This window comes from Urocitellus parryii, chromosome 1 (assembly GCF_045843805.1).
Source record: "Urocitellus parryii isolate mUroPar1 chromosome 1, mUroPar1.hap1, whole genome shotgun sequence".
In the NCBI taxonomy this organism is placed as follows: Eukaryota; Metazoa; Chordata; class Mammalia; order Rodentia; family Sciuridae; genus Urocitellus; species Urocitellus parryii.
The window spans coordinates 109089393-109192783 of record NC_135531.1 but is presented as its reverse complement, the minus strand read 5'-3'; the positions used below and the strand labels follow the sequence as shown (position 1 = coordinate 109192783).

General features: G+C 38.5%; 1 protein-coding gene and 2 pseudogenes across 1 annotated transcript; 2 read left to right on the top strand and 1 right to left on the bottom strand.

Moving 5' to 3' along the window:
• Positions 1-39541: 39541 nt before the first annotated feature.
• Lmnb1 (lamin B1) lies at positions 39542-92900 on the top strand. Its single transcript, XM_026413827.2, has 11 exons — positions 39542-40251; positions 63142-63298; positions 64080-64205; positions 67565-67735; positions 69277-69402; positions 76321-76541; positions 77349-77574; positions 79129-79233; positions 82547-82666; positions 89234-89341; positions 92200-92900. Exons 1-11 carry the CDS (start codon positions 39893-39895, stop codon positions 92239-92241), a joined length of 1761 nt encoding a protein of 586 aa, XP_026269612.2. The 5' UTR covers positions 39542-39892; the 3' UTR covers positions 92242-92900.
• Positions 52757-53046, bottom strand: LOC113200414 (protein BEX3-like; annotated as a pseudogene).
• On the top strand, positions 84418-84867 carry LOC113200412 (large ribosomal subunit protein uL24 pseudogene; annotated as a pseudogene).
• Positions 92901-103391: the final 10491 nt, after the last annotated feature.

The following is a 103391-nucleotide window of genomic DNA, read 5'->3' as shown; positions in this document are numbered from 1 at the left end:
ATAAACAATTTATTTAAGTGATAAACAACACTAAATAACTGGTGGGAAGGGATAAACAGTCAATGAAAGGATATATATGCTGGTTAGCTACAGATTGGATGCTCATCTAGACCCCAGCTTGAACATGCCCTCAGGCTTAAGCCATTTTTTTTTTTTTAGCACAAAAATATAAGACAAATTCCATGATGCTCACCTATGGCCTGGATAGAGGCTCTCAGGGAGAGAAGTGCAAGTATTGACATTTCCAGAAGAGGGTTGGAAAGGGAGAGCAGAACCATACAATTAATTTTCATGATAGAGATCCTGAAGAAGAAAATAGAAGTGCTTACTTGTGATTTCAGTTTAATTGGTAACACACCCTGAATGTTAGACCAAACCAAAATTGTTGGTTTCATCTGAACTTCAGAGGAGTTAGAGACTATGGACTTAATTGTGCTGCCCGCCCCCACATGGGACAATAAGCACCCTTTAACTTCTTCCAGAGTTAAGTGAGTCCTCCAGACAATACAATCTAGCCAATGACTGGCAGAACAGGATGCTATACATTTTGTGGCTGCTACTGCAGCCTATGTGTTGGTAAAAGTTCTGCTTTATTTCCTGCTATTTCAAATTTTTTTGAAAAAAAATGCTACCATATAATGACTTAGAACTTTTACTTCCTGAGTCAGTCAGCAAGAAATCTGATATGCTGTGCTTAACTGAAGAAGATGACTCAAGGATAGTGTTAGTTGGAGATGACTATATATTCTGCATTTTACTGAAAACTGGAGATTTTGTGCTCACACTGAAATAATACCTTATTAAACATGTGTTATATTATGTCAAGTATTCTCTGATTACAAATGACAAGAAATTTAAAAAAAAAAAAACTTAAGCAAATAACCAAGAAAGTGGAGACACTTTGGGGAGAATGTTGGAGCCGGGAAGAAAGGGGCACCAGGCTTGGAGAGGGCAGAGCCCAGGGTATCTCCAGGGGCCTGGGGACCATGCACAAATTCAGAGATGAAAGCTGCCTCACTTGGTCAGATGTCCCCTTTCTGTATGAAAGAAGCTGATGGTCCCTTTTTTGCCCAGGTGTCACCTCTAGGAGAATGACAGGACAATAGGGTGGAACCACAGAGAGAAATAAGGCTGAGAGGTTTTGCTACTATGGTACAGTAGGAAATTGGGGGTGGGGGGCAGTGCGTTGCTCATCCCATGCACACACTAATAGTATATATACCATGTATCCAATGAAAGGCAAGCTTAGCCTATTTACCATAGTAGAATGATCTACACATTAAGTGATGGGTTCTTTTTGTTGTTGTTATTGTTCTGCTGGGGATTCAACCCAGGGCATTGTACATATGAGGCAAGCACTGTACCAACTGAGCTATATCCCAGCCCCAGATGATAGGTTCTTTTTTAACATTCTATTTTCAAGACTTTTTAGGGGTGTATGAGTAGTGTAGTGTGTGGTGCTGGGCATCAAACCCAGGGTCTCCTACATACCACTGGGCCACATCCCCAGTCCTTATTTTCAAGATTTTTTTGAAGAAACTTAATGAAGTCCTAGTGCAGTGATTCAGTCAAGTATTTGACGAATGGAAAATAAAGGATGAGTCTAAGCCTCTTGGTATGCAATCTAAAACAGGTGAGAGGAGAACAAGATGGAATCACATATAATCAAGGGCAAACTTCTTATCTGAGTAGCTTTTTTAAATAGAATGTAAATTTTTAAAAAAAATGATCCCAAAGCATATCATTATTTTTTTATGCCATGGATGTTAATTGGCTTCTAGTCTTGAGTGTATATGTGTGTGGATACATACATATAAATTTTGGTGTCACTGTCCTTCATATCCAAAAAGTATGCTAAGTCTTTCTAAATATATGGATGGAAAACCATAATTAACAATGCCTATAATATGGACATATAAATATAGCTTTTACAGTCACTATTTTAATAGCATGTTCTTCTTTAAAGTGCCACTGTCTCACACAAGTGTCTATTCCTAATAGCTACAATATGTTGCACACAATTCTAATGCAAGACCTATGGTGGGAAAATTATGGAAATGCTCTTCTAAAAATCCAGAACAACCCAGCATGCCTACAGTGAGCCAGAGTAAGTCAAGTGTGTGTATCTTGGCTTCCTGCCTACTTAATTAATTATCTTCATTTCTAGAGAGCATACCATTAAACATTTCTCCCTCTTCCAGCACTTGATATATATGAGAATCCTGGAAATCCTCACTCTAGACTACAACAAACATTTAACATTTCATATAAATAAATAAAGATGGTACCTCTTGAACTACTTATTTCCTTATCAACTGATCAACTGCTTTTTTAAAAAAAATATTTGTTTTTTAGTTGTAGTTGAACACAATACCTTTATTTAATTTATTTATTTTTTAATGTGGTGCTGAGGATCGAACCCAGGGCCTCACATGTGCTAGGTGAGCACTCTACTATTGAGCCACACCCCAGCACCCCCACCTTTTTTTTAAAGCTCTAAAAAACTAGGGCTGGGGTTGTGGCTTAGTGGTAGAGTACTTGCCTCTCACATGTGAGGAACTGGGTTCAATCCTCAGCACCACATAAAATAGATAAAGGTATTGTGTTTATCTACATCTAAAAAAAATGTGTTGAAAAATAAAAATAACTTGGGAATTTTTTTCTATTATTTAGAAATGGAATAGGTGCCTATTTGAGTCCCTCTGTCAACCTCAGCCCACAGACTAAAAACACATTAGTCATTCAATTAGCACTTCTGAAGGGAAACAAAATACCAAACAAGAAACTAAGAAAGCAAACTCTTTGATCTTTAGATCATCAGATTTTTCCAAATCAAGTTTAAGAGTTTGTATTTCAACTACCAGACTGAAATCCCAGAAACCTGGAGAAACAAACAAACAAACAAAAAAGGCCCTGTGCTTTTGTTAGAAGTTGCTGGATTTGTGGGCCAGCCCAGGGAAGGTGCCTTCATTCCTGCATGAATATTCCCAGGTTCCCTAAAGAAGCAAGGGTAATTTCTTTTGCAGGTCTTATTTCTGCTGGTTGTGCCTGCAAGATATTGCAGGAAGACATACAAAGAATTTGTGGCTTACCTTCAAGCAGGCCTGGGTTCCAAGTCCCCTCAGACCCTTGGCTGAGAGGTTGTGACTGAATTGTGTCTTCATGGGTTTCTTCCATATGGAAATAGCAGGATCTGGTTCCAGGTCTGTGGCAGGATGGTAAGCGATGGCTACAGTACTCAGACTAGTGCAAAACAGTAGTAAGTCATTCTGTAAGGAATGGTGAGTGCTAGTGTTGACCCTGTATTTTGCTTCTAACAGATGCCTTCAAACCCCTGGGAATTCTGGTGAAATGGAGATTACAGGGAGTGCCCCTTGAGAAACTTAAACATTATTCTGCCTCATTTCACACAATCCTGAGACTTGACATTTTAAATTTATTTATTTGTGGTATTGGGGATTGAACCCAGGGCCTCACAGGTGCTAGTCAAGAGATCTATTACTGAGCTATATTATCCAGCTCTTCATTTATTTTTAAAAAGATAGTGGAAGAAGGGAGGGCAACCCACTCTGGCACTTGACTGTCTGTGCTGTGATCCAGGGAAATGCCTTGAAATGGTTTCTTTCATGGATGTATTGATACTTTACACTTAGGGATGCTCAGGAGAAGCCCTAGGATTCATGAGGGCTTCTTCTAAGCTTACTTCTTCTAAGGAGTAGCCTAATCTTTTCACCTGTGTGCTGTACAAATACCATCCTCTTTGTGCCAAATGTTGGGGGGATTGTAAACCTTTAGAAAACCTTATGCAGTTTTATAGACTGGCTTAGGCAGCCTAGACATCAGAAAGAAAACAAGGTCATCTTGAGGGTCTACAATACTCTATGGCCCAACAGTTCTCCTCCACATTTATAAGCAACATGTACGGGGTGCTCATTAAAGGAGGGTATGTGGAGGCAGGGGATAAACATGATCCAGGTGTCCACCTCTGACGATGGGCAAGCTAGACATGGAGATGCCCCTATAAAGTCCTTTGTACCAGACTAGATGTACACCTAGCAGTATGGTAGATATGAAAACCATGCTGAGGGAATAGAATATAATAAGATCATAATACATATGACTTACACAAATTAAAAATGCAGTAACTCATATAAAAGAATATACATTAAGGGTAGAGTGCTTGCCTAGCATTTGCAAGACACTGGGTTCATTCCCCAGTACCACATTAAACACATGAAAATTGTTGCCTATGGCCAGGTGCATTGGTGCATGCCTGTAATCCCAGTGACTTGGGAAGGTGAGGCAGGAGAATCAATCATGAGTCAAAGCCAGCCTCAGTAACTTAGTGAGGCCCTAAGCAAATTAATGGGACTCTGTCTCAAAAAAATAAAAAGGTATATAAGTAATATAGAAATGAATTAAAGTACATAGGCTAGATGCAAGTACTCTATCTATATAAGCAACATAAGCATCCTGAAATTTTCGTATCCTCTGAATAGGGGTGAGGGACTCCTCTCGTGGAGACTGACAGCTGACTGTACAGGGTTCTTATAATGCAATATCATAACTAGGTACATTATATTACTAATCATAAAGAAATACTTAATAGAAGAAGCCATTATGTGATAAACAAAGAAGATATATGGCATGAAAAAGGTAGAAAGTAGCAGAAAGGCTGTTTTCCTTAATACTGTTTTACTTCACTCTTCCTGCCAGCAATGAGGGCCACATTAGCACTTCTGAGCTCCTCCTTCTCCTACCCCTACATCTGAGAATTGTGTCTGCAACCATCACTTTGAAATCGATTTGATTTGTGTGGAAGGTGACTCTCCACTTGGGGGTTAGCAAAGAGAGAGGGTGTTTGGAAGAACTGTGAGAGATTAATAGGATCTGGACTTATGCTGATAAGTAGAAAGGACATTCCAAGTTTATAACATGATTACTGACTTGGAAATAGAAATATCCAGACCAAAACAGGCCTATCTAGAAATGAAGGAATAGCACACGGGACAGCTATGCAGTTTGGCACACCAGGGCTGGAGCTTTTCTTGAACCAGTGCTGGGAGCTTTCAATCATGCTGTCTTACGAGTGGGATTGAAGCCAACAGCTTCTCATTTGAACTTTATAGATTAAAAAAAAAAAAAATCAATTATAGCCAAGTGTGGTTTTCATTTTCACTTAACAGTTCTAAACTTCCTTTTGGAGTGCTGTCAAGTTCTAGGTAAGCATGTCTGTCTCTGCCACATCCTTGTTATCCTTTCTTCTTTTTCTTGTCAATGATAAGTCTCTCTGATGCTTTCCAAACCTTGGGACATTTGTGTGTTTTATTGTCCCTGATATCCATGCCTAATGGGTTCAGAAAGGGAAGTAACTAGATGTCCGTTAGACAAGAGGAATAATTTCTCAGTTCTGAAAACGTAGAATGTTTAATACCATGTTTTCGAAATATTTGGAAGAGAAAAGCCTAAACACTTAAAATATATATTTCTTTTAAAGAGAGGGAGAATTTTAATATTTATTTTTTAGTTTTTGGCGGACACGACATCTTTGTTTGTATGTGGTGCTGAGGATCGAACCCGGGCCGCACGCATGCCAGGCGAGTGCGCTACCGCTTGAGCCACATCTCCAGTCCACTTAAAATATTTTTAACAGCTCTGTTGAAATATAATTCACATACTATCCAATTCACCCATCTAAAGTGTACAATTCAGTGTTTTGTTTTTTTAGTACTGGGGATTGAACTCAGGGGTACTCAATTACTGAGCTACATCCCCAACCCTATTGGAGATGTAGCTGTGTTGCTAAGCATCTTACCATTGCTGAGAATGGCTTTGAATTCAGGATCCTCCTGCCTCAGCTTCCAGAGCCACTGGAATTACAGGCGTGTGCCACCATACCCAGCTCAATTCAATGATTTTTGTAGTTTGAGGTTATTATTTTTTTAAAATTATGGTAAAACACATATAACAAAATGGGCCATCTTCATCATTTTTAAATCTACAATTCAGTGGCATTAATTATAGTCATGATATTGTACAACCATCACCTCTATTTTCCAACAAATTGTTTACAATTTTGCTATGCTATATAATGAGGCTTAGACCAAATGAGTTTTTTTTTTTTTCTTTTTGTAAAAATGTTTGTACTATCCTCAACACATGACTGTGGACCTCAGGTGTTCTTACAACTCCTGCTGCCTGATGACACCTGAGTAGCAGCCACTTGTTAGGCATCTGGCCTCTCGGGCAGTTTCTGTTCTGCAGAAACTCCTGTTCAAGCCTGAATATGGGCAGTTGGAATTTCTTTTTCTTCTGTAGTCTCAGAGCAGAGGAAGTGGCATCAGGCATGTGGACCAGAGGCCTTCAGATATAAGTCCTGCATTTTTATTTTTTATTTATTTATTTATTTATTTATTTTTGTTTTTTGTTTTTGTTTTGGTTTTGGTTTTTTTTATATTTTTTAGTTGTAGCTGGACACGATACCTTTATTTTATTTATTTTTATGTGGTGCTGAGGCTGGAACCCAGGGCCTCGCACATGCTAGGCGAGTGCTCCACCACTGAGCCACAAGCCCAGCCCCAAGTCCTGCATTTTTAAAAAATATTTTTTTAGGGGCTGGGGATGTGGCTCAAGCGGTAGCGCGCTCGCCTGGCATGCGTGCGGCCCGGGTTCGATCCTCAGCACCACATACCAACAAAGATGTTGTGTCCGCCGAGAACTAAAAAATAAATATTAAAAAAATTCTCTCTCTCTCTCTCTCTCTCTCTCTCTCTCTCCTCTCTCACTCTCTCTTTAAAAAGAAATATTTTTTTAGTTGTAGGTTGACATAACTTTACTTATTTATTTTTATGTGGTGCTGAGAATCAAATCCAGTGGCTCACACATGCTAGGCAAGTGCTCTACCACTGAGCCACAACCTCAGCCCAAGTCCTGCATTTTACACAAGAGTTTTGGGGCCTGGATCTAGGTAAAGGGATAAGGTTTCCCATTAACTGTTTCCCAACTATCAGTGAAAGTTGCCTTCCCTTCCCTATTAAGGAAAAGTAGACACACAGCTTTTCATTAATCATCTTATCTTTGTGAGTAGTATGTAGATTATAAGAGACATGATATTCCCTGGATCCTCTCTCTCTCTCTTTTTTTTTTTTTTTTTTTTTTTTTGTGCTGTGGATTGAACCCAGGGCCTTGTGCATGCAAGGCAAGCACTCTACCAACTGAGCTATATCCCCAATCCTGATCTTCTTTTTTAAATTCTAAGTTACTGTTTCAGAAGTTCTGTGTTCCACATAGTTCTTTGTTTCAGACAACAGAAGGTGATTTTGGTTTACACAGAAAAAGTAAGTACTGAAAACATACTGAGTATCTCACAGAATCCTGGAAAGGCTAGAGGTCAAAGGTGTCTACACACTGAGATCCCAGAACTTGTCTGAGTGGGTGATATACTGCTGTTGATGAAGAATAGACTTTATAGCTGTCACCCTATCTCAACACTGCCCTTAGGATGATGCAGCTGCTTCACTGCCGTTTGAAATTGAGTGTTGCTACCAGAGTGGACTCACCTCTCTTTTCATTGCTTTGGGTTGCTGGCTTCTGAGTCAAAATCTGGAGCTAGTGCTGAGTGCAGTGACGAAGGCCTATAATCCTAGCAGCTCAAGAGGTTGAGGCAGGAGGATAGGAGGATTGCAAGTTCAAAATCAGCCTCAGTTGGGCTGGGGATGTGGCTCAAGCGGTAGGGAGCTCACCTGGCATGCGTGCGGCCTGGGTTCAATCCTCAGCACCACATACCAACAAAGATGTTGTGTCCGCCGAAAACTAAAAAAAAATAAAAGTTAAAAACAAAATCAGCCTCAGCAATGGCAAGGTGCTTAGCAACTCAGTGAGAACAGGGATGTGGCTCAGTGGTTGAGTGTCCCCTGAGTTCAATCCCAGTAAAAGTAAATAAATAGATAGATAGATAGATAGATAGATAGATAGATAGACAGATAGATAAATCTAGAGCTGATACATCTGATTGACCTGCCAAAGCAATGGATGGATGACTTTTGAGCATCTCGAGTGGGACTTAGACCCTGTCACTTGCTAAGACTCAGATGATGAGGAGTTCCCCAAGTCTGGTAAGATGGTTCTGATGGTGAAAAAGCAGCCTCAAGACACAAATGTCGGGGCTGGAGATGTTGCTTATTTTTGTTTTTTGCGCACTCGCCCGGCATGCGTGCGACCCGGGTTCCATCCTCAGCACCACATACAAACAAAGATATTGTGTTCACCGAAAACTGAAAAAGAAATATTAAAAAAAAAAAAAAAAAGACACAAATGTCCCCTGCACGGAGGAGGCAGCTGGTGTCCTTTACAGACCTGGGTCACAGCTTCATTCCATCCAACTGAAAAAAATAACTCTGAACTAAAGTTTGTTGGCCTCCCTTTCCTTCTGTTATTAAAATAAAAAGGTACACAGGCAATTTCTTTTAGCAAGTTCTTCAGGTAAGGCAAGAATCCTAACATCAAATCACCCTGGTTCTTTTCTTTTCCAAGTGTACATTGTTATGTTTTAAATAGGAGGAGGAAGCAAGTCTTTTCAGAGTCAGGTTAACTATAGCTTAGCTCCAAGATTCTAATCGAATTCCCATTCTGAGCCAATATTTATGGTTTTGTAATTTTCAAAGTTTGTACCCTACTGCCTTCCATTTTTTAAACTGGTAGTGTTAAATTTTTTAAAAAGTGTATATCTTGTATTTGTGTGTGTGTGTGTGTGTGTGTGTGTATAGTGATGGTGCTGGGGATTGCCTTGTATATTTGAGGCAAGTACTCTAACAACTGAACTATATCCCCAGCCCCTGTGTATATCTTGTATTACTGCAAGGTAGAAAAAGCAAAATAAGTCAGAACAAGAAGTACGGGGAAAACATACTGTTTTAAACAAATCCTTCCTTAAGGTAATGGGATTTTTATTAGTGAAATAAACAGTTATCCAGATCACATTATTTTTCTGGTAAATAGGAGAATCATATTTTTGTCTGTTATTAGTCTGTATTCATTTGCTTGTTGGAAAATTCACTGTTTATTCTGTGAAATCTCAAAATTTTAGATTGAGATTGAAGTTTTAGATTGCCTTGCTGCTGTCCTATTTAGTGAATCTTTTTAATGAGTAATGGCATGTCATTACTCATGCCATTACTGCTGTGAGCTGTCACTGCTGTTTCATGTTAAATGTATCCTCTCACCATTTCCTGTGGCTTCTTGGTGAAATACACTATACTTACTAAATGATTTGATATTTCATTTCTGCCTTTAACACTCTTAGTGAAACTGTTTAGAGAGACCCACTGTAGGAATTAGATACTTGGCTATCATTAGGTAACCATCCATTATAAAGTACACTGGACTCCAGACCTACCAATTTTCCTGGATAGAGAAGAAAGGATGTTTTAGGTAAGATAACAGGGATCAGGGAGAGAAAGCATTGTTATGGTGGAGAAAATCTTGAAGTTTCAAGTTTTAGAAATTTGAAAATTGCTAAAATTTTAAAAATTAACAATAAGCCTATTCTCGACTCTTTCCTGGAGGACAAATATCTTTGGCCTTTTCAGATAGAGGAAGCAGGAAGAAGCTGTGATGGGTGGAATGGGGAGACCAGCCAGATGGTGAAGACTTGCAGAGGAGGGTGGGGTGAAAAAAAAAGAGGGGGCTAATTTGCTTTTCTAGCTTTACCAGGAGCCAGTGGCAAGCAGATGACTGCACCCTTGAAGTTACCCATTCTTTTTTTTTTTTTTTTTGGTCCAGCCGGCAGCAGTGGTTGATCTTGTGGCCATGCAGAAAATACCTTTTTTTTTTTCCTTTTCAAAATGTGGAAGTGGTAGACATACAAAGGGAAACCATAGATTAAAATATTGTATGTATCTAAGAAAAATGATTTTATCTGCTTTCATGTCTTACAATAAACTGTGTCCATTTCCTAGTTTGACACCAATGGAAAGGTATTTATTTTTTGGGGTTTGATGGAATGCCATATGCCTGTAATCCTAGCTATTTGGGAGGTTGAGGCCAGAAGATTGCAAGTTATGACAGCTTAGACAATTTAGCGAGACCATGTCTCAAAAATTAAAAATAAAAATGACTGGAGATGTAGCTTAGTGGTAGAATACCCTGGATTCAATCCTGGTACTGGGAAAAAATAAAAAATCAATCTGAACTAATCAAACAGTGCCTGGACATATAAAAACCATCACTAAAATGGTACAAATGGCTACACACTCAGCAGCCAGAGAAGCTTGTGTTTGGAGAGAGTTTGGTTCCAGGCAGTTGTAAGAGGACTCAGCAGGGTGTTTGTCCAAGATACTAACACAAGCCTTTCCTGCCAGGTATGGTGGTGCATGCCTGTAATCCCAGTGGCTTGGGAGACTGAGGCAGGAGGATGGAAAGTTCAAAACCAGCCTCAGCAAAAATACAGTGAGGAGCCAAGCAACTCAGTGAGACCCTTTCTCTAAATAAAATACAAACTAGATTGGGGACTACTGGCTCAGTGATTCAATTCCCAGTACTCCCGCTGCCAAACAAGAGCCTTGCCTTATACACCATATCAGTTTCTGTGGGATGAGACTGTGTCTTGATCATTTCATAATTTCTCTTGAGCTAGCTATAGTGGCATTCACTGAAAGTTTGTTAAATGAAATCAACTTAAAATTAAGTATATCACTGCACACACTATTCAATATTTATATAAAAAACTCTATGCCAAGATAAACATTAGTAAACATGACAAAACAGTTAACATTTTGAAAATGCAATGTTGTAACAAGCTCTGATTTTTATCAGAACTAGTATAATGCATTCTGTGCTAGTCACCTTCAAAATTAGGAAGATCCTAATGTCTATTTTTTGTAGAGGAAAGGAAAGGAATAAATATCTACTGAGAACCAACTATTATATTCAGTTCTTTCAACATCCTTACAAGTTGTTTTTTTGCTGTTTCTTCCCCCCACTCCCCCACCCCCACCCAGTACTGGGGATTGAACCCAGAAGTGCTTAACCATGGAGTCACATTCCTAACCCTTTTTATTTTCAATTTTGAGACAAGGTCTCACTAAGTTGATAGGGCCTCACTAAATTGCTGAGACTGGCTTCAAACTTGCAATCCTCCTGTCTCAGCCTCCTGAGCCACTGGGATTACAAGTATCGGCCACCAAACCCGGGTTCTTTTTCTGCTTTTTACTGATAAGGGTGCAGTGGTTCCTGGAAGTTAAGTAACTTGCTAGAGGTCACATAATGAGGGAGCAGGACTCACAATTGGGCATGCCTGACTTTGAAGCCTGTGCAGTTTTGCTGTTTATTTTCTTGATCTGCCAAACCTCCATTGTTCTTCCAAACACTCTCAGTTTTGTCTGTCCAGTAATTGGTTGAATCCTTTTATTCAAATTCTAAAGCCTTCCCCACACTCTTTCTTGCTCCCAACCCATAAGAGAGAAAGAGATATGACACCTAAATTTATAATTGCTTTCCTCTCTAATATTCAAATAATTTGGGGACCTTTAAAAGACAAAAGAGGGCTGGGGATGTGGCTCAAACGGTAGCGCGCTCGGCTGGCATGCGTGCAGCCCGGGTTCGATCCTCAGCACCACATACAAAGATGTTGTGTCCGCCAAATACTAAAAAATAAATATAAAACGAAAAAAATAAAAAAATAAAATAAATTAAAAAAAAAATAAAAGACAAAAGAAAGCCAGGCATGGTAGTACATGCCCGTAACACTAGCATTTGGGAGGCTGAGATAGGAGGATCACAAATTACAGGCCTTCCTCATCAATTCAGAGAGATCCTCAGCAACTTAGGAAGAACCTCTCTCAAAAATGTGTGTGTGTAGGGCTGGGAATATGGCTCAGGCGGGTAGTGCGCTGGCCAGGCATGCGTGCGACCCGGGTTCAAACCTCAGTACCACATACCAACAAAGATGTTGTGTCCACCGAGAACTAAAAAAAAATAAATATTAAAAATTCTCTCTCTCTCTCCCCTCTCTCACTCTCTCTTTAAAAAAAAAAATGTGTGTGTGTAAATGTATATATATGTATACATATGTGTGTGTGTGTATATATATATATATATATAAAGGAATATATATTCACATATATGTGTATATGTGTGTGTGTGTGTGTGTGTGTGTGTAAAAAGACAACAAGGAGAAATGAAATATTATGTTGCTCATGATCAGCACAGAGCATTACTTCTTTTCCTAACATATGATTCTATAATCTCTTTCTAACAAATTTCCAAACCTTTATATTCACCTTGTGCCAGCTAATACATAATGAAGGTATCTTATCTGTTGATCATCTTTTAGATCTAGTAAGATGTCCATTTTTAACCAGATTCCATTTGGGTCAGGTGATAATCTGATTCTCTTTCTCATTATTTAGCATACCACACACAATATTGAAAATACACATTTTAAGTAAGAGGTTGATTTTCTCCAAATTTTTCATCAATAATCATGACTAATCCTGCAGGAAGTATGTGATATGACATAGAGAAACTAAAATAGGGTGGTAACATTTAGAGAGAATAACTCTTACTTTATCTGTTATGAATTATATTTGGTACTATACTAATAATAATAGTGATATGGTCACTATTAAATAAACAATAGAGATCAGATTCTTGTTTTCAGACAAGGGTAATGGGAAATAAGGAATAAGAGTATTTTACATGATGGACCTTTATTTTTTTATTTATATGCAGTTTTGAGAATCGAACCCAGTGCCTCACACATTCAAGGCAAGTGCTCTACCACTGAGTCACAATCCCAGCTTCCACATGTGATTTTTACAAATAATTATTTATGGGAGCTGGGGATGTGGCTCAAGCGGTAGCGCACTCGCCTGGCATGCGTGCGACTCGGGTTCAGTCCTCAGCACCACATACAAACAAAGATGTTGTGTCCGCCGAAAACTAAACAATAAATATTGAAATTTTAAAAATAATAATTATTTATGAAAAGTTTCAAAAGTTAAGTGTCTTTTTATTCATGCTTATTAGAGTGCTTTGCTCAAAGGAAGTATACACAGTAACACTTTGATAAAATAAACTCATTATAACAAAGAGAGACTGGGCTTTTGGATTGTTCTGCATTGTTCTACTTGCATGTAGAGGAAGACTGACAGAATAGCAATTCATCATTGCAGTGTCCCCCAGGAATATTCTGCTGCCTTAAAGAGTCATGATTTGGTTGAAAAGACACATCACAAAATAATAGGCTGGGTTCCAAATGATTGCATAGATGTTCAGAGGAAGAATGGCATGCTAATTGTTTTGTGGTGAAAGGAGATAATTTTGATTCACTTTTAAAAATGAAATGCTGGAGCTGGGAATGTAACTCAGTGATAAGAATGCTTGCCTACCAAGTGTGAGGCCCTGGTTTCAACTCTTAGCACTGTAAAATTTTATAAAATGTAGTTGTATGGGTATAGATATAATGTATATATGTGTGTGTGTGTGTGTGTGTGTGTGTGTGTGTGTGTGTGTGTGTGTATGCTGGACTCACCCCTGTGACTTTACAACTTCCCTTTTCCCTATGACAATTGAGAACTCATTTCTCCATCCCTTTTAAGTCAATATAACTGAAATCCTTTAAAGGAAGTATAGTAAATGAAAGAAACTAGTAATTATGATTAGAGAAATGAAACCAGTTTCTTATAAATGGCAACACATTTCTGTGAAGGAGTAAGTTACCACAGGGTAAGTAGCCTTGTTTGTCATGACTGGTTGTCTGATCTGGTTACAGGTTGGTATGGTTGTAAATACAAATCAAGCATCCCACTGAGATAGTAGACAGCAGCCCTTGTATCTCATAACTTTATCATCCTATAATCTTTTGGTAAATACAAAATTCCCATCTGCTCCCCTAATTTGAGAAACCCCTTAGAGATGGGAACTGACTATTTTTCATACCCTCAATTGAGAATTATAGCTTTTATAGAATTTCTATGACCAAGTTTTAGTCAAACTTCACTTTTTAAGGTATATATTGCTGAAATAATAAGTAAATGTTTTGATGCCCAAATATAAGATTATATTTAATTAGTTTATTTATTTTGCAATACTGGGAATTGAACTAAGGGCCTCACACATACTAGGTAAATACTATACCATTGATCTATATCCCCAGCCCTTAAAATTATATTTTAATATTAAATTTTATTTATTTATTTATTTATTCATTCAGTTATTCATTTATTTGTTGGTACTAGGAATTGAACCCAGAGGTGCTTTATCATTGATTTACATCCCTAGCCTTTCTTCTCCTTCTCCTTCTCCTCCTCCTCCTCCTCCTCCTCCTCCTCCTTCTCCTCCTCCTTCTTCTTTTTCTCCTCCTCCTCCTCCTCCTCCTCCTCCTCCCCCTCCTCCTTCTCCTCCTTCTTCTTTTTCTCCTCCTCCTCCTCCTCCTTCTCCTCCTCCTTCTTCTTTTTCTCCTCCTCCTCCTCCTCCTCCTCTTCTTCTTCTTCTTCTTCATCTTCTTCTTTTCAAATTTTGGGACAGGGTCTTGCCAAGTTGCTGAGGTTAGCATGGAACTTGTGATCTTCATGCCTTGGCCTCCCTAAATTGCTGGTATTATAGACATGTGCCACTGTACCCAGCTTAACTATCCTTTCAAAATTACAGTGCTCCCCAGATTCTGATGACTACCTTCTCCTCCTTCTTTTTCAGTAATAGAACTCAGGGGCTCTCTACCATTGAGTTCCAGATCTAGCCCTTGTTATTTTATTTTATTTTTTAAGGTACCAGGGATTGAACTCAGGGGTACTTGACCACTGAGTCATATCCCCAGCTCTATTTCGTATTTAATTTAGAGACAGGGTTTCGCTGAGTTGCTTAGTGCTTTGCTGTTGCTAAGGCTGGCTTTGAATTTGTAATCCTTCTGCCTCAAACTCCTGAGCTGCTAGGATTACAGGTGTGTGCCACAACAGCCGGCCCTTTTTATTTTTTGTTTTAATACAGGGTCTTCCTAATTGCTGAGGCTGACCTCAAATTTGGAATTCTCCTCAGTCTTCTAATAGCTGAGGTTACAGGCATGGGTCACATGCCCTTCTTATTTCTTCCTTATCCCCATGCTCTTTGAAAATTACTTTACTGGGGCTGGGGATGCGGCTCAAGTGGTAGTGCGCTTGCCTGGCATGCGTGTGGCCCAGATTCGAATCTCAGCACCACATACAGGAATGTTGTGTCCGCCGAAAACTAAAAAAAATTAAAAATATTGGGAAACTCTCTCAATAGGGGTAAAGAAAATTACTTTACCCCTATTGAATATGTGGCATGCTTTCTTTCTTTCTTTTTTTTTTTTTTTTGAGAATTTTAATACTTATTTTTTGTAGTTTTCCACGGACACAACATCTTTGTTTGTATGTGGTGCTGAGGATTGAACCCAGGCCGCACCCATGCCAGGCGAGCACGCAACTGCTTGAGCCACATCCCCAGCCCATGTAGCATGCTTTCAATTTGTTTTAGTCATGATTTTTTGCCACTGTGACCAGAAGACCTGACAAGAACAATTTTAGAGGAGGAAAATTTATTTGATGCATATAGTTTCAAAGGTCTCAGTCCATAGGTAGATAACTCCATTGCTCAGGGCCCTAGATAAGGCAGAACACCATTGCAGAAGTGTGTGAAGAAGGAAAGCAGCTCAGGCCATGGCAATCAGGAAGCAGAAAGAGTGTTCCACTCACTCTCCAGCAACAAAATATGCACCCCAAAGGCACACCCCCAGCAACCTACCCCCTCTAGCCATACCTAGCTTCCTAAGCTTAGCACTCGATTAATCTACATCAAGTCATTGGTTAGGTTACACCTCTCATAATTTTACCATTTCACCTTTGAAACTTCTTACATTGTCTCATACATGAGCTTTTATTAAAAGGATTTAGGCCAGCAAATTATTAGAAATCAGTATCATATCTAATCAATGGAAGGATCAGTACCCAAATTTGTAATATTATAAAATAAAACCAATATATTAACAGAATTTCATAGGTAAACACTATTATTTTGGGTTTCCTTCCTTTTTCTTTGTCACTTTCAGAATATTCATACTCATATTCCAATCCTTCCAAGACAAAATGGCAGTAGCCCTCCTCATGCCATGTTTCACCCTTAACTCCTGCTTTCATTACTCAAATACATCTTTTAAATCTGATCACCGACTTACAGAAACTGTAAATTTCTGATTCTTTAATAAACTATACAGGTTTCATAACATTGGTATAAAAAATAAAAATTCCACAGAAAAATTAGAATCTAAGCAATAAATAAGGTGGAAACATTTTCTTACAAAAAAAAAACTTCTAAAAATACTTTATGAATTTTAAAATTGAATACGTAAGGAACCAGAATATGTTTTCATTTTTAAAATTAAACACATAGTTTTGTTTGTTTGTTTGTTTGTTTAGTTGAGAAAGAGGCAAAAGAAAGTTTATTGCTTTGCTAGCAAAGAAGAAACACAGTGGACTCCTATCCCAGAGGCCTTGATTCAGCCCATCAGGATGAACAGAGGGCTTTTAAAGAGGTGATTCAGGGGCTGGGGAATGTGGCTCAAGTGGTAGCGCGCCCGGCTGGCATGCGTGCGGCACCACATACAAAGATGTTGTGTCCGCTGAAAACTAAACAATAAATATTAAAATTCTCTGTCTCTCTTTAAAAAAAATAAATAAATAAAGAGGTGATTCAAAGGCTACATTCCACATATTCTCTGTTGGTTGCAATTCACTTGTTAATTTGGGAGACAGTCATTTCTGAGACCTTCTGGTGCCATCCCAAGGTCTGGATTACTTTGTTCCTATGGTGGCGGTGTACTCAAGGACAGATAAATCTGGCTAGGATGGGGAAAATAGGTAATCCTATTTCCCCTGAGATTGGGGATGGGGAGAGATTAGGGAGGAGCAGGGAGAGAGGAAATAGAAAAGAACAGGTCCCTTTTAAAAATCAGTTACAAAAAAAAAAAAAATGACAAAATCATAGAATTTGCAGGGAAATTGGTGGCATTAGAGCAGATTATGCTAAGTGAAGCCAGCCAATCCCTAAAAAACAAATGCCAAATGTTTTCTTTCATATAAGGAGAGTAACTAAGAACAGAGTTGGGAGGAAGAGCATGAGAAGAAGATTAACATTAAACAGGGGTGAGAGGTGGGAGGGAAAAGGAAAGAGAAGGGAAATTGCATGGAAATGGAAGGAGACCCTCATGGTTATACAAAATTACATACAAGAGGAAGTGAAGGGAAAGGGGAAAAAAAACAAGGGGGAGAAATGAATTACAGTAGAGGGGGTAGAGAGAGAAGATGGGAGGGGAGGGGAGGGGGGATAGTAGAGGATAGGAAAGGCAGCAGAATACAACAGACACTAGTATAGCAATATGTAAAACAGTGGATGTGTAACCGATGTGATGCGGCAATTTGTATACGGGGTAAAAATGGGAGTTCATAACCCACTTGAATCAAAGTGTGAAATATGATATGTCAAGAACTATGTAATGTTTTGAACAACCAACAATAAAAATTAAAGAAAAAAATAAAAATAAATAAATGAATAAAAATCAGTTACAGGGGCAAATCAGGAAGGACTATATTCAAAGCATAAAGAGGACACTGTTACATTTCCCCACTGTCAATTTCTACATTTCATTTTTATGAAAAAATGGGTGACAACATCTCCAAGCTGCTTCCTGATGAAGAGGGCAAAGTTAAGGGAAATAACCCAAAGTCCTTGTTCTCTATGAGGTGGAGTGTAGACACATAACAGCAGTCATCATCAGAGCTGTTCAGACCTCCACAGTGGCAAATGGCAGGGGAATGGACAAGGCATACAGCAACATAAACAAGACAACATAATCAACATGCTAAGACAACATAAACCAGACAGCAAAACATTACTTTTTTTGTAAACAATTAGCAGAACAATAATTAGTGTTTCAGCCAGTCTCTGAAAGCCATGAAGACAGTAACTCATAATCATGTCAGTGGAAAATAGATCAAGTTTATCAATGTAGCAGTTTAGGAAGATTTGTAGGTCTATGGAATCAGGCTCAAATTGACTCAGGACAAACTTGTGACTCTAGGGTCTTTTATGATCATTATTATTAGGCACTCCTACACAAGAGCATTTCCTCTATAGCCTCCAGCTTTACTTACTTTTGGTAGGGCTGACACAAATGTACATCTTAAGTTACATTAAAATCAAAACAAAACATTGTTTTTCCCTTTAAATGTTGAACTGTGCTCAGGCTATACTCTCCTGCCAGGTGTTTAAGACCACGTTGGTCAAAACTGACCTTGTTCCTATTTACTCTTAGAGTCAGGTGAGATTCCTCAGAGATCACTCTTGGAGACCTGTGCAAGACCTCTTATCTCCTTTAGCTTTCTTCTACCAGTGGTGCCATCTGCTAGGATGGGTCAGAGTTTTGTTTTTTGTTTGTTTGTTTTTAATTTATTTTCTCATTTTCTCTTTCTTCCAAACTGATCTCCTTCTCATTGGGGCCTACATGGCCTTTTCTTTCTTTTTTTTTTTTTTAATATTTATTAATTTTTTTTTTAGTTTTTCGGCAGACACAACATCTTTGTTTGTATGTGGTGCTGAGGATTGAACCCGGGCCGCACGCATGCCAGGCGAGCGCGCTACCGCTTGAGCCACATCCCCAGCCCTGGGTCAGAGTTTTGATGGCCATATGTGGCTTCTCTTGGAAGGATCAGGGACATTTCTGTCTCCAATGACCCTTCTTTTTGCAGAATGTGCACTGGTTGGCTTCCTGTTTTCTAGGATCCTCTTGATCTCCCTGATCATCGGACCAGGTGACTCATTAGAGTTGCAGGACCCAGAGAGGGTTCTCATCATTCTCTAGGTCCTGGCTGACTGTAGAGTTCAAGGGTCAAAATTTTGACTGCTTTTTCCTTGGCCCTTTTACTTCCTTGACTTTGTTCTCCATTTTTTTTTTAAACACCCAGCCAGCCAGTTTAACCAGTCTTAAAGAGGGACTTCAATATCTATGTAATTTGACAATTACCCCTTTCATTTAATTGGGGTTAGTATTAGTACTGGAAGTTGGCATTATATACTATTTGTTCAGTAGGTGTTGGCTTATTATCTCAAATTAACTCAAGTTCTTTTTTGTTGTTGTTGTTGTTATTATTTGTTTGCTTGTTTGTTGTTTTTTTGTTTGTTTGTTTCATTTTGCTTTTAGAAGTAGTACCCTTGCAAAACACTAATAGGCAAGAGTTATAAAGTTTACAAGGAAAATACAAAATGAAACTTACAGAGCAAAAACATATTCAGTTTGTTTAATAGCTATGAACCAAGAAAAATGTCTTTTATAATCTTGAACCTTGATTTAGTTATATATTATATCCCCTGTTTGAGATTACGGTAAGCTTTACAAAGAAAATCAATCTTTCGAACACAGCTTTAAGTGAGCTGAAGGCTAGCCCATTTTGGAGCTATTCTAACATGGAGAAAGGTAGGAGGCAGGTAAGGCAAGGCTCTTTACAAATAGCACAATACAACATTACATCTGAAACAGAATCATAGAAAGGCTAAGAGAGCTTTTAACTTTGTATTTGTGAAAAAAAAATGGCAGAATGCTTCTTGTTTTACAATGTCATCTTTAAACAGATCAGGCTCCCCTTTATTATCTTCCAAAAATGCATTTAAATTCTAATTTCAGTGTGAAGAGTAAGTAACACAAATTGTATATATAACTTATTGACAACAGGTTACTTTATCCAGCTATAAACCATCAAATGACTTGAATAAATTCCAACCAAATTTGTTATTTTTGTACAAATTCAAGACTTTTGCTACACATAATTTTAGTATGGAGAACATCAACTTGTCTAAGTGCTCTTCTAAGCCTTTTATTTAACTAAGTCTAACTTTTAAAGTAAAATTTAGAATTCTGAGTGTATGGTATTAATAATCACACATCTGCATGGGTTAACAAAAATCAAAGGATAGCCTTAAATCTCTTATAACTTTTTTTTTTTTTTTTTTTTTTTAAATGTCAGGAGTAGAGGATATTAGAGGGATATTTATTTTTTAGTTCTCGGCGGACACAACATCATTGTTGGTATGTGGTGCTGAGGATCGAACCCGGGTCGCACGCATGCCAGGCGAGCGCGCTACCGCTTGAGCCACATCCCCAGCCCTCTTATAACTTTTAAAGTATAATTTAGAATCCAGAATGTATGATAACAATAATCACACATCTGCATGGGTTAACAAAAACCAAAGGATAGCCTTAAATTTCTTATGCATTTAGGAAACAGTGTTAATGATTAGAAATTGACTTAGTCAAAGAAAACAGATATAAGACAGATCCTCAAATGACAGTGTGACCCTTCTATGTCAGATACAATGTACAAAGAGAGCACTTAGCGATTATATTGCCAGTGAACTTACCTGAACTTTCATTTTATAAACTTTTACACAACACTTAGACAAGGTTTAGACAGATATACTTCTCAGATGAATACATACATATACTTAGTCACATATATTTTGGGTGTCAACTATATTGTTATAATCTAAATAACATTTTTTGGTTTAACTAATTACAAAGTAATCATTTAAGACTTTAAAACAGGTACAAACCCTAATTCCTTTAAGACATAGTTTCCCCCAAGTAATAAAACCTTTCAAATACTAGAAAATTATCTTAATAGATAAGAGCAGATCAATGTTTCTGACTTTGCTTCATACTAGTACATTAAAGTTTAAAATAACTTTAATGACTGTGCTACTATAGCCTATTTATTTATTTATTTATTTATTTTGAGAGAGAGAGAGAGAGAGAGAGAGAGAGAGAGAGAGAGATTTATTTTTTTAGTTCTCGGTGGACACATCTTTGTATGTGGTGCTGAGGATGGAACCCGGATCGCACGCATGCCAGGTGAGCACACTACCGCTTGAGCCACATCCCCAGCCCTACTATAGCCAATTTAATCACAAACTTTTTGAGGTTTACCTTCCACAAAACTTCTTTATATTAGTTTTGCCTTCTTTCATCTTGGACTTTAGCAAAAGAATATTACTTTACCAGAAAAAATACTTTCTCATCCAGAAACATTAAAAAGAAAAATTTTTTTTAGTTGTAGATGGACACAATATATTTGTTTTATTTATTTATTTTATGTGGTGCTGAGGATCGAACCCAGTTCTTCACGTATGCGAGGCAAGCTCTCAACCACTGAGCTACAACCCCAGCCACAGAAACATTTCTTTTACCATCTATTTTTTCATGCTGAAATATTTCCATACCTATAACTTTCTTTTATATTTTCTAGTTTGGGACACTTTTAAAAATTTGTATTCTGAAACAGTCTTTACGAATGCTTCTGCACATTTAATTTACACAACAAATTTCATCCTAGGAGAGGGTTGGACAATCCAGCATACACAAAAGCTGTGCCTTGATGTTATTTCTCCCAGGTTGCATTCAAAGGGTTGGAGCACAGGATATTTTTGAGCCAGACCTATGTTCCTTATCATAAGGAGAGATTGCCATCAACTTTAGATGAGTTCCCCACTGTCAATTGTCCCCATAGGTTCCTTTTGGGCCTTTTTCTTACATTACACATATTGATATGCAATAGAGGATGCCCTTTCTATCCTTTTCTTTAGGGTTCCTTGAAGATTCTTTTTCAGAGACTGCCTTCAAAACACAGGTTGGCCTTAGTTTCTGTCTTTCTCTTCTCTGGGTGCAGTTATTGATTCTGCCAGTTTCCCCAGGCTGCTGAGAGCCATTGCCAAGTAGGAATGACGCATTGAAATTTCCTTGCCAGCGTACCCCATGTTGCTTAGAGGAAGGACTCGTGGAAATGGACTTGCCTTGGACATTTGCTGTGACATTGCATGTATGTTTGAGAAAGGTGACCCTGCTCAAGGACCAGGGTGGATCCGGGTTTAGGGAGGATCCTACTGGATTAGGGCGGATCCAGGTTTAGGGTGTATCCTGCTGGTTTTAGGGAGTATCCCCCTCCTTGGGTTTAGGGCGGTTCCAGGTTTAAGGTTATTCCTGCTGGGAATAGGGTGTATCCTGCTGCCTGAGTTCCCCTTGAGTTCTCATGGAATTCAGAAAGTATTTGGGATTCAAAGCCTGGTGGAGTACGTGAATTTTGCAGGCAGAACTTGGATTTCCCCAGAACATGTTTGTAGAGGGCCGGTGTGAGTTTGGGAATAAAGAATTGCTGTTTGAATCTACAAAGCTGTGAGTGGCTCGTGATTGTGTGCCCAGCCAGACTGTGGCACCAGGCATTTAGTTTGATGGGATACTGTTATAGCAAGAATGGCTTTGCCCCAGTGATGGAAATCCCCTGGCCACATGGGGTGTCCTGTCAGATCTTAAAAGGGAAGATCATTCCTGCACCCAGCTCATAAAGTAACAGTGCTGAAACCTACTGTCACATTATTTGTGGCCAGCAGCCTCCACCCCCAGGGGCAGAGGGGCTGAAAGACAGGGCAGAAGCCATTTTTCTACAGCCCAGACAGCTTTTCTGGGATGCCCTGCCCCAGTTTAGGGCTAGTTTGGTGAGATGATCTGTGGCTGTCTGGGGCCAGGCTGAGAAACAGTGCCGGGAATGCCAGCACGGGGTTTAAAATATTTAAATCTTTTTAACCCTTTCTTCTGGTGTCCAGCTATCCTTGCACCCCAGAGGCAGTGACTTTTGTCACCTTAAACTTATTTCCTGATGGTTCAGACCCCTTCTCATGCAACTACATAAATGCCTGTACATACAGAATCTCTTTCATACACTTTACCCCTGAGAGACCAACTTCAATGTCAAGATTGTATAATAATCCAGAAAAAACATTCAAAGTCCAGACTGAGTTACAGGAAAACATCTTTCTCTTAGGCTTATACCTAAAGGCAGCCCATTCAGCCAAGATCTCTCTGCTCAAGACTACTGGTAAGATCAATGCAGCATGGCCTATGTCTTAAAAGGCCAGTAACAGACAAAAAACAGACAAGAGAGGATCACTGAAACCAGGGGGGACAGACAGAAACCTCTAAAACAGACAGACCTGCACGTACAAATTTCTTCCACTTCCTTTACCTTTGATAGACCAACTCCTACTGCAAGATTGTACATTAATCTAGAAAGCTATTTAAAAGCCAGATCATTACAGTAAAACATTATTTTAGGCTTATACCTATAGGTGACCCTTCAATTTACTTTACTCTGACAGATTGTACAAAAAAGAAACAAAGAGAAAGAGAGAGCGAAAACTAGAGAAAAGCCCCAAAATCATGACTGACAGACAAGAACCTTTAAATTGACCAGCCAAGATCTTTCCCGAGAGACTGCCAATGGGATCAATGCAGTAATGACCATTTCTTAAAAGGGGGCAGTAACAGATACTAACAAAACAAAAACACAGACAATCCAGAGGGAATTCCCAAGTCTAATGCCAACAAACAGATGAGAATCTACAACAGAAACATTGTTAAACCAGGTCGAAAAGAAAGGACCACTGACTCCAATTTTATATCAACTTAAAGCAAGATTGTAATTGTGTACACTGGCCAGGACTGTCTCTCTCAAAATCCCTGGGCTAGAGAACAATCCCCAGCTCTCTAGGAGCATAGTTTTATAGCACAAAAAGTTGCAAAGGGGGGTGTCTTGAGAACTTACAGATAACAGGATTTTGACAAGCATAATTCAAAGGCAGATAGTAGGTCAATGATCTACATGGCTTAACATTTCAAGGTAGGGAATGAATTTAAATCCCAACATTAGAATTTATGAGATGCCACTGAGGTTTCAGAGAAGGTTGTTGTCTAGTCAGGAAAAGCCAGGCCTGGGTGACTTCAAGGCAAGGGCAGGAATTTCAAACAAGTTTAGAAATCGCAGTAATTTATAGTAAAACAGAAATTAACTTTTCATGACTTTGTGACGAGATGGCTCCCAATCTTAAAATGGAATTAGGCTGGGTTCATCAATATCTCCCATTGAACGGTGACTCCTATCCCAGTGGTGCCACAGATGTCCCCACAAAGAGGGACCAGATGTTCCCACAAAGAGGAATCAGATGTATGGAATCAAGGGTCTTGGCGTGCACACTGGGGGACTTACCAGATGGCCAAGGGTAAGTGAGTTTACTGAGTTCAGTTTCCTTTTTCTCAAAGTGGATCATAAGAAGATCCATTCCCTGTAGTGCTCAGGGAGAGAAGGCAGGAGTTTCCCAAGCAAAAGGAGCTTTGGAAGCTGCTGGAAAGGTCCCTCAGTCCCTCCCTTTACTCACCAGAACTAACTCCTCTGTTTCCATCTGAGGCAAACTGACTTCTAACTCTCCTGCAGTTGGCTCTCAATAAGCTCGCCAGCATCATGAATCCTCAGCATGGAAGTGAAGGTGCCTTGGAGAGCCAGTCCTGCCCAAGAAGCTGGAGCAGGTGCTGCTCTCAGCTCCCATCTGGGGTGCCAAATTTGTTGCCAAAACCTCGGTTTCTGTCCCCGATGCCAATCCAATAACAAGGACATGGTTTTGAGAGAAAGGAAAAAAAAAAATGTTTATTGCTTTGCTAGCGAAAGAGAAACACAGGGACTCCTGTCCCAGAGGCTGTGATTCTAAACACACAGATTTTAAGTGTGAAATTTAAAGTGGGTAACTGTATATATTCATGTACCCATGACCTCAAACAAGATCTAAAACATTCCTGTCACTCCCCAATGTTCTTCAATGGCCCCTTTCAATCAACTCTTACCTTCACGAACTACTATTTTTGTGATTTCCTTCACCTCTGATTAAATTTACTTGTTTCTGAATTTCCTATAAATGAATGACACAAAGTGTGCTTTATTTTTTTGTGCACCTATTGTTTGTGAGATTCAGCCATATTGTTGCATTATCTGTAATTCTATTTAATTGCTGAATAGTACATATACCACAATTTGTTTGTCTAGTCTCCTGCTGAGGGGTATTTGGATTGTTTCCAGTTTTTGCCATGAAGCGGAGGAAAAACTTTTCTCTATCCTTTTGCATTTGAGTCTGAGAATTAAGCTGATGTGAGACGAATCAACAGGAAAAAAGCACACAAATTTAATGTTTTCACCCGTGCATGGGAGCCTTCCTGGAAAAAATAAAAATCTGAAGAAGTGGTTAAGACTGAGAATGAAGGGGCTGGGGATGTGGCTCAAGCGGTAGCGCACTCGCCTGGCATGCGTGCGGCCCGGGTTCGATCCTCAGCACCACATACCAACAAATATATTGTGTCTGCCGATAACTGAAAAATAAATATTGAAATTCTCTCTCTATCTCTCTCTCTTTAAAAAGAAAAAAGACTGAGAATGACTATGCTCGTGTTTGTGTGTGTGCACACATGCTTGGTCTACCACCAAGCTACATTCCCTGGTCTTCTTTGCTTTTTTGAGACGGAGTCTCCCTAGGCTGGCCTTGAATTTAGGATCCTCCTGTGCCAGCCTCCTGAGTAGCTGGGATTATGGGTGTATGTCACTGTGCCTGGAGTTTACATGCTTTTTTTTAACAAAAGAACAATAATTTAGTGAAGCAACAAGACAAAGAAAAGGAAGTTTAAACTTCTAAGGGCAGTAATTGTGGGAAAATGTCTATGAACTATAAGAGGAAAACTCATGCTGAAAAGGATAATTTTAATAGGTTGGTTTGTGCAGTTCCATTTTGGGATTAACTCTCAGTTCCTGGTGAAAAGACTGCCTTCTTCCTGGTACTGCCCTCTTCTCACAGGAATTAATGTCCTGCTTTCAGGTAGAAAGAGGGAAAGCAGAGAGCTTTTCCCAAATCTGCTGTTTCTTAAGTGCCTTTGGCTCAAAATAATCAACATGCCAAAGAGGCATGTTTTGGGGTGGCAAGTTCTGACCTTCTTTAGCTATTATGAATAAAGTTACCATGGACTTGTCATATAAATCTTTTGGTTGACTTAAGCTTCAATGTGTCTTTGGAGTGGAGTTGCTGAACCACAGCATGAGTGCATTTTTTTTTTGGTTCCAGTTATTGAACTCAGGGGCACTCAACCATTGAGTCACATCCCCAGCCCTATTTTATATTTTATTTAGAGTCTCCCTGAGTTGCTTAATGTCTCGAAGTTGCTGAGGCTGGCTTTGAACTCGTGATATTCCTGTCTGAGCCTCCCAAACCTCTGGGATTACAGGCATGAGCCACTATACCCAGCTGCACATTTTTAACTTCATAAGAAATCGTCTATTTCCTGAATTGGTTGTTCTGTTTTACAGTCCCATCAACAATATATGAACATTTCCATTGCTTCTTTTCTTGATATAAATGCAAGTCAGAGTGGTCCATATCAACTTTTCAGTGTTTCTCTTTTCAGAGACTTTTTTTTTTTTTAAACAGTTTATTTAGGTGCATAGTTTCAACAGCATGGTTCTTTTTTTTTTTTTTTTTTTTTTTTTTTTTTTTTTTTTTTTAAAGAGAGAGTGAGAGAGGAGAGAGAGAGAGAATTTTTAATATTTATTTTTTAGTTCTCGGCGGACACAACATCTTTGTTGGTATGTGGTGCTGAGGATCGAACCCGGGCCGCATGCACGCTAGTCGAGCGAGCTACCGCTTGAGCCACATCCCCAGCCCCCTTTTATTCAGAGACTTTAATAGAATATTTTTGGAAACATTAAATCCCAGTATGTGGGTGACCACATTCTGGATAATTCTTGCCCAGTGTCCAATATTTTCAATATATACAGATACAAATATGTCATATAAAATACAGTTATCTCGGTTGGGTACAGTGGCTATATGCCTATAATCCAGGTGACTGAGCAGGCTGATGCTAGCCTGGGCAATTTAGCCAAGCCCTATCTCAAAATAAAAACTGAAAAGTTCTGGGGAGATAGCTCAATGGTGGAGAATTTGTCTAGCATATGCAAGGTCCTGGGCTCACCTATGCCCCGCCGCCACACACAAAGAATATATACAATATTCATCTCACTTTATGTGATAGTTCTTCCTTGTGTGTAAAGCTGAGTTTTGTAGTTCAAATCATTTACTGAAATAATCTTCTCCAACTTTGGTGTCCAGTTCACATTCTCCTCTTTCAGGATGGTCTCTCATGTTGTCTTGACTAAAGCAATTTCTGCATTCTCTTAAGTTTTAGCAGCTCCCATGATTTGACATTTGTCATCAATAACATTCTTTTGGACCTTCATAAGTTATAGCTTGATTGCTTAGTCTACTTATTCACACGTATATATATTACCTTTACACACACACACACACACACACACACACACACACACACAGACCCAATACCTTCATTAAAGGAAGAAATGGTATCTTAATGTTTAAAAAATTTCTTTCCTCTTATCCAGTGCAATGCCTCTCACACAGTCACAGTACTCCATAACATTTCCTACTTAATCTTTTTCTTTCTTTCTTTTGTGTTAGGTGAGGAATAACTGTTATTTTCTGAGTCAAGTAATTTACTTGTTTCAATTACACAGCAATGTCTTCAATTTTCTACTTCTCTTGACTAGTGTAGAGCAGGCCTCATGTTAAGATGGTTGATTCAAATGCACTTTCCTTCCCATTTTACTAATTCCTAGTTGGAAGCACCCCCTGTGTGGCATGGTTTAAAATAAAAAGCACAACATAAGGAGATTAGGGATTCCATCTGAGATTTCTCTCTAATTCTCCCTGGGGACTGTGAGTTGCCATTTACAGTCCCTGCAGGCTGAGGAAGCTCCTGTTCTTAAAAGCTCAGCTCAGAGGTTATGTTTTCTCTCTCCCCAAATACAGAGACTTGTTCAGCCCTTAGTGTTCCTACACTATGTCACTCATGCTTTTTTAGTGGTTGGCACTTTGAGACACAATTTTTTATATGTGTTTGTTTATTCATAATAGGACTATTAAGTTCCTCAAAGCAGGATCATCGCATAGGTCAGTCTTCCTTTCTTGGTATGTAGTAAATGCTCAACAAATTAATATACAGATTAATGAGTAAACATTAAGATATTCTAAACATTAGGATATTCTAAATATCCTAATCCTGCCAGGCACAGTGGAACATGCCTGTAATCCCACTGGCCCGGGAGGCTGAAGCAGGAAGCGTTCAAAACCAGCCTCAGCAAAGGCAAGGCACTAAGCAACTAGGTGAGACCCGATCTCTAAATAAGATACAAAATAGGGCTGAGGATGTGACTCGGTAGTCCAATGCCCTTGAGTTCAATCCCCAGTACCAAAAAAAAAAAAAAATCCTAATCTCTTAAAGAATTTCCACCTTTCCACCTTTAAAAATTTCAAATCTCTGGATTATTTTAATACAGAAAGAACTATTTAGCTTAATTCTCTCACCTAACTTCCATGAAGTTGGTGGGCTGTGTGTTATGTAGCTTTGAAATTATTGCAAATGTTTACATAGCTTGATATATGAATGATATTATTTTGATTTAGTATATATATATATATATTGGGGGGGGGATACTTGGGATTGAATCCAGGAGTGCTATACCCTTGAGTTATATCCCAGTCCTTTTAAATTTTTTTTTTTTTTAATTTATTCTGAGACAGAGTCTCACTAAATTGCTCGGGCTGGCCTTGAATTAGAATTCTCTTGCCTCAGCCTCCCAAATCACTAGGATTACAGGTGTGCACCAACCACAACACCAGTCTGATATTGTTTTGTTGTGTATCCCCTCCCCTTGGGAGTGTGACCTTATATCAGATCCTTCTGTGAGAACTTGAACTCCCTTTCCCTTGGGCATCTTACACCACATCTTGTTAGACTCCTCACCTGCAAGTCACTAACTTCAACTCCTGGTCTTCAAAATACTTGTAGACTGGGGCTGGGGGTGTGGCTCAAGCAGTATCGCACTCACCTGGCACGCGTGTGGCCCAGGTTCGATCCTCAGCACCACATACAAACAAAGATGTTGTGTCCGCATCATAAAAATAAAATTATCTCTCTTTAAAAAAAAATACTTGTAGACTGAGTGCTAATCAGACTAAGATATAGTCTGTGCTTGTGAAGCCAGATTTATTTAAAGATAGGTAGTTAGTGTAGTTAGTAAAGATAGGTAGTTAGGTAAATCGAAAATGAAGGCCACGTTGAGAATGGAGCCCGGGAAGGCAGAGCAGCACTTGGGAAATTGAAATGTTAATGTTCCCAAGGCCCAGAGCCCATTCTAAAGAAATGTTAATGAAACAGCTCCCAGCAAACAGGGAGATGCTAATCTAAAGCAGCCCCAGGCCCTTCCTGACCAGATTACTCCTCAGGCCTATCTGCCCCTCACCTTTTGGGTCCCCCCACCTACATTCTATCACTGCAAGATAACAGAACAAAGGACAGGAGCTGACAGAAATTCGGGAAAGCTGAATGAAGACCTTAGCCATAAAAGAGAGAAGACCTCCCCCCTTCCTCAGATTCCATCTCTTGGGTCCCCTTCTTCCTCTGGGAGAAGTCTTTCTGCTGTCCTTTAATAGAGCCTTCCACTTTCCACTCTACACTTGCCTCGGCGTGCTTCTCTGATGTTATACTTCAGCATTCAGAGAAGCAAGGACTCATCACCAGTAAACAGCGGTAACACTTGTATAATTATATCAAAATGAATTCTACTGTCAGCTTTAACAAAAAAAGAACCAGTAAAAAAAAAAAAATGTAGATTCAAGAGTTCGACAGACACATTAGGGTTTATGCCCACTCTGTGGGCCATTTCCCCATAGACAGAGAGCTCAGCCATTACAGGATGAGTCCCTGGTAGCCTTACAGTTATTCTCTGAAGGCTTGACCCCCAACAGAGGCATAGACCTCTAGCACAGAAAGACTTCATATTTTGCTGTGGTTCTTTGTTGTGGTGGTCAAACTTCTGAGAATCATTTGAATAAAAGTACACCTCAAACTTTAATTAGACTTTATTTTCCACAAAGTCCTTCTTCTATCCTAGTTCAGCAAATGAATCTTAATATTATTGGAAATCACTATGTGTACTCTCAGTATGCAAGGTACTTTTGTACTTTGTCTATCAAGGGTATTCCCTGTGAGGTTTGTTCACATTATTCTCCTTCTTGTTAAGCATTGTGAACCTAAAAATTTTTTCTTTGTATCACCATAACCTTGTGATTCATAAAATCATACTTTATCTCTTTATTGTAACCGTGCTGTAATAATTTGTTTTGTCAGCATTTCTTTATTCCTTTATTCTTTATTCTCTTTTGGAATGAACTCCTCATTCTTATGGGGATCTCTTATTGTTGGTTGAGACCAGCTTTGACTCTCCACTCTCTTCTGCCTCTGCCTATCAAAGGGGTGGAGTTTAGCATATATTTGGCCAATCAGGGTTCATCCTAGCTCTGTCATAGTAATTAGTTCAGGGTTAGACACATGATCCAAATGGGCGAATTAGTTCTTTTAAGATTTGTTATATTGTGGGGCTGGGGATGTGGCTCAAGCGGTAGCGTGCTCTCCTGACATGCATGCGGCCCGGTTCCATCCTCAGCACCACATACAAACAAAGATGTTGTGTCCGCCGAAAACTAAAAAAAAAAAAAAAAAAGGTTTGTTATATTGCAAGCTTCTTGGGAAACTTAAGCTCGTGGTGCCTAGGAGTCATCTTTTCTATTTTTAAGAGAGCTGTGTTGAAATGAAATCATCAAGAAGTGGAAGGAGATCATTCTGATGACAGGATTGAACTTCCAGACATGAAATATCTCAATCCAAAACCACCTTGCAATCTCCCAGTGTCATGGGCAAGTTTAGATTTGTATTTCAATCACATTACTCTTCTTTTTTAATATTTATTTTTTAGTTTTAGGTGAACACAATATCCAATATCTTTATTTTATATTTATGTGATTCTGAGGATCGAACCCAGTGCCTCATGCATGCTAGGCAAGCACTCTACCACTAAGCCACAACCCCAGCCTCCTCAGTGCTTACTCTTCTTGCCTTGCCTGGTTAGGTTGAATCTAAGTCTAATGATATTTTTATAATTTATAGGGAGAGTCATGTGTTTGTCTTAGTCTGTTTCCACTCTGTGTTGACCTTCTGTAGATAGGTGGTCAAGTTATGTTGGTTCTCAAGTTATGTTGGCCACTGTCATATCTATCTCCAGTGCTTCTGCTGAGTTGTCTCAGGTGACCAGTACACCCAGGTCAGTGTGCACTTTCCTTATCCCAATCATTTCTACTATGCTGACCTTCCTTAGCCTCTTCATACCCTTTGGATGGGCTTAGGAAGGTATATTAGTCAGGGTTCTCTAAAGAAAAAGGACCAATAGGATGGATATCACACAGGAGTGATTTATTTTAAGGAATTGGCTCTTGGGCTGGGGATGTGGCTCAAGTGGTAGCGTGCTCGCCTGGCATGCGTGCGGCCCAGGTTGGATCCTCAGCACTACATACAAACAAAGATGTTGTGTCCACTAAAAAATAAATATTAAAAAAAAAAAAAAAAAGGAATTGGCTCATGCAATTGTGGAAGTTGGTAAATCCAGAATCTGCAATGTAGGCTGGCAAGCTAAATTGCCTGGAAGAATTGATGTTGAAATCAAGTCTGAAGTCTGTTCTGCATGCTCCTTTTATCCTTTGCTATTATCTTTTTGAGACTTCTGAGTAGCATAGTTCTAGTGAATACTGATCTTGTCTTTTGCTCTGCTAGCCCAAGATAAGGGGAACATAGTACTTTTTTTTTTTTTTTTTTGTACAGAGCACTTTTTTATGAGGCACAAACCTTCTAGCCTCAATCCTTACCTTCTCCTCCATTCAGAAGTGTGGCAAAGGAGTATGAATCCTCCAGTGCATCTGATTTCAAACTGCTATTCCTTCTGTAGCTAGGTTTTTTATTATTGCTGGGATGGAGGGAACCAGTTCAGCCATTTCCTTCTTTTCAAACATGTGAAATCTTTTCTTATGACTTTTTTTTGTAGTGCTAGGGATTAAACTCCAGATATGAACTTATCATGGTATCTCCCATGCTAGGCAATATAATTGATCCTTTTTTCTTTTTTTAAATTTTCTTGTAGTTGTAGATGTAGAGAATGCCTTTATTTTATTTGTTTATTTTTAATGTGGTGCTGAGGATTGAACCCAGTGCCTCACGCATGCTAGGCAAGCGCTCTGCCACTGAGCTACAGCCCCAGCCCGGCAATATAATTGATCCAAAAAGTTGAGATTGGTATCTTTAGCCAGGTCCAACAATGCTGTGTGGGAAGGATGGCACCCCAAAGTTGTGGTAAAAAGGAAGAAAAACACACTGACATCTAGTTGAAACTTCATTCTTTTATTTTAGTATATCAATTACACAAATACTATATTTTCTTGCCTCATTTGCTTCTTTTTTTTTATTAGTTGCTCATGACAATACAATGATCTTGACATATCATACATTTTGAACCAAATGAGGTATAATTTCTCATTTTTCCAAGTGCCTCATTTGCTTCTTGAACTCAGTTGCATGATGTGGAAGAAACACTGTGCTTATCTTTTCAGATTTGACCCAAAGTCTTTTTTTTTTTTTTTTTTGGTACTGGGTATCGAACTCAGGGGCACTAGACCACTGAGACATATCCCTAGCCCTATTTTGTATTTTATTTATAGACAGGGTCTCACTGTCTCACTGAGTTTCTTAGTGCCTAGATGTTGCTGAAGTTGACTTTGAACTCGAAATCCTCCTGTTTCAACCTCCTGAATTGCTGGGATTACAGGACTGCACCACCACTCTGGGCTCAAAGACTAAGTCTTAAAAAGAGAAATTTCAGGCAATATGAGAGAGGAAGGCTAGTGGGGAAATATTTTATGAAGAGTTTCATTTCTATAGTTGAATAATTAAGGAAATAAATTAAAATATTTCTGTGTAGAAATAACCTATATATCAAGATAAATAAGTGAAGAATGATCATGAAAGAGGAAAGCCTTTAGCCTTCTGTACTGGATCAGATCCCATTAGATTAGAAACAGCTGTATTACCTGTAAATCTTACACATGATACCAGTCTTTATTATTTTTACTTCAAGTACATTTTTATTAAGGTAGAGATGCAGATTGTAGTTGGAAGGGGTATACCTTTGTAAAATTAAAAAAACCCAACAACTTAAAAATCAGCCTGGGAGCAGTGGTTCATGCTTGTAATCCCAGTGGCTTGGGAGGCTGAGACAGGAGGATATCGAATTCAAAGCCAGCCTCAGTAAAAGTGAGATGCTAAGCAACTTGGTGAGACTCTGTCTCTAAATAAAATACAAATATGGCTGGGGATGTGTGGCTCAGTGGTTGAGTGCCCGAGTTCAATCCCTATTACAAACAAAACAAAAACCCCCAAAACACAAAATCAGAAGATAAGTGCCAATTTTAGAAATGCTTTAAAGATATCCTTAAAATACTTTAAAGTGTTGTAAATGTTATGACCATATTTTGGCATAAAATAAGACTAAAATGCTAAGAATGCAAACTGTTTTTTTCTTTTTGGTACCAGGGATTGAGCACAGGCACACTAGAGAAATGAGCCACATTTCCAGCCATATTCTGTATTTTATTTAGTGACAGGGCTTCACTGAGTTACTTAGCGCCTTGCTTTTTGCTGAGGCTGGTTTTGAACTCACAATCCTCCTGTGAGCCACTGGGTTACAGGCATGCTCCACCCCTACCCGATGTTGCTTTTCTTTTTGACTAAACTATAGGTAATCAATAAGATGGAACTAAAGGAAGTAACTCAATCAGTCCTACTATTGCCAAATATCCAGATCTTAACAAGCATATATGGAAAACATTTTGAGCAGTATGTAAACTTGCAAAGGATGTATTATTAGAACAATATTAAAGATAATATATGTACCATACTTTAAAATTCCTAGGCTCTTTTATTATTATTATTATTTTAAATATTTTATTTTTTTAAATTTTAGGTGGACACAATATCTTTATTTTTTATTTTATTTTTTTAAAAGAGAGAGTGAGAGAGAATTTTTAATATTTATTTTTTAGTTCTCGGCAGACACAACATCTTTGTTGGTATGTGGTGCTGAGGATCAAACCCGGGCCACACGCATGCCAGGCGAGCGCGCTACTGCTTGAGCCACATCCCCAGCCCCCTTGTTTTTTTATGTGGTGTTGAGAATCGAACCCAGTGCCTCGTGCATGCTAGGCGAGCACGCTACCACTTGAGCCACATCCCCAGCCCCCTAAGCATTTTTATTTATTTTTATTTTTGTTATTTTATTTTTTTAAGAGAGAGAGAGAGAGAGAGAGAATTTTAATATTTATTTTTTAGTATTTGGCGGTCACAACATCTTTGTATGTATGTGGTGCTGAGGATCGAACCCCGGGCCGCAGGCATGCCAGGCGAGCTCGCTACTGCTTGAGCCACATCCCCAGCCCCCCCCCCCCCCCAGGCTCTTTTAAAACACAAAAATAAAAGCAGAGTTGTAAGAGATTCTGGACAGTCATCAGATCTTCTGCAACATGATTTATTCTTACACTTTTTAAGATAAATTTTTTAATTTATATATAACAGCAGAATGCATTACAATTCTTTTTTTTTTTTTTTTTTTTAAAGACAGAGTGAGAGAGAGGGAGAGCGGGAGAGAGAGGGGAGAGAGAGAGAATTTTTTTAATATTTATTTTTTTAGTTCTCGGAGGACACAACATCTTTGTTTGTATGTGGTGCTGAGGATCGAACCCAGGCCATACGCACTACCGCTTGAGCCACATCCCCAGCCCCCTACAATTCTTATTACACATATAGAGCACAATTTTTCATATCTCTGGTTGTATACAAAGTATATTCACATGAATTCGTGTCTTCATACATGTTCTTTGGATAATAATGTCCATCACATTTATTCTTACATTTTTTTTTTTATAACTGTAAACAGTATCCATTTTGCAAAGTATATTAAATGAAAAAAACTGGCTCATTGGGGCTGGGGATGTGGCTCAGGCGGTAGCACGCTTGCCTGGCATGCGTGTGGCCCAGGTTCGATCCTCAGCACCACATACCAACAAAGATGTTGTGTCCGCTGAGAACTAGAAAATAAATATTAAAAATTCTCTCTCTCTCTAAAAAAAAAAAAAGCAAGAAAAAAAAAACTGGCTCAGTAAAAGATTGTATTCAACATTCACTCTGCAAATATATATTGAGGAAATACCATTTAGCATTTTTTTTTTTAATTTTGTATTTCAATCCTGGCTATCCCATTTGTTTATATTGTATACTCAGCTATCTGCCAGCTGTCATTCTCCTGTCCTGTGACAAAAATGGGTTACTTCTAGCCTTCCATCTCACCTTCCCCTTCCCTATCCTTTCCCTCTCTATCCTAGTCTAGTCCCCTTCCTCCCAGGTCTCTTGGGTATGCTATATTTTTCTGTCCCAGATCCAAAAGACATACAGGAAGTAGAGCAAATGTCAAAATAGTTCTCTGTGTGTAGTGAGGTTTGTATATTATAGAAAGAATATGGATGAAGGAAACAATGGCATGCATGTTGAGGCTTGGTGGGGCTTTATGTGACCTAACCAATTATCAGGGTATATGCCCTAACAAGTAAGTAAAGGTCTATAGGGAAAACAAGACATGGGGGAAATCATGATTATTCTTGTAAATGAAGTATTTTCACCAAATTTAAGTAACACTTAGTTTACTGGGGAAACTTTGGAGACAGTGGGATTCTAAGAATTATTTGAATAAAAAACTGGCTAAATTTAAGAGTAGGCTTTAAGAGTAGGAAAGAAACAGGACATACTCCAGGTACAGAGTTAGGTATGAGTAAAATAGAATAGGGCAAATGTACATTTAGTACCTGACCAAAAACGTGTGTAGTTGTCTGTATTCAAACTGAAAATCTGTCATTCTTTTTCATTGTTTTTGGAGAGACACAGATTACTATTGGTAAGAGTTAATGTTAATACTCTATGATGTATTTATTGTTATTTATAGTAAATACTTTATGATGTGTAGAATAGTAGTTCTCAGACTGTGCCTAAACCTGAGTTACTTAATTTTGTAAAGCAGTAGTTTGCCATAAGTTACTCCATTTTGAGTTTAATTTTGAGGTGAAATAATTCTACACTTTGTACAAGTAAACAACTACCATCTGGTATAACCATAAATCATAAATTTATTGTGACAATAAAAATGACCACATGTGAACTTATCAAATTAATCAGAAATGCATGGATTCATGGGCTTATCAAACCCATATAGGAAAAACCAGGCCCATGAGGTTATCGAATCCCCAAGAACACTGAATGAAGCACTCAAGGCCTATAAAAGGAGGAGGCACCTGAAGACTGAATATGGCAGCACCCTGACCCCATCACCTGGTCACTTGTCAAGAGTCTTGTTTGGGAAAAACCTCACAGAATCGTACTTCTGAATCTCTGTCCTTGGGCTTTAGCAGAGCATGTTTTTTCTCCTGCTGGTGATAACCTCACATGTCATACTCCAAACTGACACTGTGAAACTGCCATGTCTGGACCTTGGCCTAGAATAAGTTTCTGCCTTTTGACAGCTCTATACCCTGAACAGTTCTTTGACTGGTTCATAATCTTATCTGATGACTTTTGTATCCATATCTGCTCTTCACCTTTGCTGTCAGTTCAGTCTTCTGAACTCCTGTAGTTGCCTTAAACCTTTCTTAGCCTTTCAGTAACCACACATACATACACTTCTGTGACTTGAATATTATATATATTAGAAGTTAATGGGGCTGGAGATGTGGCTCAGCGGTAGCGCGCTCGCCTGGCATGCGTGCGGCCCGGGTTCGATCCTCAGCACCACATACCAACAAAGATGTTGTGTCCGCCAAGAACTGAAAAATAAATATTAAAAAAAAAAAAAAAGAAATTAAGATTGAAATAAAAGAACCTATGATTACCTGGTTTATGACTACCAGGTGACTCACAGTATTTATTGAACTGCCACTGATGAAAGTGTTATAGTATGTGAAATTATTGTTATTGAATAAATTCTGACATCACAGAAAGACACAAACATACTTGGTCTATGTTAATGACAGCACGGTCATGAGATTTACTACTTAGCCATGACATATTATATGTCCAACCCATTACATGTAATGTTTAATTTGATCTTTACATCTTCTCTACAAGGTAGGAATCATTTGCATTTTCCTATGACAAAACCATGAGACAATTTCCTCAAACTTACAGTTACCAGTAGCAAACCCTCAAGTCTTTGAATCATATACATGTTGGTTTCAGGAAACAGAATGTGGAGCTGGGATCTCGGCTTAGTGGTAGAGTGTTTGCCTAGCACGTATGAGGCACTGGGTTCGATTCTCAGCACCACATACAAATAAATAAATTAAATAAAACATTTCATTAACAACTAATAAAAAAATATTTAAAAAAAAAAAAGGAAACAGAATGTATCTCCTAAAAGAATCTGAGGTTAAGGAACTCCATCTAGTCATAACTACAAGGTATTGTGAGCAGGAGAGATCATAGCCAAAATCACTTCACGGACAGTCAAATGGACAGAAAATAATTTTAAAATCAAAATAAAGGGGAGTAAAGAATGTAAAACATATTATCAATGACTGGATTGACCATACCATCAGAATGGCAAGGACCTCAATCTAGTGAGAGTGGCAAGGGCCTCAATCTAGCCAATCCTGATTCCACAACTTTGGACTGAGTACTTTCTTTCTTTAGGCCTCCTTTCTTCATTAGTAATTCTTTTTTCCTTTGGTATGGGGGATTAAACCCAGGGGTGCTTAAACACTAAGCCACATCCCCAACCCTTTTATTTTTTGAGACTGGGTCTTGCTAAGTTTCTTAGGGCCTTGCTAAATTGCTGAGACTGGCCTTGAACTTGTGATCTTTTTGCCTCAGCTTTACAGTCACTAGAATTAAACGTGCGCCACCGTGCCTGATTAGTAATTTAGATTTTTAAGGTCACTTTGTTAAAATTTACCTATTTATTGAAATACTTACATATGCCTAACACCAATTGGGCACAGTGGCACCCACAAGTAATCCTAGCTACTAGGAAGGGCAAAGGTAAGGCCAATTTCAAGTTCAAGGTCAGCCTGGGCAATTTAATGAAACTTATCTAAAGGCAAAAAAAAAAAAAAAAAAGAAAGAAAGAAAAAAAAAGCTGGGGATGTAAGTAAATGGAACAGTGCTGGCCAAGCTATATGCAAAGCTCCAGTACTGGAGGAAAAAAAAAAGTCTAACATCAACTTTAAAATCGAAGCTTTCCAACTCTACCTTTCAAGGAGGTAAAGGAATGAGATAGTTTAGGTAGTTTAGGTAACAGGGATAAAACTATTAATAAAAAGAGTATCATTCAGAGTTGAGAAATTTACCAAGGATGGAATATGCAGTCTGATACCCTTCACTAATACTATATACAGGACAACACCCTGGTGTGCAGTTCTGCCATTATTAAGGTAACTTGTTGTACTTACTCTATAGATGTGATGTGGTCATCTAAGTTACAGCTAGACTTTGGAGTTAATTAAAACACTGAATTCAAATGAAGTCCTGTTGCCTGCTGAATATTTAATAATATTTAAATGTATGGATTTTTCAAATAAAAACAATCCAGGTCTCATACCATAGGGAGGGTTGTGAGGATGAATGTTCCACGAAAAGCCAGGGTGCATAGTTCCAATATACGCTAACCTAAGTTAAAATATTTCAAAAAGGTCAATAGACTTTCTACTAGAACTAGCTGCTCAGAATATATCACATGCCCTTTAAAGCAAAAAGTCATTTAGATTTTCCCAAGTTCAGGCTTTTTAGGTATTCTCCTTCAATAGATCACTAAAACAACTTGTGCGTGTTTACTAAAGTCATGCAGGTAATCATCTGTGAGCTGTTTCTTTTCTCTACAAACCTTGTTACAAGTAGATCAGGGACGGCCCACCAGCATTAGTAACAAATGATTTAAAATCAGGGTTGCTGTTTTTTCTGTGATAAATAATCAGTCGCTGTGAAACACACACATCTCAAGTTTCATGGGAGGACGTATTTCGATAGTTTTCCATCTTATAGAAAAATAAAGGCTTGCACTTGGCCCGCAAGCGGCAGAGAACCTCGGAAGAAAGTGCCCCTTACATAACTCTAAGGCAGCGGGGCCTCCGGCCATTTCCCTCCCGTGGGGCGCGGGTAAGATTACAACGCCCGCGGTCCACCAGGCCACGTCCGCGGTAGCTACGGACGTTTATGTTTGAATTTCCCTGAACCGCGGGGCGTGGGCGGCGGCACGAACCCGCCCCGGAAATCTCCGGCTCTTTCCCGCCATTCGCAAGCCCGGCCCCTCCAGGGGTCCATAGGGGGTGGGGAGAGGCCCGGCGCGCGGTAGGCCCTGAGCCCAGGGGCGGACAGTCCCGGGCGCCCCTCCCCTCCTCTCTCGGCCCAGTCCCGGCCACGCCCAACTTCGCGCTTCAGGTCGACGGTTGCCCCAGGGCCCGATTTTGAATTCACAGGCCCGGCCCCCGAGCCCCAGGAGCGCGCTTCCCGTTTCCCATTGGCCGGCAGCGGTCACGTGCGCGAGCCGCCATGTTGGAGAGTACGGCGTCCCGGCCCGCGCCACCTCCGCCCCCCTCCGCGGCTTGCCGGCCGCCCGCCCCTCGCTGGCCTCCTTCCCCCCGCCCGCCTCTCCGCGCAGCCAGAGAAGAAACAAAGTGCTGCGGGCGGGAGACTCAGCGGCGGCTGCGCGGACCTGCTCGGTCTCCCGGTCAGCCTCCCCTCCCTCCTTCCCGCGTGTGCGTGTGTGCGTGTTTTCTTACAAAGGACATTTTACGATCGATTGATTCGTAGCGCTTCCCCTTTGCCCTTTGTGCTGTAACCCGCTGCCGCCATCCCAGGTGCTTCTCCCTCCCCACGCCGATTCGCCAATTTGGGCTTTCGGTCCCGGCTTAGCCCCTGCAGCCTCTTCTTGTGCCGGTGCTGCCTGCTGCCTCATCGCTGTTCTCTCCGCTCGCCATGGCGACCGCGACCCCCGTGCCGCCGCGGAGTGGCAGCCGCGCCGGCGCCCCCAGCACGCCGCTGAGTCCCACGCGGCTGTCGCGGCTGCAGGAGAAGGAGGAGCTCCGCGAGCTCAATGACCGACTGGCCGTGTACATCGACAAGGTGCGCAGTCTGGAAACAGAAAACAGCGCGCTGCAGCTGCAGGTGACGGAGCGCGAGGAGGTGCGCGGCCGCGAGCTCACCGGACTCAAGGCGCTATACGAAACCGAGCTGGCTGACGCGCGCCGCGCGCTAGACGACACGGCCCGAGAGCGCGCCAAGCTGCAGATTGAGCTGGGCAAGTTCAAGGCCGAGCACGACCAGCTGCTGCTCAAGTGAGTGTTTGCTCGATGGGGGCTGCGTTTGTTGCGCTGGGAGGGGCGGTTGCGCCTACGGGGTCCACCCCGGGTAGGCATAGCCGAGGCCAGGTGCCCATGCCCTTGGGAAGGGACTGGTCTCTGCCTCCGGAAAGAACTATTCTTGTGTTTTATGGAGGGACAGGGTCGTGGAGGAAGCTCGAGTTACAGTGATGGTGGAGCAGTGATGCTTGCTTCCAGGACGTGGGTACCCAGCATGGTCGGGCGAAGTCAGTGCCTGGGGCTGCCGATGAGTAGCTCGCGGCTTCGAACCTCGAACCTAAGGCCCAGGGATCCAGACTGCTCTTCATGCTGCACGGTGGCCCCCATAGTCCCAGTGGGGGGAGCTGGCGCACGGGCGCGCGCTCGAGTGCGCGCCTCGGTTTCCGGCCAGCGCCAGACAAAGCGTCTCGTGGGTTTGCAAGGCTGGGATAGCCGGCCACGGAGCCCTTGCTGCCCGCTACGAGAATGAATGAGCTGTGCGCGGGAGGAGGAAGGGGAGGGACCCGGACCCGCCCGGAGCGTCCGCGTTTCCCGGGGGTGGGTCCTGCTTTGGCGCGCTCAGTCTTGGCCCAGTGACATTTTTGCTAGCGCTCAGTGCCTTCCTTGGACATTCAGGGCGGGGTCTGATTGGCCCGCCTACTGCTAGTCTTGGGCTAGTTGGTTTTGCTACCCCTGTTAGCTTTCTCAGGGGAAAGATGTCCTGCCTTTCAGCGGGGAGAGTTTTGGGCTCTTGGGTGCTTGTGAACTCTTTAAGCTGGGCTTTTGTATTCTATGGCCACTCGGGCCACCTTTCGCGAGTGGTGGATCGCTCACTGGCCAGGCAGCAGTTCTTTCCCCCCAGATTTTGACTCCTCACGATGTAGTTGGTTTTTCCCTTAGAGACTATGCTAGGATTCCCTACCGTACTCCACTGTCACTGTGCCTGTCAGTAGGCCAGGGCAGGTGAAGGGGTGCTGTGTAAAAACGTTGTTTCAGTGAGGGAGAGCTTGTAATTATTTCGTCTAAGGTGGTCTGAGTTTTCACAGATACACTCACCACACCTTTGCTGACTTTAAATTCCCCCCTTCCTCCAAACTGGGAATTGAACCCGGGGGCGCTTTGCTACTGAACCACACTCTGATCCTTTTTATTTTTTATTTTGAGGTAGGGTCTTGTTAAGTTCTCCAGGAGAACTTGCAAGTTGGTCTCCCAACTTGCTATCATCCTGCCTCAGTCTCCGGAGTCACTTGGATTACAGGCGTGCTCCACAGTCCCTAGCTTTCCTTGATTTTTCTGATAAGCAAAAAAATGTCATCAGTAGGCAACAAGTGCTGATGTCACACTTTAAAGATTTGCTAAATTTGAGTCTAGTTAATGGTCTCTGCATCCTCACTGTCAGTTGAGAAATTTCTTTTTGACTGTTTATCTTTGAATTTCTTTGTTTCCTCTGAATTTTCCTGTCTCAGTTTCTACATATTTTTATGTCTCTCATTAAGTGTTTTAAAACAGTAAATAAAAAAAGTTTTGTGTTTGTGATAAAAATAAAATTCTGCAGACTGACCATAGTGAAACCTTACTCCCCTGTTTAGGGTGTCATTGTGTTGCCAAGGTTGGGCTCTTGAACTCCTGGGCTCTGATACTCATGCCTCAGCCTTCTGAGTAGCTGGGCCTGCTGGCTTTTACTGCCCCTTTTGAGGAGGCAGTTTATATTTTTATTTTTATATCTTTGGGTATTTAGTTCCTAACTCAAAGAATAAAATAATTCTTAGTAAATCAAAAACAAAACATAAATAAAACTAACTCTTGGAATCAATTTTTGAAATGAAGGATCAAATTCGCTCTTCATCTTCCTCCAATTTTTTTTGATACTGAATTTATTCAAATCTTACATGTCATTGATTTTAAGACTTGCCATTATTAATGTGTGCCACTAAAAATGAAAAAAAATCAGGGCCAACTGTGTCGAATCCATTTTGTTGCATCTATCCCAATTTCAGAGATGTTAGATTGCGACACAGATCAGATATCTCATGTACTAGGCACTTTTTTGTATGTGGAGGATAGAGATTTTTAAAAATTAGCAAATATCCTACATGGTCGAATGCAGTGGGAGTGATATCCAGTAAGCAAAATTGTCTTGTCTGATCTGAGGCATTTTGATGCTGGTTCTTTTATAATCTTTCTATAAAATATCCATTGAAGATTTTTTACAGTGACAAGGCTGCCACCTGGCTGACAACAGTTGTAAATGTTAGGGATTAGAAAATACATGCTGATTTCAACAGGATTAAGAAGTGAGAAGAATGTGTGTATTAGAATCAATGTGATATGGTGTGTGCCTCAAAAGCTGTCTTATTGCAAGAGATGAGATAATTAGATTATGATAGTTGTTATCTAATGAATGGATTTATCCATTTGATGGATTAATAACATGAATGGATTATTGGGTGGTAACTTTAGATGGATGGGTTGTGGCTAGAGGAAGTCAGCAACTGGGGCATTCCTTGGGGATTATTTGTTTTGTCCCTGACTCTTCCCACTCTATTTCCTGGCCATCATAAGGTTAGCAGCTTCACCATGCACTTCTGCCATAATGCTCTGCCTCATCTGTGGCCCAGAGCAGTGGAGTTGGTGGACTTTGGAACTCTGAAATCATGAGCCCAAAATAAACTTCCACCTTTGAATTGTTTTTGTCTGGTATTTTGTTCATATCGAGGAAAAGTTGACTACACAACGATATAATGTATATAATGCTAGAGTAATAACATGCTAGGGAAATGAAAAAAAGCGGGTTGAAGGATTAGTGAGGTGAAGGAAGATCTGTGAAAGGTTGACAATTGAAAATACTCTCTGAGGGGGCTGGGTGTGGTGGCATTGGCCTGTAATCCCAGCAACTCAGGAGGCTGAGGCAAGAGGATCCCAAGTTCAAGCCTCAGCAATTTAGTGAGACCCTATTTCAAAAAATATTAAGGACTGGGGATGAAGTTCAGTGGTAAACTGCCCCTGGGTTTAATACCCTGACTAAAACAGTATCATCTTAAGATCACCATCATCATATCATCATCATCATCATCATCATCTCTGAATTACCAAGCAGTGTTCTAGAACTCTTTCTTAGGTGTGCTACTGTGTGTATTTTTCTGGTGTCAGGATCAGGCATAATATTCTCTTTTATAAAACAAATTACTCACAGTATGCCACATTTTAGATAGCTATTTGAACCATGTCATTTCTTGTAAAAAATTTTTTTGCTTCAGCATACATGCAGACTTTTTGAAGAAATCTAATCATAATATATGAATCTACTTTTTTTTACTTGCATATTCTGTTCTGAGGTATCTTATGCATTGACATCCTGGAATTTACATGATTTAAAGTCAGTGTCATCCTAGGTCACATATTTTCCTTTTACTTGATTTCTTTATTTTTTGTTGGGCAACATCCTGAAGTAACTTAATTCAGAAAGAATGGCAGGAAATAAAACTTTCTGAGTCCTTTTTTTCTGAAAGTAACTTGGTTCATGCTTGATTGATAGTTGAGCTGGGTATAGAATGCTACTTTAACATTTTACCTCAGTACCTGGAAAGTACCGGAAAGAATTTTCTGTTTCATTGTCTTGTAGCATCCAGTGCTAATTAGTAGTTTTGCTTGTAGTTGCCTTTCCCCACTTCCTGAAAGCTTTTAAGAATTTTTCTTGGGCTGGGGATGTGGCTCAAGCGGTAGCGCGCTCGCCTGGCATGCGTGCGACCCGGGTTCGATCCTCAGCACCACATACCAACAAAGATGTTGTGTCCGCCGAAAACTAAAAAAAATAAATATTAAAAAAAATTCTCTCTCTCTCTCTCTCTCTCTCTCTCTCTCTCTCTCTCTCTCTCCTCTCTCCTCTCTCTCCTCTCTCACTCTTTAAAAAAATAATACTTTAATTTTCAGGAAAACAGCTTTATGATGCTATAACAGACTATCCGAATTAGTTAACTTACAAGGAGAAATTTTTATTTTGGCACACAATTTTGAAGGTTCCAGTATGTGAAAGATTGGTTCCATTGTTTTGAGCCAGTGGCAGGTTTGCTCATCAAGATGCAAGTATGTAGTAGAATAAAAACCACTCACAGCTGGGCAGTGGTGCTTGCCCGTAATCCCAGTAGGTCAGGAGACAGTTCACAGCCAGCCTCAGCAAAAGGGAGGTGGTAAGCAACTTGATGGGACCCTGTCTCTATATAAAATACAAAATAGGGCTGGGGATGTGGCTCAGTGGTCCAGTGTCCCTGTGTTCAGTCCCAGTACGCTCCCCAACCCCAAACAAAACAAAACAAAAATCACTCACTTCATGCTCAGGTAGTGAAGAGAAGGAATAGGAAGAAAACAGGGTCCCGCAATCTCTTTTGGGGACATACTCCCCAGTGACCTAAGTATCTCCCACTAGGCCCTATCTCCTATACGTTTACTACCTCCAGTAAAGCTCCCCTGGGGACCAAACATTTAACACATGGGCTTTTGAAGAACATTCATGATTCAAACTACAGCAGGATCAAACCCATAGAATTGGTGTTAAAGTCTTGGTAATAGGTCTTAAGTAATTAAACTGTCATGGCATTTCCTTTCTGTGCTTTCAAAGGATGTTTGGTACAGCAAGATAGCTTTTGAAATTGTTTATTTAACTTGGGGGTAAGACAAGGTAATCTTTTAGTGTACTCAGTTTCAAGGAAGTAAACACACAGAGTGAAAGATAAAGCACTGTAAAAATATGCTGCCAAGTCTTTTTCTTGAACAGTACTACTTATGTTTATTCTTTATTGCCCAGATTATGTTACCTCGGATATCCTTAGACTTATACCATCAGTTTGGTCGTATCGTGTACACACAGAGAGAAGGAGCCTCAGGTGTCAGCTGTGTGAGGGAACCTTGTCTGAGTCCCCTAGTTATTTCTAGAATTCAAGAATTCTAAACAAAGTTTTAACCTTCCTTTTCAGTGCACATCTGTACTTTGGTAGTTGTATTTTGGAATTTCAAAAAAAATAACGTTGATATAAAAATAGAAAATGAGAAAACACAGATAAACAATAAGAAAAAAATTAAAATCACTTAATTCCATCTCCCCAAAATAAAGAGTTTGAAGGTTCATACCCATGTTATTAACAAAAATGGGTTAATGATAAATATTTATAGACGTTCTTTTTTCTTGCAACATTTTGTGACATCTTGTCAATACTTGTGTAGAATATCATTTAACACATTTTAAAGATGTAACAGGATACCCTGTATTGGCCACTTAATTTGCTCTGATCAAGGAAATAAGCTTCAAGGAAATAAGCTTCACAGTGACTCAATCTAACCAATTTCTCTGAATCCACATGGTTATTTAGGAGCCTTCTTACTGATAATACCAGGTTTTTGTCCCCTGATTAATTCTGGTTAAATGTTATCTAATTTGTTAGTTAAATATTATCCACTGGATAAAGGCATTGCACTTTTACCTTTTTTTATTTTGGTACTGGGGATTTAGCCCAGGGGTGCTTAACCACTGAGCTACATCCCCAGCCCATTGTTTATTTATTTATTTATTTTAAAATCTTATGTATGTATGTATGTATGTATTTATTTAGTTGTAGTTGGACACAATACCTTTATTCCATCCGATTATTTATTTTTTATTTTTTTAAGAGAACTTTTAATATTTATTTTTTAGGTTTTGGCGGATACAACATCTTTGTATGTGGCGCTGAGGATTGAACCCAGGCTGCATGCATGCCAGGCGAGCGCGCTACCGCTTGAGCCACATCCCCAGCCCCCCCCCATTGTTTATTTTGAGACAGGGTCTTGCTAAGTTGCTTAGGGCCTCACTAAGTTGCTGAGGCTGGTTATGATTCTCTAGCCTCAGTCTACTCAGCCACTGGGATTACGGGCATGTGCCACTGTGCCTGGCCACTTTTATCGATTTTTGATGCCATCAGGAATGGGTGAATATCCTTGTCCTGTTTGGAACAGTTTAATATTTTTCTATAGGTTTTTTTTTTTAAATTGACCATTTAAATTGTTATATTTACATTGCTAATATAAAAGAGAAGATTCTACACTTGGATCACTTGGATCATAATCTTAGGTTTCTGCTGATAATTTTGATTTAGACCTGGGTAATAAGCGAGGCTTTCCTTAAATAATATGCTTAGTTGGTCTTTAAAATTTTTGCACTTATTTCATTTTTATTGATCATAGAATTGCAATAGGGGTTTTAGATCATCTGATCTAACCAATTGATTTTATAGATACAGAAAGAGTGGCCTAAACAGATTAAAAAACTTGTGCAAGATGCAGGAGGGAAAAAGAGCGCACATTCGGGGTTAGGAGTGTTGGTCAGTGGTAGAGCACTTGCCTTCCATGTGAGAGTCCCTGAGTTTAGTTCCACCCTACCTTCTCCCACACCTTCCAAAGAAAAGCTGACATTTATTTCTTGCCTGTTCTGTTTGCTGCAGTATACTAGAGGCTTTACAGATAATATCTTTTAAGCCTTCTGATAACCTTACTCTGGATGGATGAGGAAATGAAGCTCAGAGAGGTTATTTTTTGTCTGAGACTACTTAGCAGATAAATGAATGGTAGAACAATCTGAATCCTAGCTGTGTCTTTAACATTGTGATAGAGTTTTTACATATATGGACTCATTTAATCCTTATGGCAGTATGGTTCTGCAGGCATGATTCCGGTTTACTGACATGAAGCAGTCTCACAGAACACTGTAACCTGTGTTTGGGACATGGAGGGAGGACATTTGGTTTTCAGGTCCCTTTGGGGACTACTTTTGAAAATGATATTAAATGTCTGTTTTTCACATTGTTAGTCCATACTCTTCAGAGAGGTAATTTTGGATTTGTGAGGAGGGTGCAGTAATTGAAATGGTGTTTGAAATACTGAGGGAATCATTTGCTAGTAAGGAACAAGTGAAGATGAATAACTAAAAGAGACTTCTTTTATCTCTTCTTAAAAAAAAATCTCCTTTCCCATTTTATGCCATGCCTTAATTAAAAAGAAATTAAAACCTCTCTATAAATCTTTTCATGACAGAAATGTTCTTTTATTTTTTTCTTCAACCCATTTGCCAGACCTTGAACCAGATGCTGGGTCTACAGAGATGGGACACTCAGGTTCCATTATCAGGTTGTTTATCATGGGGTGGGGGCAGAAACCTGACCCTACAGTATTGTGGTATATAGTGCAGTACCTGGGTAGACAGTGTTGCCCCAGGTTTGGAGGAATCTACTCAAGATTAGTGAGTTAGTGGTGTTTGTTGGATTTTAGGGTGGAGGTGTCAGCTGGCAATTTGGAGTACTTGCAGACATGGAAAACATGGGGGCTAGATAGAAGAAGGAAAACCCACAATGGGGTTGGATGGGATCATGCTAAGTAATGGAGCAGTAGGAAGAGTTGAGTGGGAGAATGAGGAGTTTTTAGTTTTTTAGTTTGCTATGACCTAAAAAATACCCATGGTCTATGCCTGGGTGATGATTATTGACTGAGAAGAGCAAAACCACCACCATAATTGAGGGAGAATGAGAGGAAAGAGATCTTGTTCAAGAATGTTGGCCATTGAAGGAAAGGAGGTTGCCTTTGAACTTGTGATCCTTCTACCTCAGTCTACTGAGCCACTGGGATGGATTACAGGTATGTGCCACTGTGCCCAGCAACTCTGTTATTTTTTAATATATGCAGAAATACACAACATTAACATAATCCCTAACAGAACTCTGAAATATGACTAGTGTTTCTTCTTACTTTCGATCACCTATGAAAATAGCATTTTTTTATTCCACTTACTCAGTGTTTTATAATATGGACTTTTTATGCCATTTGTTAAAATATTGGTCATTAAGTATCCTATTAGTTTTAGTTTATTAATGAAATAATTTTTGAAATCTTGTCTTCCTCTCCAGTCTAGTTGCCTTGCAAAAGTATTAATAATTTGGGTGTAGAATTCTAGGTTGTGAAGGATACTTTCTTAGGATTTTTGAAGTCATGTTGTATAGTTTTTTAGGTTTTGTTACTGTAGAAGTGGTAATAAGTGAAAAATTTTAAACCTTACAGGATCTTTTGGTGTAGTTTTAAATTTCACAAGGGTATTCTTGTTGTAGATCTTTTTTCATACATTGCTTTGGTTATTTGGCTGAATTTTTTTGATGTGGAAATTCTTGTCCTTCAGTGCTTAAGAATTTTCTTGAATTACTTTATTGATATTTTCTCCTATTTTTATTATATTCTGAGATGCTTATCATTCAAATGGTGGGCCTTATTGATCTTTTGGTCTCCTTACCTTAAATTTTTTTCCTCTTCTAGTATATGTTCTAAATTTTCCCTTCCAAATTTTACTGTCATTTTAAAAATAGCTTATTACTCGTTTTATATCTCTTTATATCATCCTGTTCTTATTTAAATTTTATGGATATAGTAGTTTCTCTTGCCTCTTCAGAAATCTTCATTTTCTTTCATAGCCACTATGTGCTTCAAGTTAATTTCCCTCCTTCCCTCCTTCCCTCCCTCCCTCCATCCATCCCTTCCTTCCTTCCTTCCTTCCTTCCTTGTTTATTTAACTCATTGTTCTGGAGACTGGGAAGTCTCAGAGTATGGCCCTAGCAGCTGTTCAGCATACGGTGAAGGATTTTTTGCTTTTGATGCATCATAACATGGCAGAGGGCAGCATCACATGGAGAGACAGATCCAAGTTAATTTATTTTTCTGTTTGTTGATCTTTGTAGGTTGAGAACAAATGGTAAACAATATGAAATATAGGCGCTTAGAAAAAATTTTTAGAAGGGCTTGAACAGGAATGATGCCTAGAATATTGTAGAACTGACCTTTGGGAACTTTTCTGTCCAAGTACACCTTGAAACAATTGAATTTCAAAAAACAATGTGTAGCTGTGATTCAGGACTAGGAAGCCACCACTGTTGATACTGGAGAATGGACAGTGGACCCTATTAGAGAAGAATTTTACAGACTATATTCCTTATGAATATAGGTGGAAAATTAAAAAAAAAATACAAGCTGAGTATTCTTAGACTCTGGAAGTCCAAAATCTGAAATATCTGAAATCTGGAACTTTTTGAGTGTAATGGTGCCCAACAAGTTTTGAATTTTTGGAGCATTTCAGATTTTTGGATTTAGAGATTGTCGACCTATAGTTTATGGAAATATTCCAAAATATGAAAAAATTCTAAATCTGGTATTCTTCTTCAGAGTATTTCAAATAAGGGGATACTTTATCTGTACTAGTAAATGAAATCCATTAACATATAAAAAGAATTATACGGTTATTAAGTAGGATTTATCCTGGAAGTATAAGGTTGCTTCAGTTATGAAAGTCAAAGTAATATACCATATTAATAGAACAGAAACCATATGTTCAAGATGTGGGAAAAACATTTGACCAAGTCCATTATGTTTCATGACAAAAATTTCTAAAGTAGGGATAAAAGGAAACTTTAGCAAAAGAATCTCTATGAAAAAGACAAGTGATATTTTCTGGTAAATATCAAAGGAATAAAACAAGAATGTATACTCTCATTTCTTCTATTCAACATTGTCCTGAAAGTTTTAACCAGAGATTAAGACTAAAAAGGAAGTAAAAAACCTTTATTTGCAAATAATCTTTTTTTTTTTTTTTTTTTTAAAGAGAGAGTGAGAGAGGAGAGACACAGAGAGAGAAATTTTAATATTTATTTTTTAGTTCTCGGTGGACACAACATCTTTGTTGGTATGTGGTTCTGAGGATCGAACCCGGCCGCACGCATGCCAGGCGAGCGCGCTACCGCTGAGCCACATCTCCAGCCCTGCAAATAATCTTGTATATAGAAAAATTTAAGGAATCTTTTAAGAGCAAAAACAGAGAGTTAATAAGTTTAGCAATGTCAGTATACCATAGATACACACACACACACACACATATATATATATATAGTATATATTTTATATAATACAAATATATAATTTATATACATAAAATCAGTTGTATTTGTGTACTCTGGCAGCAAAAAATCTAAACATGAAATTAAGAAAGCAATTATAGCATCAAAAGGAATAAAATGCTTAGAAATAAATATTATGGGAATGAGAGACTTACATACTAACTAGAAACTTAACGTGGCTGAAAAAATTTTTATAAGGTTTAGATAAATGGAAAGACATCCCAGTTCATGGATTGGAATATAATATTAAGGAGGCAGCTCTCCTCAAATTCTTCTGTAGATTCAGTGTTATATCTTACTAAAATCATAGCTGCCTTTTTTGTTGTTTTGCAGAAATTGATAAGCTGGCTGTAAAATTCATGTGGTAATGCATGGGAACTGCAGTAACCAAAAACCAAAGTTGGAGGACTTACATTTCCTGATTTCAAGACCTAACTGTAGTTCTACAGTAATATGTGTGTTACTAACATAAAGATAGGAAAAACTTCATGCAATGTTAGAGTCTGTAAACAAGTCTGGATGGCGACTGGCATTTTGCCAGAGGGAGTGGTTTGTGAAGTAATTAAAGCGAGCCATTAAGTGTGGTGATTCCTTATTGGTTGACTGATGTATCTAGTTTATGTTAATTAAGATAAGCTGTGTGGAATGTATATATACCCCTCGTGTCCAACAATAAATGGCTCCTACTCCTGCTGTATCAATGTACACAAGTTGTTCGTCACCCCCCACCCCCGTTATTTTGCTGCAGCTGGACTGCGGCACTTTTCTGTCCTTCATGACTTGTTTGTCAGCAGAAAATCTGATGCAAGGGCCTGGAAAGCGATCCCATGCATTTCTATATTGGTCCCGTGCGTTCCTGTATTTCTTCTTTGTTGTTTATATATGCATTTGGTTAGAGAACCTAATTGGCATTCAGCATCATAGCTGCAAGAGAGTCTGGGGGAACTTAGAGAGGTGACTTTCTATTGTATGAAAGTACTACCAGGAGGTTAGAATTTACATTGGTTGAACCAACACACAGTGTCTAGATTTCTGGAGGTTCTTATGAATGAGGTTTCTTGATTATACTTCTTTGAGGTGAAGTATGGCTTCACCCAGTGTCTGGCTTAGGATTCAGCACCCTTGGATTGGCTAAGTTGTTTTTACTCATGATCTGCTTTCTGGCCTTCTAAAATACTGTCACTTCATTTTCAGTTTTTCTCCTCAAGAATTTGTACTTTTTAAAAAATATTAATTTTTAGTTTTAGGTGGATACAATATTTTATATTTTTATGTGGTGCTGAGGATCGAACCCAGTGCTTCACACGTGCTAGGCGAGCGATGTACCACTTGAGCCACAACCCCGGCCCCAGGAATTTGTACTTTTGCTGTTTTAATCAGGTTTCTGAATGGGTAACAGTAGAGTCGTGTTTAATGTGCCATTTGTGTCCCAAAACGACTCATGCGTTATTGAAATACCATGTACTTTTCTTCTCTCTCTTTTTTTTTTTTTAAACAAGCACTCTACTGACTAAGGTATATTCTCAGCCCTGATCTGTAATGTTTTTTTTTTTTTTTTAATATCTTATTTACATTTTAGTTTTCGGCAGACACAACATCTTTGTTTGTATGTGGTGCTGAGGATCGAACCCGGGCCGCACCCATGCCAGGCAAGCTCGCTACCTACCGCTTGAGCCACATCCCTAGCCCCACTTTTCTTTTCTTTCCTAGAACTTATCAAGATATTTCCAGACATTTGTTTCATTGATTAGATAATTTTGTGTAAATAATTGATAGTTTGGAATCTCTTTGTGGACTGGCTAGTGTCAGATTTTGCTTTCTATTATAGCTACAAATTCCCCAACACTCTGTAAACTCCCTTAAAAGAATTATTAACAGTGATTTGTAGGAGGCTGTTTTTTGCAGAAGGTTGAGTTCCACACAATCCATCAAGGAGTAGTGAAATTACAATTGATACTAGTATTCATGTTGCTAAATAAAATGTAGGCTTGAAAATTGTAAAAATGGCTGTTAATTATAGGCACAGAATTAGTCTTTGTGACCACTATATTCAATCATTATATTCCCCTTCTATACTCCTTATTCTGATTTATTTTTCTTCCAGATAGTGGTTATTCTTGACATGTATTTGTGCTTTTATTTTCCCTTTTTTTTTTTAAAGAGAGAGAGAGAGGAGAGAGAGAGAGAGAATTTTTAATATTTATTTTTTAGTTCTCGGCGGACACAACATCTTTGTTGGTATGTGGTGCTGAGGATCGAACCCGGGCCGCACGCATGCCAGGCGAGCGCGCTACCGCTGAGCTACATCTCCAGCCCTATTTTTCCTTTTTAACTGCTTTATTAACTTTGTATGTTTCCATTCAAATGGGTAAAACCCTACTGCTGTCAGAAACTTAGGTTGGGTGCAAAGTCTGTCTTCAACCAGAAGCTGGCAACACAAGACCCACTTGACACATGGAAATAACATAAGGTTCATAGCAAACAGATCTGTAAAGGCATATCAGGAAAATGCAAGGAAAAGAAAAACAGGGGGAAGCACAGTATTAATCTCATGGAAAATGGACCAAGTCAAGGCATAGGCAAAATTCATTATGCTGGTCATGGTGATTAGAGAGCTCCTCCAATAAGAATATGTAGACAGTTCCTCAACTGCAGCTCCCCAAGTTTTCTCCTGATTTCTCTCATCTCCTCTTATTTCCATATCATCTCCATCTCTACGCATTCCATTATTGATCTGCCTATTTCGTATGGTGGGCCTGTCTCTATTATTTCCTGCAGGCTGGTGGCTTCACCTCCTCCCAAAGGGTGGCCTTCCTCTCCATTGCATTGGCTGCTCCATTTCTTCATTTTCCTGGGCCTATCCTTGTCTTCTCAGCCTCCAGATTCTCTCCGCCAGGTGCGTTGCCGCTACACTGGGCCACATCGACCTGATGCCAGCCCGCCCGCCATGCGCAGTGCAGGTAGCCAAGTGATGACTGTACCCTATGCTGCCTGGCTTTTGTATTTGTGCATTTTGTGACCTTTCTCACAAGAAGTTCCATAAGGGCAGAAATTTCGTATATTTTGTTAACTGCTGATATCTAAGCTTCTAGGTCAGTGCCTGCACATAGTAGGTAGGTGACCAAATACTGGTAGTGGTTGTTTTTAAATGAGTAAGTCATTCGTATTAGTACTTAAAGTGTCTATTCCCCAATTCCTGTGCCTGTTTATATTAGAGTGAATTTCTTGTTTTCAAAGAAAAGGTTCTGTGGTCTACTTTCAATCTCTTTTAGTAGTTTTCCTAATTTTAATTTGATTTCAGTTAGGGTTTTCCTGATTCTGATAGGGTTGTTGGTTAATTTTGTTGACTGATCAACTACTAGCAATAGCTTTGGAGTTTGTGCAAAAGCCTCTTAGTATTTTTGCATATGCCAGTAGCAATCTTTGTTAATAAGAATTGTGATCACAAGATTATTTGGAATTTTTGTGTATTACATTTGTTTTAATAACAGGGAAGTTCATTAATTGTCTTTCATGAGAAATGTTGTAGATCAAATCCCCTTTCCCTTTGGAAGGGATGGTAATTGGATACTATTGAAACTGATCAGGTAATGTTGGAACAAATGCATATTTAATAGGCACTTTGAGCCTATTATGAAATAAGATTATTTAGTTTTAGGACAGAAGATTTTTCTGTAGGCACCTTTATTTTAAACTCAAGGTTTATTTTTCTTCGAAAAGTTTGGATCATGACTAGATAATAAAGACCACATAGATTCTGAGCTATGGGTATGAAGAGATCACCAGAAACAGATTTGATAATCACTTGAATAAATGTACTTGTGTTGAGTGGTGTTCAGCTGCCACCAGACAGCTGTTCTAGAGAACCTTATGGTAATATAAAACATGAACAGAGCTCAGACAGCTGTGCCTAATTGGCCTGGCTTTATGTAGAGCATATCTGTTTGAGGAATTTAAAAATCCTTGTTTTGTGGAGATTAGGAATAATTTTGTATAGAATGGTAGCTATTATGTTATTGTCTGAAAATGAAACACTGAATAGTATTTCTTTTTCATCCCCTAGAATTTCTTTTTCCAGACTAGAATGGTCCTAAAGCAAAAAGTAAGGAGTGGAAAAAAAAAAATTAAGGAGTGAATGCCAAGTTAAGAAAGGTAGCTAGGGGGCTGGTTGTGGCTCAGTAAGTAGCACGCTTGCCTAGCATGCATGAGGCAATGAGTTCCATTCTCAGCACTGCATACAAATAAATAAAATAAAGGTCCATCAACAACTAAAAAATATTTTTTTAAAAAAGAAAGGTAGCTAAACACAGGCAGAGAAAGCCCATTATTGGCTTGGCATCTGTTTCTCTTTCATCTTCTCTAGTAACCTCATTTCCATTCAGGAGATTACAGCATATGCCTCAGAAAATTCTCAATCTGTACATTTGTTGATTCTCTTTTATGTAAGATGACAATCTGTAATAGTTTCTTTTTTAAAAATAAATTTTGTAGTTGTAGATGGATAGTGTGCCTTTATTTTATTTATTTTTTTATGTGGTACTGAGGATCGAACCCAGTGAGTGCCTCACATGTTAGGCAAGTGCTCTGCCACTGAGCTACCGCCCCAGCATGTAATAGTTTCTTAAATGCTAGAAAGTGATGTAAGTAGCCAGAGAGGATTTAGTGGAATTCAAAACTAACTTGAGTTGTTTGTTTTCTGGTTTTTCGTATTATTGGTTTGTCTGACATATTAAGGCAGGAGTAAAAATCTCAAGTAATTGTATTTCTGTTTTTTATCTTTGGAAACAGGAATGGCTCTTGTCTAGTTTATTTTTTCAACTGTGTAACTTGAAAGTTTATATTCTTAGGTCCATCAGTCATTATGTCTTGAATGAATTTTTTTTTCAGGAGAACATATATATCAGTAAGTTTTTTTCACTTAGCAAGCATTTGATGAACACAGATTCTTGACCTTGTCTACTCTTCTGCATATGTGGTACCATAAAAATCTCTGGGAAATTTCATGCACATTTAATTTCTAGAAGCTAGCTTTATACTTTATTCTAGGCATGTAATCTGCCAAAAAAGGGACCATTTATAATTTAGGTCTTTGTGTGTGTGTGTGTGTGTGTGTGTGTGTGTGTGTTGCTGGTGACTGAACCCAGGGCCTTGTGCATGTGAGGCAAGCACTGTACCATCTGAGCTATATCCCCAGGTCTTTAATTTTTTAATATGACTTTTTGCGCATACATTGTTTTTAAATTTTTTTTAGCTGTCAATGGGACTTTATTTATTTTATGTATATGTGGTGCTGAGAATTGAACCTAGCGCCATACAACCCAGCCCACACATACATTTTTGTATATGGAAATCAAAGAACAAGGACAAAAGTACCTGAGGAAAAATGAAATTTATGACTCTTTTAAAATAAGCAAACCAAACTGAAGCATGTCTATATAGGTCCTGTCCTAAAAGTGAACACAGATTGTTTGCCTACAACTACATTGTGAGTGATTAAGAGAAGCGCTCATTCTTTTGTGGTTGTGCTACTGGTCAAACTAGAAATTTCTTTTTTAAAAAAGATTTTTATTTTATTTTATTTTTATTTTTAGTTGTAGTTGGACACATACCCTTATTTATTTTATCTATCTATCTGTCTATCTATTTATTTTTATATGGTGCTGAGGATTGAACCCAGGGCCTTGCACGTGCTAGGCAAGCGCTCTACCACTGAGCCACAACCCCCCCCCCCCCGCCCCAAACTAGAAATTTCATTCAGCTAAGCATTTGTGTCAGGTGTTACACAGTAGGACCAAGAAAATGTTAATAGAACGGTGATAATTTGCCGATACCTAATTTTAAACTATTTTGTATTGAGCTTCTAATTGTTCTACATATTAGTTCCTACAAGTTTTGTGATTGATTTCTTTTCTTTTTTTTTTTAATATTTTATTTTTTAGTTTTTTGGCGAGCACAACATCTTTGTTTGTATGTGGTGCTGAGGATCGAACCCGGGCTGCACGCATGCCAGGTGAGCGTGCTACCACTTGAGCCACATCCCCAGCCCGATTGATTTCTTTTTATTCTCTGTTTAACTGATCTTTTTTTTAAGAGTTTATGGTAATGATATGCTTCTTAATTAATTTTCAAGTAGTTATTGTTGTCATAACTTACTAGGTCTTAAATGATTTTCAGCATATTATTATGTATGTGGTATGACTGGGGAAACTGTTCTCTACAGTTATTTTATATAGTAATTATGTATTTCCCAAAGAGGTTCATTGAACATTTCTAGCAGTTCTGTAACTGGGTGCATTTTCTAACTTCTACTTTCTTAGAGGTAGGACCAGTCTGAGGTACACCTAAACAAATGAAGAACATAAAGAAAGTGAGACTGAGTTTTTCCAACAGAAGGGGTAGTACAGAGGGCAAAGTTTAGACCCTGAGTTCCACAGACAATTACTTAAGTAGAGAAGCCAAGGTTAATGTCAATGTCAAACTGTAGATTGAACAACCAATATGGTCAGAGCAGTAAGGTACATGGTATTGATGGCAGGAGAAATTTAGAAAGTGATGGAGTAACCTATTGCATCTGTGTTAGTCTAACAGGACTCTGCAAAGGGTAGCTAGCTATGTGTCCCAGACAGTTAATGGTGCTAGGTCTTATTGGGAAAGTACACCATAGTATATCACTAAAGCCATATCTTATTCTTTAGTCATTACTGGAGAATGTTAATAGGAATGTAAATATATATTTTCTAGCTGCTTATTTCTTTAATGATCAAATATTTAATTAGAACTGCCTACTTAATGTGACTAGTTTAATTCAAGCTTATTTGAAATGAAAGCTAACTTTGCTAAGGGAGGGAATTCTTAGGATATAGTTTTATAAAGCTGGGGCTGTGGATGTGGCTCAAGCGGTAGCGCGCTCGCCTAGCATGCGTGCGGCCCAGGTTCGATCCTCAGCAGCACCACATACCAACAAAGATGTTGTGTCCGCCGAGAACTAAGAAAAAATGAATAAATGTTAAAATTCTCTCTCTCTCTCTCTCTCTGTCCCTCTCACTCTCTCTTTAAAAAAAAAAAAAAGTTTTATAAAGCTGTTTGTGGTGTTTTTTTTTTTTCCTTGTGTAGAATATTTAAAGGAAATGGGAATACTTCATGACTTATTCAGGAGTGCACATATTTGTAGCATTAAGATTCACACTGAATTTAAATGAAAACACTAGAAATTTTTTCTCTGGAGGTAGAAATAGTTTAGTTGGGCAGGTCAATAACACTGAACAAAGCCAGTCAGGAAATATAGTCAAAGAAAATATTGTCAAAGAAAAATGTATTCTAACACCTTCAGTGATAACTTCTAATGACTTTGGATCCCTATTTAAATTGCTTTTTGTTTCACGACACTATCAGATATCTCTGCATGTAATAGCTTCAGCAAATTAGTATGTGTATGTTTCAGGATGTCAATTCTGCAGGTTTCTGCACTCTGACCAGTTATCTGCTGTTAACTACATTTGGGCTGTCCACACTGTATTCAGTGATGAGAAGCAATAGAGTTAGAAACCTAAAAGATTATGTTCAAAATATTAACTCACTGCATGACCTCCATGTGTTCTTAATCTTGTGGACATAAAACTCATTGATTCAAGATTATTAATCTGATGGAGACTTGGGTGTAGTCTTGTGTTTGTGTGTGGTACACAGGATTTAATTTAGGGGTGCATTCTTAACTACTGGGCTTCATCCTCAGCCCTTTATATTTTTAATTTTGATATAGAATCTTGCTAAATTGCCAAGACTGACCTCAAATTTGTAATCCTCCTGTTTCAGCTTTCCTACTAGTTGATATTACACCATGTCCAGCTTGAGTGTAATCTTAAGAATTTTTTATGATTCATCCATTCTTGGAAATTGGTAGGGTGAGTTGTTAGGGAGGACATTTCAGAATGTGACTAACAGAGAATATATAAGTATCAGTTACTTTTTTTTCCTTGAAAAAGACATGGTATTTTTCATGGGATGAAAAAAGCAGAAAACTAGGACTGTTGGGATAACCCTGGAGGGAGCTTTCTAGGAAGGTGTGTGTGGAGGGTTCTTTTTTCCTTCCCTTTTTTTTTTTTTTTTTTGGTGCTGAGAATCAAACCTAGGGTGTCAGAATGCATGCGCTGTCACTGAGCTGTACCCCCAGCCCCACGTTCTTTTAACAGTTAACAAAATGACAGTAATGTCCAGGCTTTCTGTTTCTGTATAGAACATATAGAGATAATAAGAATGGGCCTTCCCCTCAAAGAGTTCTGTCTCTTGGAGTAGTAAAGCACATCCAGAAACATAGGAATTTGTATGATCAGTGTAATTTTAAAGTGTGTGCAAGATGTAGAAGTAGTAGTCATCAACTCTCCTCCCTTTATTAGCTTTATGAAACATAAATTTTTCGCCACCGTTAATGTTATGGATTCAAGGAGGAAGAAGAGAAATGTATGTACACAGAATAATTTGTACAGCTGAAGGGTGTTTGGGATGTAAGGACAACTACAAGAACTATCTGCCCTAAGCTCCCTTTGCAGTACCCCTTACAAGTCCTTCTTTATTGCTTTACTTGAGCATCTACAAGATAAACCTTTATGTCACCCAGACAGCCAAATACCTAAGTGTAGTGACATGGGCTAGTGTCTGACCTACAGCAGTAGAAAGGTATTCAGGGTCCAGAAAAAGAAAGAAAAATCTCCTAAAATGCAAAGTATACTCTACCAGGAACCCTGTCTTATCTATCTTCCTATCTGGGTAGTACATAGTAGATACTCAATGTTTCTTGGATTAATAAGTAAGTTTTAAAAATTTAGGGCCTAGACTGAGTCCTTCTTTCTCTGCCTTCAAACTCTCTGGTGTACTTGTGTATAAAATGTTACTCTGCATTTTGGGAGGGGATTAGAAAAACCAAAAAGTTGACTCACAAACTTATAGGAGAAGAGACTATAAATTACTTGGCATCACAGAAAGTGGCTTGTGTTGGACAGTATAATGCCTGCTGTCTTTCTATGCAAGAAGGCCATGGTGGCTTGTAGGGCAGATCTAGGTTGATTGGGCTCAGAATAAGCTTCATCCTCAGTAAACAGAAGATACTTTTCTACTGATAAACTGTTACATTAAATATATGACTTTAGGTTTTGATCTGAACTTTGTATTTGTATTTCTTGCTGTGGTTTGTTGCTTTTTCTTTCTTTTTTACATTTTTTTTTTGGAGCATCTACTCTGAAAGAAGGTGTCCTGTGCATTGTAGTAGAATGTTGAACCAAGTGCAGTGGAATCCAAATGTCTTTTTTTTTTTTTTTCCTGCTAGGAGAGATAAAGCAAGAAAGCTTTAAAGAAGAGATGATGTTTGTTTGGTCTCAGTTTTGAATGATAGGAGTTAAATGGAGTTAAGAATTAGAATAGATGACACTGGAGTTGGGGAGAATAAGATCCAAAGCCAGAAGGTCCTTGTGTCCTGAAGGTCTCTGCAGTTGGCTGTGCCATGCTATGCTAAAGAGCTTAGACATTAGATAATCAGAAGTTTTCAAACCACATGCAGAAAACTAGGACTGTTGGGATAATGATTGATAGGATACCATACCCTGTACTCTGTCTTTAATCCTAGCATCTCCATGCATAAACAAACACAAAATAAAACATGCTTTTAAAAGTACTGTTATTGGGTATTAAAAGGTTTTATGTTAGAAGATTTATACTTTTTGAATGATAAAATCTTAAAACCTCAACTCTTTGGCAGGGGGATATCGTGTTTTTTTCATGGTGTTACCTGGTTTAATTTGTTTTTTACTAATCATGTCATGCCTTCTAACAATTTATTAGTTCCAGTTTTCACTACTCTCTGATTGTAGTTGATTTCCATAGTTCAGATTTTGAACGATGAAATCTGAATTGTTGCTGGTCAGAGATTGGCTTCCAGAGTCAGATATTTACCTCTAGTCTAGTTGGATATAAGCAGGCCCTGATAGGAGTTGTGATTGTTGTAGTCCATCAAGACAAAGGGATTAGGCCAGTTTCCAGTTCCTCAGTGGGAACCATTCATTCTTTTCTTGTGTACAAGTGTTCAGAAATATTCTCTGTGTACATTGTGTGTATTTATATATATATATATATATATATATATATATATATATATATATATATACACACACACACACACACACACACACAAGATATTTTCCCCCACAGTAGGAAATTTAAGAGATGGTTACTTTCCTTTGGAGGCACTTTTTTTTTAAACTGCCCCCTCCCATTATTCTAGCTTCTAATCACGTACATGTTTTTAAAAACCTAACAGTTGGTATTCGCTGGGAAGTATACTTCTGTATAGGGGGAAAAAGCCAAATAATAAATTCTTTGCAATTGTAAATATATCTCCAGCCTCTGATTTATATCTACCTAATTTGCTCAGCAAGGTGGAAGAGCTTTAAGGTAGCATTTATAATGGAGCAGTTTATATTTTCTTAGACTATCACTGTTTTAAGTGACTAAGAACTTGACATTAAATAGACACTGTCAGCGTTATATGGCTGAACTTAAAGCTCTTAGAAAGTTTCAACTGCTAGCACTAAGATACTCAAGGTACTCATCCATTTTAGTCCTCCTTTTCTTACCTTATTTTATTTTGTGAAAGAACCATATTTTAGTTATCTGGGTGCACTGCCCGATTAATTTTTTGACTTCTTGTGTTTCCTACACTGTACAAAATGTTGCACAGTATCTTTTACTTAGTGGAAGATTGAGTCTCAAGCTATATGCATGTACTACCCATAAAATCAGTGTGATTCAATAAGTACATGAAGAAGATACTTCATAAAATATACCCATTTTTACAGAACACTGCAGTAGTCTAATATCGTGATATTTTGTTCTCCATCATTCTTCGTAGGCTGTCGGTCTGGAAAGCATAGGTTTACTCTGCAGTTATGAAGCACCACATTATGGTCTAAGATTGAAACACTAAATAGTGGTGAAGCAGAGATTTTGTAATTTTTAAATAATTTTGAGCTAGTAGCTTTTGTTAAGTATTGTGCAGTACTCAACAAAATACAGTTTTACTTTAAATCATGTATTATGCTATGTATCCTATTCCAAATCTGGCCACTTTATAGTGGAATAAAATAGTGGCTCCTTCACAAGATGCAATTCTATTTCTGTGGAGACCCAGTGCTTGAATGAAGTGGTGAATAACCATTATGGCTGTAGGTTATGATTCTGTGGTTTTCTTTAACCTCTTCTAAACTAGTGAAAGCCTGCCATCTTGTGGCTTTTAGATATATGGGTTTTAGGGCTGGGGATGTGGCTCAAGCGGTAGCGCGCTCGCCTGGCATGCGTGAGGCCTGGGTTCGATCCTCAGCACCACATACAAAGATGTTGTGTCCGCCAAGAACTTAACAAAAAAAAAAATATGGGTTTTAGTAAAAAGATCTGAGATTTTAGTTATTATGATACCAAAATGTGTAAGAAGTCTTTAAGTTGTATTTTCTTACCATTTGGTTGATTTTTTTTTTTAAATTCATTTTCTTTTAACATTACAAGACTATTTTAACTTTTCTATTAACTAAAAAATTTCTCTTTTTCAAAAGTCAGTAGTAAAAATAACTTATACATTAGCAATTTTACTTAAGAACAGTTATTGAAAATTTGTTATTAAGACTTCTTATATAACTAATGATAGTTACTTGAATGAGGAAAAAAAATTCTGTCTAAAAATTATTGGACAACTGTATCCAAACGAACTTGTAATTTATAATGTAGAACCCAATTTAATAATAATAAAAACTAACACTAAAGAAAAAAACTCAATTAAAACTTCATTTTGCCTGGCATGGTGGCACATGCCTGTAATCTCAGTGCTCCATAGGAGGCCGAGACAGGAGGATCTCAAACCCAGCCTCATAGACCCTGTCTCTAAATAAAATACAAAATTGGGCTGGGGATGTAGCTCAAGTGGTTGAGTGCCCCTGAATTCAATCCCTGACACCAAGGTCAATCAATCCATCCTAATGTTTTTTTTTTCAATATTTTTTTGTCAGCATTATATGGCTGATTGACCTTTATTTATTCACGTATTTATATGTGTTGCTGAGAATTGAACCCAGTGACTCACACATAGGAGGCAAGTGCTCTACCACTGAGCCACAAAACCTAGCCCTCCATCCTCATTTTTTGGTAGTTAACAATATAAAATAATTTTTCTACAAAATATTAGGAAGGCTTTTATTTGTAGTTAGGGAAATTTCAAATCACTTCATATAAGAAGTGGAAGTTGCTTTTAAGCTTTTGGGGTCAGTTAAATTCTAATGAACATTTACACTCACACACACAGTACACGTGTATCTTAATGTTATATCACCAAGCAAAAAACACAACAAGAGAATTTCTATATAACTGATACATCATTAAGGTATAAAATTGCTTCTTAAAATAACTTACTTCTGACTGGGGGCTGTAGCTAAGTTGTAGAGTACTTGCCTAGCATGCACATGGCCCTGGGTTTGATCCCTAGTAATACCACCAACACCAACAAAACAAAAACACAACCAATACTCACAAAATAACTTTTCATTCTCAGGTAATTAATCTATTTTTATATCTTGCCTGTCTCATATATCTTGCGTTTGTGTTGTTGTATTTAAAATAAACCTCTTTTTAAAAAAAAAATCTTTTTTTAATGTGTCTCTTCATAGAAAAAGATGAAATGTGTTCTTATTCAGACAACCAAGACTAGTAGTGATGTGACAGTGAAGGAGAATATTGTTATCTACCAAAAACTCTAGATCTAATGCCCCTGAATTGCTTTTCTAATAGGTTTGGGTAGCCCTTATTTAAACTACCTCTTTTATTTTTCCTTTTAGCAGGCAAGGAGAAGGATTCAAAACCAGGGGTATAATTTGATATCTGTGCTTTTTCAAATGTATTACAGTTATGCTAAGAAAGAATCTGATCTGAATGGTGCCCAGATCAAGCTTCGAGAATATGAAGCAGCACTGAATTCTAAAGATGCAGCTCTGGCTACTGCCCTTGGCGACAAAAAAAGTTTAGAGGCAGATTTAGAGGATCTGAAGGATCAGATTGCCCAGGTAAGGTAAACGTTGTGAGCCATGTTTGGAAGGTTAATTACCATGTGTCTTAATCCTTGGTTTGATTGATTTTTTTTTTTAATATTTATTTTTTAGTTTTAGGTGGACACAACATCCTTATTTGTATGTGGTGCTGAGGGTGGAACCCAGCGCCACGCACATGCCAGGCGAGCGCACTACCGCTTGAGCCATATCCCCAGCCCTGATTGATTGATTTTTAAAGGCTATATGTTTATTTTGGAATTTTAGTTTTTTGGGGTTTTTTTGGATCAGTTACCTGAAGAAAGTTTTTATGTATCTTAACATGTAAAGCTCCCTGAAGAAAGTTTTTAGATATCTTAACATGTAAAGCTCAATCACCTCTCAGTCATTCTGTGGGGGTTATATAGATCTTGCCATTCTTTCTTGTGTAGATGCTCTCAGAAGCTATTTCACCATTGTACTAAAATGTGAGGTGAGGAAAGAAGATGTTGCAATGCTGTTTCTTGCACACAGGAAAATATCAAAGTGGTTAACTAAAAATCATTGGTTTGATTTTAAAAATAGGAGTGATAGGTCTTTGTTCTGTACTCTGTTGGCCATTTTAACAGGTGATCTGTTTGGTACCCTGTAAGTGGGATCAGCAAATGAACCCAAAATTCTGTGGTAAAGGTTAAAATATGGTAATTATATCTTTATAAATGTATAGAAATTGTAATATTTGATTTGATTCATATATGTTAAATTCATTGCTAAATGATTGCTGTGTAATTTTATCACATTTTTTTCCCCCTTGTAATAGTTGGAAGCCTCTTTATCTGCTGCCAAAAAACAGTTAGCAGATGAAACTTTACTTAAAGTGGATTTGGAGAATCGATGTCAGAGCCTTACTGAGGACCTGGAGTTTCGTAAAAACATGTACGAAGAGGTAATTATATATAATTTTACTTTTAAGAAAAAAAAAAACATGTAAAAGTACAAATTATTTAAATATGATTTATTTCCTACAAGAAATGTGGGAAATCTAATGATGAAGGGATAAGATTTGGGAATAGGAGAAATTTTGCAGGCAAATTGTCCAAGTTGTTGATGCCAGAAAGACTGCATCTGGGCTGGGCGTATAGCTTAGAGCACTTGGCTAGGGTGCAGAAGGTTCTGGGTTGGATCCCTAGTACCTCTATAATAAAAAAAGAAAACAAAAGACTGTATTGAAGAGCATAAGCTGTTAAAGTAAACATATGCTGTCACTTCATCTGAGTTATAAAGGTTTGGTCACAGCTGCTAATTACTGTCAACATGTTAAACATTTGCATTAGTTATCTCTTGCTGCTTAAATAGAGTACTCCAAAATTTAACAATCTAAAACCATGGGCTTAAATGGTGGTTCTGTTGCAGGGTCTCCTGAGGTGCAGTCAAGCTTTCAACCTGGGCTGGAGAAACTGCTTTTCCTAGGCAGGAGGTATCAGTTCCTTGCCACTTGGTCTCTATAGGGCTACTCATGATTATGCCTTTCCCCAAGAATGAGCCATGAGAGGGAGAGTGAGCATGAGACCAAGAGAGAAGCTTCATTATTTCTGTAACCTACTTGCAGCAGTGACAAATGTACCATTTTCACACTGATTAATTGTGAGGAAGGGGATTACATTAGGATGTGAATACCAGGAGGCAGCAATCATGGGGACCCATCTTGAAGTCTAGCTACTCACAACAATTATAGGTACATATGAGAATTTTTAAATATCATTTATAATCCTTAACTTCTGTGTCAAGGGTGGGTAGATGCAACATATGCCAAATAGAGGAAGTAGTAAAATTGAAGAAAGGGAATATATATTTCCTAAAAATTGAAAAAGTTTGGGATTAGTAGTGTCATTTTGAAAATAGTAACTATCAAAGACTTAAAAATAGGAATTCATGGACTGGGGATGTGGCTCAAGCGGTAGCGCGCTCGCCTGGCATGCGTGCGGCCTGGGTTCGATCCTCAGCACCACATAAAACAAAGATGTTGTGTCCGCCGAAAACTAAAAAATAAATATTAAAATTCTCTCTCTCTCTCTCTCTCTCTAAAAAAAAAATACAAGTGTTTGTTTTTGCAATGTGGAGATTGAACCTAGAACCTTGTGGATGCTAGGCAAGTGCTTTATCACAAAATCAGATATTATGCGAAGTTGATTTATATTTTTTGTACTTTTAAAATTGTCCTTGATGTATTGCTTGTTTTTTGTTATAATGTCTGGATTGCCAGGAGTAGATTATTTAATTCTTTGTAAGGTCACTGATTCTGCATAAAATTTGAAAAATGGCATCAGTAAAACATAATCTTATATTTTTAGAGAGGGTAGCATTTTTGAATATTTGGGGCTTACCTTTTTGATAATAATTTAAAATATTTCTATTCTTTTTTTTGCACATTGAAGTCACTTCAGTAGATATACCTGATTTCCTTGTTTATGGATAGGTAAGAGGGGAAAAAGGAGGGAGAAAATGGAAGAGTAAGTGAGGTAGACAAAGGGCATACCATTAGTAGGTGTTCACTGTTTGTTGTAGCCTTCATTTGCATGTTTATATAAGTATCATTTGCTAAACAGATGTGAACCCTGGGAGGTTGATAGCAGAACTGGAATATGAACTCTGATTTTCTGATTTTTTTTTTTTTTTTTTGCTTGTTTCTGTCAAGTGAATTTTCCTCTTCGGTGGCTAAAAGAAAAGATAATGGCTAAAAGAAAGGATGTACTGGAAAATATAAGCATCAAGCAACTTCAGTGGGTTTTACCTCCCTCTTGTGGCTTTTGTAATTATTGCCACTAAACAAATCTTACTTTCATAGTGAGAAACTGGAATGGAAATTTCATTCTTGCCCTTGTGTTCTTAGACAGATTGTTCGTTCCAGTTTTATTTGGTAACTTAAAACAGTGAAGGATCATGATTATTCTACCTGTTCTTTAATAGTGAGTTTATATGTAGTTGAGTTAGTCAAGTACTATTATTAATAAGACCCTATTCTCTATATCACTTGATTAGGAAAAGAAGTCATGTAAATTCTTTGCTCTGCCTATTACTATAATAATTTTATTGCAGATAAAATTTTAACTTGTAGTTGTCTGGACTGATAGTTTTAACTCTCCATATGTATCTTTTTCAAAATAGTTTCACCCTGAAGTGACTGTTGTTTGCTTCATTCTGTTTTTCTTTTTTTTTAAATGTGTATTTTTTTTTTTTTTTTGAGAGAGAGAGAGAGAATGAATGAATCTTTTTTGTTGATGGACACAACACAATTCCTTTATTTTTATGTGGTGTGTGGTGCTGAGAATCGAACCTGGGTCTCACCTGTGCTAGGCGAACGCTCTACCACTGAGCTACAATCCCAGCCCCTTCATTCTGTTTTTCTTTTTCTTTTTTCTTTTTTTTTTTTTAATATTTATTTTTTAGGGCTGGGCATGTGGTTTAAGCGGTAACGCACTTGCCTGGCATGCGTGCGGCCTGGGTTCGATCCTCAGCACCACATACAAAAACAAAGATGTCGTGTCCGCCGAAAACTAAAAATAAATATTGAAAAAATTATCTTTCTCTTTAAAAAAAAAATATATTTTTTAGTTTTCAGCAGACACAACATCTTTGTTTGTATGTGGTGCTGAGGATCAAACCTGGGCCGCATGCATGCCAGGCGAGCGTGCTACCACTTGAGCCACATCCCCAGCCCAATTCTGTTTTCGAAAAATGATTCGCTTAGTCTCCATCAATATAGAAAATGTATATTTTTTAAAATATGGTTTTCTATAACCTATTATTACTAGAAATTTTTAGAAAAAAGGATTGTTTCAATTTTATTAGGGGTAAAAGGTTCTCCTTTTTTGTCCTATATCGCTCATTTCATGTTGCAGTAATAGGCTCAAGTGTCTGAAGTATTTTTCTTTCAATTTAGAAAAACAATTACTGTTCAGTGTTTAATATAGTATACTGTCTAGTCATCCATGATTACATGGCACTTGAAAAAACTTTAAAAATCATTCAGGAGGTCATTTCATGCTTTTAGAGAATGCTTTGTTCCTGTGAAGACATAGACAGTTCCTACAGCTTGATGTACTACCATTTCTGTTATTAATTCCATCTCAAAAATCTCTCACCTGAAAACCAAGGCAACAAAGTACATCTACATGCTTGTTCCAGGACAGACTTGAGGAAAGTTGGTGTGTAAAACATCACATGGCTCTAATATCCTTCAGATTGTACCATTGCAGCCATGGTAAATGATTTATTTGATTTTTGTCATTTTTTTTCTACCCTCAGGAAATTAATGAGACAAGAAGAAAGCACGAAACACGCTTGGTAGAGGTGGATTCTGGACGTCAGATCGAGTATGAATACAAGCTGGCTCAAGCCCTTCATGAGATGAGAGAGCAACATGATGCCCAAGTGAGGCTATACAAGGAAGAGCTTGAGCAGACCTACCATGCCAAAGTGAGCATTCTTCAGAGGGTTTGTTTTAAAATCCAAAGTCAGTACTTGACAGTCACCCTAAAGTGACTGTTGTTTGCTTTGTTCTGTTTCTTAAATGATTCACTTAGTCTCCATCAATAAAAAATGGGTCTTTTTTTAAACTGTGGCTTTCTATAACCTATTATTACTAGAAATTTTTAGAAAACGGTAGGATTGTTTTAATTTTATTTTTGTCCCATTTATCACTCATTTCATGTTGTAGTAGTTGAATGCAAGTGTCTGAAATAATTTTTTTTCAATCTTTATTTTATTTTTACGTGGTGGCTGAGGATTGAACCCAGTGTCTCACACATGCTAGGCGAGCAAGCCCTCTACTTCTGAACCACAACCCCAGCCCTGAAAGAATTTTCTTCCAATAACAAAGTACTGATCATGCTGCCCTAACATCCATTTAGTAGTAAATGAATGTTGGACGTCTTCTGCTTCTGATTTCCATACTATTATTATACATAGACTGTGACCACTATACTTTGGCTTTTTTTTGTACAAGGCCAAATAGTCTCTGATATTTCTTCCTCTGTCATTATTATTTATATAAAAGGTATTATAGAAATATTGTACTTCTATTAGCCAAAAATAAAAAAAATAAAAATCAGGCTTTGCTGGTAAGTGATTTTACCTCATGTATTACTGGGAATATAGCTCAGTTGATAGAGTGTGCCTCAAATACACAAGGCCCTGGTTCAACCTCCCAGCACCAAAAAAAAAGAAAAAAGGAAAAAAGATTTAATTAAAAATAATTATTAGGGGCAAACTTAGAAAATTAGAGAGATAGAGTCTTTGAAAGTAATTTCCATTGCATGACCTCCCAACTGTTCATATTGGGTTTTCGTCATTTTATGAAGTAGCATTTGGCTCATGAAAGAGAACTTATAAAATTGTCCAACAGTTGCTGAATGCTGGGCACTGCGCTAGACAGAAAAGGAGCTAAAGTAAGGATCGATCAATCACACACTGTGTCTTAAAGGGAGCCAGTGAGGAGATGTAGAAACATGTTCCTGAGACACACACATGCATACATGGTAGAATGTTATGGGCATTTGGAGGAATGGGGTATTTACCTGAGGGAATGTCTTTGCTTCTGAAGGAAGTATTTCTATCTGGTGTGAAATAATCTATTCTGTATTGGATTTGGTGGTTTAGGGATATGTGATATTTTCTTACAAACATCATCACCCTTGCTACTACACACTTTCTTTATTAACAGTGTTATCCTTGTCATTAAAGGTTTAGTGGATGAAATATTGAAGTACTAAACTTTGGGGGGCGACCAGATACATTAATGTTAAATAAAGCTCATATTTTAGGAAGTGAATTCAAAAGTCAGACAGACTTAAGGTAATTCAAACCACGTCAGCAAACTTCATGATGCTTTTCCTGTGTTTCATCAGCCAGTTACCAGCAGGACTTAGGTTTAAAATGTCTTTAGGTGAATTATGCTTCCTCATTTGTTAGTTTTAATTTACTTCTTTAGACTGACTGTAACTTGCTGTGTCTTTTAGCTTGAGAATGCCAGACTGTCCTCAGAGATGAATACTTCTACTGTCAACAGTGCCAGGGAAGAACTGATGGAAAGTCGAATGAGAATTGAAAGCCTTTCATCTCAACTTTCTAATCTACAGAAAGAGGTAAGTATCTTCCTCTGTGAAAGATCACCTCTACAACAGTGGTCTACCTGCTTTGCCTGCCTTCTCTCTGTTTGTCACACATGATGGTGCTATTTTGCATTCAGGTTTTCATAATTTTCTAGGTTTTTTTGTTTTGCTTTGTATAAGCATCCGCTAAGGCAGATACTACTATTCCTAGTTAACATATTACATGAAGCTAAGGAAATTGCTAGTTTCTTCACTGGACCTAGGACCTAGGACTTGGGTTTTCTGCTGTGTTCAACAGCTTCGTCTTTACAGGGTGCTATTCTTGGCACATTTCCCTCTTTTTTTGGTCATGATTAGAAACCACAATGAAGCAAACCATGCAAAAGTGGATAGTGAATGCTTTGTGTTTCTAGACACTCTACTTGTGCTTAAAATACTTAATTAGGATCATGGGAAGTAGCATTAATATCTGTATTGGTTAAAAATTTGGTGGCTTCATTCATTCATTCATTGGTACACACTAATAACAGATGATTCCATTGCTGCTTTGTTGACTGGCTGCCTTCCAGTCCATGGTGATGTGCTGTGCTTCAGGTACAGTTTTAGAAGGTATGGACATGGCTTCAAGTCACTTCAGGATAGGGTAAAGTCAATATGGATCCAGAGGACATAGACAGCTGTGTGAATATTTAGCATGATTTGGTGATTAGTTGCTCACTTTAATCACTTGGGAAGTAACTTCTACTTCCATTTTTCTTAAGGGAGGACATCTTGTTCTGATTTTTCTTTTTTTGGTACTGGGGATTGAACTCAGGGACACGTGATCACTGAGCCACATCCCTAGCCCTGTTTTGTATTTTTTATTTAGAGACAGGGTCTCACTGAGTTGCTTAGCACCTCGCTTTTTGCTAAGGCTGGCTTTGAACTCATTATCCTCCTGTCTTAGCCTCCGGAGCTGCTGGGATTACCGGCATGCACCACAATGCCTAGCTTATTTTGAATTTTTTACATAGGAATAAACTTGATTGAACTTTTCTTTTTTTGTCATTTTATTTTTATAAAACTGAGCACATTTATTGTGGGAATTCAGAAAACAGAAGATGAGTTACATAAATTAGGTGATGTAAAAAGTTAGTTAACATTAGTTTATATTGTCAGAGATACTTTATTACATAATATAAAATTTTGAATTAATTTAGAACTGTATTCCCCTGATAGTATTTAAGGGTTTTCATTTAACAGTGGAGCTAGAAGGACCTTACAGTTCATTTTGGTTCAACCACAGACAGACCTGGGTAACTTCAGTGACATAGCTAAAGGCTGTAGGCTAATATAGGTTTTTTTCTTAGAGTCCCAGTTTTCCCTTTATACCTTGCTTAGATTTTCTTTAAAGAACTTAACAATTTGTTTTCCATAATCGGACTTATTCTTTCATATTGCTACAACAAAATATCATGGGCTTCATAGCTGGCTTATAAATAGCAGAAATTCGTGGGTTTTTTTTTTGTTTGTTTTACAGTTTAGAAGTCTAGGAAGTTTAAGGCACTGCAGAGTAGATATCTGTTTGGGGGCTGTTTGCTGATTCCTAACGGTGCTGCCTTCTCTCTATATCCTCAAATGAGCCCCTTTGGGCACATTTTGTGAGGGCCACCCCTCCTAATCAGGAGGGCTCTCTTCTCATGATATAATCACCCCATAGGCTTTATTCTTAATACCACTGCCTTGGAGTTTAAGGTTTTAACGTGCTAGGCAGGGTGATATAAACATTCTTAGGCTGAGTTGATACTGCTTTTTTTCCATATAATTAATTAAGTTCTAGGTATTGCCTTTTTCTCTGTTTTACTTTTCCTTATTTTTTTGCTTCCTTGCTTGTTGGTTGGTTTGGCTACTGCTTAATCCACTTGATGCTATTTGGCAAAATATAATCAGTTTCTTCTTGAGGTGGATATTCATTTTATAGATGAAGAGACTAAGACTTGTCTGTGGTTAAATAGCAGTAGCCATGTCTGAAACTTGGTAGCCAGTTTCAGACCCAGGCTCAGGGTCTTTTCCCTGTTTGCCTGCTAATTGTGTTCTCATCCTTACAAGTTTTTTTTTGTTAAATAATGTCAGGACAACTGCCTGGCAGTTTCTAGGAGATAACTCAATAGCAAATAGAGAAGCCACACCCCCAGCCCAGCCCTTTTTATTTTGAGACAGGGTCTCCCTAAGTTGCTGCGCCTGGCTTCGAGTTTACGATTCTCCTGCAGCAGCCTTCAGAGTTGCTGAAATTACAGCAATGTTCCATGGCATGTTCCATGGCACCCACCTCAAATAAAAAGTTTCTTGAGTCTTTTTTTTCTCTTTCATTATGGGTTGTAGATTTTATGATAAAGAACATATTTTGATGAATGTTTCATTATTTGGAAAGTTTATATTTAGGAAAAAAATCATCCAAAAGAAAAAGTGATCTCTTAATATTTTCTCATTGTTTATCTTAATTGTTTTTGTTGTTGAGTCATTACCGTTTCATCATGCTGTCTGTTGGGCCATAGAGTTTCCTTTTGGTTAGTTATATGACTCATGTTAGTAAAGTACTTCTTGAATTTTACTTAAAAAGTGAGATAGCCCTTAAAATATTGGTTTTAGAAGATATGTAGATGGTAGCAGTTATGTTTTAGAATTAGGAATTTTATACGTTATTTGTAGTATTCTAGATTTTAGATTTCAGTGAAATTAATTGGTTATTCAAAGTATGCTTGCCTTGCAGAAGAGTCTACTGTGTCATTTCAAAGACCTCTGTTATTTGTTTTTCTGATACCCATGTTCTGCAGACTTTTATTGCAGCTAGACCAATATAAACCAGAATAATTATGTTACACATTATTTTTTCAAAATCTAAGATCACTAGAAGTCAGTCATAAAATTTTATTGATAAGAAGATCTTAGAGATTCTAGTTTGATCCCTTCATTTTATGAATGTGGAAATTGATTTAGTGAGGTCTAGTGATATAGTGAGAGCTTGCCAAGGTCTCACAGGTAGTTTATACGGCTGAATGGGAAAGCATCAGGGTCTAATTGCTCATACTCTTCCTTATATTTCCTTTACACAAAGTGTATATGTATATTACACAATAAGTATAGTATTCAGGTTAGAACTTAAATATTTCTATTTAAAATACAAAAAAATTCAGAGTAACTTTAAACTTTGTTACACCTAGATTTTGATTTTTACCTCTTTTTTTCATAATTTTAAAAAATCTTTTTTTTTTTTTTTTGTAATTGTGTATGGACAGCATGTCTTTATTTTGTTTATTTTTATGCAGTGCTGAGAACCAAACCTAGTACCTCACACATGCTAGGCAAGTGCTATGCCACTAAGCTGTTCCCCTATTCCTGATTTTTACCTCTTAAGGTCAAAGGTAGTCAAGTATAGTGACGTTTGGGGGTTTGCGAATCTGGGCTCACCTTACCTCTGAATCTTGAATAGTTTGTTTCTAGCCAGCTATCCTTGGATTTTACCTCGTGGCCCATTCTGTCCTCTCTCTCCCAAAAAGAGTGAAGTAAAGTAAAGTGATTGAATATAAGACCATGGGAGGAGGAATGGATTTCTCATTATGTAGCATGGTTTTTGCATATGCAGTTAAATGCAAGTTCTCTAAGGCATAAGGAGTCTTTATAATGTATAGTATCAATCTTTTTTATGCTTTTATTGGTGCATTATAGTTATACATCGTAGTTGGATTCATTTCAACATAACCATACACGCATGAAGTTTAATTTCTCCATTTCAGTTCCTGGTGCCTCCTTTCCCTGCCCTTCTCCCTCCTCCATTCCCTTTCCTCTATGCTACTGGTTTTCCATTTATGTATTTATGTATGTATGGACGAACGTACGTACATGTGTATTTTTTGTTTAGTACCAGGAATTAAACTCAGGGGTGCTGTACTACTGAGCCAGATCCCCAGCACCATTTATTTTTTGAGACAGGGTCTTGCTCAGTTGCTTAGGACCTCCTTAAGTTGCTGAGGCTGGTCTTGAATTTGCTATCCTCCTTCCTCAGCCTCCTAAGTTGCTGGGATTATAGGTATGTGCTGCCATGCCTGGCTTTATCTATTTATTTTTATTTTTTTTCCTTTTATGGGAAAATGTCAACTTTTTAATTTATTAAAATTGTAAACATTTGAAACCAAAAAGAAAAAGGTGATTTTATGAACTCAGTATCAATTTATTTTTAATTGGTACTTTATATGTATAGTATCAATCTTAAAGGAATTCCTGTTTCTAATATAGAATATCAGATGCTACTAGGAATTTTATTAATTTATTGATAATTATTTTTTCAAATAGTTTTGTTATTTTGGCCTAATTTTAGATCTACAGAAAAGTTAGATTCATAGTACAGATAGTTCTTGTATATCCCTCATCTGGTTTCTGCCATTGTTAGCATCTTATGTTACCATGAAATGTTAAAGCTAAGAAACCGAGAGTAGTGTGTCAATACTGACTAGACTCCAGACTATTTGAATTTCACCAGTTTTTCTATTATTATCCTCTTGTGTTCCAGGGTACTTAATGCCTCCCTAGTCTCCCTTGGTTTTATATTTTGGGTTTTAATTTAACATGTACATTATTTCATTGGTTTAGATTGTTCCACAGAGGGAAATACTGTCAGGTTAACTATTGGGTACTATCCTCTTTGAATACTTCTTACTGTTTGGCACTATAAAATGTTCTAAGGATCACTGTGTATTTTCTCTGCTTCAGCTGTTGAGTTAGTTATTTGTTTCTCCAAAGAGCCGTGGTTCTTTTTATTGGGAAAGGTATTTGACATTAAGATCTGGGCTGAGGGCTGGGGATGTGGCTCAAGCGGTAGCGCGCTCGCCTGGCATGCGTGCGGCCCAGGTTCGATCCTCAGCACCACATACCAACAAAGATGTTGTGTCTGCCAAATACTGAAAAATAAATATTAAAGTTCTCTCTCTCTCTCCCTCTTTCTCACTCTCTCTCACTCTTTCTTTAAAAAAAAAAAAAAAAAAAAAAAAGATCTGGGCTGAGTGTGTACTGGGGTGTCACTGTTTCTGTGTCCTCTCATAGACAGAACTAAAGAATGCATCTATGTATGCTAACCCATGTATTCACATATATCTGTAATTATTTTTCTGTGTAATATATGTATTTTTATTAAGTGAAACATTTATTTTTATTAAGCTAAGATGTATGTCTTAAATCAAAACCACAGGGTTCAGTTTTCAATTTTTCTTTTGCTTATTTGTAACTTTTCTCTCAGAGTGAGAAACCTGGTTTCTGCCATCTATTTGCTTATTTGTTGAGTTCCACTGTGTAAAACTGTTCAAATTTTTCATCTATACCCTTGTAAGGAATGAATTTACCACCAGGAGTGCAGTATTTATTACAGTGTGTGGGTCCCTTTGTCTCTAGCTTTCCAGATTTAATTTTTGCACAGTAGGTGCCCTTTCTTTCCTGCTGATGTAGCCACTTGTGATTCTGAGATCTGAGCATCTCATCAGTCTTTTGAGTTGATTACCCTTGTCAGTTTTTGAAGCCACTGAGATGAATTCTGTAATGGAGAAGTGCAGGAGAATAATTACCCAGTTGAGTTACAGGTTTATAAGATGAACTTCCTGGTATAGGATATGTGATTTTTTTTTTCGTTTTTATACCAAATATAAATTTTCTATATTTACAATAATATTTTACAGATTACCCACTATCATGTTCTCTGTGTGCTAATTAAGCATGAGATATCATAGAAATTTTTTTGTTATATTTATTTATTTTTTATTTATTCTACGTAGTTGTACATGACAACAGAATGAATTTTCAATTCATCATACAAAATGAAGTGCACCATTCATGCAATCATATGTGTACCTAGGGTAATGATATCCATCTCATTCCACCATCTTTCCTACCCTCATAACCCCTCCCCTCCCCACCCTCCCCTTTGCCCAATCCCAAGATCTTCCATTTTTCTCACCCCCACCCCCACCCCCATCATAGATCAGCATCCATTAAACAGAGAAAACATTTGGCCTTTAGTTTTTGGGGATTGGCTTACTTCATTTAGCAAAATATTTTCTATTTCCATCCATTTACCTGAAAATGCCACAATTTTATTCTCTTTTAATGCTGAGTAATATTCCATTGTATGTGTGGGTGTGTTTGTGGGGGCGGTGTGTGTGTGTGTGTGTGTGTGTATACATACATGTATCACAGTTTCTGTATCCATTCATCTATTGATGTTGGTTCCACAGTTGAGCTATTGTGAATTCAGCTGCTGTACACTTTGATGTGGTTATGTCACTGTAGTAGGCTGATTTTTAAGTCCTTTGGGTATAAACCAAGGAGTGGGATAGCTGGGTCAAATGGTGGTTTCATTCCAAGTTTTCTGAGGAATCTCTATACTGCTTTCCAAAGTGGTTGCACCAATTTGCCGTCTCACCAGTAATGCAGTATGAGATACCATAGCAATTCTAAGGAGAAAATGTATAGTGCCTTCTATGTCTTTGGTTTCTAAATATTTCTCAGCAATTATCCAAAACATACTTTCACCCATCTTGAGCTTTCTTTTGTGAGTGAATTTTTCTTTTTAGTTCTTTAAAGAATTTATACTTTTGAAAAAGGGCCTTCTCTAAGTCAAACTTGAGATTTTACCAAAATTATAGGTTATATTTTTGTTTGATAAAATACAGAGAAATTGTATATATATTTACAAACTTTCATTTGGGGACTGTTTCTGTTTTGTTAGTTAGCCAAACTCTCTTGAGATTTGTTTTACATTTTAGAAACTGGTTTTTAATTTCTAAAAATTAAAATATCTTAAATTCTAATGAATTAGAGATTACATGGGGCCGTTTGTTTTCCAAGTCCAGGAAATGTTTAAAATAGCTGCCTTGTGCTAATGTTGGAATGTTCCTAGAAAGTAAATGTGTTCCTTTGAATCTGAAGTCTAGAGCATGTTTGGAAAGGATTCAAGAGTTGGAGGACTTGCTTGCTAAAGAAAGAGACAACTCTCGTCGCATGCTGACTGACAAAGAGAGAGAGATGGCGGAAATAAGGGATCAGATGCAGCAACAGCTGAATGATTATGAGCAACTTCTTGATGTTAAGCTAGCCCTGGACATGGAAATCAGTGCTTACAGGAAACTCCTAGAAGGTGAAGAAGAGCGGTAAGGAATTCAAAGTTCACCCTGCCTTACAGTCTGTTTTCTGTTCCCATTCTTTTTATTTAAGGAAAAGTAAAATGAGGATTTAAAAAAAAAATTAAGGCAACATAACTTTTTTTCTTTCTTTTTTAACACCTAGATATAAAAGGTAGTAATAAATCATATTTTTGCTTTGGCAATAGAACATGCTGATCAAGCAGTCTTGGTTTATTATTATTATTGTTACTTTAAATGTTGGACAGTGTCAGGATAGACTATATCCTTTGTGATTTTAAATGTTTTGGTAATTTAATATGTTGTAAATGTCATGTATGCTAAAAGAAAGCTTGTACTTGTATTTTAGATCCAGTTTTGTGTGTAAATCCTTCTGGTACCTATTCTCAGAATTTAAAAGAAAGTGGCCAATATAGGTTAAAAATACCAGTCAATTCAATGTTCTAGACATTTTTATAACTACAAAAGAATACAGGTATGAAAAGAAAAAGACGTACATTTTATATAACATTGGTGGGGGTTAGATGGGATGACTTTTCCAGGCCCATGTTTTCCACAATTCTTGCATTAGGATTACATTACTTTTTTTTCTGAGCAAAAACATTGAAATTATTACTTTTTAAACAAAACTAGGCATCCTAGCATAAATAAATGTTATCTTAGTTAAGATGTTTATATAAGCTTTGTCTAACAGATTGTCAGTAATATTTTACTTTAGAAATGAATGTACAGGATATTAATTGTCCTTTTAAAGTTTTTACTAAAGAAACCAAGGAGCTTGTATCTCATGAAGGGAATATTATTTTTTCCTTTTAGATTGAAGCTCTCGCCAAGCCCTTCTTCCCGTGTGACAGTGTCCCGCGCATCCTCAAGTCGCAGTGTGCGCACAACTAGAGGAAAGCGGAAGAGAGTTGATGTGGAAGAATCCGAGGCCAGCAGTAGTGTCAGCATCTCTCATTCCGCTTCAGCCACCGGGAACGTGTGCATCGAAGAGATAGATGTTGATGGGAAATTTATTCGATTGAAGAATACTTCTGAACAGGTAAAAGAATAGACCCATTTCTTTTTTCCTTTTTCTAGCAAGGCTTTGCAGATAGCTGGGCTCTTGTGCAATTGTAACAGCTCTTCATCTTATATTTGGATTCAGTAAGTCTTCATGGAATGCGGTTTCCCCTCCTTTTTTTTTTTTTTTTAAGTTCATGAAATAAAAATTAAAATGGGAGGCTGAGGAATATAGATGGTGCCTTTTGTTGTTTCAAGCTTTTCTTCATTAACCCTTCTTTACAGAACCAGGACTTTTTTTTTCACAGTTGGTCATTTTGTCACAATGGTCTTCTCAAGGATGAATTATTTCTCTACCCTAGCCAGATTTGTGAAAACGCAGGAGGAATTGGGGTGGAAATAGTGGATATTCTTTCACAATATTAATGAAACTTTTTGAAAGAAGGAAGTAGGAGCCCAGGCTCAGATATATTAAATGAGTATTTTTCTCTCTAAATAAATGAATGAATGGATGTTAATGACTTAATTTATATAAAAAAATAGTATGAATCCCTATTTTGAAGTTTTGTTTAAAAGTGAACATAAATGTTTATAGCTAGTAGGATTTCTGAAGTTTAGAGCTGAGGCTTTCAGGAAATCAGTAGTCCCTGGCTTGGGCTGTGAAGGTGTGAGCTTATGTCAGAGTCAGTTAAGGTCTGGGGATGCAGTGGGATGGATGCCACTTCCTGAAGCATGTGTTCAGGGTCATTTAAAAGTCTTTGTAAAAATCACTTTTTCTCACTCGAGATATTTAAGATTTCCTGCATGTAGGTAAATGAGTACATAAGTCGAAGAGCACTTGCAGTTCCAGTACTAAGGCACTAAGGCTTCCTGATTACAACTTTAAAAGCAGAGTAGCTTCTGTTGCTTTAAAGAAGTCACTCTATTGTTCTTCACAGGCCATAGCAGCCAGGTATGGAGCTGTTTTGGAAGTGACCATCAGCCTGGTTTATTCTTACTGATGAGTTTGAGATGAATACACATTTTGCTTCTGCTCCTTTTCTAGTTTGTCAGGCAGCAATGTGTAGCTGGGAGCTGGAGTTATAGCTGTCACTTAGGTCTGGTTCATTGAGTCACAGCCTGATTTTTGAGCCCCTTGTGTTTGAAGGTAAAAGAGCCGACTGAGTGGAAGCGGCACAGACAAAATAAAATAGATTTTCTTCCTTCTGTTTCTAAGCTGTGTTCTTATTTTAAAAATGTAAAGTCATCAAAAATTAGATATTTATAATTGCTATTATTATGGCTAAATTGTACTGTGAATTTAAAAGATCCACCTGGTCTAGCAGGGAATATGACCATTTAATTGGTTGGGTTCACACTCTTCTTCCAGGTTTGTCCTCTTTAAAACCTTCATAGTTAACTACTGTAGCATCTTTGAAGTTACTATTTTGTTGAATGACAAAACTCAATTTCTTTTTGCAATAGGAAAATATGAATCAGAGGAAGACAGCCACAGGGCTGCCTTAGTTTAAAAACCTGTCGATTCATGTATTTGATTATTATGTAACTTTCTGTACATTTGAAATAACCTTGTTATGTTTTGTACTGCGAATAGGATCAACCAATGGGAGGCTGGGAGATGATCAGGAAAATTGGAGACACTTCGGTCAGTTATAAATATACCTCAAGATATGTGCTGAAGGCAGGCCAGACTGTTACAGTAAGTGAATTTAGTCATCATTTAGTTTAACTTCATTGTCTTAATAGAAAAAGTAGTTCAAAAAATTTGTGGCCTAAACAGAAGTGTTTTAGAAGTGGGCTTTAAAACAGCTTTGACAGGGAGTTGGGTTGTAGTTCAGTGGTAGAGCACTTGCCTCACATGTATGAGGTACTGGGTCCAATCCTCAGCACCACATAAAAATGAATAAATAAAATATTGCGTCCATCTAAACTAAAAAAATATTTTAAGCAGCTTTGACATTCTTAGGGCTTTACAAGTGTTAATTAAAGATATTTAAAATTCTGTCTACTGAAAGTGATGAAAGAATTGACCTTTGAATTCTTTTCTCTTGTCTCTTCCAGTAGGTATAAAATAGCTGTTTCTCCATGGATACTTACAGCCTTGTGTAATTTAGGAGATATTGTTTGGCCCAGATGGTTGGGAAGTTAAAACAGTAATTGCCTAAAACAGCAATCACCTAAATCACCTTGGACAAGCTTCAGTGTCATCTGAGTAGTATTTTGGTGTCCAGGCTCCACCTAAACCTTAGCTATTCCTGGGGTCCGGGTATGGACGTATTTTGAAAAGTACTTCTGTGTTAGATACTCTTGTACAGAATCACTTTGTCATTTTGTTTTTGCATAGTATTAGTGTTTCTAGATTTAGAGTGATGTGCTAGTTGATATTCTGACTCTCTTGGTGTGTTCTAATATACTACATCTTTATTGCTAAAATACTATTAGCTCACTTTTTAGAGAAGTGTACATCTTTTGGGTAAACACAGAAGAATCCTTTGACTTAGTAAGTAGATTTAACAAACAATAAAATATACTAACTTTGATACAGCAGCCAAAGAGGCACTATTTTCATCCCTAAATAGTGTAAAGGTGTCCCTTTAAAAAATATTTTGTATTTTGTTATTTTATTTATTTATATGTGGTGTTGAATTGAACCCAATGCCTCACACATGCTAGACAAGCACTCTACCACTGAGCTCAGGGTCTTTTTTTTTTTTTTTTTTTTTTAATGGAATTCTCTTTTAAAAAGTTTTAAACAGGGCTGGGGATGTGGCTCAAGCAGTAGCGCTCGCCTGGCATGCGTGCGGCCCGGGTTCGATCGTCAGCACCACATACAAACAAAGATGTTGTGTCCGCCGAAAATTAAAAAATAAATATTAAAAGATTCATATTCTCTCTCTCTCTCTCTCTCTCTCTCTCTCTCTCTCTCTCTCTCTTTAAAAAAAAAGTTTTAAACATTTGTTTTAAATAACATTTATAATTTTGATTTTTGCAGACCTTAGTGTTGTAGGTCAAAGCTTTAAAATACAGGTTAAAACTGCCCAAAAGATGCCACTTTGAAAATATCAGGTGCTAATTTTGTAATTATGGGTAAAAATCTGAACAAATATTCTAACTATATGATCTTTTCTTGTCTTTATTATATTGAGAAAATTGCTCAGTCCTAGGAAAGCTACATAATGTGGTGAAAATAATCTGACAGTTTAATTTAAAGAATTCAGATTTGAACGTTCTCTTCTCTAAAATAATATGAAGCTATTATTCAAATCCCCCCCCCCACATACACACACACACTGGGCATACTATCTGATGGACTAACTAGGTAGATCCTATGGGTCTCATGGAGGACTCATTTATCATATCAAGTAATGTACTTTTTTTTCCCTTCAGTAGCTCCCAAAAAATGAGATAAGAAGCTTTTGGGGACACAATAGTAATAGGTGATATTTCTATAAAATTGTGCAAGTCAAAAGCAAAGATCAGTTTAAAATTCTAGAATAGAAGCAGGAGAAACCTATGTATAATTTCAAATTTTCTTGTAGCCATGTTTTTAAAAGTAAATTAATTAGAACTATTATTTTTAACCCAGTATTTCTAAAATACTATTATTTTAATGTGTAATCAGTACACATAAAAATTACTGGTAAGGTATGTTACATTCTTTTTTCTAACTAAAAAGTTTTTGATGTATATTTTATTCTTATGGCACATTTCAATTTGTCTAGCCACCTTTCATATACTCAGAAACCCATGTATGGCTACCATATTGTTCTAGGACATACTAGTCTTAGATTATTACCAACCAGATCACTGAGGTCTTATGATTACTATCGTCATTATTAACACGAAAGCAGCTATGTAATTCTGTATACATTAGTGAAAAGTATTGGAAGAAGTTAGGAAAACACATCTGTATAATCTGAGAGATGGATCCAATCCAGTGTTTTCATCCCAGTAAATGTTCCTTTTAATGCTAATAGATGCTCTGGAAACTTCAAGTGAGCATCTAAAAGGTAAAGGCTTTTTCCTAATTAGTAATTCATAGATTTTTCTCCCCATAATTAAATATACCTGCCTTTGCCATCTCCAGCTTTCCTCTTGTAATTATAAAGTCTTTTTATGTTATGACAATTTATATATTTAAAATTTTTTTACTTATTTTCATGTGATCTTTATAAAAGATCAGAGCTGGTCATATCCCTGTGGCTGAGGACTTTGGGGCTGATTGAGATGTAGTGATTTGTCTAGTATTCAAGTCTAGGTTTTCTGACTGCCAAGTTTTCTTCACTCTTTCTCTACTTTCCTGCCAACAAATACTTAAAAAGGGGGGTGGGGTGGGATTTTATGCTGATGAGAAGGGAAATATAATTATTTTCTTTCTTTGTCTATTTCGATAACAGTTATATTTTCCCTTGAACACTAGGGTGATTTATCAATTTTCTGCATTCTTTTTGGAATTCAATCTTCAGATTGTCTGGGTTATTATTATACTTCTCTGTTTGAGATATATCAGTTTTTATATGAGTACTGTAGATGAGCTGTCTGCTACAGAAGGTCTTCTTAATTCCTACTGTTGACAACTGGAGGACACTATAGGAGGGGGTCAGAAGGCTCTCAATGTAAGGATGGCTCATAAACCTGTGGAATAGTAGAATGCTAAGGCTGTTGTTAATTAGTGAGCTAGGATCTGTATATGGGTAATCGCTTCCTCTTCATAATAGTCTCACCTATTATAGGTACCATTTATGCCCCATTTTATGGATTTTGTGGTGTGTAGAGTAGGATGGGAATGTTTGGCAGCTTTACTTCACAGACCAGTGAATCAACAAAATCATTTATCATGGAGAGGCTGAGGCCTTTAGAAACTCTGCAAGTTCTGGATACACAAGTAGTTAACATAGCAACTTGGAAGCTGGGGCAGAGTTCTCAGACTTTTAGAAGTAGGAGTTTGTTGCTGTCATTGACATGTGAGAGAGCTGGGTTTTTCATGTATTTTGATATCTTTTGTCTTCCAGATTTGGGCTGCAAATGCCGGTGTCACAGCCAGTCCTCCCACTGACCTCATCTGGAAGAACCAGAATTCTTGGGGCACTGGTGAAGATGTGAAGGTTATATTGAAAAATTCTCAGGGAGAGGTATGGCCTATACTGCTATAATGTTGGATTTCACCAGAAAGTTTATCGTATGATTTCTTCTCAGAAGTCAGATTGCAAAGTGAAGTTACTGTTGCTTAAATGATACCAGGGCTGCTAAGTAAATCAAAATTACAGATTTTAGAAATAAAATGAGTATATCATAGAGTACCAATTATTATTAGTACATGCTCCAATTGTGTCCCATTTCTGTTGGTCTCTACTGCACATTGGCTTTGTGACATTGAGCAAGTTACCTCACTTCCGAGTTTTCTCACTTTAATATAGATAATTAATGTGACAGTATAAATGAGATGTTAGTATGAACCAGGCAACCTTCAAAAGTGCTTGGAACACTATCTGGCAAGGTACATTCAACTAGTAAGTACTTGATTAACTTTTTTAGTGGCTCTCAGAGTGCTCATGAAACAGTTTGAAGACTGAGGGGTGTACCTGTACTATGCTTTCAGTTTGTCAGTCCTAGAATTCTTATGAAAGAACCTTATCTCCCCACACTGCCTTGTAAACACACATACACACACACACACATACACCCACACACACCCTACTGATGTTACTCTTAGAAATGCTTCTTTATAATAAAGCAGCTGTTGGAGCTGGTAAAGAAAGGCTTCATCCCTGTCTCTACCCAGCTCCATTATGTGGGTCCTGTACGAAATGTCATTGGGTCATTGTTTGAAATTCGAGAGTCCCTTCTTTGTTGCTCTTCCTATAAACATGTTCATGGGCTTGTACCTGGATTCAGGTGGTTTGTGCGTCTCAGTTTCCTCCTCGTTGAAGTGCTGCTGCTTCTTCTCTCTCTGTTTGCCTTGAGAGCTCTAAGCTGGTTTGCCAGGAAGTCCAATCCCAGTGCCTTTTTCTGACACTCTTACAGGTTCTGACTTTTCATTCCACCTTCAGGCTCGAAGGCTTTGCTGGTTCCTGCCTTACAATTGGACCAGGAACACTCTTCGGACTGAGTGATACTGAGAAGGGATTTATAGGGGAATATTAGGCTGGCATATTTGTATGCCCCGGGTTACTCGTTGGAAGATCCTGAGCATCTGCTAGCTACCCTGTTCTAGAAGCCAGTTATATTTTCTTTCATTGTGGAGCTTCCATTCTAGACAGAGTAGGGGAAACTGGCAATTAAGATAAAGTGATTGAGTATTTCTTTAAAAATGCATTTTTTTTTAAAAAAAACTGTCTTAAAGAGTCATCATAGATCTGCTTTATGTAGCATGGTCAGAGAAGTCAGACTTGATGTGACATCTGAGTCTAAACCTGAAAGATGAGAAAGAGCCAGCCATTGTGTGAACAGAAAACATATTCCCAAGTAGTGGGGACAACAAGAAAGAGTTTGAGGTCGCCATTGTTGCTGCCAGAGAGTAATGAGGAAGGCGGTACTCAGCCAGCAGGGGCAGATTATGTAGGTTCTGATGAGAGATGTAGATCTCACTCTCAGTGCAAGTAGAGGCTTTTGGAGGGCTTTTAGAATGACATGGTAAGATAAATAAGGAGAAGAAGGAAAATTTGCTGCTGCGCAAGTTGTTAGGGGAATAAAATAGGCAGAGGTGAAAACGACCAAGGAAAATACCCTAGACTGAGATGGTTTTCTAGGTACAAGAGAAGTAAACCAGTTGGATGGTATTTGGAAGTAGAGTTGATAGGATCCACTGATGATATTAAATGTGAGGGACACTCCCTTTTGCTGCTATCACTGGTATAGCAGTAGCTGAAATGATGTTTAATCCTTTGTGACTTTTGACCAAAGTAAGAATTGTAGAAAACATTTCTGTGTACCCTCCCACATTTGCAGGAAGATTATCTTCTGTGCTGGAAGATTATCTTCCCTTCTTTCTAAAGAGCTAAGATGGAATTTTAGCTCATACCCCACCCAAAAGGAGGATAAAGTTCAAGTGGTCTGAGGACACTATACAGGTCAGCAGATTGGCACAATGTTCTAGGTTTATAGGAAGAAATAAGCCATCCACGTAGAATGACTGTAGCGGTGGGAAATGGTTCAACTGCCCATGTGGGCAAACCCCACCCACACAAGGTGGTCATCACCAGGCTAATGCTGGACAAAGACTAGATCTTGGAATGGAAAGCACTCACCTTACCAAGTAGGAAAGGAAAAGGGCAGACATAAGGAATAAATAATTGAAAGATGCAGGAATACAATAATCTTATATGCAACTTAGATTAAAAACTGCTAAATTGAAAAAAAATATAGATGAGGGACATGAAAGGGCAGGAATTCAATTGACTTCCTAGTTAGTTTGCTTGGATTGCCACATTTCTAGTACCATTTATTGAGGAAGGAACAAGAGGTGACTTCTGCAGTATAATTCTGCATCATGCACGACCAGAAGGACGAGAAGTCATACTTCATTTATATAGTGTATCAAGATGGATTCTATTGTCATGTATAACTAATTTGAACAAATATTAAAAAGAGAGCTGTCTTCTGGCCACATCAATTTGAGATGCTGGTGGGATATGTGACTGAAGCTGTCTAGAGAGCTGTGGGAATATTAACTGGAAGCCAAGGCTAGAGGTATTTAGGGGTCCTCATCACACAGATGCTATCTAAAGTTATCATTCTGGCTAACCACAAAGTTTGTCAGAGAGGAAATAAAGATCCACAATTAAGACCCAGAGAATATTAACTTCTAGGAATAAGTTACAGCAGAGAAGGTAGAAAGGTACAGCTAGTGAAGCAGGAGAACAGGAGTGTGGTATTGGGAGAGTGGAGAGAAATATCTGTGAAGAAGGAGGGAGTGTTCGGAGTGTTCACAAGATCAAATCAGTGGACCTTAGGAGCTTCTCTACCCCCAGAACACCGATTGCAGACCTCTCCCCACAGTGCTTATCAGATTGTCCTTGATTGCTAGAGGAAGCACATTGAAGGTGGGGCCCTGTTCTGATCTATCTTGACACTGTGTCTGGCCTGTATCAGGCATCCAGTTGTCACTAACATTCACAGAAAAAAGGTAAATAATGGTATTCATTAAGGTGAGGTGTTTACATGAGAAGTTCTGTTCCTGGCCATCTTCCCATCCTACCTTCACTGTAAACTGCTCTGCATAAGGAATTCATGTCTCCTGGATGAGGTGTGCCCTTGATCTCAGACTGAAAATGAAATGGCATCTGAGTTTTTTCATTGTAGGACTTTACAGTAAAGTTGTGAGATTTTAGGGTATAGGTCTAGGAATTTACCCCCAAATAAATACCTCATAGGTTCTCAGGGTACCAGATAGTGTACCAATGCCTTTAGTAATTCACTGACTTCAGGGTGCTAGGTCTTCTAGTCTCCCTTGAAGCCCTTGCTCATTTCCTGCCTTACACTGTGGAATTCTGCCCAGCTGTGGTAGGTGCTGCCACCCTAGTGCTGGTAGCTCCTCCTGAACATCTGAACTATGTGTCTCTCAAAACATAGTTAAGAGCAATGATTTGCTCAGATCCAAAAGCACTGTTTATAGACATACCTGGAGATTGAATAGGCTTTTGTGAACCATGGAATCTCATCATCATCTCTACCATTTTTTTTCCTTTTGTTCCAAGTTAGAAACAGACATATGGGAGGATACTTGTAATGCAGTAGCAGTTATCATGATGGACTATGTCTTACACAGTATTATTGATGATATTTCTATACAGCTAACCAAACTTAGGCTTCCCTTCCTAATGTAAACACTGAGTATTATTTGCTTTGTTTGTTCATTCTTTCAACAAATGTCTACTACTTTCTGCTTGTTAGGCTCTGTATTAAGTGATTTCTGTCACAAATGAGGAGAGAAAGTACTCTGAATACAGTTTTTATTTCTGTGATCATTAGATAACACATTTGGTATTTATTCATTTAATTCTGTAGGACCACATTTATTAGTAGGTACAGGACCATATTAGCAACACACATTTTTATGAGATTATAGGTGATTGGTTTGTTTATTTTTTTTCCTTGTTTTGGGGCATTAGTAGTATCAGAAAACCCGGTTAAACTGACTTTAAAATAATGGGAAATTTTTGGCCTTACCTAATAAAAAATGGAGATAGTGGACTTGATCTAGTGGCTCACATAGTGTCCCCAAGGATTTGTGTTGTTTGTCCTTGGATTGCCTACCTTGAGGATGCAGAAAACCCAGGGTACTGTACAACTGAGCTATACCTCAGCCCTTCTTATATTTTGAGAAAGGATCTTGCTATTGCTCAAACTTGCCTTGAACTTGGCAGTCCTCCTGCCTCAGCCTCTCAAGTCTCTGGGATTACAGGCGTGTACTATCATACCTGTCTCATTCTTTCTGTGGGAATGAGCACCTCCTGTGAGGTTCCCATCCTGGGCTTTCCTCTTACTGACCCAATCTGGGTTACATGCCCCTTTTAAACAGGAGGAGGAGTTGGTGCTTGAGCCCTCTTCTATGACTAGTAAATACTTGGCTCCTTGTGACACATGTGCTCCTTGACAGGAGACGGGCATCCAGATAAAATTGGGGGCTCTTATCTGGACACAGAGGGAGGGGTGCTAGGTAATTAAAAACAGTGAATGTCACCACAGTAAAATCAAATGATTTTCTATAAGGGAAATTAAAAAAAAAAAAAAACAAATCCCTGTGCCTTCCACAATAGAGGTATGACTGAGATTTTTGTGTATGCAAATGATTATTTATGTACATGGAAAAGTAATAGATAACAAGACAATTAACTCTTCACCTACACTTTCACTGTGGCTGATTTTCAGGCTTCTAATGAATTCACAGATGTGAGGAGGTGAGCACAGCTAGCTGCTGCCTGCTGACATCAGTGCATCTCTGGACATATTAGTGTGCTGTGCTGAGCAGGTGCAGGCCAGCAGTACATTTTATAAGGGGAGTAAAATCTGACATGTAAGACTGCTTATGTGCCTGTCCAGGTTACTTGATAAGGGTTGGGCACCTTGTGAGGGCGTCTTTTTGGGGTGTAACCATTACCATCTAACAACAATTTCCTGTATCTAAACCTCCCAACAACATTTTGGTTCTAAATTGTTATTTGTTTGATTATTTTTCTATCTAGATTTTTAGAGATTGTTTAGTTCACTCATATTCCATATTGATGCTCTGCACTGGATTAATTGGTTTTTAAATGTTATCAAATGAAAAGTACTTAACAGAAGGCTTACATTAAAAATAGTAATGTTGAAGTAATTCATAATTAATGATGTTGAGCAGGTTGCTGTTTCCTAAGATTCTTGTTGGGGTTAATAGTCTTGAGATGCATCATGAGCCTTTTGAGCCGTGTGGGATCTACATGCCGTGGGAGCTGAGTGTGCAGGTCTGAACCTGGGTTTTCTTCCCCTTTCTTTTCTCACCGACAGATGAGTTGAGAAAAGCTGGGTACTCAGAAAACTTTTTGAGAACCTTTTTTTCTGTTTTTTTTTTCTTTTTTCTGTTTTATATGCTTCTATCTCTCCTTCTTTCAAAGAATCATAATGGATCTAAGGAATCATGTGCTTTATTATTATTATTAATTAGGTTAAGATAGATTGCACAGAAAAGTTTCTGGCTGAGAGACTGGAAGTGACCGATCTTCTTTAGTCCTGCAACAACAAATCAAAATCCTATCCTACTTTCTTACTTTATTTATAAAATATATCCTTAGACATTTCAATTTGAAACCTCATAACACTAGTTGTTCAGTTTCTTCCTCTTTGATTTCAAACTAGATGGTCTATGTTGAATTTCAGATTAGTTTTTGTGGAAGTAAATTTACTGTCTTCTGCTATGGTGTTATCTTCTTGAGGGTACAGAATAAAATTAAATGCTCTGCAGCACTCTCCAGGACACACTCATTTAATAGCTGCCAGACCATCAGGTTGTCCTGTGCTTAAACAGAAACACTGCTGCATGTGTCCAAGTCAGCATTCTTTACAGGAAAATGATCTTTGTTTGAACAGAAATAGTTGGGAATAGTTGCTTTCTTTTATACCTGTAGCAAAGATAGATCTATTTCTGTACAGAATAAATTGGAACCTCACTAGTATGTTATTAGTAATTAGTGCTTATCCATCTGATTCAGTTTCCTTCAAGAAGAGCCACTTGCTGAAGGGATGAAAAAGGAGCTTGTCCTTTTCATCTCACTACTCGGGTGGTTGTTTTGTTACCATGGTCCCTGAGATCACAACAGTTGGCACCTAGCTTCATTTTATTCAGCGTTTATTTAGCACCATCTCTTTGCTAGGAGCTAAGATCTTGAAGCTGAATTTTTGTTGAGTTCTTTAAAGAATTTAGTGTGCCAAATAATTTGCACAGAATTCTTAGTAACAGAATGGGATAAAAAGCATTGGAAACTTCTCAGCAGGTATTTTAAATTGGATATCAGTAGGTCCCCTGAAGGGAAAATTTAAGGTCTAAGAACTGCTATTAATTGTGTAAAAATTCTAGTTCAGTAGCTAACCTCCTAGTAGAGTGGCTTTTTTTTTTTTTTTAAATAAACCTTGATATGGGAATGCTGTTTTTAAGCAAAAAAAAAAGGGCGGGGGGGGGGTTCCTCTTCCCCTGCATCTTTGTGATTAAACTGTCTTGTTTTTAGGAGGTTGCACAAAGAAGTACAGTCTTTAAAACAACCATACCTGAAGAGGAAGAGGAGGAGGAAGAACCAACTGGAGTCGTTGTTGAGGAAGAAATTTTCCACCAGCAGGTATTACTGTAATTTTACATTTAATTTTCATTAATAGAATTACATGAAAGTCTGTTGTGGGTTGCCCCCATTGATAAACCAGAGCAGTGATCTACCAAGTGGGGGTTATACCTCCCGAACTGATGAAAATTCAAGTACTCTAGGTCACTGGTAGAAAATATATTAGCACACTTTTGTTTTTTTCCCTCATTTTCAAATTTCCATCTTGTTTTGTACATATATATGGTAGGGCATATAAATTACTTATAAATGTATATGTATAAATGGATTGGAGTGCTTGACCTGAAACTTATGTACTGTTGGGTTCTGTGATTGAAAATTTGAGGTCACTAAATTAGAGCAAGCATCTGCATATAAACTGAAAAAAGAGTAATATTCAGCTTCAGTGTGAAACAAAATTCCTGCTATATTAAGTTTCTAATTATCTAATTGCAAGATAGATTTTGGCTGATGCTAGGGTTTTTGAGAGCCCTTGAAATAAAGAAACTCCAGATTTGGTCTTAATTAATTAAATTGGAATTATTAATAATGATTTTTCAGTTTATATTCTCAAGCTGTTTGAGTCTAAGTTCCTACCCTGAAACTAAGTCTTATCCTGGTAAGACTTCATCTCTGTGTCTCCAAATTTATAATCTAGGTTTGCTTAGTTTCTTTAGCCCAGTCCTACTCTATAAACAAACATTCTCTAATGTGTTTAGTCCCTAAGGTCGGGAACCACTTCAAGTGGGTTATATGAGATAGAATGATTCTTTTTTCCCTAGATTTAAAATGAGGTTTATTCACATGAACTGGTCTGTATAACTGAAGGATCTTAAGGATCATGTTCTCACTTCCTGTTTTCTTTTTTTTAAATTCTAATTCGTTATGTATGACAGCAGAATGCATTACAAAGATTGATTTTTTTTTTTTTTTTAAACCTGGATGCCTTCTCATATATTTTGGAGCAGTATTTAAGAACAGATGCTTTATAACTTGGCTTTATTAAGGAAACAAACACAACATCATAATGACTAGACAATAACATTGTGAGGTGTTTCCAAGTTCCAGCCCAGTGATCTACATAAGTAGCAGATCAAATACTGAAGAAGGCTCTCTAGGCCACCAGTGTAGTTGAGAACAACACTGGAAAATGGTTCTTGTTTGGTATTTTGAAGGATGGAGGGATAATTGTTATAGGAAGAGACAGATGATTGTGTTTTGAAGGTGTTTTTGAACTGTCTGCTGCTACTTATTAACAGACCACCCTAAACTTAGTGATTTAAAAACATTGGTTTCTAATTTCCCATTGTTCTGCTGTGGTTTGACTGGGCTCAGCTGGTAATTCTTCTCTAGGTGGTGGAAGATGAGTATTAATCATCTAGTTGTGTACAGATGGAAGCTTGTGTGGGGTTGTAATATTCTCTGGGGCTCTTTCTGTATGTCTTCTCACGATGCAGTAGTTTGGCCTAAGTTGTTTGACGGTATGGAAGCTGGTTAAGAGGGTGAAAGTGGAGACCACCAGGTGTAGGCCCTGAGCTGGTACAGCTCCCTTCTATCATTCCCTCAAAGTGAACCATAAAACCAGCTGAGATTCATGGCAGGGGTAAATAGTTTCCTCTTATGGGAGGAGCAGCAAAGGCTTTATTGTGATCTTTAATTCATACAGGGAATGTTTTAAAATATATTCACCAAATGTTTCTGTCTATCCAGTTGTATTTTGGGCTTTGTGTATGAGAGAAAGTTAGTTGAAATGAAGTTGAAAGGTTGCTGTAAAATTGACATTGTGTGGAATGTTCGGGCATGTAACTTCTTCATAGTTTAGAGCAAAGGAGAAATTGAGACCTATAGTTTAGAATATCACTGGGCAAACAATCAGGTACTGACTCTACGAAGGAGATGCCACAGACACTCAGGTAGTATGTAAATAGTGATGCATTAAGGTGAAAGAAAAAGTCAAAGATGTGTAACCTTTTTTGTTTGTATGGTTATAGAAAATAATGTCAGCAGAACAGCTCTTTTGACTGCACATTGGAGGGTGAATCCAAAAGCCTTTTGAATTGACTAGAAGGGTTTTGGTGGATTTTTTTTTTTTTTTTTTTTTTTTTTTTTTTTTTTTGTACAAGAGATTGAACTCAGGGGCACTCAATCACTATTTTGTATTTTTATTTAGAGACAAGGTCTCACTTGAGTTGCTTAGCACCTTGCTTTTGCTAAGGCTGGCTTTGAACTCCCAATCCTCCTGCATCAGCACCCAGAGCTGCTGGGGTTATAGGTGTGCGCCAACTGTGCCCAGGTTTTGGTGACCTTTTAAGAAACCAGTTTTAGTCTAGTCAGTGGTGAGTCAGTAAGTTTTATTGTGAGGAATTAGCAGGTCACAAAGAAATGGATAGGGAAGCCTTTTTGACTTCACTTTTGAGAACAAATCCAATGTAAATGTTTTGAGATACCGAAGTTCCTGTGAAGCATATCATGCACTGATCTCATTTGCTCATTTTTCAAAGGAGAGTATTGTATAGTGATTTTTCAACTTTTAGTTGAATATTAGAATTAATTTAAAGTTATATATAGATACCTTTCCTCAGTTAAGTGAGAAATTCTTGTTTAATTGTTCTGAGACTCAAAATCAGTTTTTTGTTTTGTTTTGTTTTGTTTTTTGAACTTCTGTGCAATCAGAGTTGGGAATTGCTGTTTTGTAATCTTTTGGCGTATTCTAGAAAAGTTGTTCTTAAGAGAAGGGGTTATAAAGGTAAGTGAGAAGTGATAAACGGTCCATTTGAAGTTAGGTAATACAGATTCCTGTAGTTTAAGATTTTTTCTTATTTTAGAATACTGTAATTTGTTTTCTTAGTACTACTTTTTTCTTCTGTTTTTCTTATCAGGGATCCCCAAGATCATCCAATAAAAGCTGTGCAATTATGTAAACTTCTCAAGTCAACTGTCTTCCTCAAGATAAAGAAGTATGGTAATCCTTACCTATATACAGTGCAGAGCCTTCTCAGAAGCACAGAATATTTTTATATTTCCTTTATGTGAATTTTTAAGCTGCGAATCTGATGGCCTTAATTTCCTTTTTGACACTGAAAGTTTTGTAAAAGAAATCATATCCATACATTTTGTTGCAAGATGTGAATTATTGACACTGTACTAACTGTGTACTGTTTGGTAAGGGTCCCTAAAATTTTTGGACTTTTTTTTTTAAAAAAACAAAAACCGTTTGTGTGTGTGTGTGTGTTTCTTTCTTTTCTTTCTTTTTTTAAAGTTCTTATGAGAAGGGGAGGGGAGGTTAAATAAACCACTGTGTGTCTGGGCATAATTTGAAGATTGCTCCATCTAGATTAGCAATCTGCTCTTGATTATTTTCTGCTATAAATAACGGTGCTGTGAGGGAGGGGGAAAGCATTTTTCAATATATTGAACTTTTGTACTGAATTTTTTTGTAATAAGCAATCAAGGTTACAATTTTTTTAAAAAACAGAAAAGAGAAATTTTGTAAGAAGGCAATATTAACATGATCATCATGTAAGCACTCTGGATGAAGGATTCCACAAAACTTTGTTTTATGGTCACTTCTCTTAGATTCTTAATTTCTGAAGGGAATCGGGATGGGGCGGTGGGTGGGCTGGGGGGCGGGGCTTCTCTGTTATAATGAATTAGTCGTGTTTTTTAAGATAGTGTAACATGCTTAAATTTCTTATGTGACATTAACAAATAAAAGAAAAGCTGTTTTAATATTAATCTACTGTCCTTATTAACCCTTTAAAAACAGATTTTGAGAAGAAAAGAATGTTCCAGCTTTGCTTTTGTTAAAATATAGTTTAGTTTATTTGAACTGAACTTTTCTTCTCTTTAAGGCTTTGACAATTGAGAAAGATACACATAAGTGAGCTATTTTGAGGTCTTCTCCCTTTATAGTACTCTGTTGTCGATTATAAAAACAGTAATAACAATGATAGCTAATGTTTCTGAGCTAGACATAGTCAGTGCTTTGTTACATTTTTTTACTTTATTAACAATAGGCTTTTCAATTTTTCTTTACAAAAATAAAATAGAGACAGTGGGAGAAGAAAATTCCTATTAAAATAAAAATTTAAAAAAGCCTTAGAGTCAAGTTTTTATTGTCCTTTAAAATAGGAAAGAAAGAAATTAGTTTTAGAGGATTAACTAACTGCAAATGATAATGAAATACAAGTGTGCTATGAGAGGTGGTTTTGTGTGGTGATGATTAGGGTGTCATTCATTGTGGGTTTGGATATATATTTTTTTTTTTGTCTTGATTGCTTTAGCAAGTGAGTTCATCTTGTGGGAAGCAGAATGTCTGGAACCTCTCTAGAATTCACAGATGATATTTCAGAAGCTAACCCAGAGCCAGTGTTTGCTTTCCTCTTAAAATATTCCTGCAGTAAGCCCTGCAAAGACTACCAGCTTTCACTTGAAAATAACTCACAAAGCCCCAAATTACAGTGCTCCACAGATTTACTGCATACTTTGGTGCTGTCGCAGACACAAGATAAATGCTGGGTTAGAAATTCTGTCTGGTGAAGCAGATAAAATGATAACTTCTCAACACAGATTTATCTTCCGAATGAGAAAGGTACATGGCCAAACTTGGTTGTGAAACATTTTGCCACAAGGTGGGGTTCTTGTCATCAAAATACATTCTAGGTGTTTTAATGCTGGAGAAATTTGGTTTTAAAAATAAACACATTTAATTAGGCATGAAAAGGAATTGACAGTTTATTACAGTTGCATAGGTTGTACTCCAGTGAACTTTAGGGTAAAAACCCAGAACTCTCTTAACATAAGTAGTTTGGTGCTCCTGGTGTGTGGCAGTGGATTGTTGAGTCTATGTGGACTGACAAACTTTGAACTAATTGAGGTTTTCTGAAATTGATAAATTGAGCTGCACCTAAAGCCATTTCCACAGAACATGGAAAACTGGAGAGCCGGAGGACATGTGGCCTGGACATGAAGCCTCTCTATCCTAAACTTATCTCTCTACATCAGTGGTGGTTAGATAGACAGTGGAGATGAAAACATAGTTAGGTATTTAACTCTTATAACAAGCATGAGTTCATTCTGTTCCCTTGATTTGTCTTCTGTATTCCATTTTCAGCACTGTTTAGATAGATCTTATTTTTATGCCTTGTATTCAGGTCTTATCTCTCTATTCTTCACTAAAAAAATCCTGGATATTCTTATTGAATAGTTTTTCACTCTTGTTCTCAATAGTTCCTCCCATCTTTTTAGACTTATATTGATCCCATCCTCTTTCATTAATTCTAGATTTCTTTGTGCTATATTCTTAGTAACTCCTTTGTATTGATTTCACTGATTCTGTTTACGAACCTGTTCTAACCCATCCTTTGTCCAGGCTACTGAAGTTATCTTGGTTCCCTATTTTTCTTATTATTCATTCATCGTATCTATCTATCTATCTATCTATCTATCTATCTATCTATCTATCTATCTATTTTTAGTTGTCGATAGACCTTTATTTATTTATACGTGGTGCTGTGAATCGAACCCAGAGCCTCTCATGCCAGGCAAGTGCGCTACCGCTGAGCCACAGCCTCAGTCCCCGTGGTTCCTATTTTTTAAATGCATGTTTTCCTCATTATAGTCCCCCCTCCTTTTTTTTGTGATGGTGGGGACTGAATCCAGGGATTTGTGCATTCGAGGCAAGCACTCCGCTGACTGAACTATATCCCCAGCCCAGTTCCTATCCTTTTTAAAAGCCATTTTAATTACATTTATTTTACGATCTCAGTAATTCTGTTTTCTTGAGTTTTTAGAGATGCTAATTTTACTGTTCGCTGCATCTGGTCACCACTCCCTTTTGGTGGTGCCCTTCCTTGTGGGGTTTTTAGGATTGTGGACACACCTAAAGCAAGGGCTGGGTGTTTCATGATCAATCCATGTCCCCAGGGTTTTATGTGACCCATGGTATATAGAGGAATTGGAGGGTTTCTTGTGTCAGAGTCCTGGTAATTGTTATGATGTGGACCATATTTGTTGTTGTTTTCTCACTTCATGTTAGTGTAAATCTACTTGGGTACTTGTGCTGCATGTGTGTTCTCTGCTTTTCACAGGTCACTTCTACACGTTGCCCCAAACCCCAGCAGTGCTTGGCCTTTGCTTCAGGCTGGTAGTCATCGTTCTGGTGGTGTGAGGGTGAGGGAGCTTGACCAGGTTCTCTGACTTGTGCAGTCGTACCCTGTTCTCGGTTCTCTCTCTTTGCCGGAGCCTAAGGCCATGCTTTGCAGCCCCATCCCTTAGCTCCTAAGGCTTATATTTCAAATTTGGAGTTCTTTTTTTATGGCACCTGGATATTTCTAATTGTTTTTAAGCTTGGTTGGTTCTGTATTCAAGCAAACATCTTAGTTCTATTTTCTCAGTCCTACAGTGGAAGCAAAGGATTGTCCATGTCAGTGTAGTCTGTCATGTATATCTCTTTTTGATTTCAGTCTCTTACTCATCACCCTTTTCATCACATCTTAAATTACAAAGAAGTTTATTTGAATACTCCTTCCTTTCCTGGCTAAAATACATTTTAAAGGGAAATTGAAGGTTTTTTTAATCTGTATCTTCTGGATCACTGGTATAAATAGCAGTATGGTTATGAAGTTTAGGAGGTACCACCAGAGGGGTATGTTTCCTAGGAGTCTAACTTTTGAGTCCTTGAAGCAATTGTGATATTTACACGACAAAATCCAGAATTTTGAAATTGGGACTCTCACTGCTTACCAAAACAAGGTAGTATCTAGAATTTCATTGGGTGTTTTTTTTTTTTTCCCCTGCTTTCTTGAAGTGACATTCAGAGCCAGATTGATGAGAATGAGGAAAATATTTAGGCAAAATAAACGCAGAATTCACACAAGTCATGAAATTTCAAGTCAGGGACAGAGGCTTCACATTAATAAGCATTGAAATATGGAAAGAATAGTTAATGAATGGGGTATGTTTCTGGGAGTGGATTCTGCTTGGCTATTTTGGAGGGTCAGAGTGAGGGCAGAGAACAGTCATAGACTGGACCAGCAGCCAGTTTGCCTGGGAGACATGTACTGGGCCCAGAGTGTGAAATCTCACTTCCTACCTCCTACTGATCGCTTCCACAGTAATCCTTTTTTGTTCACTTTTAACAGCACAGTAAATCCTGTCCTCTGGTGACATTTCTCTAGAGACAAAATGCACCTCTCAGTCTAAGGAGACAGCCTGTCCAGTAGTTTAATTAGTTTATAACAATAAAACATGTATTCTCCCAGATTTATTATGTGAGTACTTCCTCCAGCAGTCTGAATTGGAATTCTAGGTTTAAATGCCAGCCAAGTTTGCTCTTAGAGAAATGCAGATCTTGTTCCATTTCAGTGGTTTTTATACCTACTGTGGCTCTGTATTATTTGAAATGAGCTGCAGGCAAGATCCTAAAGATTCATCTGCATTTTTATGTCATTTTCTTAAATATTGGAGTAGGTTTTTTTTTTTTTTTTTTAAATCAGTCCTCACTTTTTAAGCTTTATTTCATTAGCACTTGCTCATAGCTGGTGGCCCTAACTCTCTCTTGCCACCGCCCTCCTTGGGTCTCTCTGTGGGGCCAGCCTTATGGGACAATTGCAGTAGGGTAGAGGTATCTTCGCAAGGGCTTGGTTTTCCTCAGTGTTCTGTGACTCACTCTGAATAAGTACTGTTCCATTCACTTGCCTATTTTCACAGCCCTCTTATGGTCCTGAGTCCCAAGACATACGTTTGGTCACAAGGGCTGGCCAGTGTCTGCTGTGAACACATCGAGGGGGACACAGATGTCTCCCTCTGCAGACTGCATGTCACCTCTGACAGAACTGGCTTTCTAGCTTGGCAAGTGAGTGTGGTCCCCAGATGGCTTGTTGCTCAGCCAGCTTCCCAAACTGAGAGCCAGACCACTTGTTTTTCCCTTCTTATTTTCTCTCCACTCTCCATTTTTGAGTCAAGGCACCTCCTGGCTCACTGCCCTTGGACAAGTTCTACTTTTTGACTTAGACCCTGGCACGAGCTCTCTCCCAAGGTCGTGACTCAGCCTTCCTCTTGGCCGCCACCTACCCATTCCTTTGTTTCAGCTGGGCCTGAAATTTTCCTATGAACTATTTTCTTAGCTTCCTAGTCAGCTTCCTCTTTTTAAGTATTCATCCTGCTAAGAGATACATTGTTGGGAAATTTGTAACTCTGTAAAACGAAACAGTTAAAAACCATTCTATTGTCATAAAAGAGATAGTGGGCCTCTACTCCACCCCAAGAGAAGTTGTCATGTGTCACCAGGAAAAATCATGAGTACCGTCCTCTTGAGAGGCTTGCTGTGGTGTTGAGAGCCACAGCCGAGTTGGAATGGCGCCTGGCATTTTGCCAGAAGGAATGGTTGAGAGGTGATGCCAGCGAGCCATTAAGAGGATGATAATTAAGTTAAGCTGCGTATAATTGCTGTGACTGGATGATGCTGGATTGAAACAGGCTGTGTATTCAGTTGTATATAGACCCCTGCTGTCCGGCAATAGGGCAGCTCCTGCTGCCTCGGGTGCCCACTACTTTTGAGTTCTCGCTAGTTTGGAGTTCCCATGAGAGCCGAAGAGAGCTGAGAGAGTTGGGGGGGGGGGGATGCGTGTGGAGTGCCTGTGGAGTTCGGGCAATAAAGGAGTTCCTGTTTGAACCTACAAGTGCCTCCTGGCGGCTCGGTTATTTTGTGCCCAGCTAGACTGCGGCACTGTGGAGAATGTTGGAGTGCCAGAGGCGAATGCTTTGTGTGACTCAGGGTGACCCCATACCAGAAATCCTGAAGGAAGCCTGCAGCAGGGCCCACCATTGTGTTGTGCAGCTGGGGGAACATTGGGAACTCAACTGAGAAATGGCAGGAATGGGTTCTGGAGATGGACCACTATCCCGACACCTGCAGGGTGCACAGATTCACATATTGGTCTTCCCTACACAAGGAACTCCTTGGTTCTCACATAGGAAGGCAGGAAAATAACCTATGAGCCGCCAAGAGGAAGGAGGTGGGTGCTGGGGTTGTGGCTCAGCGGTAGCGCGCTGGCGTAGCATGTGCAAGGCCCTGGGTTTGATTCTCAGCACCACATAAAAAAATAAATGAACAAAATAAAAGATTGTGTCCAACTGCAACTAAGAAATATTAAAAAAAAAAGGAAGGAGGTGGAAAGGGAGAGTAACACACGTTTACTGAATTCTCACAAGGCAAGGCCAGGTACTGTGTCAGGCTTGTCCCTTCAAATGTCACCTTACCTAAAGCTTACAGACCCCCTTAGGTAAGTGATATTATCCTCGTTTTGGGATGGGATAACAGGCCCAGAGGTTGTTATTTATTCACTCATTTATCAACCATTCACTGAGGGGCTTAGTTTTGCCAGGCACAGCCTAGCAAGCCTTAAGGAATATCTTGAGGAGAGAGCCAGTTCTGTTCTTGAGGAACTCTGCTTCGTCACACATTGCCATGTCTTGACAGCTCTGCCTCCTTTGCTCGCCCAAGCAGTGGTCAGGAAATAATTAACCTAGCTAGTTTTCTAAAGCAAATGGTGCAACTCATTGTCAAAAATGTGTGCCAACAATTCCAACTGTCACATTATCCTCAACTCCCTATTTGAAATCCATTGTTTCTAATGTTCTAACTAATGGCAAATATAATAAATGCTGTTTGCATGGTGCAGTATAGAAAATGTTCTCATGTGTATTAGGTGATTTAAACCCAACAGCCCCTGCAGATAGACTTAGGAACTGCAAAGGGACTCTCCCACAGCCCAAGTTCTTGCTCAGTCTTTCTTTTGCTGTTGCGGAAAACAGCTTTCAAAAAAGACAAAGCCACAGCTCTGAAGAACTGATGTTTCTGAAATTGGCAGGATGCACTGTCCTTGACATCAGGGAGGTAATTAAACTTTCTGATTTAAGAGGCTGGGGTGCCCAACAAGTAGTTGAAAGTAGTTTGGGTCTCAGTGAAGTAAAGTGTTAATTGTCTATCTGGGAATTGTTGAAAGTAACCCAGAGAGTGTGCAAGTTTTCCCAGTTATCCTCTGGGCAGTAGGGAAAAGTTACGAATAACAAGAATTATTGGAACTGGTGATTCAGCTCTGATTAGAAAGGAGATAGAATTCTTTTTAAAAAATTTTTAAATGTACTAAGTATAGTCCTGGGTGATGTCCCAAATTTGTACTTTCTCAGAGGGCTTCTCCATAGACAAGTTTCAAATAGAATAAGTCTCAGCATTGTTTTTGCCTTTGAACTAGCTCAGTGAATAGAGAACCCCTGACAAAAAGAGCAGTCAGTGACACTAGGTTGCTGTCACTTAGTGGTGTGACCCAGAAAAAGCTAACATTCCTGAATCTCAGTTTCCTTATCTATAAAGTAGGATTAAAAGTCCTATTCTGGCCCAGCACAGTGGCATATGCCTGTAATCCCAGTGGCTCAGGAGGGTGAGGCAGGAGGATCAAAGCTAGCCTCAGCAAAAATGAGGCACTAAACAAATCACTGAGACCCTGTCTCTAAATAGAAAAAAGGTCTGGGGATGTGGCCCAGTGGTTGTGCCCCTGAGTTTAATCCCCAATACCCCCCCCCCATCCTATTCCATAGAGTTAATAGAAATTAATTAGAACATATAAAAATAGCATACCAATGTGGTAAGTTGTTTACAAGTTGGAATTTAAAACTGATTAATGTCAGAATTTTTGTTAGGGGAATTAAGATGGGAAGGAAGGTGAGCCTTTTATAAAAGGCAGAGTTGTTAATTACTGTTGGTTTGTATAAGTCTGCAAGGGCACAGTGTGTGGGTAACAGTTAATGTTTCTCCTTGAGTTGGTCAATTGTAAGACAAGGGCTGTTATTGAGAATACCAGAAGCACCACATTTTACTCATTTCATGAATAAATACAAATTCAACAAACAATAATAATTGTTAATAATAATAATAATAATAATAATGGTATTAATTAATTAATACCATGCTGTGAACTGGCAGTACAATGTTGAATAAAAGGAAATCTTGCCCTGACCCTGGTGAAGTTTACAGTTCATTGCAGAGACAGATGTTCATCAAATATTCACACAAATACGGAAAACTCCCAACTATGGGATGTGTTGTTTTGAGAAAGTGCCACACACATCAGGCTGCTGGGGCACTGATCTCATAGGACTGGGCCATTGGGAAGGATTTGTCTAGCAGGAGCTGAAGTTTCAAAGATGACAGTTCTTGTGTTCACAGTCAGGACTAGCCTGACCAGTGTCCTGGAGCCCTGGGCCTGTTTTCCTGATGTCCCATGTTGGTCCTCGAAGTGAAACTCACAGGTTCCAGAACTCTAGGGCCCAGGTCAGTCCAGAAGGCTTTCATGGGGGTAGAGCCTGCCTGGGGTCTGTCTCACCTCATCCAGCCAACTGCAGGGGTTCACTGTTCTCCGGGACTTGACTCTTCCTGCCCTAACTGGTGGGTTTGGGGTGGGAATATGCCTTAGTAACTTGGGAGTTTGGGGGGGTCTAGAGCTCCCCAAAGATAGGTTTGGTGTGTTGACTTCAAAGAGAGACCCTTACCTGAGCGGACTCAACCTTCCCCCTCTCTCACCCTGCACCCAGATGGAAATATGTTAAGGCAGCAATAACTTTGATGAGTAAGATCTGTTTCTTTTTTTCTTCATTTGGAAATTGAGTATATAGGAGGGACAATGACTTTTCTAGTTAAATGCTTTCAAAAGTGCACCTGGATTTTTCAATTTTAGACAAATGTCAGCTCACCCACAAAGCAGTCTCCATTGTATTTAATTATTCCAACTCATTTTTCAATGTTGTGATTTCATTTCCCTTTACACATTTTAATTAGGTGGCTTACTGGGTGGAGGTCCTATTTCTACTAGATCCTTCTGCATTTCTGGCAAGCAGCCATTTGTGAACACTGTCAACAGTTGTGACAGCTCAGTCACATTGGCACCTTTGCCCCTATTTAATACTAACGCTAACTGACTGTGGAGGTGCCCCCCGTTTGCCCGGGGCTTAAATGGGAAATAGAGAGGACTTCTGGAATATGTTTGGCACTCACTTCTGAGTTTCACATTGAGACCCAAACACTAAGAAAATCTTTTGGCTCGTGCCAGTTGGCCACCCTCCTCCTTTTAGCACTTCCCAGCACACAGGGCCTGCATGTTCTGCCGCTGGAAAATAACTGCTCCACACATGTGCTGAATACCAGCTCTCCGTCTGATCCGTAGAACTGAGACAACAGGATCTCACCTGTCCACGATGATAGCTTAGTTTTATTTCAGAAATTTTCATTTAAACAAACAATTTCAGCCTTCGCCTGAGACACAGGATTGAAGTGTCAATAGGCAAAGCCACATGTGACCCTGTAGCAATCTTCTTTGTTCTCTTCCTTACTCAGGCTGCTAAGAAGAAATGACTATGGGCCTTTGGCAACTCTTTCCCAAAATGCATGATGGAGGGTTGGGAAACACTGAATTATGAAATAAAGGAAAGCAGCTCCTTTCGTCATCCTTGGCACCTGAATTGCAAGCTACAGTAATGACATCGGCTCCTTAATGGGGAACCAGAGGGTGTCTTGCTCTTCAGCAATTTGTTTTCCCATGTGTGTTCTAGAGCAGCCTGATGGGGATGACTTTGGATGGTCATAACAGGGAAACAAGTTAATGCTCACTGATAATGAGGAAACTGACAGGATTACAGAAGTTGGCTGTCTGCGGGGGCTCTCTGTTCCAAGAAGAGACAGGAGGGGCAGGAAACGCTCATTCATGGACTTGCATCACATGGCAAATTGTTCCGTCTGGGCTCCGTGACCCCTCTGATGTTCAGAAAAGCTACCAGGAGGTGGTGGAGACAGATGTGTCCTTTGCTCAGCTCCAACTGCCAGTCTGGAGGAGTGCCCAACCTCTCTCCTGGTCCCCCTGGTGCGGTGACTTGCTTCACCCACTGCCTTGTTCTTTCCCTTCCTCCAGCCACTCTGTTGCAGGCACTATCTTTAAGCAGCCCTGCCTGATAGAGCCTTGTGGATCTGGGACTGGGAGGGTGGGAGGAGGAAGAAAGTGAAGGGAGGGCTTCACGTTGGGACTGGCTGATACCCACAACCAGTGCTGAGCCGCCCTGGGATTCTGTTAATGCTGTGTGTGTCTGTGTCACAGGTATTTTTAATTTTCCTGGAGTGGGGGGTCTTCAGAATAGCTTCTTATATTAAAGGAACCCCATTTTTTGTCTTATTAATGCTCTGTGACCCACAAGGCACATACTCTTTGTCCCACATTGGGGTGTATCCCAGAGCTTGCACATGCACTCACTGTGACCCCTCTGCTGGTCACTAGGGTGAGGTTGACACTCTGGGGCTGGGAAAGTTTGCTCAGGGCAGACCTGCCATGTGCACAGTGGCCTGGCATTCTAAGCACCTTCCATACTTCATGTATTAACCTGGTGAATGCTGAAGCCAGCTAAGCCAGCTCACATACATTCAAACTAGGCTGTGTGTGTACTAGTGCATAGACATGCCTTATGTAGGCAGAGCGGGGCTTCAGGGGATCTTGTGGACATTGTTCCTGTCTGGAGGGGTGGGGTGGCTTGTCTCACCATAGCAAGCGGATTGTGGCAACCTCATCAGCATCCTCCAATCTCAACAGGACATGGGTTTTGTTGTTGTCGCTGCTGCTGCTGCCAACTTCCCCCCACCCCAACCCACCCTGTACTGGGGATTGAACCCAGGGCACTATATCACGGAGCTACATCCCCAGCCAATTTCATTTTTTAATTTTAAGGCAGGATCTGGCTTCCTTGCTGAGCTTAGCCTTGAACTTGGGATCTTCCTGCCTCAGCTTCCTTAGCAGCTATGATCATGGGTGTGTACCACCATGCCCAGCTGGATTTTGTTTGTTAATCAGATGCCCCGAGGTGTACTGGCCTTCTTTCCCTGACTAAAAGCATTATCCTTGGCATGGAATCTTGAGGCCTCTGATTGCCACTTGCCTTCTCCTCTTGACAATTAATGCACAGTCAGCCCTGACATACTTACACTCCAGTATGACCAACATCAAAATATTCGACATTGGTGCATCTCAGCGTA

Coding starts and splice junctions, on each gene's coding strand:
- Lmnb1 (XM_026413827.2), top strand. CDS start 39,893: ATGGCGACCGCGACCCCCGTGCCGCCGCGGAGTGGCAGCCGCGCCGGC. Junction 63,299..64,079: donor TGAAGGATCAGATTGCCCAG/GTAAGGTAAACG, acceptor CCCTTGTAATAG/TTGGAAGCCTCTTTATCTGC. Junction 69,403..76,320: donor TTTCTAATCTACAGAAAGAG/GTAAGTATCTTC, acceptor TTGAATCTGAAG/TCTAGAGCATGTTTGGAAAG.